This window comes from Chanodichthys erythropterus, chromosome 5 (genome assembly GCF_024489055.1).
Source record: "Chanodichthys erythropterus isolate Z2021 chromosome 5, ASM2448905v1, whole genome shotgun sequence".
Classification (NCBI taxonomy): domain Eukaryota; kingdom Metazoa; phylum Chordata; class Actinopteri; order Cypriniformes; family Xenocyprididae; genus Chanodichthys; species Chanodichthys erythropterus.
In genome coordinates this window covers 36122187-36240426 of record NC_090225.1, presented here as the reverse complement: position 1 = coordinate 36240426, position 118240 = coordinate 36122187, and the positions used below count along the sequence as shown (strand labels likewise).

Sequence of the window (118240 nt, the reverse complement as noted above, 5' to 3'; positions counted from 1 at the left end):
CCCACAGATGCTCAATTGGATCCACGTGATGTAAAAGAAAACGTGATTCATTAGACCAGGCCACCTTCTTCCATTGCTCTGTGGTCCAGTTCTGATGCTCATGTGCCCACTGTTGGTGCTTTCAGCGGTGGACAGGGGTCAGCATGGGCACCCTGACTGGTCTGCGACTATGCAGCCCCACACGCAAGAAACTGTGATTCACTGTGTATTCTGACACCTTTCTATCAGAACCAGCATTAACTTCTTGAGCAATTTGAGCTACAGTAGCTCGTCTGTTGGATCAGACCACACGGGCCAGCCTTTGCTCCCCACATGCGTCAATGAGTCTTGGCCACCCATGACCCTGTCACCGGTTCACCAGTGTTCCTTCCTTGGACCACTTTTGATAGATACTGACCACTGCAGACCAGGAACACCCCACAAGAGCTGCAGTTTTGGAGATGACCTAGTCATCTATAGCCATCACAATTTGGCCCTTGTCAAACTCACACATCTTACACATCAACTTTGACGACAAAATGTTCACTTGCTGCTTAATATAGGTGCCGTGATGAAGAGATAATCAGTGTTATTCACTTCACCTGTCAGTGGTCATAATGTTATGCATGATTGGTGTATATAAGATTATATATATATTTCTATTCATCAAGGAAATCTGAAAAAAAAGTATAATGTTTCCAATATGAAGCAGCACTACTGATTTCAACACTGATAATAATATGAAATGTTTACATCATTTTTTTTAATTCATTTTTTTTTTTTTTATAAACGTATTAATATAACAGTACTGTTTTTGGTGAGCTTAAGAAGCTTCTTTTTAAAAACATTAACAAATCTTATTGACCCCAAACTATAATATATGATTTATCATGTATCATTTTTCCCCAGCACCTTTTTATTGTTATTTTAATTATATTACTTGTATAGGGAAAAAAATGGCAGGTTTCATGTAAATGATGCAAGAATATTTAATACTTTTATGGTTAGATAATGTCATTGTCCCATGTTTTTAAAACAGAAGGGAGGAAATAATTACTGGACCATGACCCTTTTGTTTGGGTTTTTGCATTCCCAAGTCCTCCAAAAGTACTATGCTCTATTAATTCTGATATTTCTCTAATTAGATCGGTCATTTGTTTTGTCACTGTGGACTGCAGTTCAGTCCTTCTGTTGTGAAATGAAAAGGTCTCGGTGGAACAGAAGCTGCCCCACAGCGGCCCCAAAAAAACAGGAACCCGAATTCACCTCATCACAAATCCTCTGCACACAAACACATGGACGTGATTTGAGAGTTTTATCCTTTTAGAAGGCCTCATTCAATTATATTTTCTATAAAGCACAGAACAGATTTGATGTCACGTTTTAAAGGCATTGAATCATGAGGAATCCAATGTATGTTCATTTCCAGATTCAACTTCCTCAAGTGACTAATCTGCAGGAAGTAAAAAAAAAAAAGTGGAAATAGTCATAAACAATAAATTGTGTGATGAAAAAAAGTGGTGTAAAAACTGTACTATAAGTGAAAATTTTGGTGTAATTTGTGTTTTTTGAGTCTGTTATGCTGACCAAGGCTGTATTTATTTGATCAAATGCAGGAATATTGTGGAATATTATTTCAATTTAAAATAACTGAATTTTCAGCATCATTACTCCAGTCTTCAGTGTCACATGATCCTTCAGAAATCATTCCAATATGCTGCTGAATATTGCTTAAAAATATATATATTTTTTAAAGATTTTGTAAGCATATTGTGCATGGAGTCAATTGTTTTATTTGCGAAAATACAATTGGTTGTAAAATAAAACCTGCAGCTGTAGTTTACCTTTTTTGCCATATATATTTCACTGTACATCCTTGAATTCTGACAGCGTGCATGTTTAAGGTTGGTCACCACCGTAACAGTTGCTATAGGGGTGTATTTGGTTGCTTTGTTGCTTCAATGAGCAAGAAAGGAGAGGTGTTGCCACAGGTAGTCTAAAAAGGAGAATGGCTGGCCTGTCAGTCTGGATTATATGTGTCTCGCTGCACTTTGATGTGCCATGACCGTCTGAAGCACTGCACACACACTGCTTCCTGCCACTGCTGGTCTCTGTGTGAGTGTGTCTATTCAAACTTCCTTAAACTAGAAAAGATTAGATATCTTGGAGATGACAGCTATGAACTGTTTGCATGCTAATTATCATGCCGAAAGCCCTTCCAAACCTGTATGATTCCCTATTCTCCTAGAAACATGAAAGGAGACATTTAGCAGAACGTTCACCCTGAGATTTCTTTCCTGTCTAAGAATTTGAATGGTGGCCAGGTATCGTCAAGGTTCAAAATGACAAAACACAATGAATTTAATTTAATTTAATTTAATGTAATTTGTATATATATATATATATATATATATATATATATACAGTCAAACCAAAAATTATTCAGACATTTTTGATATATTTTTACGGTACCACTTTACAATAAGGTTCATTAGTTAAACATTAGTTAATGTATTAACTAACCATGAGCAATGAATTTGTTACTGTATTTCCTAATCTTCTTTAACGTTAGTTAATTAAAATACAGTTGTTCATTATTTGTTTGTGTTAGTTCACAGTACATTAACTAATGTTAACAAGATTTTAATAATGTATTAGTAAATGAAATTAACAATAACAAAGATTAATAAATGCTGTATACTGTAAGTGCAGTTCATTATTAGTTCAAGTTAACTAATGAAGTTAACTAAATGTTAACTAATGAACCTTATTGTAAAGTGTTACCATTTTTACTAGTGGGTGCAGGACTATAGTTCATAGTTCTATACACTATAGTTCATTTATGTAAGTAAGGATAGCAAAATAAAGAATCTGTGACTTTTATACCCAAAAATTCTTTATACAGTGGACTACCCGCAAATTTGGAACCAAAAATTATTCAGACACTTTGACCTGACCATGTTTTGCTTAAGTGTTATCTGACATAATTAAGATTATTTTTTTTTTACACAGTTTAACTCTGAGAGCTTGTTCATATTTTATTACCATTTTCATAAACTAAAGCGAATAAATTGTATCAATGAATGACATTTTCAAAGTGTCTGAATAAATTTTGGTTTGACTATATGTATAAACACACACACACACACACACACACACACACACACACACACACACACACACACACACACACACACACACACACACACACACACACACACACACACACACACACACAAACACACACACACACACATATAGTACTTTGCAAAAGTCTTAGGTTTTAACAATGGTAATTATCATATAGGCCTAGAAAATGTTCAAAATACAAAGTTTCTCAGATCCCCTACTTTGAGAAAATGGAAGAAGTCCAGGATGTCACAATAAATACTGAAAGAAGCCATTTTGTTCTGAATCAATTAATCGTGATTAATCACAAGCTGTCAAATCAATTAATCACATCTATTATAAAAGTTTGTATATATATATATATATATATATATATATATATATATATATATATATATATATATATATATATATATATACAGCTATGGAAAAAATTAAGAGACCACTTAACATTGATTTCTGAACTTGGAGTGGTCTCTGACTAACAGCATTCAGATGAATTTATGAATGACACGTGAAGGACCTTTCCCTTGTTTCCATTGAAGAAAGTTTTTTTTTTCTGATGTGTGAGAAAACAGCTGTATATGTGGGTGTGTGTGTGTCAGTAAGCTCTGTGGATGTTTTTACAAGGCAGCACATTTAGTTCTTTGTATAGTTTACACTAACTTATGCAATCATGTCATAGAATCGGTGTCAGTGTGAATGGAACACACCAAACTGGATTGGCCAGATGAGGGGGAAGAGGCAGTTTGCTCACACGCACACATAAACCTACACCTGTGTTACCACTCTCTGCAATTCTCTCTCATTTTATTCTGCGCTGGCCACTGTGACCGTGGAAACAAAGTAATGCAATGTGCAAGAAGCAATAGCTGAGAGCTTGCACATTACCTGCAGTGCTCCATTTAGTTCAAGCATGTAAAAGTACATGTCGTGAGTCAGACAGTCAAAACTGTATTGTTATTGTTCTTTGTCAGTGGACATGGAAGCTGATTTAGAGTTTCTGTTGTGTTAGTATTGTGTCTGTACTGGCATAGCTTGTGTTTGGTCCACCCTAGTAACTCCCTAACAACCATTTTCTCATGAAAGGTCCAGAGAGCGGGTGAGAGTAAAGGAAGCATTCTCTTTTTGTGTGTATATATATATATATATATATATATATATATATATATATATATATCAGGCATAACATTATGACCACCTTCCTTATATCCCTAAAAATCCTTAAAGTTGCGAGGTGGGGCCTTCATGGATCGGACTTGTTTGTTCAGAACATCCCACAGACGTTTGATTGGATTGAGATCTGGGGAATTTGGAGGCCAAATCAACGCCTTAAACTTGTTGTTGTGCTCCTCAAACCATTCCTGAACCATTTTTGCTTTGTGGCAGGGCACATTATCCTGCTGAAAGAGGCCACAGCCACCAGGGAATACTGTTTCCATGAAAGGATGTACATGGTCTACAACAATGCTTAGGTAGGTGGTATGTGTCAAAGTAGCATCCACATGGATGGCAGGACCCAAGGTTTCCCAGCAGAACATTGCCCAAAGCATCACACTGCCTCCGCCGGCTTGCCTTCTTCCCATAGTGAATCCTTGTGCCATGTGTTCCTCAAGTAAGCAACTCACAGGCACCCGGCCATCCACATGATGTAAAAGAAAACGTGATTCATCAGACCAGGCCACCTTCTTCCATTGCTACGTGGTCCAGTTCTGATGCTCACGTGCCCACTGTTGGCACTTTCAGCGGTCTGCAGTTATGCAGCCCCATACGCAAAAAACTGAAGCACTGTGTATTCTGACACCTTTCTATCAGAACCAGCATTAACTTCTTGAGCAATATGAGCTACAGTACCTCGTCTGTTGGATCGGACCACATGGGCCGGCATTTGTTCCCCACATGCATCAGTGAGCCTTGGCCGCCCATGACCCTGTCGACGGTTCACCACTGTTCCTTCCTTGGACCACTTTTGATAGATACTGACCATAATATAATATAATATAATGATATTTATAATAATTTTAATATTATTTTATAATATAAATATGAAAATGAATATTACAAAATAACAAATATTGCACTATGAATCATTCTTTTTTTAATGCAAAATAGCATTTTCACAAGTAGTCTCAAACTTTTTAACTCCATTGTATGTAGCACATTTGCATTTTCTCTTGGTACAAAACCACACTATGATGTATTGTTTATATGAGGAAGTACAATTTTTTTTTTTTATAAACTTTCATGACCTCTGCCTTCTATTCAACAATACAACTACAATATCACATTTCGCAGTGTTTACACACAGTTACACAGACAGTGATGGGGAAGAATTTTTACTTGCGCAATAAACTTATAATATTCTCATATTTCTTTGTTGTTAATCATTAATGTTATCTTGAAGTTATTATGTGCATAATTGCTGTTTTTAATAACACTGTTTCTTGGTATGAACCCATAACATCTGTTCACAAGTGTATCACTCTAGACATCCAGAAGAGACAACAGTTGCACAAGGTACATCTAAGTTTTATTCAATAGCTCTTGTTGAGTTTTTTGTTTTTGTTAACTATTTTATTTACTTTCTGTACATTATCCTAAAGGGGCTATTCAGAAACCCTTATTATTAGTGATACCAGTGGCCGTTAAAATGAACTGCAGCCAGCGTTGCTCATGCTCGCGTAACGTACCGAGACTGAACGTGATTCAATGCTCTTCTTTTTATTCTTTGCTTAGAAGTAAAAAGAAGTTGGAAATACCTTTGCAGCGATCAAACATCCAGACACCATCTGAAAACAGTATTTAAGAAAGTATCTGATCATAGCGATGTAGATGTAGAATTGCAGAACTTGTGCAGTTCTGCAATTCACCGGCATCATGTTGACACATGCTATATGTTATGTCTGTTCTTTGACCATATGTTGCACTAAAAAACAACCTATTTTCATCTCATGTGTTTTATAATGGTAAGTATCCAAAAGCATCCAAAATGTCATGATCCATAGTGTTGCGTTAATCATTTTTAAAATCTGAAAATCTTATTTAAAAGTGTTTTTCTCATTTTACAAGTATAAATACAATGACACCATTTCTGATCTTCAACATTGTTGGACAGAGATTCACAAATGTTTTAGTCAGCCAAACTCTCTTGACCTTGAAGTCTTCCTGAGAGATTAATATTAAAGTTAATATTTCAGTAATTTAACAACACACTTTCATGTTCACAGTACTCTAATGCTGGTTAATGGTAACATGACATGTAGATAAACAAAAATATGACCGTTTTTAGTAAGTGTTTTTTTTTTTTTAGTTGATTTTTTATTCAGTTCTTTCTCAGTTTAGCATCTACTTTGCATCAAGTTTGCAGTCTTATTTTGTAAACATGTTTCCTATTATCGTCTGACTGTATAATACTGCCATGCCTTTAGGATTAACATTTTCTTTTCTTGCCAGCCAGTTGCTGTAGTGACAGTGCAAATCTCTCTTTTAATTTACAGCAGGCCGATAAATTCCACACTTGAGCCTGGTGACGGATTGTTGTGTTTGTGTGTTGCTATTTGATGTCAGCATGGATAGTTTTCAGTGTTCATTATTAGATGTATTTGTCATTAAAGGAACAGTTCCCCCAAAAATGGAAATTCTGTCATTTATTCACTGTCTTGATTTAAGAAAAAAAAAAAAAAAACAAAACAAAAAAAAACATATGGTTTTGATTCTTTTTTGCAACTCAAAAGCAGTAAAAACAGCCCTATTAAGTCAATATTTTAGTGACTTAAATATATAAGCCTATGTGTGAGATGTTTGTGTAATTTTCTTTTGATTATTGCTACAGAAATGTAATAAATGTCGATCAAATGATTTTGTGCTGTCAACCCAAGTTGCATAATTATTTTGCTGAATTGGCTACTAAAACAACACGGACCGTGTATGCAAATAAATAACGCAATCAGCTGGCACAATTTATAGTGACCCCCCTTCCACCCTATCTAATAATATGCTGTTCATCTGTACTTCATTTTCCTTGCAACTGAGGACTAAAATAGATGGCCTTTGAAGAGCAAGCTCTATATATAGACCTAAAGGCCACCAGATCATCAGATAATGGACTTTCCATGCACACATTGCAACATTTGTGGACTTTTCTCCTTTTTGCACATTGCACTTTCATTTAATTCATGGGAAACCTTTGCAGACTTGCATCATTTCACTTATCTGGTGTCTATCATCCATCCTCTCCAGTTTCAGTGACAGGTCCTATTATTCACCTGGAACAGCAGATATGTTGTTTGTTTTGGGCACATATTCTCATTCATCTTGAGGTGAAGATTGTATGGACATGTTTCTGGCAGATGGCGTGAATTTGCTTTGGATATAAGAAAATGCCAACTATTCTGATGCTTTCTAGAGATCACTGTGGTGCCATTTTGTCTGTGTCTCTCAAGTGAATTACAACTTCCTGGTATGTGGTTATGTCACCCAAAAGCAAAGAAAATAAGCTGTTCATGAAAACAAAGAGGTAAATAAACAGTATGCTGAAGATCTAGTGTCATTTTGATATTCATTCACACACAAGATCATGCAAGATGTTGGAATCACACTTTTGTAGAAATGTACTTTTCTTTGGGGGTGTTTCACTGTACATTGCTTTGTATTTTTGTAACTTAACTTTGTATCTTAACATAATGTTTTTTTTTTTTTTTTTTTTTTTTTTGCATGATCAACCAGATTCAGATTCAATAGATTTAGATTAATAATTAGACTTAGATTAATAGATTAATTTCAAGGTGACACGTTACTAAATGTACTTATTAATAACAGTAAATTATGCATAATTACTGTAAGTAACTACCCTAACCATAACTCAATAATAAGTGCATGTAGTAAATTAATATTACTCAGTAGGCCCTACATAATTAGAGTAAGTAAAATGTAAATACAGATCACCTTAAAATAAAGTGTAACCAATGGTTCTGATAAATTTCACACAAGAATCTTCTGTTCGGAGCACCAAAGTCACGAAATTTCAGCCGTTGGCTGTTTGACATGCGATCCGAATCATGATTCGATACACTGATTCATAACGCTCCAATGCTTCCTAAAGCAGTGTTTTGAAATCAGCCATCACTAAATAAGTCGTTATTTAGTGATATTTAAAATATTCTCGTCGCTTTATAATATAAATATTGAACGACTGTACTCACATAAACCGATTTAAATATGTTTTTTGATACCTTTATGGATCTTGAGAGAGGAAATGTCATTGCTCCAATTAAGGCCTCACGGAGCCATCGGATTTCAACTAAAACATCTTAATTTGTGTTCCGAAGGTTAATGAAGGTCTTACAGGTGTGGAACGGCATGTGGGTGAGTAATAAATGACAGAATTTTCATTTTGGGGTGAACTAACCCTTTAACGCAGTTGAGAGAGAGAGAGAGAGAGAGAGAGAGAGAGAGAGAGAGAGAGAGAGAGAGAGAGAGAATAAGCAGCATATGTGAATTAGCCTATACTTGATCTGTGCGTCTCTAACAGCAGCAGTGTCTCTACAAATAGCGAAACTATAAGTTTATCTCAAGAACCGCACATTTATTTCCTTGCTGGTGAGTCACGTATCTTAAGTTGCTAAACTATTTTACTCTCATTAATTCATCAGACCAGCGCTGACCAAACGTTTCTGTGTGAGTATGTGTCTGTACGATACAGTATGTGTGTACGTTTGAAAAAGAGAGAGAGCGCGAGAGAGTAACATTGTGCCATCCCACAGTCATGCCAATAAAGCTCAATTGAACCGAGTTGAATTGAATTGAGTATGCACTTTCAGGACACAATAAAACGTATTTTATGGCAAAGAAAACCTAGACAATAATTTGTCGTTTCCCTCCTATTGTTTTCTTTATTTATTAGCTTGGTTGGTGTCGTTGTGGGTTTTGTTTCTTTTGGGGTTGTAGGCTGTAAGGACCATAGACTGTAAAAAAATGAACTGAATGTAATAAAACGTTTGACGATGGACGTTGACACGTTACGCAAAAGCGTCTGTTTGGAGTCTGGGCATGCGCAGAAGGAATCGAGAGGCGGAGTACATCATTGATGTATTTTAAATAGGCTATATAAATTATACACAATTTAAAATTCTACCTATAAAATAATAGGCTATTCTGTTTCTAGAGCAATAATATTTTTGAAACTCAAAAATTCGGTAGATAAACTCAATATAATATGCCACTAGAAACAACTCTAAAATGTCGGTCCTGCCATTTTAAATAAAGTTAAACTAACGTTATAGGAGATCGATTGCTGTGTAGACAGTGCTCTGTAATTAATTAGAGTAGGCTATCATTAGTTTTGTCCTGCTAATTATTATTTTATACCCATATAAATAATTAGTGTTCTGGCAGATCACAATCACCTGCTTTTCCTTGACAATGGCTAACTTTAGGTGTGTTATCTTAACTAATAACATTTATTAATTAGCTTATAAAGCCCACATTTAACATTACCAGAAAAAAATTCAGTGATCCGTCAGATCCGATCGGTCAGTTAGTACAGTTTACTGCTGAACAACTCATTTTGTTGATGTGAAATAACACAGAAATTGAAAATTAATGTTAGTTATATATTCAATCTCCTCTTGAAGCTTCGACAGTCCTCAGAGAAGCTGTCAGTCACAACTGTCAATCATGACGACACACCCCGTTTCTATAGCATCAAATTGCTAGCTAAAATCAAACTTAACACAAAAAAGAACAATTGAATCAGCGTGATAACAACTACCTTAAATGACCAAAACCATCTTTCGGAAAGTTTTATTTGAAACAAATAAAAGAGCCCGCAGATTCACTTTTCAGGACGTATGAGGCACACCCGGCCATGGTTAGCCACTAGGGCACTCCACCCCGGACTATTGTATCACTCTTAGGACTCCATCTCCCATTACCCTTTGTTCCGGACTGACCATTACACACAGCTGTCTTCACTTATGTCGTTAGTTTCTGCCTATTTATACCTGGTTTGTTTCTGTCAGGTTTTGCTATTGTTACACTGCATGTATGAGCACTCTGGCTGGTCGTTGTTTTCATGTTTTATGGACTACTTGTGTTCCCTTTCAGTCGGTCACGTTCGACGTACGTCAGTAGTGACCGACGAATTGGGATATCGCTAGAGAGCCCCTATCAGCTTCGAGAGAACTAAAACAAGCCAATGGAATTGGCGTGCGATATTTGCATAATGGGCAACTCCCCTAACAGGTGGATATAAAAAGGGGGGCAGATGCAATCGCACTCTGTCTTTCGCTTCGGAGCCTACCTGGTGTCCTGCGGCTGTTAGAACTTCAAGCCTCTGAAGAAGTTTCGGCGCTTGTGTTGGTGTGACGACGCCTGCAGCGAGGTCGCGAGTTGGAGTGAGCCGGGTGGAAACATCTACTGTTTTCCCAGCGTTCCGCTGTAATTCCACTGGTTGGTCTGCGATTTGGTCTGGTTCCTCCTGTGTTTTTCTAAACACGTCGTGACGCTCCCTGTGTGTCTCGACACAAAAGAGCTGAAGTTTCCCCTTCTAAAAGAGCTTCACAGACAGACACTGCGTCTTTTTCAAGATGTCATTCTGTCTGTGCATTTCTGGAGGCGGTCGTTTCCTATCCTCTCTGACGGCCACGATCATTTTCTCTCATGTCTGCTTAGCGTGCTGAGACTGTGTTTGTGGGTGGTCATATTTTCTTATGGAAATATGTCCACGTCGGCGCGTTGTTTGCTCGCCTTTCTCGTAAGGGCTTGAGCGCTCAGCGTGCCGTGTGCCGTCGAATTGCCGGCTGGCGCTCTAGATGCACGGTCGAGACTCGGCTGCCTTTAATGAGGTGGAGTCCCCTCACTTATTCCCCGATCTAGTTATTTTTCTGAATCAGAAAAGTGCTACTTTGGTTAATAAGCCTGGGTGACCAGAGGATCACAGTGGGGCAATACGCGCCGAGTCATTCTCCGTGGGCCCCCCACTCCTCCAGTGCATCGCAAACATGTTGTGACTATGTTCGTGGGTGGATCATGTTTAGAAACAACATGGCCATGTCGGTGCCCAGGGTGCCGTGTGTCGTCCAGTTGGGCGGCCACGTTCACTGTCCAACATGGCTGGTAGCTTCTGCATGTGTTGCTGGTCCTCCTTAAAATAAATATGGAGGACCTAACATCTTAGTCAGGGCTCCAGCAGAGGATCAGATGTCGACTGCTACATTGGAGAGTATTGTTGGGCTCTGAACATGAAGATGAGGCTGAGCGTCCCACGGTTGTGGCGTGCTCATGCCGAATCGGATTCAGACTTGGCAACCATGCTTCCCGGGCCCCTGGGGGTGTCGTGCGACGCGTACCTGCCTTGCCCCGCCCCCTGGCTTAGCCCGGATGTGCATGAAAAAACTTGGCAGTTTGTGGCCTTTTTTGGCGTTAATATGGAATGCCAAGAGGGTCATAATCTGCACTACAAGTTTTTTCTCTCTCACTACCCCCTAGGGTGGGGTGGCAGTGCTACGGGCACACCACCTCTGCCCTGCATGAGTCTTGGCCCCTGGCAAGTCTGCGGTAGGTCAAAGCACTCATTGCATGTGGGTAGTTCTGAGTCGGGGTTGAGCTACGCAGGATGCAAATCATAGCGCAGGCCCCTGGCCAGACAATGTCCACCATGGTGGTCCAGAAACACCCCTGGCGAGTCTTGCTGGGATGTGCCGTCGTCAAAGTGTGCTTTCTCGATGCGCTCATCACACAAACTGGCCTTGAACCCAGCCCGCTCAACCCGCAGTCACCTGACTAGCGGGAGACGGTCCTGGAGATATGGCGACCTGGAGCTGACGTAAACGGTTCTTTCGGGGGATGATGCTCGCATCGCTCCCTCCCCCGGAGGAGGGCCAGGTGGAGAATTGGTCTGTTCTGCCGCTGGCTCTCCGGAGTCCAGCGGTACCCACTAAGAACTGTTTTCCGATCCTCTACGTCCCAAGAGTGTGGCTGGCGGTGTGCAGCGCCCCGCGTTGCTACTCCCAGCCCCCTCTCACCTCGCCAGCAGGTGTCAGTGTGTTGGTGCAGGCCGCGCCCCGTGTGCCGTCTCCCATACGCACTGCTACCTCGCAGAGTCTGATCACACTCTGGGCCGCTACCATGCCGCCCGAGTCGGGTCCCCGTACTCTGGTTCGCTGCCCCACCCCCGGTACATCTGTGGTGCGTTTGGTTCTGCTGGCTCGGTGTCTGGAGGCCTGGTTAGTGCCCCCAGCCCGTTCCGCTGGCTCATTCGTACTATCAGACTCGGCTATGCGATTCAGTTCGCTCGGTGTCCTCCGGCGTCCAGGGGTGTCCACTTCACTTGGGTGTCGTTGGACATTGCACCTGTTCTCCGAGTGGAGATTGCTGTCCTCCTGGCGAGGGATACAATCGAGCCGGTCCCTCCAGCCGATTTGAAGTCAGGTTCAGCCCTACTTCATTGTACCCTAAAGGGCGGTGGGCTATGGCCAATCCTGGATCTGCGCGTCTTGAACCGGTACCTTCGGGCTGCCGTTTAAGGTGCTCATGCAGAAGCGCATTTTCGAGTGCGTCCGTCCCGGGGTTTGGTTGCAGCATTCGACCTGAAGGATGCATACTTTCATGTCTCGATTCTGCGCTCGGGTCGAGCATGTCGCTCCATGCCTTACATGGTTGCGGAGGTGACCATTGTTCCCTTCAAGGAACAGGGCGTTCGCATTCTCGACTGCCTCGACGACTGGTTGTTCCTGGCCAGCTCGCGAAGCAGTTGTGCGTACACAGGGAGATGGTTTAGCTCACCTCAGCCTGTTGGGTCTTTGGGTCAGCTGGGACAAGAGCAAACTCGCCCCCGGGCAGAGGATCTCTTTTCTCAGTCTCGAGCTAGACTCGGTCGCCCGGATTGTGCGCCTCTCTGAGGAGCGCGTCCAGTCGGTGTTGAACTGCCTGAGTTCGCTCAAGCGCAGGACGGCGGCCCCACTGAAAGACTTCAGAGGCTCCTGGGGCATGTGGCATCTGAAGCCACGTTCACGCCGCTCAGGTTGCTCCATATGAGGCCGCTTCAACACCGGCTCCGCGACTGGGTCCCGAGATGGCCGTGGCAGCGCAGCACGCTCAGTGTCCTCGTGACACGGAGCTGCCGCCCTACCCTCATCCGGTGGTCGGACCCTTTGTTCCTGCGGGCGGGAGTGCCCCTTGGACGCTGTGGTCCACACAGATGCCTCTACCACCGGATGGGGGGCCATGTACAACGGGCATGCGGTTTCGGGTCTTGGACGGGGCCTCGACTGCATTGGCATATCAATTGCTTCGAGTTGCTAGCAGTATGTCTTGCACTGGGCCGCTTCAAGGAGCTGCTGTCAGACAAGCACGTACTGGTCCGCTTGGACAAGCACTGCGACCGTTGCGTACATCAACCATCAGGCTGGTCTACGCTCCCGTCGCATATCACAACTCGCCTGCCATCTCTTGCTTGGAGTCAGAAGCATCTGAGGTCGCTTCAGGCCACTCATGTCCCAGGTGTGCTTAACCGTGCAGCCTACGAGCTCTTACGGCAGCCTCCACTTGCGGGCAAGTGGCGGCTCCATCCCCAGGCGGTCCAGCTGATCTGGCACTACTTCGGCGAGGCCCAGGTAGTCCTGTTGCCTCCCCAGGAACTGCCCTCGGCCAGTGGTTTTCCCTGACCGGCGAGTCGCTCGGCACGGATGCCCTGGCACTCAGCTGGCCCCGGGGCCTACGCAATATGCGTTTTCCCCCAGTGAGCCTTCTCGCACAGCTCCTGTGCTAGGTCAGGGAGGATGAGGAGCAGGTTTTGTTAGTGGCTCCATATTAGTCACTCGGACCCGGGGTTCGGACCTAATGCTCCTCACGACAGCCCCTCCTTGGCCGATTCCTCTGAGGAAGGACCTCCTGACTCAGAGATGGGGCTTCCTATGGCACCCGCGTCCCGACCTGTGGAACCTCCACGTGTGGTCCCTGGACGGGATGCGGAGGTTCTGGGTGATCTCCCGCAGGCGGTCGTAGACACCATCACTTCCGCTAGAGCTCCTTCACGAGGAGCCTCTATGCGTTGAAGTGGAACCTATTCGTTGAATGGTGCTCCTCTCGCAAGACGAGAGGACCCCCGATCATGCTCGGTCAGATCTGTGCTTTCCTTCCTGCAAGAGGGCTTGGAGCGAAGGCTGTCTCCCTCCACCCTCAAGGTGTATGTTGCCGCTTCGCTGCACATCTCCATGCAGTTGATGGCAAGCCCTGGGGAAACACGGTCTGATCATCAGGTTCCTGAGGGGGGCGAGGGAACTGAATCCTCCTCGCCCACCCTCCTTACCCTCTAGGGATCTCACCTTAGTTCTTAGCTAACTTCGGCGTCATCCCTTGAGCCTTTGCAATTAGTCGAGTTAAAAGTACTGTCTCTTAGACCGTCCTCCTGGTTGCATTGGCCTCATGTTAAGAGGGTAGGAGACCTGCACGCATTTTCGGTCGACGAATCGTGCCTGGAATTTGGGCCTGGGGATTCTCACGTCTTCCTGAGACCCCGGCCTGGATATGTGCCCAAGGTTCCTACCACTCCCTTCAGAGATCAGGTAGTGAACCTGCAAGCGCTGCCTTCGGAGGAGGCAGACCCAGCCCTAGCTTCGCTCTGTCCAGTTCGCGCCCTGCGTGTTTACGTGGATAGAACTTGAAGCTTAGGACCTCAGATCAGCTCTTTGTCTGTTACGGAGACCAGCAGAAGGGAAAGGCTGTCTCCAAGCAGAGGATGGCCCACTGGTTAGTGGATGCCATCGCCCTGGCTTATGTTCCCAGGGCGTGCCTTGCCCGTTCGGGTTGAGAGCCCACTCCACCTGAGGAGTGGCCTCTTCCTGGGCGCTGGCTCATGGCGCCTCGCTGACAAATTGTAGAGCTGTGGGCTGGGCGACACCCAACACGTTTGCTAGGGTTTTTAGCTTACGTGTAAGCTGGTTCTTCCCGTGTACTCGCTTCCACCAGCCGGTACACGCGTTGAACCTGTGCTCGTGTCGGCTTGCAATGCCACTCCCGCCTCCTGGGCCGGATATGTGCTTCTGTTGACTCCAGTCGTGTTCCCCGTTCGGTGAACCCTGTCGAGTTCCTCCACCTCCACCTTCGGCTCGGGCATTGCGGAGTGTCTGATGCCAGACCAACATCCATCTTCGATGTTGTCTGTTGGTTGGGTTCCATATGTTGCAATCCCTCTACGTGAGTGATTCCATATGTGTATTGTCCACGGTTACTCCCTACGGTGAGCCCGTGTCTTTCCCTTAGCAGAGCTTCCGCTTTCTCCTGTCAGATGAGTCTCCCCCTACTCAGGTGGAGCCATCCCAGGGACTCATATGCGTTCTGCCCTGCGGGCCAGTCCATATGTTTTCCATGTAAATTCCTTCCTCTCTGGGTAGGTAGTGGTTTCCGCAGCGTTCCTTACGGGTTCGCTTCCCCAGTGTAGTCTAGTTTACTTAGTGGGTATATCGGAACAGCAGTAGACTTCCCGGCGTAAGCTCGCCCCCTTTTCCGTCCCCTTGGTGCGACGGGCGGCTAGAGCCTGCGCTGGGCACTGGAAGGGGTTTCGTAACTGTGGCGTTTTAGTTGGGATCCCAATTCGTCGGTCACTACTGACGTACGTCGAACGTGACCGACTGAACTGACGTCCCGTCGCCACAGTTTCTGTACCCTCGCTGCAGTGCGGACACCGGTTGTCTCCTCAGCGAAAAACAGAGTGCGATTGCATCTGCCCCCCTTTTTATATCCACCTGTTAGGGGAGGTGTGCATTATGCAAATATCGCACGCCAATTCCATTGGCTTGTTTTAGTTCTCTCGAAGCTGATAGGGGCTCTCTAGCGATATCCCAATTCGTCGGTCCCTTCCTTCAGGGAACGAGGGTTACATACGTAACCAAGACGTTTTTGACCCTTTGCCTGGCTGTGACAAAGATTCTGGATTTTCCTATTAAACTGCACTTCGATCTTATCCGCAAGTCTCAGAGCTTCTGTGACAAAATTTTGATAAAGAAACTGTGCATACATGTTCAAGTAGCCCCCCAGCAAAATCCGTATTTCTGTGGATTTGGCCATTCACGTATTCCATAACCAAATATCTTCGGCAGCATTTAGCTCACAGGAACACCAATCTCTACAATGGTAATTTTACCGTTATCTCAGAAATATGAATCATAAATTAGGCGGAGTGGCTGGGCGAGGCTTCCCTTCCCCTGACCATGAACTTGAGACTAGTGTGAAATTTTCTCACTCAAACCACTACCTACCTGCTGCCGCTTTTGATTGCTTTTAGAGGGAAAAGTGGCACATAAACTACTGTTTTAGGATAAGTTTTCACCGTTATAGCATACTGGCAAAACATATTTGGCAAACGATCCTGTGCGTATCTGTGTTTGCTTTCTGAAGAACAACAAGGCAGCGTTGAGCAATGTAGCCAATCACAAACATATATTGATTTCTTGAATGCAATGACCAATCAGAGGTGTTTAAGTAAGGACTGAACAAAAACTCATTTTAAGCGGCAAGTGGATTCTGAGTTTTGCATGCTGACAAATATCTCTGTGGCGAGGGGGGCGTGGTTCAGCGAGGTCTGCAACCGGAGAGAATAGCGGGAGACGCTTGGTAAGTGAGTGGGTTGGATACAAATCACGAACACCTGTTTCTCATTCCAGTGATTGGCGCGGAGACAGGATAAAACGCCGTGAGAAGCAGGAGCGTGTGAGAGAGAGGGGAACTGTTGACTGAGTCGAGGTTCGTGGAGAGAAGCCCTTGTGGATGGTGTAAACCAAACTTGGAGAGAAGCCCTTGTGGATAGAGTATGCCGAACCTGGAGTGAAGCCCTTTGTGGATTGTTTATTTTCGTTGTTGTGCGTTGCACAGTCCTTCTGTTGAACCGTTTTTCAATAAAGACTCAGTCAGCAGTTGTTCGTCGTCCCTGACGTCTTCCTTCCCCCACTACGAACTTAAGTTTACTACAATCTCCTCATTATAACTAACAATTATGTGAATAAGAGGTTCAGTGTGCAGTCAGTTTCATTTACAGTTACAGAACTTCTTAAGGATTGCGATGAAATAAGATAAGTGAGTTTTTTTGGGATTATAAAAGGGAGCGCACCTTCTGTCATGCCAAATCCCTTGTACGTAATCTATTAAAATTAACAGTGGTTTGTGAACGTAGATGCTTTATTAAAGGTGCCATCGAACGTTTTTTTTACAAGATGTAATATAAGTCTAAGGTGTCCCATGAATTTGTCTGTGAAGTTTCAGCTCAAAATACCCCATCGATTTTTTTTTAATTAATTTTTTTAACTTCCTATTTTGGGGCATCATTAACTGTGCACCGATTCAGGGGCTGCTGGCCCTTTAAATCTCATGCTCCCTGCCCATTGAGCTTGCGACTCTATAATACAGTGCATTTAAAAGTTCAAAGTTCACACAGCTAATACAACCCTCAAATGGATCTTTACAAGATGTTCGTCATGTATGCTGCATGCATGCTTCGGGTCATGTGAGTATATTTGGGTGTTTATATTTGTTTATATTTGATTCTTGTTTATATTTGATTCTGACCAAGTTTGATAGTTTGATAGTACTCTGTGGCTAAAGCTAACATTACACACTGTTGGAGAGATTTATAAAGAATGAAGTTGTGTTTATGAATTATACAGACTGCAAGTGTTTAAAAATGAAAATAGTGACGGCTCTGGTCTCTGTGAATACAGTAATAAACGATGGTAACTTTAACCACCAGTAGCCTACATTAGCAAGACATTTAGAAAGACAATTTACAAATATCACTAAAAATATCATGATATCATGGATCATGTCAGTTATTATTGCTCCATCTGCCATTTTTCGCTGTTGTTATTGCTTGCTTACCTAGTCTGATGATTCAGCTGTGCAGATCCAGACGTTTATTCTGGCTGCCCTTGTCTAATGCCTTTCATAATGTTGGGAACATGGGCTGGCATATGCAAATATTGGGAGCGTACACCCCGACTGTTACGTAACAGTTGGTGTTATTTTGGGATTCGCCTGTTCTTCTGAGGTCTTTTAAAGGCGCCCTAGATTCAAAAATTGAATTTACCTCAGCATAGTTAAATAACAAGAGTTCAGTACATGGAAATGACATGTGAGTCTCAAACTCCATTGTTTCCTCCTTCTTAAATAAATCTAATTTGTTTAAAAGACCTCCGAAGAACAGGCAAATCTCAACATAACACCGACTGTTACATAAAAGTCGGGGTGTACGCCCCCGATATTTGCATATGCCAGCCCATGTTCCCAACATTATGAAAGGCATTAGACAAGGGCAGCCAGTAACGTCTGGATCTGTGCAGCGCTGAATCAACAGACTAGGTAAGCAAGCAAGGACAATAGCAAAACATGGCAGATGGAGCAATAATAACTGACATGATCCATGATAACATGATATTTTTAGTGATATTTGTAAATTGTCTTTCTAAAGGTTTCGTTAGCATGTTGCTAATGTACTGTTAAATGTGGTTAAAGTTACCATCGTTTATTACTGTATTCATGGAGACAAGAGCCGTTGCTATTTTCATTTTTAAACACTTGCAATCTGTATAATGTATAAACACAACTTCATTCTTTATAAATCTCTCCAACAGTGTGTAATGTTAGCTTTAGCAACGGAGCACCATCAAACTCATTCAGAATCAATGTAAACTTCCAAATAAACACTGTACTTATGCGATTATACATGCTGCATGACGAACACTTTGTAAAGATCCATTTTGAGGGTTATATTAGCTGTTTGAACTTTTTTTTTATGTTGTTTAAGGCAAGTGCGAGCTCTTGGGGCGTGGAGCACCAGATTTAAAGGGCCACACACCCTGAATCGGCTCATTTCTAATTATGCCCCAAAATAGGCAGTTAAAAAAATGAATTAAAAAAAATCTATGGGGTATTTTGAGCTGAAACTTCACAGACACATTCAGGGGACACCTTAGACTTATATTACATCTTTTAAAAACAAGTTCTAGGGCACCTTTAAACAAATGAGATTTATATAAGAATGAGGAAACAATGGAGTTTGAAACTCAGTGTATGTATTTTCCATGTACTGAACTTTTGTTATTCAACTGTGCCAAGATAAATTCAATTTTTAATTCTAGGGCACCTTTAACAAATAATTTATCAGCAGTGTTTATGTTGGGATATTTAGGTTGTGCAGCGGCAAGAAACTTGAAACTATTTCAAGGAAATATATTTAAATGTGTTTTTAAATGGGAACGCATCTCAGACTTTCCGTGAAGTTGGTTCTCCGCCTATGATCAGAAAATCCCTATTTAACGCACAATTACGGAACTTGAAACATAATTAGGCTATGTTTATAAATGACTATATCACTTGGAGACTTGCCACCTTCAACTATTTTAATGGTTAATACACTCAAAGTCTTTGTTACACATAAATATGCTACAGATGTAGGCTACATATTTTTATTGCTATTTGGTATTTTTTTTTATTATTGTGTTGTTCGAGGAGTTAAATGCTTTTGTGCCTCGAGTTTGTTAAGTATGTAGGCATAATGCAAATGGATTTCGCTTTTGTTGTAGTTTGGTCTAATTATGGACTATCTTGCTATCTTGTTTTAGCAATAGTATAATGACCATATATAATTATTTCTTAGTCTCTTTATTAGAATATAACCAGAAAATACAGGACATTTGTATGCAGCATTAAAAAACTGTGGAAAAACACACAAAAAACCTAACTGAACCTTAAACCTAAATGGAATGGAAAATGACTGGAAGGCCAAGGAAACTTTCAAAAGAAGTTTCTCAGAAACTGGAAGAAGTCCAGGAAGTCACACTAAATACTGATTTTTACTTAAAGAAGCCATTTTGTATATTTCATTTAAACATTGCTAAAACAACAAAGCTAGTGGTGGGGGCCTAAGGCTTTTGCACAGTACTGTATGTATTACGGTTTCCACAAAACTGTTCAAAACATTGATAGTAATATATGTTTCTTGAGCAAATCAGCATATTAGAATGATTTCTGAAGGATCATGTGACACTAAAGACTAGAGTAATGATGCTGAAAATTCAGCTTTGTCATCACAGGAACATATTTATAAAGGTTGTGTGGAAATGTGTTCATTGTAAGATAATCTAAAGATAATAGATCATCTGTTTATATGCCTCAGGGGAATATGATTTGTTTGACATCACTGTGTTTTAGGGAAATAACATTCACATAAAATTTTCCACAAGTGTAACGTCACTCCAACGTCATAAATTGACAAACATAAAACCTTTTGACAAAACAAAATGTTTCTCATTTTAATTTGAGCACATTCATCACAGTGTGGTTTCTTCAGAAATGCTCTGGTGGTGTGATACAAGAGCATCATTGTTCAGCAGGAGTTCCCCTCTTAGCAGGTTCATGTTTCTATCACTCAGAAAGGGACTCAGTGTCAGGAAGACATCTGTCATTAGATATCTAATGTCCGTCTAAAGCTCATAATGAACCTGAAAAACTATGAGAATGACATGTCCCTGGTACCTTTTCCATTGCATCAAAGACCATAAGGAAATGCCCATTTAGGTTAAACAAGCATCCAAAAATATTTTGGACAATTGACGTTGTTGTGCATGATACACTTTACAGTTCTGCAAAATGTACATTTAATTGTAAATGTTTAATGTTCCTCCACATTTTGCATACTTTATTTATTCAGCAAAGATGTGTTAAATCGATCAAAAGTGACAACACAGACTTTTAAATTGTTACAACAAAAGAGAAGATATCAAATAAAATAAATGCTAATATGCTAAATATAGTATAACAATATATATATATATATAAAAACGGTTAGTTCCATCCTTGATTCTGATTTATTCAAGATAAAACACGGCTATGTCCGCTTAACCCAACGGTTCTGTGTATCACAACACACTTAGCAACACAAACTGTATGTTCTCAATTGATATTGTTCATTGAAACTTACTGTATTATGTGAGAAAAAGATGGATTGAGCGATTTTATTACCTGCATTCAGATTTAGCATTTTCCTTCAGTTCAGTCCTATGTTCATAATAAAAAATCTGTTTAAATGTATGATGTATTATCTTGTCCTTTTAACAATTAAGGGGTTTTCCCGTGACTGACAGCACTAGTCAAAGCATTTGTCAGTGGCGTCTTGTTCCGTGTTCACAACAATTCAGTCTTTCCATTGTAAACGTCTTCGCTACTGACTGACACACTCATAAGGACAGTCTTTGCCACCATCTAATGATGTAATAATGTAACTTCAGTTGCTGTTCACGGTCATGGACTATTTTTTTTTCGGCGGAAGGAAGGCTTTTAGTGAAACTTTACTTCATGAAAGTTGCATTGATACATATTTTTTAATATTTGTATTGTGTGGTAACTGTTTTATAAAAAGAAATAAGGTACTCGAGGCTAGTGCTGTATTGTGATAGTACTAGTAATACTGTTGACACCTTATTGCTTACATATATTATATATATTATATAATTATATATATAATATATATAATTAAATTTTAGGTTACACTTAATTATACATTTGAGTACTGAATAATTTTAACTAACTACATGTACTTACTATAGGTTTAGGATTAGGGTTTAGGTTTAGTTGCATGTAATTATGCATAATTTATAGTTATTACAATAGTAACTACAACTGTACATGACACTGTAAAATAAAGTGTTACCAAATTTTATATATAAAATTTTAAAATGAATTATATATAATTATATAATAAAATGTTTCTTGGGCACCAAGTCAACATATTAGAATTATCTCTGAAGGATTATGTGACACTAAAGACTGGAGTAATGACTGATAAATAATAAAACATCACAGAATCAATTACATTTTAAAATATATTCAAATAGAAAACAGTTATTTTAAATTGTAATAATTTCACAATATTACTGTTTTTTTTACTGTACTTTTGATCAAATAAATGCAGCCTTGGTGAGCAGAAGAGTACTATATAGATTGAACATATGATGATCTGCACAATAATAAGAGTACAATCAGAACATATTTAATTTCAGCTGCACGTCTTCATTATAGCAATCTTGCAGTTTATTAATATGACATTTTACCAACTTTTGTTCACAGACCAAAGCATTCCATAATTATAATATCATTTTATAGAACTGATTTAATTGTGTTTTACTTTTCTGTATCAAATGAGCATGGTGTTGTTTCCTCCATGAATGATATATGTGGTGTGCATGGAAATTCTTGCTGGTCTTTTCATCAGAATCAGTGTTGATGTTTGTAATCATATGTATTGTTGTTGGGTGTGGAATGTGTAGTTAATGTCCATAAGCCCATCTGGTTTATTATGTGTTCGTATCCATTTTACTCCATGACTCTAATGGAAATGTTGACTCATTCAACAGCCTGGGGAGGGAGAAAACAGCCAGTGTTCAGCTGGAGTGACTGCAGTGTTGAGTGATATACAATTATTAATCATAAAGGATGCAGGAACTTCCTGTCTACATTCTCAGTCTCTGACCGAGGGCCTCATTTACTTCTGCCTGTCCAATTTGCAGGTAACCAGTGCAGCAACAGTTCAATGGATTTTTATCCAGTGGCTAAATGCTCGGCATGTTGCTATGCTCTTGCTATGGAGGCCCAAGTCTCTATGATGTTCCTAACCCATAAAGTCACTCTGGGTCCTTTCAACCCAAATTTGGTTCAAATATGGACAAACCCAACCATTGGGTTACATTTTTTAATTAATTTTTTAACCCAGCTGTTGGGTATGTCCATATTTGTCCCAAATGTGGGTTGAAACAACTTAGCTTTACTTGATTATTCATACATCACTTTTTAGAAAAGGCATGTTGAAGGTGCACTATGAATATTGTTTTGGTTGTGCATCGGCTCTGCTTTTTTATGTGGATAAATATGACCCTTCACAATATATGCTTAACACTGATGAAGAAGCCCACCGCAAAGCCAGAGAGCTGATGTAGTGGAGGGACCCCGAAGATCTAGGCGGCCGCGACGTAGCCGTAGTGACGATCCCCCGAGATGATGGTAGAGATCCGGAGGGCTGAAGGCAAGCAGGAGCGACCGAGGGCGGAGGTGGAGCCTGAGGGAGGGATGAGCTGGCCGAAGACGAAGGGGTGGAGGGCCGGAGTGTAACGACTGTGGCGTAGGTGTAGCGATGCCCGACCCAGGTGGAGCCGACGTACTGAGGGAGTCCTGCAAGGCTGAAAGTCCGACGATCTCTGCCGGCATCGAGGGAGGAAGGAGCATAGGCGCAGGAGTTGGGACGCCGGATCGAGGAGGACTGGAGCGTGCAGAGGCAGAGGGCGGAGCCAAGGGCTTCTCACAGCCGTGTTGAGATGACTCCCAGAGGGCCCGAGTTGTAGCCTCACCACTGAGAGGAGGCGCAGAGGGACTGATGGGAGGCATCAATGAAGGGATGACAGGAATAGCTGGGGACTGGGGCAAAACGGGACCAGCGGAGTGACGGACAGTTCAGGGCTGGACGGGACCAGCGGGGAGACAGGAACATAGACAGACTCAGGAGATAACAGAGGGGAAAACAAGACAACCTCTTCAACATCAAAAAAAATTCTCTCCAGTGCGGTGGCCAAACACTCACTCTCAGTGGTGGGGGGTTGGGCGGGGCTCGCTTCCATCCCGTCGAACTCCACTAAGACTCCCTCAGCGATGGTTGAGGCAGCCGACTCACACACCTGGTCAGGCACGCGTTGCTCAGGCTCCATGGCGATATTCAGCTCGGTCGCTCTTGTGTGCACTGGCGTGTACGTCGCGGCGGAGTGGCTCTCGTTGCCTGCAGTGGGCTCGGGCTGTCGATCCTCGCAGTCGGGATGTTGTTGGCTGGGCACTGGGTAGCTGGTGAATCACAGGACACCAGCACCCACTCGACGTATTCCAAGAAGCTCCCTCGAGGCCCCTCCCCGGACAGCAGCTCTTTGGTGGGGGTGTTGAGGCCGGCATACAAGAAGTTGCAAAGGCTGCTGTCCGGGTAATGCTAGGAGCAAAAAATCCTTCAAATGTGCCTCGAGGGAGCGGTCCTTCTGCTCAAGGCAGAGCAACAGAAATGCAGGTGAGTACATGGTGACAGGAATACAAAAATTTAAACACGAAAAAACACTGATACGGAAAAAAAAAACCCACTGACGACAAAATAACGCTGCAACTGTATCGGTCGGGTCTTCTGTTACGGATGCTGGTATATCAAACACACGACGAGGAAGAGTAACTTATAATAAGTCTTTACTAGATTATCCACAGGGAGAAACACAGAATCCAGAGTAGAGCATACAATAAACACATCCAAATACAAACGAGACCCGACAAACAACTGAACACAGACAGGAACTTAAGTATACTGACACAAACAAGCTAGACAGGTTAACAAGTGGGCGTGGTCCAATGAGTGTCCATGGTGACGGAATGTGGCGGGAAACAGAACAAAGGAACATGTGACAATGCAAACAAACAAACTAAAAGTCTATGTCATGTGTTTGGATGCTTTAGATGCAAAACTAAATTGTAAGAAACGCTTCAGATTATAATGTTTTAGTTAACTGATGTTATGATTACTAAATTTATATATTTGAATCACTTGTTTTTTCAACCCGGCCCGTGATAGACGACGTCATCGCGGATGACGTCATTATGTCGGAGTGTAAAAGAACCGGTGAACCGTTTTTTTCAACCGGTTTATTGAATCGAACTGTCTGAAAGAACCGATTCGCTGAAAAGAACCGAACTTCCCATCACTACTGTCATTACCCACAACTGAGCCTAATAGGCTTACCAAAGTGAATCACGGTAAGACAAAAACAAGTTCTGGAAGAAGGATTGATGATGTGTTGACTCATTTAAATTTTGTTAATTTTGAACAACAAAAGTGACATAGCGTACCTTTAAAGTATATCAAATATGATACATCAGGCTTTTGATTTGTATATATCTCAATCATCATTGCATTGCATTATATGTTTTCCCTCTTAAGTCAAACTACAGCTTTGATAATAGAACTATAAGCATTTATATATCATAAGACATATTGGGAGATTAAGAGTGAAAACTATTTATATGTATCTTATATAAGTAATCTGCAATACAGTTATAAAGATCTCACAGATTTACATTGCAAGGTATCAGAATCTTACTTTTTGGCCATATAAATATCTGCACTAAATTGCAGTTTTTGTCTCAGTTCTAAAATTTAAAATGTAGGGGTTTTTTTTCTCCCCTCATCAAGTATGAGCTCCATATTCTCACTGTATCACACTCTTTGAGCCATAAAAGCCTGATGTATCAAATGCAATAATAAACACATATTGTATGCAAACTTTACATATCATAACTTTATATACTATATATACTCAAAAGTATCTATTCATTTATTTAGCTGCAACATTTATTGAAAAAAAAAATGAAACAATTTTTTTCAATTAAACCAGTGAAAAGTCAAAATAAAACATTTTCATGTCAAAACAACAATGTAATGACTCTTTTTGATATCATTCATAATTCTACCATATGGCTTTTATTAATAACAGTAATGCAATATTTCAGCAATGCAATTTAATGATTTAATTTTGGCAATACATGTTTTGACTTGCTGTTAACAGACACAGTGGTGTGAGCTGAGGCAACATTTACCTGCTGAATACAATATTTGTGTTTTTTTTTTTTCATGGTTGAGAACAGGTGTGTTAAGATTTCTTCCAAACCACATAGTGTGTTTGTGTAAGGTGCTGAAAATGATGCAATATCAGCAGATCTTATGTTACATAAATGACACATTAACCTAGAGTACCACACTACTGTTGACTGTTGACAGGTTGCTGCTGTCAGTGCCTTGTTTTCAAATTAATGCGTTAAATTGACAGTTCAAACACTCCCTGCAAAATTAGGAATATCTGAACATAACATTTGCTTTTCTCATACAATGTATTTTTATGTGCGATGCATGATGGTTCTGATCTAGAAGAAAAAGGACTTAAGAATAAAGGATCCATGCCCTCACGCACTTGCTTGATCTCTTGTTGCGCAGGTGTTATCTGAGATATTTAAACATAAGGTGACCCAAACGCCTTGCTGTCTGTGGGGGAGGCTTGTGCTGAACACAGAGATCGCGTGAGACTGCAGACATGACCACCCACTGAGATGAAAATCAAAATAGAGCGCTGTGTGTCTGTGAAGAAGAGCAGCTAAAAGGTTTCCAGTGTCATTTCTCATGCCCTTTAACACATGCATTCAATGTATATTGAGTTTTTGAAATCTTTAATGCAAATCTAAGTAGCTGAAATTTTCAAGTCAACATAAGATTCAGTATTGAATAGTAAAAATGGAATTCTTACTTGTAAAAAATGTAGTTATGACCAACAAAACTAATTTAATCTCTAATTATAACTAATTATATCACTTATTATTGCATTTTACTTGTAAAAATGGAAATAAACAGATATCTGTGGGAAATTATGAATAGTCAAAATACCATTTTACTATTGCATGGAAAAGTCATAACTCAATTATTATGATATGATAAAAAATAATTGTAATGTCATTAAATGTGTATTTTGATATATAAATGGTTGATTATTCATATATACAGTGCTTACAGTTTTTCAACTGGTTACACACATTTTCAAAACTTTGCCTCTTTTTTTTTTTTTCAAAACTTTACACACAAATCCAAGAATTGCATGCAAAAAATGCAAAATGCCTCACATCTCTTGCAAAATGAAGCATTTAAAATATCACAAGCACGTCCCAAAAGCAAACATTTGTCTTATGTTGCAAACACCTTTGCCATAATATTCTGTTTTTTGGATATATCTATACACACTGTTATTCAAAACCTAGAACTCTTTTTTCATGAGCTCCTATATACATTTTTTTCTGTTGAAAGTAATTGGCAGAGAGATGTTGAAAAATTCATGGTAAACAGATTGAATCCAAACAATTTTTTTTATTTATTTATTTTTTTTTTTACTGTAAGCATTTGTGGTTGTGAATACAGTGTTACACAGTACAGAAAAGAAATATATCAACTATGTGTAGTTGGGACAGAAACAATGGTTGTGTTTGAAAAAGCAAATCAAGATAATTCCTGTTAGATTTTTGTGTGTTACACAGAGAATTGTGTGTTGTGTTTTGCAAAAAGTTTTTTATAAACTCGAAGGCTGAGAATTAGTGTATGGTTTTGCAGATTTGGTGTGTGGTTCTGGTGTTTGAGTGTCAGGTTTCCGAAACTGTGTGACAAGTAAGGATTTTGTGTGTAAGCAGACCACCACCCAATGTAAGGTTTGTGCCACAGCTGCCCTAAAGTAACAGTATTGGTGTTTACCAAAATCATTTTTATGTTTCTATAATGGTTAATCCACCGTAAGCTCTTTAGTCACAGAAGTGCTTCAAATGGTAAAATATAATTATTGTTGGGATTTAATAGATTTGAAGATAGATTTTTTTAATCAAAATGTCTTTGGAAACAACTAGAAACTATTTGGAAGTCAATAATAACAGAGACTGTGGAAAAGTACATAAAAACAATGCCAGCAAGAATACAAGCTGTTATCAAGGTCAAAGGACGCCATATAAAATAAAAATAAAATATATAATTTTTTGGTTATGATGTATGAATAAAGACTATTTAGTAAATGACAATAACATCTTTATTTTTAAACAGGTTTTTGACAGATTCCTAAAATGTTTGTGTGGTCTAATAAATTTGACAGGTGGTCTAATAAATGTTGATATGTTTGGTCTTGGCGGAATAGATCTGCTAAGCTGCTGCTACTACAGGGTTAGAGCTGAACTTTGGTTCAGGCAACAAATGGCTGAAAAAGCAAGAAATTTTGAAAAGATTCAGCTGGGAGAACATCTAGCAACTAATTAAGTTAATTGATATCAGGTCTGTAACATGATTAGCTATAAAAGGGATGTCTTAAGGCCTGTTCACACCGGGACGAATATCGCGCACGATTTTCGCCGACGTTTAATGCCTCGTGACTAAACAATGGGCGCCAATGTGAGTGTGCACACCGACGCGAAAAACGCGAGGTGTAAAAGCGTAATTTTTTTAAAAAACGCCTCGGGTTCCTTTTATCTGCACGTTCACTCTGCGCGTCGCCAGTGAAAATCGCTTTGGTGTGAACACAAAAAATGCCTCAAAAACCGCTGGCGATAAACGTGTGCGATATTCGTCCCAGTGTGTACGGGCCTTTAGAGAGGCAGAGTCTCTCAGAAGTAAAGCTGGACAGAGGCTCTCCAATCTGTGAAAGAGTGCGTAAAAAGATTGTGGAACACTTTAAAAACAATGTTCCTCAACGTCAAATTGCAAAGGTTTTGCAAATCTCATCATCTACAGTGCATAACATCATCAAAAGATTCAGAGAAACTGGAGAAATCTCTGTGCGGGACAAGGCAGAAGTCCTTTATTGGATGCCCGTGGTCTTCGGGCCCTCAGACGACACTGCATCACTCATCAGCATGATTATGTCAATAACATTACCAAATGAGCCCTGGAATACTTCCAGAAACCACTGTCGGTAAACACAATCCGTCGTGCCATCTGCAGATGCCAACTTAAAGCTCTATCATGCAAAAAGGAAGCCGTTTGTGAACATGGTCCAGAAGCGCCGTTGTGTCCTATGGGCCAAGGTTACTAAATTAAAATAAATACAAAAGTCCCTGACAGCAATAAATGCACCACATACCTGTAAATTATCTGCATGGTTCAAACATTAATATGTATTAGAGCTATTTCCTTGAAGTAAAAATATGTTTCAATAAGTACCCACTTCTGTCGAAAAAATTCAGATTTTCACTGCAAGTCGACCGTCATTTTCTCATTTATATATATATATATATATATATATATATATATATATATATATATATATATATATATATATATATATATATACACAGTGATTATCTTCCTGGCTGCCATTAGTAATATATGTAATACAAATAAGTGGGATTTACAAAATGGACTGTTTCAAAAGTGTTCTATGGTCAGACGAGTCCAAATTTGACATTCTTGTTGTAAATCACGGATGCCGTGTCCCCCGGGCTAAAGAGGAGGGAGACCTTCCAGCGTTCAGTTTAAAAGTCAGCATCTCTGATGGTATGGGGGTGCATAAGATATGGGCAGCTTTGCTGAAAGGTATATAAAGGTTTTAGAGCAACATATGCTCGCCTCCAGACAACGTCTATTTCAGGGAAGGCCTTGTGTATTTCAGCAGGACAATGCGAAACCACATACTGCAGCTATTACAACAGCATGGCTTCGTTGTAGAAGAGTCCGGGTGCTGAATTGGCCTGCCTGCATTCCAGATCTTTCACCTATAGAGAAAAATACGTCAAAGATGACCACAAACTCTTTAGCAGCTGGAAACCTATATCAGGCAAGCATGGGAACAAATTTCAACACCAAAACTCCAGAAACTCATAACCTCGATGCCCAGACATCTTCAAACTGCTTTGAAAAGAAGAGGAGATGCTACACCATGGTAAACATGCCCCATCCCAACTATTTTGAGACCTGAAGCAGGCATCAAATTTAAAATGAGCTCTTTTTGTGCATAAAATTGTAAAAATTCTCAGTTTAAACATTTATGTTATCTATGTTCTCTTGTGAATAAAATATTGGCTCATGTGATTTGAAAGTCTTTTAATTTTCATTTTATTCAAATTTAAACGTCCCAGCATTTCCAGAATTCGGGTTGTAATTGCAATTCTTATAAGTAAAAATATAGTCAAAATGACATTTCAGATATCTAATTGTTATTTGAAGTAGCCTAGTTGAAATTGCATTTTACTTCTTTTTTTAATTCCTAAACAAAACTGGATTATTGCTACTAATGCTTATGACACGGACTGTTATCCATCAGGAGGATTTCCAAATGGGTGCTAAATCAGTGTACTGAGATTTGTAGCTGTAATTGCTGCAGTGTTTGTTTTGGTAGCCATAACTCTCTCACACTTCCACTCCCTGAAACTTCTGTTTACAGAATGTGTTTTGGAAGGAACGTTAGCCAACATGAACAGGAATTGTTGAAACAGAGACTGGTATCCGTGCTATGAGCAGAATCTACATGCGTGAGAAATGCTCCAATTTCTGATCATGCCTAGAACAAGAGCAGAATGCAGTGACACATTTTTGCGTGTCAACGTTTGGCGCTCGGCCAGGTGTGAGTGCACGCAAGGTTACATAATGAGAGATACACGAGAGAAGGAGTGGGACGTGTCATTTGAAGTGTCATTTTAATGCTTGAAATAACAATACATGACACTTCCTCTGGATACGCTAACTGTTCTCAATGTCTTCCTCTACATGCAAGCTGCACAGTAATGATCAACAGATAACAGATCTGCTTACATGGATATTTTTTATCATAATACACAAAGTTGTTTGACTTTAATATCAAGAACCTACTAATTACACAACACTTGATACCAACTAAAGACAAAAAAAGTTTTTATGCGTTTTTGCCGTTCATTTTCACGACAACGGCATTTTGGGGGCCTGAAAATGCTAACTTTTGAAAACGGGTTTCAAAGTGTGTTTTTGAAAACGAAACCATTATTGTCTTCGTGGAAACTACAAAAACACAAATTTGTGTCATGCGTACGCATATATGTTCAGTCTGTGTCCGAAATCGCGTACTGCTGAGTAGGTACTACATTTGAATTTAAATTTACTATGACCGTTGAAAAAAACATGTTCTATATAGTACAAATGCATGTAGTATGAATGAATTCAGACGTACTACATCCACCATGTTGTTACTGACACATGACTTGCAGCATCAGTTACGTCCCTTCAACTCCATTCACAAATCCTCTTCCGTGGCCTCCATATGCGCACTTCAGATACTCACCAGAAGTCATCTGGGTACTTTTCAGCAACTGAATACTATGAATTCGGACATACTACTCTGTTCGCATACTGTTTTTCGCATACTATATAGTAAAGAAGTATTTGATTTCAGACGCAACATTAGTGTTTCTTACAAAGTGACATCGCCAACTACTGTGCTTGCAGCATGATACAGCACTTTTAGTCATTTTCATGGATCTGTGGGAAAATTGTTACCTTTTTAGTACATTGTTGTTGTGTAAATGTACCCTTAGATGATGTATGGGTATGCTGAGTAGCCACAGGTGTAATTAATCACATTAACTATGAACGTTCCACCATTTCACAACCACTCCACTTTTAGACATGCACTCATGAACTTCCCTAAGCACTTCAACATTAGGGGAATCCCTGCTACAATTTTGAAGTGCATTCCACTTCATGAAGTGGACGAGGTTTATACGGACAGACCCTCGCTCCGTTTATTTTGACCGAGGGAATGAGTCTATTTCATATGTACACTTCAGGCAGCTCCATATACCACAATGCAACATGATTGTGAAGTCATCACATATCGCGTTTAATTTACCCCATCACAAACAACTCTAAATATTTTTTTTTAATTATTAATATATCATAAACACACCAATATACATATTGAAAGCTACATTAAACAATTTTGTGAGGGAAATAATAAATAATAAATCAACACCAATGAGGATTCCAAGTCAAGGGCTTAGGACGTTCCAATTCAGCCCATCGCAATGGTTCCACCAGTAGTGGGCACTCATGCAACCAAGCTGACATACATCCGAGTGAACGAGACAGAGGGAAGTTAGCAAGGGAAGGGCATAAAAAAACCGAACTGGAACGCAGCCTGCGAAATGTCGAAATACTTGTCTTTATTTTGAAATGCATATCTATAATTTATAATTAAAAACCTTAATTTTTTATTTATTGGTTGGATGGTTAAGCAGGAAGTTCTGTTTGAAAATTGTGCTTTAAAATAAATGCCATTTTGGTTTGATATTTTTCATGTAATGCAAAGAAATGCATGTATTTTTAATAGTGGTTTAAGTTTCTAAATACTTTATGGGCCACTGTTTATGAATAAAGGCTGTTCATGCAATTCAGCCTTTTAAAATAAATATCAAACCACAAAAACTCAATGTGAAAACTGTAAGTGTTCCTCATGGTGAGTGAAGTGCCCTGAAGGTGTGTGCATGCTGTGTGTAGAAGGAAAAAAAGTAAAATAGCTCTGAGGCCATATGAGGTGAGTTTGCACTAAGAAATGCTGATAAATGAAATGATGGGTAATTTCTGCTCTGCATCTGGCTGAAACTTGCTTCTCCCAGTGAACTTTCTGTAGCTTTCAATGTTCAATTATGTGACAATGTACAATTAACACAGCTAATGTGCTAGATAAACGTATCTAATTTCTTAACAATGTAGACATTTCAAGATGATTGACTGTAAATTATAAAAATTTAAACTTGTATCATACTGTCCTCAAAGATGCAAAAATGTTTTAATAATAGATATTTGTAAATATAAATGTCTTTCTCTTTTTTGCTCACATTTTGTGTTTCACAAAAACAGTATACGAGTTTGAAAGTATGAGTAAATCTCATTTTTAGGTGAGCTATTTGAATGATTTCCCAAAGGTTCTGCTTTCATTCTCTATGATACAGTCGCAGATTCGCAGCATACCATACAGATGTTGTGATAAGGAATTGAGTTTTGTTTTACTGAAAATGATATCCTTCAATCCAATAGTCTAACTAAAAGATCCACAAGTTTCAGCCATGGCCAAGTTGGCCATGATGGACCGAGTTTTAGATATTTGGTTGAATTTTAGTGTTCACTTCGCTGTAATGATGCCATCATGTGGCCATGATTGTGATTGCATCTTAATTGCTTGAAAATTATGAATAGGCTAAGTTAGCTACTGTCGTTTAAAAAAATCTCAAGTACAATAATGAATGATTTCCTTTTTCATTTTGTGTTAAATTAAGTGTTCTAGTGAAAAAAAAAATGTTAGAAGTAAACAGTACATGGGCAAAGTCATCAACTGTAAGTAAAATTTAGCTAAACATTTATTTATAGGCCTATTTTGTAGCCTTTTTTTTTTTTTTTTTTTTTTTTTTTTAGATTTTACATAGGCCTACCTGCTTTATTATACAAAAAAGTGCATTTGTGCAATGTTTTCAGACTCTTTAATTTGTATCTGCCCTGGCTAGACGTACCTAAATCGTAAAATACAGTAACTTGCCACATGGTTAAGATGAGGAGGCAACTGAAGACAGTAGCCTACTTCTCACACGTAGCCTACACTATCTTAAGATGAAAACTTAGACATAGGTTAAGTTCGGACAAGTTTTTCTTTTCTTTTCTTTTTTTTTTTTCAAAGGACAGGACATGTTATCTGATAAGAACCTGAAAAAGAGCATGTTTTTTGAGAACAAACTGAAGTTTTCACGTAACCTCATTTGTAGCTGCCAACTCGCACGTCTTCCGACATCAGCTACCGCTCAGATTTTCCACCTGATTACAATGTCGTGTGCTATATTAGTATAGTCCTACTGCTAGAACAGTGTCTTTCTCTCAAGCATAAATATGGCTAATTGTGTTGCAGAATATACAGTTTTTACAATTTTAATTTTTACAATTACATTTGCAATGTTCACATAACCTATCAATGTTGCCTATCATAGGATATATTTCTATAATAATAACTGAAAAAAAAAAAACGAAAAAACACCTCCAATAATAATAATAGCCTAATAGTTCTAATAATTATATGTATTTTTAGTAGAAATGTTTTACTTGAAAAAATGAAGAAGCAAAAAGTTTGATCTAACAAGTAGATCTAGGCTACAGACCTGCATAAACAGCCATTATAATAAGACTTGTGTCTTAAAAACTAGTATGACCAACTAGCAGTTGGTTGTAATCAGTGTTGGGGAAAGTTACTTTTAAAAGTAATGCATTACAATACACACATCATTGCCTGAAGTGGCCCACATCCGTTTGCTATCTGGGTATGCTCTCAATGAAGAATGCAGAACAGTTAGTTCATGCATTCATGACCTCAAGGTTAGATTACTGTAAGGCTCTACTGGGTGGTTGTTCCTCCCGCTTGATAAATAAACTACAGCTCGTACAAAATGCAGCAGCTAGAGTTCTTACTAGAACTAGGAAGTATGACCATATTAGCCCAGTTCTGTCGTCACTGCATTGGCTTCCTGTTAAACATCGTATAGATTTTAAAATCTTGTTAATTACTTACAAAGCACTAAATGGTTTAGCCCCCCAGTACCTAAGCGAGCTCTTAATGCATTATAGTCCTTCACGTTTATTGCGATCTCAGAATTCAGGCCAGCTGAGAATATCGAAATCAACCGCAGGTGGTAGATCCTTCTCCTATTTGGCACCTAAACTGTGGAACAACCTTCCTAGCATTGTTCGGGATGAAGACACACTCTGTCAGTTTAAATCTAGACTAAAAACGCATCTCTTTAACCTGGCATACACATAACACATTATATATTTATATTTTCAAATCCGTTAAAGGATTATTGGTCTGCATAAATTAGTTCAGTCGGAACCGGGAACACTTCCTATAACACCAGATGTACTCGTTACATCAGAAAAAGAATGGCATCTACGCTAATATTAGTCTTTCTGTTCATCCCGAGGTTTACCGTAGTCAACCGGATTCGGGGCCATTTCCAGATGAGACAGAGGACCGGTGCCTTGACACGACCACAACGCAGCCCTGTATCAGCAGAGATCGAGTCGACTAGATCATCCATTGTGAAGACATCATCAACACGACAGCCAGTGCCACAGTTTCCTCGAAATTATAATCACGATTATTAATCATGTTTATTCTATCAAAAGAGTAATGAAACTATGGCTATTTTGCAAGTTCTTTACCAACCTACACTTCACCCAAAAGGCCTGTATGTGGCACAAAGACTTAAATTTAACCCACTATGATAACTTCGTTAGATGTTAAATCAATACAAAACATGGTTTTGGTGAGCGCTTTGTAATATGTATTCACGTTAGATTTTAAAGCAACACAATTCGTTTGCAATAAGACAAACCAGATTCAAATTGCCCGGCAAAATTCGTAAAGCAAAGAAAAATAATTTCTAGCTGATCAACATTATGAAAACTGGTAAAACCTTTAGGAACTTAAAAAGATAAACCAACGAAATTCCTAATATTACTTCCAATATTTCCAAATTATGTTCATTTTCATAGAGCGGGCCAATATCGTGCCGATTATTTAAAATCAATCGAGAGAAGCAGATATCGTTATCGTGATAAAATACGATTAATCGTGCAGCCCTAATTTAATTTAATTTAATTTGACTTGACATTTGATATTCAACAGTATCCTTGACATTTATTCAACAGTGCTTTTGATCTGCCTGCATTGACACTATATTCTTTAAAAGGAAAAATTATATACCAATTATCAATGTAAAGCTGCTTTGACACAATCTGCATTGTAAAAAGTGCTATATAAATAAGGGTGACTTGACTTGACTTGGCTTGCTTGTTTGTTTTTTAATAACAACAAAAAAGTTCTATTTTTATTCTAAAACTACAATAACCATCATGCTTACACAGTACACACAACACCTCTGCACTTTATTTCTCTCAACATGGGGATAGGAGATCTGTCAGTCAATAAATATAAAAAAAGTTACTTGCGTTACTTATTTGAAAAAGTAGATATTTTGTTGTAAATTTAAAAAGTAATGTGTTACTTTACTAGTTACTTGAAAAAGTAATCTGATTACGTAACTCAGGTTACTTGTAATGCATTACCTCCAACACTGGTTGTAATCAATCAGTCTTACTTTTTGGTATCAAATTAGACCAATCTATGTTTTTTTATGTAGGCTATGTAACGGATTTTAAAAAGTTATCAACATTTTTAAATAAAATAAATAAAATAATAAAATAAAAAATAGCAGTTTATGTAATCGGCCCATGTTTGTTTCTCTCTCTCTGTTTTTTTTTTTTTTTTTTTCTTTCTTGGGAACTACATCTCCCACAATGCAACATGTCTGACGTCAGTAGCCGGAGTTCCGCGTGTCCGGAACCTATGGTCCGGAACTGTAGATAATATTGGACGTTTATGTCTAAAATGATGGACAATCGAGGAGTTTTATCGATTATATTTGACTTTGATAACACGCTGGTCGATACAGCTGGCGCAGGACGAATTGCCATTCAGAAGGTAAATGAATGAATATGATTAAACCGACGCTTTAAAGAACAGCTTATGGTAATACCATAGTATTTTTTTTTTTTTACATACTCAGAAGTATATCAAAGTACAATGGTGTGTTACCATGTTTTTGGACACTTACCATGATGATGATGATAATGATGATAATAATAATAAAAACAACAACTAGCTACTTTATTTTCTATATCACCTTTGAAGGAGCTTCTCAAAGCACTTTACAGAGTAGAAATACAGGGAAAAATACAAAATAAAGCAACAATAGTACATAGGTTTATTAAAACAACAAGGAATCAACAACAATCAACAATAAGCCAACTTTAAAAAAATATTTTTTTTTAAAGTATGTTAAAAAAAAAAAAAAAAAAAAAAAAAAAATCCAAGAGACTTCTGAATTTCAACTGGAAGTACGTTCCAAAACCTGGGAGCAGATATAGAAAAAGCTCCCATGGAACATAACTGTGTTTGATGGACAACCAACAGACCGTGCTGAGAAGTGCGAAGATTTCGGTTTGTGATACATATTGGGTTAAAAGCTGAGATAAATACTCCGGAGCCAGTCCGTGAAGTGCTTATTTCAGAATAAGATCTTTAAAATCAACTCTAAATTTAACCGGTAGCAAGTGCAATGATTTATAATTTATATATAAATATTGAATATGACATTAATAATGACTACAAATGCACTAATAATTCTTAATTTCTAAAAGAAATGCAAAATCAATCGGTAGTTATTAACGAGACACAAACCTTTACATTCAATTGCGTTTGGTCCCTTTTATTTTTGATCACAGTGCATACTACATATACAAACTTTTACTCTCAAAGTGCGCACATTTGTAGAAATACACGTTTACCTCAGATTTCATTAGATAGAATTTATAGAACATGTACGCTGGGTTTCATAATTACCGAGGTCATAAAATGTTGTTTCCAAGGGGGGTACGGGGGCATGCTCCCCCGAGAAAATTTTGATTTTCCTGGTGTACATATGTGCATTTTTAAGACAGTAAGACCAACAAATTGGTTAACAATAGCTTTAAAACCACGTCAACAAATACATGCATGCACAGTTTTGAGGCAGCTTTAATCGCATGTTTGGCAATTTCATTTTCAAACGACGGTCATTGTTCGTAGTTCCTATTGCGCTTTATTTCAGCTATAATAAAGTAATTATGCAGCGCGCGCCGGCGCATTTGCGCATGCAATTCTTGAGTGCACGCCACCAGCACAGTATTGGACAGTCGTGTTGGACACAGATTGGACAGTCGTGTTATTTTTTCTGAGTTTTACCGACATAGCCTGACAACATCTCATCTGTACACTGTTGTTCAACTGAAGCTCCCTCGTAATCACCTGCACCTTTTCCGCGCTCGTTTGACTTGCGCCTGGCGCTGAGGCGAAGTCGGAATGCGCCTCTGAAAAGTGTCCCGTTTGTTGTGGTCGTAACGAGACAGTTCTATATAAACGCAGCGTTTTACTTGGCAATGTTTTAAAAAAACGATTTTTATTTTTGGTATTTTATATGCTCTGTTGGTGATTTGTGGAGTAGCATCACCCGGGAGGGATAGCCTATATATTTTTTATCCCTACCAGGGATAAAAAAAAATCAGCAGAGGCAGGGATAGACCAGACCATAAACCATTTTGATTACACTCATGCTGATATTATACTATTTGATGATCAGTAGTGGTTCGCTAAATATAATAATTCAATAAGCATTTAGGCTACAATAAGCACTTAACTTTTAATATATAACCTTAAAAATATATATTAAATAGATAATACAAATATCTAGATAGCTGGCTGACTAAAGTAGGCTAAGTTTGAAAATGATATAATTTATACATGGAGTTATTATAAAAAGATACTTAATTTCTTTACAATTAATTTGTGTTGTTTTAACTGTCAGTTATGTACGTTTGATGGTTAATAGCTTCTAGCAACATTAAATCCAGGAGAGAAGACAATTCTAAAGAAAAAGCATGTTTGATTTACATATAACAAAGATTAAGCGCGCACAGCCGCGCACGCAATATCTGCGTGAGAGCGAATAACTCCACGGAAACTGCCTCAAATTAACTATAATGACGAGAAGAAAGCTGTGTGCGCTGCAGTCAGAGGTTCTTGAACGACTTTTTATTGGTTAAAACGAATGGAGAGTTAGGAGCCCGAGCACCCACCGGATTTCACTGCATTGAGATACGCGTCCTGGAAACGGGAAATCTCGGGTGCCGCTTCACATTGTCACTCACCGCATAATAACAAACTCTCACGCGCAAAGATAATAACAGCAGAAGCTACGCGCAACACGTGAAATAATCAAACCAATAAGTCTAAAAACAGCTGTTGCATTTTACCGCGCAGCATATGCATCAGTGTAACAAATCAACATAAAAAATAAAAAAATGTCTCAGAAATAGTAATAATAATAATAGCATAGCATAATGAGGGGGCCTAGGCCCCCTCAGGCCCCCCCGTGGCTACGCCACTGCATTATAGAGTATGCTTAGAAATCCCAGTACGAAGCGCATAGAGTACCTCAGAGACGTGTTTTTGTATGCAAAACCCGGAAGCGAGTTAGCATTTTAGGACTTTTGGGTCCATCGACCTAAAGTCTGTTTTTTTTTTTATTTTTATGGGTTTTTGCTAAATCGCCTGAAATAAGGTCTGGGGTTCACAAAGCCTCTAAATATTTTAATGTTTTATCTTTGACATAAAACACACAGTTATAACCCTTGTGATTTTTTTAAACGTTCTTAAAAACGGCGGTTGCTAACAAGTTGCTAAAATGAACTACTTCCTTCGGCGGGGACTTTAGACGTCATCATGACAAACAGGACATTTGGACAGTATTTCTCATAAAAAAGTGGATAAGTATTCATACACAGCGCATATCATAATCAGCGAGCATTTTTTAAATAAAGTTGTTTTTAAATAAAGTTTGAGGAAGCTTGGTGGTGTTGATGTTGATCCGTGACCATGGTGTGCTGTAGTCCGTTTATGTTAGCTTTTTATATCTGACGCCTTTATTTAGGCTTCAAAATGTATAAATGTTGTGTTAACTTGTAAAGATTATCTTGATAGTCGAAACGTGTAAGTGTCATAACCCTTTGTTAAACACAGAGCTTATTTTTGTGATTTTCCAAAAGTCTATGGGAAAAATGCATAGCGGCGCATGGGTTCCCTCAATCGAAAGCCTAAGTTCCAGGTTGGCCTACAAAAACACGTCATCTCTGAGCAGAGCCCCAGGGATGACACGTTTTTGTAGGCCAACCCGGAAGTTAGCGGCGCACAGGTTCCCTCGGTTGAAAGCCTATGATGAGGAGAACCAATAAGCACGACCTCAGTTTTGTCACCATTTAAACAAAGAACATTATTAGCCTTCCATTATTTTATCTCAGAAATACATTTAGTAAGCAGTAAGCCTCACTTTGACCATGTTTACAATGAAAATAGATGATACTGGTGATTGCAAACAACTCATTTGCAATCGCCAGGTCTAGTGTGTGACCTTTGCTATGAGTAGAGCTATTTTCAAACTGAGTAAGATTACATTCCAGTAGCACCAAAAAATCTTTGGCCGTTGTGGAATTAGTGATCAATCTGTATATTGTAATCTCCTGGAATATTAAACTTAAAACACAACAGAGACAATAAATTCAGACATAGAATCTTCCTTAAAGGAACACTCCATTTTTTGGAAAATAGGCTCATTTTCCAACTCCACTGGAGTTAAACAGTTGAGTTTTACCGTTTTCGAATCCATTCAGCCGATCTCCGGTTCTGGCGGTACCACTTTTAACATAGCTTAGCATAGTTCATTGAATCTGATTAGACCGTTAGCATCGCGCTTAAAAATGACCAAAGAGTTTTGATATTTTTCCTGTTTAAAACTTGACTCTTCCGTAGTTAAATCGTGTACTAAGACCGACAGAAAATGAAAAGTTGCGATTTTCTAGGCTGATATGGCTAGGAACTGTACTCTCATTCAGGCGTAATTATCAAGGAACTTTGCTGCCGTTCCATGGCTGCAGTAGGCGCAACGATATTACGCAGCGTCTCTCACAAACGTCTCCATGGTTGCAAGGCACGTTCCCTGTGCAAGCACCCGGAGATTGGCTGAATGGATTCGAAAACGGTAAAACTCAACTGTTTAACTCTAGGGGAGTTGGAAAATGAGCCTATTTTCAAAAAAAGTGGAGTGTTCCTTTAATCTTTGGAGATCTATAGACTGTTGCAACGACAGTTGATTGCGAGGCAGAGATACTCAAAACAAGACATTCAAAGGATATAATAAATATTTGTATAGGTCAGTGCTGATGCTAAGTTTCAAATTAAATAGCACAATGATACCCCCACCTCTACCTGAAAGTCAAGGAGAATCAAATAATACCATTACTCCCCTGGGTATGGACTAACACAAAGCTCATCACTTTATGTCAAGTTTCTGTTAAAAACAATAAGTCTAGGTTGCTGTCTGTAATATCAGAAACGTGAGATGCCTTATTATTCACAGATCTCTTTGTTAAGGCAACGGTGGGTTTAAAGAGCTAGAAGTCACTAAAGAGGGAGATTTATAATCCAAACGGGAAAGTGATGGTATATTTTTTTAGATTAGCCCTTTAGATTAGTCTTTTGGTCGTTCGTGTCCTGAATCTGAATGATGTTCTAGCTGATGTTCTACATAATGTGGACCTAAAGATATCATTCTCAAAAATTATTTGGACACTTACTAAACTCTTAAGAATATATGGTCTTTTCATTAAAAAAAAATCTAAATCCAAACTGTACCTTTTTCGTTTTTAAAAGGTATAGATTTTATTATTTACAGTGTTCTTTCTTTAGGTGTATGAGCTGCTGAAGTCAACACATGTGCAGGAAAACCACATCACAGACATCTGTAATTGCTTTTTACGAAAGCTTTTTCATGAATCGTTTGACCCATCAGAAGGAAAAACAATAGATGATGTCAGGATCCATCACTGGTATGAAGCCCTACAGGAGACACAGGGCACAGATCCTGATCCAGATCTGGCCAGCAGTTGCTACTACATGTGGAAGAACACACGTTTACAGGCGCTGACTCTGTCTCCTGAGGTTCGATCTCTCCTGGAAGAACTGCAGAAAAATTACAAACTGCTTCTGCTCACCAACGGCGATACTCAGACACAGTGGGAGAAGATCGAAGCGGTGAGATGCGAGGGTCTCTTTAGTGTGGTGGTAGTCGGAGGAGATCACCCTGAGCAGAAACCGGCGCGCTCCATCTTCACTCACTGCTTCGAGTCTGCGGGAGTTCGGCCACAGGACTGCATCATGGTGGGAGATTCACTCAGTGCAGACATCCAGGGAGGCATTGATGCAGGAGTGCGGGCAACCGTATGGATAAACAGTGACTGTAAATCTCTCCCGCAGGGCTCTGTGACTCCAGACTACACTGTACCTAGTGTACTCGATCTGAACGATGTTCTCGCTGAACTGATGTTGAAATGATGTCTACATAGGTGGACCTAAAGATTAGACCTTTTTAGATAAAAAAAAAAAAAAAAAAAACCTAAAGAAAAATGTGATGACTTATGTCAGGTAATTCTCTGGTAAAAAGGGATAGTTCACCCAAAAATTAAAATCCATGTTCAATACTCACTCTCGTGTCATTCCAAACCCATAAGACTTTCATTCATCTTTGGAACACAAATGAAGATCATTTAAATGAAATCTGAGATATTTCTCTCTCCATTGAAATTATTCACCTAAAAGTCTGACGTTTCAAAATGTTAATAAGGAGATTGTAAAAGAAATCCATATGAATCGAGCAGTTCAATCCAAGTTCTCTGAAGAGACACAATCGTTTTATGTGACGAACATTTTTAATTTAGGCTTTTGTTCACATATAAACATTGATCAGTGAACATAAACTCAACTGTACTTGCTTTAACATCAGAATTTAGTAGCCTATTTATTATGGAAATTCCAACATGGCAGACTTTTATCTTTATAACCTCATAACTGGACAATTTAAGTTGTGGAATGTATGTCTTTAGGTGATGTATGTCTTTAGGTATATGCGTTCAGCAGTGTTGGGTGTAAGTAATTACTAAGTTATCTAATTACTGTAATTTAATTATTTTTCCCTTGAAAAAGTTTTTTTTAATTTTTTTTTCTGTAATTTAATTAGTTACTTCTGATGTAATAGCATTAAATACTGTATAGACTATAGAAGAATTATATTTGAATACTTTGGTCAGTTCAAGAATAATGTATGTAGTTATATACTGTTTATTTAAAATAACCAAAAGTGCAGTTTCATGTCTATCCTTGTATTGTTCAACTGGTCAAGGTTGATATGTAATAAGTAATCTAATGACACTGATGATGTAATTCCTTTTTTAGAGTAACTTTCTTAACACTGGCGGTAATTATGCAAGCAGATGGAGAAAACACTGGCTATTCCACCAATGCTCAGTTTGTGCAGTAGCGCTTGCGTGGGATCATGATTGTTGAATGTTGTTTTAAATTATATAACATTACAAGAGCATTGTGTCTTTAAAGTGATGTTATTCTGCCTCTCTATTTCTAGTAATAATCACTTTTTGTCTGTTTTAAATGGGCGCTTTAAGTAAACAGAGGTGAGTTTTCTCAGTATTTTAGAATTCCTGCTTTTTTTCAAATGAGCATAAAGAAGAAATAGTCTTTCACATGAGAAGAGCCATCTGGTTGGTTCCAGTCCAGTGCCTGTTAACGGACACCATGGTGCGGTAAAAATAAGCAACATCTACGTCTAGCACACATGCATTGTATGCTTCAATGTTTTTTTTTTTTTTTTTCTGTATATGTCAAGATATGTAATCATTAGTTACAGTTGACATTCATGAAATGTTTGTAAGTATATGATTAAATTTGCATGTAAAATAGACCATACCAAAAACTTTTTTACATTAATTTTAATGAAAATTTCACATACCATATTCATGCGATTATTACTGTTATAAACACTCCACATGATTTGTTTATATCAATATCAATGGAACTGTAAGGAGGGGGGTTGTTCTTACGCATGCGCTCATTTCAAAAACTCAGTAACAGTCTTTGGTTTCTCAGTCGTCGAAAATAGCATCCTCTATAGCACCTTTAATACAGAGGGGCCAATCTTATGTTGTTTATTTCAAGCAAGCTCAGGTAACCCCACTGCTGAAAAAACCCACATTAACCACATCACTTGTAGACAGTTACAGACCTGTCTCTCTCCTACCATTCATAGCAAAAACACTTGAATAACCTCACACAGAATAACCAATTGGATATCAACCAAACCAGTTTCAAGAGAGATCATTCAACGGAGACTGCATTACTGTCGGTCAATGAATCCCTACGGATTGTGAATGCTGATTCCAAAACCTCACTTCTCATTCTGCTAGATCTATCTGCTGCTTTTGACACGGTGAATCATCAGATCTTACTGTCCACCCTGTCATCACTGCATCACAGGAACCCCACTTCTGGTTTGAATCCTATCTCACAGGTAGTCTTTCAGGGTTGCCTGGAGAGGGGAGGTCTCCAAAGCACATCAACTGATCACAGGGGTTCCTCAGGGTTCAGTTCTAGGACCCCTCCTCTTCTCCATATACACTACATCATTGGGTCCCATCATACAGGCACATGGTTTCTCCTACCATTGCTATGCTGATGACATGCAGCTTTTCCTTTCATTTCATTCAGATGATCCCACAGTAGCTGCACGAATCTCAAGCTGTCTGGCGGACATCTCGGCATGGATGAAGGGACATCATCTGCAGCTTAACCTGGCAAAGACAGAGCTCCTTGTCTTCCCTGCCAATCCAACTCTACACCACGATTTCAGCATCCAGTAAGGTCATCGATTACCCCATCAAGGTCGGCCTCAGAGTAATCTTTGATGACCAACTGAACTTTAAAGAACACATTGCAAAGACAGCTAGGTCATTTAGATTGGCACTACACAACATCAGGAAAATCAGGCCTTTTCTAACAGAGCATGCAACACAACTTCTCGTCCAGGCCTTGGTCATGCCTAGGCTTGATTACGGCAATGCTCTTCTGGCTGGACTTCCATCATGCGTAATAAAACCTATACAAATGATTCAGAACGCTGCAGCATGTGTCGTCTTTAATGAGCCCAAAAGAGCCCATGTCATGCCTCTCTTCATCTCTCTGCACTGGCTACCACTTGTTGCTTGCATCAAGTTCAAGGCATTGATGCTTGCTTACAGATCTACCTCAGGCTCAGCACCCTCCTACTTCCACTCACTCGTATGACTCTACATCCCTACCAGAAGCCTGAGATCACTAAATGAGAGAAGACTTGAGGTACCATCACAGAGAGGCACAAAATCACTCTCCAGAACAGTTTCCTTCACTGTTCATTGCTGGTGGAATGATCTCCCCCCCCTTCATCCAGAATGCAGAATCCCTGGCAATATGCAATAGACAACTGAAAACTCATCTCTTTCGAGAGCGCTTAATCTCATAATAATAATAATAATAATAGTAATAAATGCTTTCTCTTCCTTTAATCTCTCCCTATTCTAGCTTATGCTCCAAGCAAGGTCTGAAACTTGTATTGTGAGCACTTCTTGTGTTTATTTGCCTCTTCACGATAACTCGCTTATTGTATTCTTCACTTGTAAGTCAGTTTGGATAAAAGCGTATGCTAAATGAATAAATGTAATGTAAATGTAAATTTGTCTTATTGGCAGACAACAAAAGCTTTAGCTCTGTAACTAATACGTAAATGTACAGTTTAGCCCAAAATTTAAATTCCATAATCTACTCACCATGTTGTTCCAAACAAGTGTGACACTTCTTTTTCTTTTTTGTTCCATATAACAAAAAGAAGACAATGTATGTTTTTAATGAAAGTCAATGGTGATCAAATAAGAGCTTGATTTGGTCTCCATTGCCTTTTAGTAATACTGGACAACAGTATTTTCATAAAAAAGTCATGGAATAACATGAGGAAAACTCCTTTCCTCTGCGGGATGATCCAGGGGGAACTGTCAGCATCCCTACAAGGCCCACAGCAGAAGGCTCTTTGTGAGCTTCAGCAGGAGACACAAGTTGATCCCTCCAGGATAATTTATGTATGCAACTACTGCCATGTTGTCCAAGCATTTGAGAACATGGTGGTGACAAAATCCTAGAAGCAATTGAGAGCTAATTGAACTGATCTAATTTCTGTACAGTTTTCGTGGCACGCTTTCTCTGTGTCCATTCAGACACAGAAAGTTGGTGTGTCAACACAAAGGGCTCCCCAGCCCAGTGCTTGATGCATTCGTTGTGACAGTTTTGCATCTTTGCACACTTGTCCTATCGACACGCCCCTTTTGTACATAATTATGTTTTTCCAAGGGGCTGTCGCAATTGCATCCAGGCATTAGCGAGTTACTGGGATGCACAGTAAGCCCGTGTGCCAAGCATGAAACAGGACAGTCTATTGTTCAAAGCTGAAGCGGCCTCGTATGAAGCAAACCCAGATGACATACTGGCGCAGCTGCAGCCATCAGCCTGAGTGTTCTTTGAAAGCATTTCAAGGGGAGAGTTTTCCCTAATTTGAACATCAAAAGTAAATTCATTATGGCTGCATGCGCACTAGTAAGAGGAGGCTCACAATGGGAATGGATGTTGTATTGGCCCTGAATCTTTGGGATGCACCCAAAGCTCTGGCTCTTTCTGCATGACAGACAAGGCGACTGGCAGAGCTGTGCAGAAGAAAAGGGAGAATATGAGGGAGGATGTGCTTCGGCACGTTTTGGCATAAAGTGGCTCATGGCTTTCAACTGCTTCTGAGCCTCAGCGGAGCACTCCGAGATGGACTCTACTGAGTTGCCAAAGACTCCGGTCGGGTTAACCGGAGCGTACAGCAACTTTATCTGAATCCTTGAGATCCGTGAGGATCAGGCACAGGTGCCTGCCCAAAAAGACCATGCTTCCCATAGTGCGGCCAATGGACTGGGCCGTCATCTTGGTGACTCTCAAAGCAAGATCCATACTGCGGAGTTCCCTAAAGATCTCAAGGGGAGGGCCTCACTGTCCAAGTGTTTCAGCAGCTTGAGACCAATCCTCTGTGGCGAAGAGGTAAAAGCTGCCACAAAATCCAACGCAGAACCAGATCAGTGACACCATGCTGAAAGGAAGAGGCTGCTTTTATGCAGAACAAGAAACACCTGCGCCGGTGCTCCCAATCAAGCCACAGCCAGCCAGTTACCTGCAAAACAGACACAGTACAGACGCAATACACACATACACACACACCAAGTAACGACCGACAGGAACGTCACATCCTCCCCCATAAAATAAAACTCAAATAGTTTACAAATACAGTGCATCTTTTAAAGTACGTTTTGTTTTAACAAAGCAGCTGATATTGCCATAGAAACTAGTGGACTGCCAACTCGCTTTCACCACAAAATGGTGGAAACGCAGGGCAAATGCTGGGCGCCGGTATTGCAATGGAACGTTCTATTGAGCGTCGCTTCTTGTTAGTGTATGTTCTTTGCCAAGTAACGACCGACAGGGACGTCACAGCACCTTTAAAGTCTGTAAGAATTAAATCAGTGTAATTATTCATTAGAACTCAGACATTCATTGTGATCAATGTTACTTTAATAAAATAAAATATTACTAAATATTGAGCTTCCTCAAAAGTACAAAAAAAGTATAATCTGGAACCGAATTATCTCCCATTCCTATGCATGACCTTGACAAGGTTATATGGTCCACATTAGTCCAGCTATTGATACGAAAATGTTGATGATGACCACTGATACAGATGTATTTCATTATACAAGTGAGACAAACACCTTTTTTCTTCACATTGTATTTTTCAGGCACTTTATTTTTCACGTAAGCAAAGAAACTGAATACAGTCCAACAATTTTACTTGACGTCTAATTTGACTTTAATGTTCATTGCTGCGAGCTCTGCTACGAAGTATCTGAACACATAAGGAACGGCTACAGTCTCAATTGAGTCGCTCTTCTTGCACAACAAGCAGATGGTTTTCCGATGCCGTGTAGCTGACCAATGAGGCGGCGGCTTTTCCAGAAGCGGTGACAGCAGGCTGCCGCAGTCTATGCAAACTTGTGCCACGGAGCGGTCCGAGCAGTTAAACAGCCGGTCGTGAAGCAGAAATGATGACCCGTGAGCTAGCAAAGCATCCCGTTCCATCTCTCCGAACCGGATTCCTCCCTGGATGTTCCTCCCTCCCACTGGCTGATTGGTCACTTTATCTCTCGCTCCCGTAGTTCTCACCTGGAACTTGTCAGAGACCATATGACGCAAGCGCTGGTAGTAAACCACCCCGATGAAGATGTCTGCCTCAAGCTCCAAGCCACTGATGCCGGAGTACAGCCGTTCCGTTCCATAGAAGTTGTATCCTGATGCTTTCAGCATCTCGCCAAAGTGCTCCAATGCAGATTTTTTCTCAGAGAACCTGAAGGGTGTGGCGTCGTGAGACAGGCCATGGAGGGACGCAGATTTTCCAGCCATGCTCTCGATAAGCATTCCGATGGTCATTCTAGAGGGGAAGCCATGAGGGTTGAACAGGATGTCCGGGCTCATACCACTCTCGGTGAAGGGCATGTCCTCCGCAGGCCACAGACGGCTCAGGATTCCTTTCTGACCGTGTCTGCTGGCGAACTTGTCTCCGATGGTGGGGTTCCTGGGAATGCGGGCTGTGATGCAAACACGTTTGAAACGGCCAGTGCCGGTGTCATTGCTGCACACCTTGATATTGTCCACAATGGAGCTCTCCTGGTACCTGAGGAGAAACAGAGGTTCATAAATAAATAAAACCTAACAAAGTGCTGCAGGGATGACATTTTTGTAGGCCAAAACCCAGAAACAAGTTAGCATTTTAGTACTTCAGGTTCCATTGTCCTGAAGTCAATGGGTTTTTGATTAAAAGCCTGGAATTAGGTCTGTGGTTAACACAAGCTCAAGGTATTTTCACAAAAAAAACAAATACAAAAAATAAACACTTTTACTGCTGCACTAAACATTAGAATATAAAAACATCGCCTGAAGTTTGTACATTGACTTGTTGGCTACTGATAAAGTCTATTTAAAATCAGAATTATAATTATTTTATAATTTACATTCAATAGTAATATAATTATTTATAATAACTTAAAATAGTTTTTAACACTTCAACAAAATTTGAGCAGTACTTGGTTGAGTCAGTAAAGCAGTGTTGATCTTGTCAACGATACGAAAATCACTACTACTAATATTATATTTCTTAAAGCTGCAATCCGTAAGTTTTGCCTCTTTGTCAGCATCTCTGTTTGAAACCTGCAATTGCAGTTATTTGAAGAATTATCATCTTTACGTGGGCTGTGCACTGGCACAGCTCCTCAGCACGGATGAATCTAATGTTTGAGTATTTGTGGCTGTCAGTCACCGTACCGATGGATACTGTACTTCGGAATCACAGATTCTGTATCTTGGAAATATGACCAAAATAAGAATTTTCACCAGAAAATGTCATCTGAAGTAACAAATCTGCCATTTTTGTTCTGACTGGGGAAAAAAGCATTACAATAAATCGCGCTGCCAATGGTGATTAAATCTAACGATTGCTTAGCTCATATCACATCAAATTGTGCAAATTATTATTTTTATACTTTGTTCTCAAAATTGTTGTAGCAGCAAGCTCGAATTTTCCACGGAAACCTACCAGTGCCACTTGGATTAGAAAACATTACAACAAGCTTACCGATGTGAAACGGGCTAAGTTAAGGAGATAGTTTTGAACACTGGCTAGTTATGTAATTGCTCAAATTGATTTTGGATCATTTTTAACCAAAAAAAGGCTACAAACTGCAGCTTTAAGAAAAAAAAAAATCTAAAAAGTATATGATTAAGTCACAATGTGAAAATGTTTTTTTTGTGAATAAGTTTTTCTGAATACGAGCAACTTTAAGCATAATACAATTGTATTACAATAGCGCACTCATTGTTGAAAGTTCATAAGTGTAAATTTGTAAAAAAAAATTATAAAATATTTGAATTATTGAAATTTATTTGTCACAGAGCAGTGTTGTTATTGTTAAACTATTAACCCTTGTTTTTTGTTAATTGAAAATGCTTATATGCTTTATATATATAAATGAATAAAACGTTTATCATTGTGCCCTAAAAAATTATTTTTTTGTTAAACCTATCATAAGTTGTTGGTAAATTAGATAAGTTGCATTATTTCCATTCCAACTTTTTGATTACTACTAAAATTTAATTTAACCATTAAAATGGAGTCCAAAAAAATTTCATAGGGCCCTATATACATATATAAATAAACAAACTAATAAAATATTTTTAACACTATAATAATATAAAAAACACAGAGTAAAATTAATGACTGTGATGACTACATTTAAAGGCCTTTTTTTTTTTTAACCAAAGCAAGAAACTAAAGTGATGTCTTACTTGAAAAAGACCACATGACTCTGGCCGGTAACGGAATTGATGTAGCTGTAGTAAGGGTCTCCATACTTCAGCACGGAGCCGATAAATGGCAATCCATCTACATCCAGTTTGTCCTTTACTTTGGGGTCACCTGGCTTCACCCCAAACACAATGTCGTCTTGACCTTTGAACTTTTCAGCCAGATCTATGACGTCAGTCTTATAAACAGAACCATGAGCAAAGCCACGCTCCCATGAGGACTTATTGACAATCTGGAAAAAGTTAGAAAGGATGAACAATATTAACAAGTGCAAAAGAACGTTTTGGAATGTACTAATGGGAAGCTATGCTTACCATAGCATCTTCCATATCGTAGCCAGTGTAAGAAATGACAGCAACTATTGCGTTGGTGCCAATAGGGTAATTGTCCATGTTGTAGTGGTCGTACATCGAGGGTCTGACCAGAGGACTCTGGGGGGTCTGCAGACGGTACAGTTTATTGTCGGATCGGTCCTGGTACGAATGCAGCGGGAATCCCATGGTCTGTTTACCTAAGACAGGATGATGTCATGCAAGTTGCAGCTCATAGTTTATTTGTTTTCTGATATTTGCAGACATGTTATGACAGAAAGAAGTTATTTACACATTTCCTACACATTTTATATTTCAAAACTCCCTACTTTTTCAGAATACAGCAGTATTTTCAGCATTACGTTTGGTCATTTTTTTCCAGTGGTTTTCTCGAAATGACGACATCACTTACATCAGGGATGGATAACTCCGGTCCTGGAGGGCCAGTGTCCAGCAGAGTTTAGCTCCAACCCTAATCAAACACACCTGAACCAGCTAATCAAGGTCTTTAGGATTAGTAGAAAGTTATAGGCAAGTCAGTTTTTATCAGGGATGGAGATAAACTCTGCAGGACACTGGCCCTCCAGGACCGGAGTTGTCCATCCCTGACTTACATGATGAGAAGAAACCTAAAACACTTTATAACCTGCATATATTCACCTCTGACAAATCAGTATGATACTGTAAATGTGATTTGATGTTGAATGAACACCAAACAGTAAAGTACAGTCCGATTTAGATGAGTATTTACTGCTTTATCTGTTGCTGGTTTGAGTGGTGCATGCACATTCGATTAGTGAAGTTCAAAAGAGTCTCACATATGGTTGTGACGACCTCTGCTGGTGGTCTTGGGTATAGCTGCTCAGTAACCATTTTCACAAATTAGCAGTCTATTGGATACACCTGTCATCAGTGCTTCAGGCGCTCCTTTAAAAAGCAATCTCCAGTTGAGCCAGGAGGAACTTTGGGGATTTTGGAACTTTTTGGACTTTGTTTGGCTTTGGACTTTGTTTTGCTTGATTTGTTTTTTGCATTTATGCCTCAACATTACATTACACATTCAACGATGCACTTTGCTTTACACACTGACGTTACTGATGGACACAGAAACATTGTGATTTCCTTTGATTGTTTTCATTCTATTATTTAATGTTGCCTTAATTTAGTAGTAAATAAACATCTTCTTGAGCTGAATCTTTGGTTTGTGTGTGTCCCTTGTTTTTGTTGCTTCCCTTGAGCCAGGGGTCGTAACAATGGTAAAAGACAAAGCTTTGTGTAATGAAAATGTGTGCCTTGAATGTATTCACTTGTGTGACAATAACTAAAGGATCACTAAACTTTTTCCATAAAAACACTGCTTGAATGATAAATATATTTTAGAAATCCTGAATTTCATATTTTAGAAAAATGAATAAGGGCAATAGTCAACAATTTTTTTCCCATACTTATCCAGACCTGAAAACTACTCAAATAGAAGTCTATATTTTTCCAAACTACATAAGTACCTTGTATTTAAAATTATCAAAAAAACACACAAAAGGAAGTGAGTTTCTTACTCATCTGGCACTGGTACATGTTTCTGGGGCTCTGGTTGTGATCAGAGTAAGGAATGAATTCTGCCACCACGCTCAACATGCTGTGAGGAAATAGCTCTTGATGTGTGGTCACTCCCTCCTCTAACTCTTCCTCGAAGATGCCCACATTCAGGTACACCTGAAATAAAAACAATTAAAGAGTTTAAAAACTCGAAATTAGATGAGTAATGAACAGTGTCCACCCACTTTTCCTCAGTGGCTTAGGTTCCGGAAGTATTCTTCCCATAGAGATTTTTTTAAAAAGTCTTTGTTAAAGAGTTATCAGCAAAGAACCAAACCAACCAGCTACAAGGTGAATCACAACATTACAAACTATGATTTGAAGCAAAAAAGTCATTGAAAATTGGATAAAAAGACAAAGGTGCAAGACAATGAACTTATCGCTTAAGTATAGTATTTATTTGGATGTTTACATTTGATTCTGAATTAGTTTGATAGCGCTCCGTGGCTAAAGCTAACATTACACACTGTTGGAGAGATTTATAAAGAATGAAGTTGTGTTTATGAATTATATAGACTGCAAGTGTTTAATAATGAAAATGGCGACAGCTCTTGTCTCTGTGAATACAGTAAGAAACGATGGTAACTTTAACCACATTTAACAGTACATTAGCAACATGCTAACAAAACATTTAGAAAGACAATTTACAAATATCACTAAAAATATCATAATATGTTATTATTGCTCCATCTGCCATTTTTTTGCTGTTGTCCTTGCTTGCTTACCTAGTCTGACGATCCAGCTGTGCACATCCAGACGTTAATACTGACTGCCCTTGTCTAATGCTTTGAACATGAGCTAGCATATGCAAATATTGGGGGCGTACATATTAATGATCCCGACTGTTACGTAACAGTTGGTGTTATGTTGAGATTCACCTGTTCTTCGGAGGTCTTTTCGGAGGAGAAAACAACGGTGTTTGAGACTCACTGTATGTCATTTCCATGTACTGAACTCTTGTTATTTAACTATGCCAAGATAAATTCAATTTTTAATTCTAGGGCACCTTTAAAATAATGCAGACTGACAGCTTCTGACAGCTTGACTTATAAACAAAGGTTTATAAGTCATCATTAAAAATCAATTTTGAATGTTGGCTTGACAAAGCTTTGGAAGTCAATATGTAGGCCTGGCTGATAAAGTGTTTTGAGTGATTTCTAATGTATTTGGGGTCATTGCTGGGACATGCTAAGCCAGAACAGGCTGTAGGTCTGTGCTAAGTTTAAAAGCTCAGAAGAATCAGAATTGCCCAAATAAAAGACCCCTTTGGGACTTCCACTGATTATCAACAAATGAGTTTCAACAAATTTCCTTCAACAGCTTTCTCACCTGTTCAAAGGTGCCAATAAGCTCCTGTTGGCCCAGGCCAAGGTTCCGGACGGGCCGCACCATGCGACAGGGTGTGGTGAACAGATAAAGGCCTGGGTACAAGCTGGCTTTACCCGTCTGAGGAACCAGAACAATCTCAGTCCAAGGCGGCACTTTTTTCTCTCTCAGCACCTGCAGATGACACAAATGTTAAAATTTATAACATAAAACCCTCAACATAAATAATTTGATCAAGGATAAGAAAACTACAAAAAGAAACAAAATCATTTCCCACCTTAAATCTGCGGAGAGATTCGATGACTGAGGGCGCCACATTTTTTTCCACCCAGCCAACCATGGCCCCGTCCAGTATGACAGGATAACAGTCTGAATACGGCTGACCGGGGGTACCGTCTACAGCAGTCACACCTAGTGTTAGATAAAAATAATTTTAATAGTGAATAGTCAGGGTGAAAAAAAAAAAAAAAACGAACCATACGGCACGCACTTGTACCGCGGTTAATCTCTATCTTACAACGCATTCGCATCTATAATATGGCTTGTAGAAAATAAGTAAAACAGACAAGCAGAGCTAATGTATGTTTCTGTCAATAGACACGCATTCTGGCTTCCCCTAAACTGTGTTCATTGCAAGTGCCGTATGCTTTATATGACCAGTCATTTACGCCATCATTACCCGAGTGTTGATAGCGCGCAAACGCATGTGAGACCTGAACAGTACACGTTGCTATCTGCATATAAACTAAACTCATTTAAGCCTTACCAATTTAAACATTCAAGTGAAAGCCGCGAAAGAAAACTTGCGTACGTGCTGTGAGAAGATCTGTGCACTCATCCGAAGCGCGCAAAAATTGAGGTCACTTTCAAGTCTTGCGTTTGAACGGACAAATTCACACAAAATTACATCAACATGCCCGTCTTGGCTAGGGTTGGGAACCGAGAACCAGCTTAATATAAACAGCTTCACAAACAATCTTTTCAAACGCACAGTATCATATTTCTGTGTGACAAATATTCCAATTATAACAGAAGTATACAAAAGTTTATTATTCCAATAGAAATGCTGATGTTACCGATCAAAATATAATAAATTACCTTCTGGAAGTAACTGGACTTCAAATAACGACTGTATCGATTGCATCATTACGCCACTAGGTGGCAACAAATTGCTGTTAAAAATGTGTATCACTGAATCATTCTTTCAGAAACAAGTCTTTATGAATCCAACTTACAAAAATATTCTTTTTCACCTGTCTGAATCTTACATGTGTGTTCAAACATCTTGTCTAATTTGTGGTAACACTATTAAGGTTCATTTATGAACTAACCATTAACAATTTGTTAATGTATTTGTTAATCTTTGTTAATGTTAATAAAAATACAGCCTTTCATAGTTTATTCATGTTACTTCACAGTGCATTAACTAATGTTAACAAATACAACTCTTGATTTTATTAATGTATTAGTAAATGTTGAAATTAACATTACCAAAGATTAATAAATGGTGTAGAAATGCAGTTAATTAATAGTTAATTCATATTAATGTAGTTAACTTATGTTAACTAATGAACCTTATTGTAAAGTGTTAAAGTCTGTTAAATTCATTTTACAAGAATAATAAAACACAAAAAGGACTGTTTGAGTCAAGTATTGTGCATTTTTTCCTTACTACTATTTTTAATTAGTTGTTTAATTATTTTAATGGAACCGGAATTGGAACCAAAAAATTTCTTAAGATTCCCAACCCTAGTCTTGGCGAGTATCCTAGCAAGCAGACTTTATTCAATTTCTGTACCTTTAAACTGGATACATGAAAAACCGGAAAAGCTTTATTTGTATCTTTTCTTTACTAAATTTGTGCTATTTGATTATTTGTTCTTATTTTCTTTATTTTTATTTGACATACCGAACCTTACCGAAACCGTGAGCCTAAAACCGTGATACAAACCAAACCGTGAGTAATCTGAACCGTTGTACCCCTGGTGAATAGGCAAGTAATATCCCATTGAATTGGATATGAAAGGTAAGGCTGCAAAAATTGATTTTGGGGTGGGAAAATCTAATTGGCAGGCAGTGCATATATTTATTTAATTACAACACAGCCTTTGCAATTTGATAATTGCACTATCCATATTGCAATTTTCGACTAACCACGCAGCCCTAATTACAGGCATTTTACATATAGCTAGAGCCAACTGATGATCTTATTTAACAATGATAAGATGTTATTTACCCAGAGAGCACAGCAGGGCAGGCAGGGTGGTTGTGGGATGCACCTGTGTCACAATCTCACTATGGGCAGTCATGTGGTTCATAAGGCCGCACGGTTCTCCGTCAGGAGTGTGTACCGGACACAGGAAACCCCAAGACTCTGGCAACAGCTTACGCACAGATGTGGTCCTCATCTTAGCAAAGCTGGCTCCTCTGTGCACGCACCGGAAATGAGACAGGTAACGGATGAAGTTCAGCTTATCCGCTACGACACACAGTCCGGTGTTCTGCAGCAAGCCCAGACCTTGGGTTAAAAAGACAAATGTTAGCTTTTTTTTTTTAAAAATTGGAATAAGCACAATAAAAGCCTGTGACTTCATTCTGTATTGATGCAGCAAGCTGCAATACCAGTTTCGTACCTGTCTTGGACTGGAGGTTTCCTGTGGCTAAAAAATACTCGAAGGCTTTAGTGAGATCTGTAGCCTTGTTGAAGATTTTGGTTATAGTATCTCCGGTCAACGCTCCCAGTTTTTCACTTCTCTTGTCCATGGCATATTTCACTGACACCAGCCAGCCTGCCATTCTCTCCTAGGAAGCATTTAGAACAGCTTTGGAAAAAATCTCTTGAAGCAGTGAAACTTTTATTTATTTTTTTTGTGATGTGCGTGCTGAATTTGCACATTTTCAATCAGTGTGTTTGGAGTTGTCAAAAGTATAGACTTCGGCACATAGTCGGTACTGAAATTTTAAAAACCTGATGCTTTGAGCGCCGTTAGCTACAATGATCAACGCTGTAAAAACATTGTAACTAGTCTAAGTCATCAATTAAGCTCTTCACCAAGCGATTATACAGATATACATGGGAGCGTTTGAAAGCAGGCGTCATAAGCGGACTCGTCTGGCTTTTTTAAACGCTTCAAATTCAAACACTTCTGTGTGCTTTCAAACACTGCCGTGCGTTGATCATTGTAGCCAATCACCGAAAAATATCCAATGAGCGTGTCAACACAATGGCCAATCAGAAGCGTTTACAAATCCGCTCAACAGCGCTCAAAGCTGACATGTACTGAAGTTGGTACTTTTGACAACTCTAAGTGTGTTAAAGGGATCGTTCATCCAAAAATCGCCCTCAAGCCATTCTAGGTGTATATGACTATCTTCTTTCAGACAAGCACAATCGGAGATACATTTAAAAATATCCTTAGTCCTCCAAGGTTTATAATGGTTGTGAATGGGGGGCTGCATTTTGAAGCCAAAAATAATGCATCCATCCATTAAAAACAAAAAACAAAAAACAAAACACTCCGGGGGGTTAATAAAGGCCTTCTGAAGCAAAGGGATGCGTTTTTTTAAGAAAAATATCCATATTTAAAACTATCAATTCAAATAATTAGCTTCAAGCAGATGATCATAAACAAAATGTGCAAGTTGACTTGCGGCAAATGAGTAATCCTCTGACGTGATGTATGACGCAAGATGTAGGAGTATTGTAAGCTTAGACGCCTCACGCGGTTCAAACAAATAGGGCTGTGCAATTTAAGCTCCTTTTCCCTTATATCGAAATCCTCTGACATTTTAAAATTACTTTAAAAATGATAATTTTAGACTTATAATCCATAAAGTATTTGTTTTGCTCTATCCTCTACGTATGTTGTGCGTCAGGTCAAAGGATACTCTTTCGCCGCAAATCGACTTGCGCATTCTGTGTATGCTCGTCCAACGGAAGAGAGTTATTTGAATTTATAAAGTTTGAAATATGGATATTTTTCTTACAAAAACTTGTCGCTTTGCTTCAGAAGACATTTATTAACCCCCTGGAGTCGTGTGGATTACTATTATAAACCTTTATAATTATAAACCTTGGAGGACTAAGGATATTTTTAAATATGTCTCAGATTGTGTTTGTCTAAAAGAAGATAGTCATATACACCTAGGGTTGCTTGACGTTAATTAAATTCATTAATTAAATTCTATCATTTTTGGGTGAACTATCCTTTTAACCCCTTTCAGAGTTTGCTGGCAGAGCTTGTTTTCATCAATTGAACATGCTGAATTGGTGTTAGAATGTCTGAGAAGTGGCCTGCTGTAATCTGGTAACGGTCTGCCTTGGTCTGTGTAGTGTGAATTGTAGTGTTAAATTTATCAACAGTGACAGTAAAGACATTTATAATGTTACAAAACATTTGCTGAAAATTCAGCTTTGCTTCACAGGAATAGATTACATTTTAAAATACAAGTTACTTTTAAATTTTAACAATATTTCTTACCATAAGAGACTTAATTCAAAAACATTTGAAAAATCTTACCGACCCCAAACATTTGAATGGTGGTGTATATGAAATGAGTATTGACATGATTGTGCAAGACATACAGGTGAAGAGATGATAAAGGTGATCTTACTTTCAGGAACATGAGGTAAATCTGGCCTGGTGTGAGAACTTCATGGAACATCAGACTGTCAGGGTTCTCCTCCATACACTCTTGCTTGGCAAAGCTGAAGAGTTTCCGTGTCATCATACACAGCATGTAGAACTTCTCCACATCTGACTTCAGGTGAATACACAGACATTCACTGTAAACAGAATGATAGCACTGTAAAACACACTACATTGTTTGATGGAATTTGTTTGAAGATTCAATATTGAGAAGATTCAATATTTAATAATACAAAATTATTTTTGGGCATATCACCTGGCTCTACTTACAATAAATCTCACATATAAAATAAATCCTACACAAAAAAAGGGTAACATTTAAATTAACTGATTTTATTCAAGTCAGAAATACTTAACATCACCCAACATATATACATGAATTTATACCAACAATTTACAGCAAACACACAAAAAGTGTAGGTTCAGTAACACCTAGGACTTACTCTAACAGGAAGTGAGCACACTGCTCGTGAGTGTACCACTCTGGGAGGTTGAGTTTGACCCGGAAACGCTCGCCCAGGAAACGGAGCACCTTGGCTTTAGTGGTGCAGCCCTGGTCCATGACAATACGCAGAATTTCTGAGACACAGCTCTTAAAGAAAGAGTTATCCTCTCGACCTTTAATCAGCTCCTGGTAGATTTGGTAGTCCGAGTAATCCACTAGAGCCTTTGGGGGTGAAAGGAAAGGCATTTGAAACATTTTGTTCAAAAGTGATTAGGCACCAATACCTAAATAATAAACAACTCTAGAAAACCTGATTCTGATTGGTCAGCCGAGGTGGTCATGTTTGTATAATGACCGCTAAACCTTGTAAAGAAGCCGTACCACTAAACTTTTTGTTCCATCGACTGCCATTCATACGCATGCGAATGTGGAAGACTGCAAATTTGTATCACATGAAGACACGACCAACAGAAGATTGATATGCCATGGCATATAAACTTTAAAGCTGCAGCGTTGCAGAAAAGTGGAATATTAGATTTTTAATTGTTTTTGTTATTTTGTATTTTTGGAATTATTATTATTGAAATATGATATGACGGTGATATGACAGCTGCAGTGTGTGAGGAATTTTTGCACGCTCAAAGTGTGACTGTCCCACGCCACTTTTTATGTCTAAGGCACATGAAAAGCTACTTAAAAGGTTAAGTTCACCCAAAAACGAAATTTCTGTCATTAAGTAATCAGACTCACATGACGAGAATACTTTTTCTCGTCGTTTCATAACATCAAGGCTGTGTCTTTGATACCTTTCTGGGCCTTGAAAGGTGCAATGACGTTGCTGCCTATGTGTGGTTCAGAAACGTCTTGGATTTCAACAAAAATATGTTTTTTCACAGCTATGGATCATTTGTTTTGTTCCGAAACAGAGACTAAATGTTACAATGTTGCATTTTCTTCTTGGTTTGGTTCGTTTTCACAAGGCAACATTTAAAAGCGTACCAAAATGTGTTTGTGCAAGTCACATGCGAGTACAACTGTCCTCTTATTGGTCAGAATTTTCTCAGCGTCATCCATCAGAATGATTGAAGAAGTCAGCGAGAAGTCAACGAGACACACGCAAACACTACATGAATGTAGCCATCATTCCCGCTGTTATAATATATTATAATATATTATATTATATATATATACACACACTACATTCGTATTAATACTGCTGCAAATTCAAGCGTGCTCTCTCTGGATCTCCCAGCACTGTCTAAGTTAACTGTGTGGAGACCATATGAATGTTAATGCAGGAAGAGCCAGAATCAATGCTTCGTCAGGACAGCATTCTTGCACGGAGAAGCACAATTACACAACGTTTAAAGATGATGAGGCACTCTTTTGTTTTCACCTACAGTAATTGATGTGCTCACTCACAGAATCAGACACTACTACTTTTTATTTGACACATTTCCCGTCATGAATTATTATTTTGCTTGGTTTGTTGGTCCGTTGAGTCGTATTGCTTTCACGTCTCAAGCGAACCGCTCCAGAGTTCGTTAGAAAGTGAGCTCTTCAAGAAGGTCTCGGTACGCTTTTGGTGCGCACCCAAGTGCGATTGCTGCATTCACATCTGCCCAAACGAACTGCATCAAGGCGAACAACTAACTCTAGCACGATTCAACCAAACCCTATTCTACTTACAGAACGAACACAGCGCCAGTTCCATTTTTTCCGTAAGTAAGATAGGGAAGGCGTTGGACATACAGCGTAAGATTTTTAATGAATATGAAAGTGCGGTTTTGGCGGAAGCACTTGGAAGGCGATCATTTGTTTATATAAAGCATATACATTTACATTTTTTGAAAATGACTGGTTGTTTCACTAGATAAGACCCTTATTCCTCGTCTGGTATTGTTTAAAGCCCTTTGAAGCTGCACTGAAACTGTAATTTTGACCTTCAACCGTTTGGAGGCCACTGAAGTCCACTATAAGGAGAATAATCCTGGAATGTTTTCATCAAAAACCTTAATTTCTTTTCAACCGAAGAAAGAAAGAAATGAACATCTTGGATGACATGGGGGTGAGTAAATTATCAGGAAAATTTTATTTGAAAGTGAACTAGTCCTTTAATTTGTGTTCTGTATATGAACAAATGACTTATGAGTTTAGAATGACCTAGGGGTGAGTAATTAATGACAATTTTCATTTTTGGGTGAACTAATACTTTAAATTACCTAATTTACGTAAGGCCTAATCCTGGCTTAATCTAAGCCCTGTCTGTGAAACCAGGCCAAATAATAATAAAATAAACCTGATAATAAGTAGGGTAATGTCATCTGGTCATTATCACAAAAGAAACACCTTCAGGCGGCTTATAATAAAAAACAACAACAACAACTTCCTTTTACCTTCAGTGCAAAGCCCAAGGGAAGAAAGAACAGCTCTTTCTGGTATATAAAATTCACCATCACTGTTCCATTTTCCAGGTAGTGAAGATTCATATTAACAGCTGTGTGTTCATCCCTTACAGAGTGCATTGAAACACCTGCAAAGAGTTAATACTTAAATCAATCTGTGTATTTAATAAATCATATTCAATTATTCAATCTGGAAAAGATGCAGCACTCACCATATTGAGTGTAGCCCGGTCCTCTGGTCTTAAACTTTGGTCTTGATATGGTGATGGGATAGTTCCTCCTTGGCATGATCAGAAGACGAATCACCTTCTCTATGCCATTCACCAGAAAATAACCACCCATTTCCTACCGGTAAAACAAGACTAAATGTTATTTTGTCCAAGAGACAGCTGTATGATGATGGCATGTTACATGTAGTTCTGTGATGCGTGATCTATACCTCAGCTTCTTCATGATGCTGGATGAGTTCTTTGGGTGAGAGACCATGAAGGTTGCATAGTTTCGATTTGACCATGATTGGCAGCTGTCCCAGAGCCTGTTTGATGATTCCTTTGGGAATGCCATTAATAGACCAGCTCACATCCGCCTGTGAAGACACAAAGCACTGACATCAGTGGTTGTCAACTGTTTTGGCTCCAGAACCCAGAATCCAATGAATCAAGAAGTGACAAGCGTTCCAAACGGGATATAACGCTCCTGAAGGGCACTTCGAAGTGAAAACAATCATGGTCTCCATATTGAAGGGTCGCTCTAAACTGAAGTGCTCAAAACCGGCCACTTCAAAGGGCCCTTCGGAATGAAGGTTTCGAAGGGTACAAATGATGGACACTTCAGGCCCCCATTATCCTTTGCACAAGGAAGTTCTTTGGCATCACAGAACGAGTACAGGAGGCTCGTAGTTCGATTTTACCCATTAACGTATGTATAGTATCTTTCTATACTACTGTAATATTTATACGATTTTAGATTTTGTACATTATTATGGTCAAAACGACATTGTACTTCAACAAAAATACTGTACAGCTCCCTTTATCAACCCATTCAAATGTTTCAAATACATAGACACAATATACACTATATTTAACGTAAAAGACCAGCAGTAGCTTATAATGTTACTACAGAAAATGAATGCGTATTAATTCAAAGTGAACACCAGGGGAAAAAAAGACAAAGGTGCCTCCTTAGATTGTCTCGTTAAGATGACGCAGAAGTGCGTTCCAAAAAACAAACAAACACCCTTCATCCCTTTGAAAGTTCTCACACCGGAGGATAAACCCTTTGAAGGGATTAAGGCATAGGGATGGGCCCTTCCGATTGGAACGCAGGGCTAGTCTCAGCCTTAGAAATAACCACTGGCTGAACCTCTTATTCATAAGGAACACAAAATTGGAAAAAATTGTGGTTTGATTAGTTGAATACTAATATAATATGATGAACAGATTGAATTTATGCTTTTATTCACATATAAACATTGATCAGCAAACACAAACAGAAGCTCAACCGAACCTGCTTGATGCACAAGAACGAACCTCATTGGTTCTCGCATGTCAAGCAAACATGCTTGAGCTTCCGTTTACCACAACTGATGTGTGTGGTGATGAATATTTATATGTGGAAAAAAATCCTCAAGATTTCATTTCACTGGACACAGCATATTACATTTTATTATTTAAAAATAAAACAATTTTTTAAACTTTTATATATATATATTATTTATAATTATATATATATATATATATATATATATATATATATTATATATATATATATATATATTTATTTATTTTTTTTTTTTTTTTATTTTTTTTTGTATACACTTTTGTGTCTAGTTTGCTACCGTCATTGTATTATTATTTGATTAAAAGGACAGACGTACATGCATACATACGCAAGAAAACCAGCAGTTATTCTGCCGAAATAACACAATCAATTCACCATATTTAATCCTCAGACTTACCACTAGCTTCCCCTTGTATGTGCAGCGCCTGCCTCTGCACTCGGCAGGGAACACCCGCACATCTCTGCTGATTCCTCCTTTAGCAATCGCTGGCGGGTGAATGATGGCCTCGACAAAAGACAGACTGACTCTGTCTCCCTTGTACATGAACTCCAACGGAGGAATGCCCTGAACACAAATATATTTTTTTGCTTGTGTAGCCAGCACTTGTCTATAGAGAATCTACATGAGTATCAACATGTGGTGTGTGTGTGTGTGTGTGTGTGTGTGTGTCTCACCTCCACAACCCGACATAATCCATCAGTAACTGCCTGATCAAACGAATCAATGTGCGCCTTCACCAGCTCCTGCACGGGCACGTGCTGTTTGTTTTTTGGGACACCGAACCCTGCCTCTGTCAAGTGCTTTAAACTCGGTTCGGGCTTTAGATTACACCACTTGGAGAGATCCATGCTGCTGTGCACACACGTGCGTGCTTGTCAACGTGATTTCGGCAACAGAGCGCAACTTCCTGCTGCCCAACTTCAAAATAAAAGTTTTCTATTTCATTGTTGCACACCACCAAGCATACTGTGATGGAGTGTGAAGAGAATAATTCTAAATTTTTCACGTAATGCCTATTTTATATTTAAATCATCTGATCCTAATAAATCTCATAATTAAATTCATTTCTTTCCGCATTTGGTCCATGATTTTGGATATTACTTATTGAGAATTCTCGATATCCTGAGTGCAATTCTTCATTGAGACTAATTTCTCCTTCATATGCAGTACACACCATCAAACATGCTCTACTGTATCCTCTATTAAACAAACATCACATAAACCTGTGTAATTGTTTACCTATAATGGTTTAACCATATAATATTATAAATAGGCTATACTTTTCGTCTTTTTTGGAGCTTGGCATTTAAAAAAAAATCCATTTTCATTGTAAATGCTGGCATTCTTTTAAATACAAAATTAAAGAAAATGTAATGTAATTAAATAATTTCGTTTAGTTAAATCACTAAGTAATAAACCTAGTACACAGAAAAAAAAAAAAAAAAATCACAGGCACTTTTCTTTTGGACGGAAGACTCGTTTGTTTGACCTGTAAAAACGATCATCCTTATTTCATCCTTCACAGCACAACATGCTGAAACTGAAGACTATGTCAAAGTAAAAGTCCTACTTTTGCGCAGTAACTCGCATTTTGCGTAAATACAGCGCTCAGTTAATTATCTTGAACTCTCCACTTGGCCTTGAGGACGATTGAAGATCTTTAAATTATGAGCAAATAATAATAATAAATAATACAAACAATAACAATTAAACATGAGCGCGTCAAACTCCTTCCATAAAGGTAAAGATCTTATTAAAGATGTTATATAAAGATGTTTTGTATAAGTAAATGTGCTATTTTGCTCATGTTGTATGTGTTTGTTTGTTTATGGTCGGAATTTAGCAGTAGTTTCATAGAAACTAATGAAATAGAACATTTTAAGATGTGATTCACATCATCAGGTTGTCTAAATGAGCTTCTCTAGATGTATCTGTTTGCTTGTGCTCGCTGTATCATTGAGAATCTAATAAACTCTCTGTTCGTATCAGGTTTCTTTAAATTAAATATAGTTTCAATAACTAACATTGATTTAGCTACCGTGACTATTTATTTCATGAACATTCAACGTTAAACAGTAGACTGGTCATTGTGATGTTATTGGAGTCACAGAACAACGTCAAATGTCTAGTTTCTTATTGTATATAATTCCATTTATTTTAAGTAACAATATTAATATAGTTATTGGAGTAAAATGCTTGTAGAATCTGTGAGTGGTAAAATGTTATGGCCTACATCTTATATGATTAATGTAACATATTATATTTATTTTAACATATTTCTAACATCTAATATCTTATACAAGCATATATAACTGCAGTAGAATGTCTGTATGGTAAAATCTCTTCTGTCCTCCTCTAGCTGAGATCATCGCTGCAGTGTCTGTGACGTTTGGAGCTGCAGCAGTGGGAATCCTCATCTACAAAACATTTTTCAGCAAAGCCAAATGTGTGAAGCCTAAAGTGAACCTTGATCTGCAAAAAGACAACCCCAAAGTGGTGCACGCGTTTGACATTGAGGACCTGGGTGACAAAGCCGTGTACTGTCGGTGCTGGAGATCCAAAAACGTGAGAACGAACTTAATTAAAACTTTTAACTTTGAACCACTGACAGTCAAAATACAGAAACGGCTGGATCAGAAAATGTGAGGGTTTGTTTATAATTGTCTATTTTCCAGAGCATTTTCAAATCCTCCTGGAGAAACTGAAATTAGATGTCTTGCAGAAGCCATATGAAAACAAACTTTCATGAAATCAGGAGAAATGTTTACTATGTAAATATAATACATATGGGTGTGATTGATTCAAAGAGGTGCTTACATTGAACCTGTCTGTTAGCATTCCCATTCATATCATGCAGAGGCGGGCCCAACTGTCATTGACCTGCCCCTGCGACAGGTTACTTGCAAGCTGTCATTGTCTTTGGTCATGGGTACTGGGTTCCTGAATTCTGTTTTTGTCAGTCCCTTCTGAATCTTCAATTCCTAAATTCCATGAGACTATTCTGGAACCACAGGAGCATCAAAGGCAGCAGAAGGGAAATAGTCCCTAAAGGGGAAAAAGTCTTGGTTTTTAGAAAATTTACATTTTTTATGTTTTTGAAAAACGTTTCATATGCTCACCAAGGCTGCATTTTATTTAATTGAGAAAAACAAACAAATAATAATAATAATAAATAAAAAAAACAGTAATATTGTGAAATAGTTTTACAAATTTAAAATAACTATTTGATCATATTATTCCTTTGATGGCAAAGCTGGATTTTCACCATCGTTACTCCAGTCTCTAGTGTCAAATGATCCTTAAGAAATCATTCTAATATGCTGATTTGCTGCTCAAAAAACATTTCTTCTTATTATTTAACATATTATTATGTAACAGTTGTGCTTAATTTAATTTAATTTAATTTAATTTAATAATTTAGATAATTTTGTGGGGAAAAAATATTTTTTTATAGTCTGTGGTGTAGACCTATTATTTGCGGCCATCAGAGAGATGCTATATATGCGGGGTAGAGTTGTCAAAAGTACCGACTTCAATACCAAGTCGATACTGAAATTTTAAAAATGTGTGCTGTTGAATGGATTTGTAAACACGTCTGATTGGCCATTGTGGTCATGCGCTCATCGGATATATCTGTGATTGGCTTCAATGATCAACGCTTCGAAAACGTGTTGTAAATAGTCATCAGTGACGCTCTTCTCCGAGCGCTTATACAGATACACATGGGAGCGTTTGAAAAGTCTTTCAAATTCAAACACTTCCATGCATTGATAATTGTAGCCAATCAGAGAAATATCCAATGAGCGTGTGAACACAATGGCCAATCAGAGGTGTTTACGAATTCCATCAACATCAATCAAAGCGTCACATTTTTAAAATTTTAGTACCGACTTGGTACTGAAGTCGGTACTTTTGACAATTGAAATCGCTTTCAAATGCATGCTCACTTTTGCTTTCGAATTTGCGATCACGCTGCTCTGTGTACAAGGACAAAGACTTTAGATGTACAAAGACAGCATATTACTATTACCAAAGTCCCTTTAAGACAAGTCATTTCACTCGGCGGCTATCTTTGAAACGCCTCTCGGACAGCTATTTCAGTCGTGCAAGTACAGCTCCTATCTCTTTAAATGGGGAAACATCAAATTCACCAAAGCTGCTCACCAAGTTTTTGATTACATTTCTTATTTGAAATTACCAATAGTAGTAATCTGATATAAATTACCTCATAAATGTTGTTTCCTATGCTCAAATGGCTTTAAAAAAGCATACATTTCAGGTTGGTCCATCCTATGCGCACATGCGTGAGTCTTAAGTTTCTATAGGAGCCAAAACTTCTAACAGCAGCTGAAGTGATGCAATGACTTTACCAACTGCTGATTGGCTCTTTTATTTATAATTAACATATTCCAAGTGTGGGTATCTGCAGGTTGGAGTAATAAGCTTGCCGTAAGGTAGGGGCGTGGAGAAAGGTCTTTATAATTGGTAGTGAAATCTGGTCTGTCAGGGTGAGGGGTAGGGTTAGGTGTTAGTTTCTGTTGTAGCAATTCACCTTTCGGCACACCCATTACTCTGAACTGCAGCTATCACTGTCTCCCATATTGTGTGTTGCAGTTTTCTCCGTTCATTGTGATATGAGAGAAACCATCTTTGTATATGTTTTTGCTATTACTTATGAATGGGAGAAAGTGCAACGCACAGTATGGTAGAATACGTCCAACCTTCTAAATAAAAGAGCCAGTTGCCAATTGGTAAAGTCATTGTGTCATTGCAGTTGCAAATAGAAGCTCCGTTTGCTATAACCAAAATTGTGTACTGAGTTACTACATTTGAATTTGAATTTGGTTCGCAAACGTTAAAAATATGTTCTATATAGTATGAATATGGGTAGTATGAATGAAATTCGGATGTACTACATCCGCCATGTTGTTACTGTCACGTGACCTACCAGCGTCAGTTGCGTCCCTTCTCTTCCATTCACAAATCCTCTCCTGTGGCCTCATGGGATAGTACAATGTCCATCGAACGCACACTTGAAAATCTCGCCGGAAGTAGTAGGTCATCTGGGGACTTTTAGCCTACTGTATTTCGAATACTACGTACTCAGACATTCTACTCTTTTGGCGTACCGTTTTTTTACATACTGTATAGTAGGGAGGTATTTGATTTTGGACACAGCGTCAGATGCACGCTTAGGACTGCATATGCGTGTTGGCTGGTCTAACCTGAAAATAAGGTATTTTTAATGTTATGTGAGCATAAGAAACTTAATTGTTCAGTTGATGTCAGATTTCATTGGTGATTTCAAATATGAACATTTAATTAAGCTTAGTAAACAGCTCGATGTTTCCCCATTTACAGAGATAAGAGCTGTACTTGCATGACTGAAATAGCGGAGGCATTTCAGAGATGGTCGCCGAGTGAAATGACTTGTCTTAAAGGTGCCCTAGAATTAAAAATTTAATTTATCTTGGCATAGTTAAATAACAAGAGTTCAGTACATGGAAATGACATACAGTGAGTCTCAAACACCATTATTTCCTCCTTCTTATATAAATCTCATTTGTTTAAAAGACCTCCGAAGAACAGGCGAATCTCAACCTGTTATGTAACAGTCAGGATCATTAATATGTACGCTCCAAATATTTGCATATGCCAGCTCATGTTCAAGGCATTAGACAAGGGCAGCCAGTATTAACGTCTGGATCTGTGCACAGCTGAATCAACAGACTAGGTAAGCAAGCAAGAACAATAGCGAAAAATGGCAGATGGAGCAATAATAACTGACATGATCCATGATATCATGATATTTTTAGTGATATTTGTAAATTGCCTTTCTAAATGTTTCGTTAGCATGCTGCTAATGTACTGTTAAATGTGGTTAAAGTTACCATCATTTATTACTATATTCATGGAGACAAGACTGTCGTTATTTTCATTTTTTAAACACTTGTAGTCTGTATAATTCATAAACACGACTACATTGTTTATAAATCTCTCCAACAGTGTGTATTGTTAGCTTTAGCCACGGAGTGCTATCAAACTCAATCAGAATCAAATGTAAACATCCAAATAAATACTATACTTACGCGATTAGACATGCCGCATGACAAACACTTTGTAAAGATCCATTTTGAGGGTTATATTAGCTGTGTGAACTTTTTTTATGCTGTTTAAGGCAAGCGTGAGCTCCGGGGGAGGGGAGCGTGACATTTAAAGGGGCCGCAGCCTGAATCGGCAGATAGTTAATTATGCCCCAAAATAGGCAATTAAAAAAATTAATCAAAAAAAATATATGGGGTATTTTGAGCTGAAACTTCACAGACACATTCAGGGGACACCTTAGACTTATATTACATCTTTTAAAAAGACGTTCTACAGCACCTTTAAAGGGACTTTGTTAGGGAGCACATTTTACAAGATAAGATATTTGTCAATCATGCTCAGGATCCGCACCAAATCCTCCACCATTGTCTTGTCAGTCATCTCCTTACTCTCGTCACATGATGAGGGACAGCTGCACTGTCAGTATTGCCAAGTCTGCAGTTTTCCCTCAGAATTGGGCTACTGTAATACTGTTTCCTTGGTTAGTTTTTCTATTCTGCGGGTTGAAGCCCCCCCACCAACTGGAATGCGATTTCTATCCCCCAGAATGCGATTGGGCTAGTTTTGGGTGTGATTGGGCTAGTTTTGATTAGCAAGTGGGTGGGTTTTGTTGTGCAGACCTATGCTGCGAAACTGCAGTTTGTGCTGTATGGAGCAGAGCAGATGCTTTAAGTTTATAACTGTAGTGTCCATTGTCCAAATAAGCAAAATGTTTTTTATTGCTATATAAAAAATAAATAAAAAGCAGCGGTGGCCAAGTAATGTAATCAGTTTACGGCCGAACACAGACTACCGCAGCAAGCCTAATGGTAAAGATCACATGAGCCATGAGATTCAGTGGTTTTCAGTGACATCAAACTTATCGTAACACATCTGTAATGAAATTGTTTTCTCTAATCTCTTTCTTACAGTTTCCATACTGTGATGGCGCACATGCTAAACACAATCAGGAAACGGGAGACAACGTTGGCCCTCTGATCATAAAACGCAAGGAGGCCTGAGCATTTCCACTGTTCGTGACAGTCCTCCTTACTCAGCGATACAGAATATGTGTCTTCGCTTATGTGTGGTCAGGGCTGCTGGGATTAAATGTGTAATTATATTATCCTGTGTATGTGTGTTTGATCATATAGTGGTTGACAGGCTCCAGTGATCTGCAGTAGTGTGTGTATAATATAATATGTATACTGTTAAGCAATACATATCTATTTTCTCTTTTTATCTGCTTAGACTTTATGGGATGACTGAAGTATTCTGGTTTAGCCAACATCTCCTAAACATGCTTCTGTGCTTAAACACTGGTCATATTACTGTAGATTAAAACTCGAATATAAAAACAGTCTGAATTACAATAAAAAACACAGTTTGAACTGAATGTGGTTTGTTTTAAGAGATAAATATGATTGTGAAATTTGTATGAAAATCAAATGGCCACCTTCTCATTTGCTCTTTGTGTGTGTGTTACCTATTAAACTTCACATTTGACCTTAATTGATTACTGACATTTGAGTGGCATTTTCCTCTAATCTATCTATTTTTGAATCACTGAATCTGATAGATACTGTTTTATGTCATATAAAATCTAATTTGGTAGGCTATATTTTTGCCTGTGCTTGCGGAAAGGCTAGATATATTTCTATAGCAGAAAAGAAAATGTTACATAGAGCAAAATCATGCTTTGATGACCTAGTCTTTTCTGTGAAATGATTGTATTTTTTTTTTTCTCTCAGAAAAAAACTACACTGACAAGTTTGAAGTTTAATAAACAATGTCAAACTTACTTTGTGAGACTGATTTTGTTTTTTAGGAAACATTTCTTGTTTTCACAGTTTGTGTTGCTTGAATAAAATGCAATTCTTGCTGATCAACGACTTTAAGCAATTGAAAGTCATTGCATTGTTTTAAAGGCCCTGTTTATTGCGAAAAAGAGGAAGAGTTTAAATTGTGTAAACATTTAGTTTTGTTGCCTTTAGCGGAGTCAAAATTATAAAGCAAATCCTACAATTAAAAAATAGCGCGTTCGGAACGCTAGAACGCAAACTGTGAGAACGCCGACTTTGATTGGTGAACTGTATGCTGACGTCACGTCCCATTCAGCAACCAGAACGACGCGTCGCGTAAGAACGCAACCTGTGAGAACGCCAGCTTTGATTGGTAGACTGCGTGCTCACGTCACGAATCATTCAGCAACCTAAGGACGCGTCACGCTCCAGCAGTGTAGATAAAAACTAAAGACACATATGAGTGAATGAACGAAAATATTCAGTGCTCCAGACGCGTATCTGATCAGCTGAAAGAGACATTTTGAGTTTTAATGAACATGTTTGTGTTCTTGTAGAATAACTGTCAGATATGGAAAATCATTAACAGAAGTTAAACTTGGACAAGATGACGCTGAACGTGTCTGCAGATGGTCAAATCATGGATTCATTATCTCGAACGCTGGAAAAACTGGAAAAAGACAATAAAAAGAAAGGGTCAGTGAAGCAGGTGCTCTTGGATGGATGTGTGCCCTTCTCTCATCAGGTGGCCGGACACAAATGCGGGATCAATAACACTGGTCAGTTTAGTCTGAACTTCTGTAATGTTCTTCATGTAGCCTAATAATCTTTTTTTTTTTTTTTTTTAAGAAATGCTGTATTAATGTTTAAGGAATATGGGATTGATGAGGGAATATGAATATCTATTAGAGTCTTTAGTTATATTGTTAGATTAAAGGGAGTATTGGGTTCATCATACTGTTTGGATTGGATTAATAGGTCCAGTTTTTACTTGACCTATTTCTATATCAAACCAATTTTATAAAAATCAAATAAGAATCCTATAAGAATCAAAAGACATCGTACTGGATAAACTGAAATTATTGGAATAATGTTGGAATAATAAAGGAAATCTCAGCTTGATCTATAGGAATTTTACAATCCTAAAATATTTTCGTTAGATTGCTTCACTGATGATAGGACATTTTTTATCACCATTAGGATCCTGTAGGATTGGTTGCTATAAATTAAAATAGAAATTCCAACAGAAATCCTGTACACATTTCATTAAAGGACATGTTGCAGAGATAAATTTAGGCTACTTGTGACATGTGGATGACTTTGCACAGGTTTTCCTAACATACTTGTTGGGGTGAGGTAGGTAGAAGAATTTGAGAACTAATTATAGTTTATTAAAGGCTCACATGATTTGTTGTCACATTTGTTTAACGTGGGATATTTGTCATAGTGATTTCTATGAAACAAGATGACAGATGACATCATTTCCTCTGTTGTAGTAACTCTTATGTGTCATTTGTTGCTCTGTCATGGGGATTTTCTGAATGAATGAGATGTGAGCTGTTATCTGATGGATTGTCAGATTGTCAGTGGTCAGCACTTTGTCTTTTCTTTAAAGGAATGGTTCGCCCTAAAATGACAATTCTGTAGAGCTTACCATCATGTTCCAAACTCATATTGTTTTTAAAAGGAGAACTTTTGATTAAAAATATGTTTTATTTGAATTTTATTCTAAATAAATGCTGTTCTTTTGAAATTTTTACTTATCAAACAATCCTGAAAAAAGTCTCATGGTTTTCACTAAAATGTTAATCAGCACAACTGTTTTCAACATTGATAATTATAAGATATGTTGTTTTTTTTTTTTTTTTAATCTTGAGCACCAAAATCAACATGATTTTTGATCATGTGATACACTCTAAAGAAAAATGGTGCTATATAGCACCAAAAATGGTTCTTTGGCTCGTAATCATAGCGGAACCTTTTTTGGTGCTATATAGCACCTATCTTTAAAGGTGCTATATGGCACCTTGTCGTATGGTGCTATATAGAACCATAAGAGGTGCCATATAGCACCAGCAGTGGTTCTTTGGCTCGTTATGATAGGGGAACCTTTTCTGGTGCTATATAGCACCTATTCTTATAGTTTTCTAGCACATTTGTCAAATTAGAGGTGCCATATATTGTTTTTTGAGCTAGCAGGGCCCGTTATCATGCCAGGTACTACTGTAGATGAGTCAATATGCTTCTAAATTACACTTTTATGAACGATAATTAATAATTTCTTACCAAATCATGACTTCAAAGATTCAAAATCATGTACTAAATGCTTACTGAAAAACAAAATACATTACACTTTCAAAACCTTTTAATTTATTTCTTTCAGCAGCAAATAAACTCACATTATACTCCCCTTTTATACAAAATAATGCAACAAGCTTGAAATATGTACATTTTTGAAGACAATAGTCCTGTTTTTACATACTGAGTTATGCTCTGAAGTCCTGCAGTTTCTTTTTTGTCCTTCGGGATTTCAAAAAAAATATAGAAACTGGAACTTAAACCATAAGAAAGGGAGCAAGAGAGAGTATTGACTCCAAAAGTCTACTCACAGATTGAGTTGTACACTCATTTTACAGTGACAGGAAGTCCGACTGCATCCTTCAATTTCAAAACAACATACTTCAAAAAGGTCAGTGTCTTTTTCAGTCCTTTAGGGCACTGGATTGGATTCGATTCCAAACGCAAAATATACACATAGGAGGAGGCCCAGTGCCATCAAGATGTCCTCACTCTACTCTGTGATTAACTGGCCATCCAACGTGAACAAAATGTGGTCATACTGCATGAGATGATCCTCCTGCAGGCTTTAGGCACTATCTTAGGTGTTGGGACGACAGGAGGGCTGGTCTGAGCATGGCCCTGGAGAAGAGGGGATAATAGCATTAACCATCTTCACATATTTATTTGAAAGGCAAACCTTATAAGCTAAATTATAACAAAATGTGCAATAAGTACTTCGTGCTTTGATTAGATTGTGCTTCACACACTGTAGTCACCTGTTCATGGCTCACCTCAATGTCAAACAGCAACCCCAGGTCCACCTTGAACAGTGCAGGCAAGAGGAGAACAGCTGCTTCCAACTGTAGGCCTTTCAACAAAATAACATCATTAGGTTAACATAACACGGGGGATGCTTTTTACCCAATACTTTTTTGTTTTGCTTTTTAAACATTCATTACTGTGTGTAAAGCCCAAAGTATACTTCGTATTTTATGCGTATGCTTTTTCTGAACTCAAAACAAATTAAGATCTTTTTGATGAAGTCTGAGAGGTTTCTGTTCCTCCAATGATGAGGGTGAGTAATTAATGACAGAATTTTCATTTTTGGGTAAACTAATCCTTTAAAGGTGATTACCCTTGCACAAATCAAAGCAATTCTCAAACAACACAACTGGATATTCATACAACTTCACATTTGTACGAGACACACACTAGAGCTGCAGGATTCTGGATGAAATGAGAATCATGATATTTTGGTTTCAAATAGAGATCGCAATTCTCCCACGATTCTAAATAGACAACTAAAAATAACATTTATTTTACTAGTTCTAGCAAAATATTAATAGCTGGACTCTAATTGCCGGAAAATGTTTAATTTGAATGAATTATTTTTAAAAAATGGTTTTGAATATATTAATGGCTCATTAATAAATACTTGTTTCACTACTGGATGAATCAGGGTTTAACCTTATCCAATCTATTGAATGAATGATTCAATGACAATGTCACTGGTTGCCACCTAGTGGCTTAACAAGGTAATTTATATACAACAGTTATTTGAAGCACCATGTTAGTTTCGATTTTCTCTATTTTGATCACTATCTGATGTCCAGTGTTTATATCCTAACTGTAAACTTTTGTCTTATTACTTATGTGATAATTTTAATATTTGTGAAAGAAATCAAATAACCAAATCCTTGAATAACTACAGTGTGGTTCAAAACTGCTGTTTCTGGATCAGTGGCAGCATGAACACCGAATGTTCCGGTAGGATTTTTGTCAAAGGTTTAACAGACGCAGGCGAATCATTGTCATTAATAAAGTAGGATCGCGTGGGTGTTTGAATCGAGATTGCGACCTTTCTACGATAAATTGTGCAGCTCTAACATATACATACAAAGTAAATCAAAGTGGTTTCGGACAAGCCAGGTTGATGATGTATGTCATACCTAGAAGCAGGGCACAAGCTGATGTAACTGAAGTAAGTTGATTCAAAACTTTAACTCCCTCAATGTCAGCAGATGGTTCATGAAGTTCTCCCCTCCTTCCAAATAATGAACATCGCCATGGTGAGCTGCTCCTCAATCATCTGTCTGGTTATCCTAAATAGTAAACATAAAAAAAAAAAAACAAATTCGGTCACCTTTTGCTAGCATAACTACAAAATACACAAATTTAGACTTATTTTTCTGAAAATAAACCAAAATAGAATATTCTTACGTTCAACTCAGAAAGTACTCCTTGATGAGGTCTTCAGGACTTTCTCTCAGGTGAATGTTTTCAGCCTGTGATAAAGCAATTGTGATTAATTTTCTTAATTAAAAAAAAAAAGCACAATAATCTGTAATAGGAAATCAAATTTTTGCAGATATGCAATAGCAAAGGACAAGAAAAAGAAAATAATTCATATTAATGACTGGCCAAATTTGCAATTAATATATTTATGGACAATACCAGCAACACTTGTGGCGTTGAGGGATCAAACAAATAAATAAATAAATAAATAAATAAATACAAAGGAGCTAAAAAAAAAAAAATCAATTCTTTATTTTTCCAATGCGTTTCAGCACACAGGCCTTCGTCAGTGCTAAAATACTACAGATTTGCAATTAAGAAATGCATCTGAATCAGTCATTGGTTTCATTTAAAATTATGAATTTATAATATATAATTATAAGTCTGAAAATAAGACATGCATCAATTAATAAATTAGCTTTACACCCTAATATATTTAATCATTCTTGATTAAAGGGATATTTCACGAAAAATGAAAGCTAGCTGTTAATTTACTTACCATCAGGCCAACCAAGTTGACTTTTTTTCTTCAGTAGAACAGTAAATTTTTTTAGCTGGAACTGTGATTAATTTAATGTAAATGGCTACTGTCAAAAAAAAAAAAAAAAAAAAATTAATACAAAACAACAAGAAAAAAAGTCGCATGCATTTGAGATGGCATAAGAGGGAGTTGATGAATGTTTTGGAATGGATAATTCTTAGTCTAAAGTTTGTTAATGAGGATGACATTCAAGTCAATAGACCACATTAGATGGATTTTATTCAAACATGTCAAACATTGGTAATTCATATTATCTATTAACAATTATAGCCGTTTTTATAGAAATTACTTACCATGTAAAGTTATTGCAAAGTGTCCTTAGTCGTCAAACATTGAGGAGCTTTAGATCCTAAAAGGGAGAGGGGAATCAGTGTTTATAAATGGAAAAAAAAACTTGTTTGCTGCAGTACAAGTAATTAATTAGTAGTGTAAATACTCAGCCATTTCATTCTACTAAAAAAAAAACACCTCGCGCTAGTCAAATGAAGTAACGTTAAGCCTTAAATATGTCTTTACTCACACACTTTATTCGTCATTTTGGTCGAACAAATCAGAGCTAACGTGAAAAAAAGACAACTAAAAGAACTGACAAACATTACTTTAAAAACCTAAACTCAATAATTGTAATGCGAGGATCCCCTCAGCCTCGACTCGAGCGTCTCTCCCGCTCCCCACGCACTTCCTGCCCGCATCATTTCAAATAGCACGCGCTGCTTACACGGTAAAGGAGACGTTTCTTTTAAAAATTATTTAGAGACATATTTACATGGTCCAAACACTACAACAATACATTTCTATAGAATAAAACAAGTAATGCAACATCTTGTATAGAATAGAAATATTCAATTAGCGCTAACCTTTATAACGTTACTGCAGGCCGCGAAAATTCAAAAATTCGGTTAGTTACGATTTCGTTAGTATTCATGTTCACAAACAACGCTAATTAACTCTAAACCGCTAAAACACATGTTCAACCTTTGCATTTTCGAGTATATTAATTAAAACATTTCCAACCTACCTTATTTCATCCGAGTCCAGGGGAAAGAAAATGGCGGCCGAGCAGAAAACTCCAGAAAGTCTCGTGAGTCATGACGTCAGAAAAAAAAACCGTCTGTCACGGGGTCCTTAAAGAGAAATTATCCTTTGGCTGAAAGTGAGATATTTGAGCAGTTGAGTGTAGCCTACTATAATATTGAGAGCAATTCGCAGAAAGACGAAGTAATCAGACTCAAATAGTTATAGCAATCCAATTTACACCCATATTCACTAACAGTGTAGAGGGGCTTGGGGACAAAAAGGTTGAGAACCAGGTTATGTTTAGAAAATACACTGTAATTTAATGTTGTTTTTAATCCTTTCCCCAACTAAACTAAGAGAATAAGAGAGTTAGAGAACCTTTAAAGAACTATACAGAGGCTTAACAGGTTCTTTGTATGGCAGTGGTGCTATATAGCACCTTAACCACAGCAAGGAACCGCTGAAGAACCACTGAAGAACCGCTGAAGAACCATACAGGTGCTTTACTGGTTCTTTATAAGGTAGCGGTGCTATATAGCACCTTAACCACCCCAAAGAACCGCTGAAGAACCGCTGAAGAACCATTTTTTTTTAGAGTGTACTGAAGACTGGAGTAATGATGCTGAAAATTCGTCTTTGCCATGACTGGAATAAATCGTATTTTCATATATATTCAAATAAGAAACAGTTATTTTAAATTGTAATAATATTTCATAATAATACTGTTTTTAGTGTATTTTTAATCAAATAAATGTAGCATTGGTGAGCATAAGAGAACTCTTTTGGTCACTTATTTCGGCCTGAAATTGAAAATAGCTTTGGCCAAAACGTTTTGGTAGTCCCAACTGTCAAACATGCGTTTTCTTTCTCAACTATTTACTTTTACTTAAGACAAAACAGATTGTGTTTACGAGGATATTTTGATGTAAATTTGTGTGTATTTGTGCGTTCAAGCACTAGAAGAGGCGTACACAAACTCAATTCAGTATTGCGCACTATGTGAGAGGTAGCTCTCTGTGTGCATGCTTTGGATGTGTACCCAAAGAAAACAGCACATGGAGCGAGTTGAGTTCTCTTTTGCATCTTCTTGCGCTTGAAAATGGTTTCAAATCACATTAAAGGATTAGTTCACTTTCAAATTAAAATTTCCTGATGATTTACTCACCCCCATGTCATCCAAGATGTTCATGTCTTTCTTACTTCAGTCGAAAAGAAATTAAGGTTTTTGATGAAAACATTCCAGGATTTTTGTCCATATTGTGGACTTCAATGGAGCACAAACAGTCAAAATTACAGTTTACAGCGATCCCAGACGAGAAACCATCACTCATTTTCTATTTTTATTTTTAAGTTTTAACCATAAATGCTCATCTTGAACTAGCTCTCCTCTTTATTTGAATTCCATCAGTGTAGACGCTGCTAAGTGTATTACTGCCCTCCACAGGTCAAAGTTTGAACTAAATTGTCACAATATGCTAGTGCAAGTATATAACAATTAGTTCAAACTTTAACCTGTGGAGGGCAGTAATACACTTAGCAGTGTCTACAATGATGGCATTCAAATAGAGAAGAAGAAGAGAGCTAGTTCAAGATGAGCATTTATGGTTAAAACTTTTATATTTTTTATTTGTATTTTTTTTTTAGAAAATGAGCGATGGTTTCACTAGATAAGACCCTCATTCCACGTCTGGGATCATGTAGAACATTTTGAAGCTGCAATGAAACTAATTTTGACCTTCAACCATTTGGGCTCCATTGAAGTCCACTATATGGAGAAAAATCCTGGAATGTTTTCGTCAAAAACCTTAATTTCTTTTCGACTGAAGAAAGAAGGACATGAACATCTTGGACGACATGGGAGTGAGTAAATTATCAGGATATTTTTATTTGAAAGTGAACTAATACTTTAAAATGCGCACACAGGAATCAATAAGCAGAAACAATTTTTTTATTTTATTACAAGAATCTAATTCCTGACCTTAAGTATCTGATTCCAGAATTGGAATTGATTTTCGATACCCAACCCTAGTTAAGACATGCTTAAAAGTAAAAAAAAAAATAAATAAATAAAATTATGTGGCTTTATTCTCTCCTAAGTTTTCCTTCAGATGTTTTCCCGGCTGCCATAAAAGCATTCACACTCAAAATAGTCACTAGTTGTCATGATGATAAGGTGTTTGCAGGTTTTCAGTGTTTGGTTCACTATAATTGCACAGGTGTTCTGCAGCATCCTGATGGAACAATTCTGAAGCAGCTACAACCTCCTCCAAGAGGCCCACGGGAGATGCACTTCTACACACAGGTAACTTAGATGATAATGTCAGAGAGACAAACACCTAAATCAAAATAACACACTGAATATAGACGACCCTATCCTGAAAGCCAAGCACAGTAAATAACATGTGTCACTCCTTTAAAATAAATTAATTACACTACTGTTCTGAAGGTTGGGGTCAGTAAAAGAAATTAATACTTTTATTTAAGGCTGTCACTAAAGATGATTAATTCCACTATTCCACTGCCCGAGTTTCGCTTTTTTGAAAGCAAAAATGCATTCTGTGTGAACGACCTCGAGCTGAGGTCGACATCATGCTTGAACCGTCATGGCAGAGCATTAAAGTAGACTAGTCGATTAGTCGGTGCAACCAGGGATGGGCAAAAATACATCAAAATGTATTTTAAAATAAAATACCAAATACCTTATTTTTAAATGTATCAAAATAAAATACAAAATACAGCAGCCACAACATGTATCAAAATAAACTACTGTATTTTTGTATTTTGAAAATACTACAAAATACTTTTACAAGGGAGCATGAAATTTCTTCACAAACCTTCCATCAGCTGGCCCATTTGATCTATCCCTTCACCATTACACTGACTTAAGTAAACAATGTTTGATAGCAACAGCTTAAAATATTCAGAAACCACTAAAACAATGTTATATTTTTTTGTTGACTTGTGTACTTACATTATCCCAAATGTTTCCAAGAAATTCTAAATCCAGAGAAATAAGCAATTTTAACCATGCCACACACTGTGTCTGTGTGTCGCCTATCAATGACATCATTACCCTCGATTTTTATTTTGTCAAAAAAACATGGAAACATTGAAGACACTTTAGTACTGTATATTATGAGTTTTATGAGTTTATGAGTAAATCTGGCCCTTAATGTGTTAAAGGGTTAGTTCACCCAAAAATGAAATTTCTGTCATTTATTACTCACCCTCATGCCGTTCCACACCCGTAAGACCTTCATTAATCTTCGGAACACAAATTAAGATATTTTAGTTCAAATCGGATGGCTCCGTGAGGCCTTCATAGGGAGTAATGTCATTTCCTCTGTCAAGATCCATAAAGGTACTAAAAACACATCTAAAATCAGTTCATGCGAGTACAGTTGTTCAATATTAATATTATAAACCGTCGAGAATATTTTTGGTGCGGCAAAAAACAAAATAACGACTTATTTAGTGATGACCGATTTCAAAACACTGCTTCAGGAAGCATCGGAGCATTATGAATCAGCGTATCGAATCATGAATCGGATCGCGGTTCAAACGGCTGAAATCACGTGACTTTGGCGCTCCGAACTGCAGATTCGATAAACTGATTCACTGTGCTCCGATGCTTCCTGAAGCATTGTTTTGAAATTGACCATCACTAAATAAGTCGTTATTTTGTTTTTTTTGGCGCACCAAAAATATTCTTGTCGCTTTAAAATATTAATATTAAACCACTGTACGCACATGAACTGATTTAGTTGTGTTTTTAGTACCTTTATGGATCTTGACAGAGGAAGTGACATTACTCCCTATGGAGGCCTCACGGAGCCATCAGATTTGATTTAATTTGTGTTCCGAAAATTAATGAAGGTCTTACGGTTGCGGAACGGCATGAGGGTGAGTAATAAATGACAAAATTTTCATTTTTGGGTGAACTAACCCTTCAACACATTAAGGGCCAGATTTACTAAACAGGGCAAATTAGCGTGAGAGCGCAATTCCACAAATATGTTGATTGGAGTGGCAAGTTTTGCACGTGATCTGCTGACATGCAAATTACACAGTAAAGAACACAGACCAGACACAGTCAGATCATTTACATAATGACTAACGCAATCTACCAAGAGCAGTGCAAATTAGAGTTGGGTCACATATAAACAGAGCTGAATCCTGATGCGGATGTTCTCATCAGGTGCGGGTCGACACAGGCTCAACTTAACATGTAATCTGACAAACACATACACATGTATAATAATAATACTGTATAATATAGTTTGCCAAGCTATGTTGCCCTATAGATATAGGCAAACGATATGTTCGGATAAGGTCTTACTCTGGCATTTCAAAGAAATTAATAATCCTTCTACCACACGCTCTCTGTTTTCTGTGGTGTCTCCTCCTAACAGCAACAATTGCAGCTGTTGGAAATCTCAGAAGCATAGACCAGGAGACTTTGGGATCTCTTGAAGCAGAAGTTACTCTTTATTGAGAATCACGCTGTGCGTCGCTGTGGTCATCCAAAATCTAACTAAACAGTGACTTGGTAGTTCATATACATTCAAGGGGGAGGGATACATAGAGTAGAGGTGTGGACAATCTAAACAAAGGATGCAAATGCAGTAAGGAATCAGATCATTCCCTACATTTCCCAGCCATGATCTAATCGGCATATTTGTGTCATTCAAATGCATAGGTGCTAATCCAATCAGTCTGACAGTATCGCCCATACCTTTACATTATCATAGAGACAAAGATACTGCTGTATCTTAAGCTTGTCCTGCCAAATGGTCAGGATGTAAGATCCGCAGATCTTAAACAGATTCTTAAATTTGTAATCCCACACAGCCATGTCACAAAATGGGTTCAGACATGCTTTTTAGGGTGTTAAAAAATGGTGTAAATACCAGTAAATTCACAAGCGCCAAAAGAGGGTTTGCACTGGCACAAGCTGTTAGTAAATCTGGCCCTAAGTCTTTTTGTTTGAATCTCGTTTTCTTGATTTATCACGAGTACCATGTTTTACCATGACTAATATCAATCTAGCTTACTGCAGTGTACAACAAGTGTCTCACAGCAGCCGCTGAGCAAACGCACAGAGTAACAGTATACCAACTTTCAACACACAAATGTATCTAATATGATAAACAGCGCTGCTTTACCCTACGTGCACATGACCGGAAGAAGCGGAAGCAGCGACTGTGGCATAATAAAAGATCCGCTGCTGTCGAGCTGTGTGTCGCACTCGTCTCTCATTAGTAATCGCTCCAGTGGGCTTGTTACTGCTCTCACAGCATTCGGAAAATTGACATAATGTGGTTTTAACAGATCAAATATTTATATATCCCTGTGATCTCCCAGATGAAGGTCAGTTTTAAAGTAACCAACAGTATAATGTTTGCAAGTGACTCCTAATATATGTATTCTAATTAATGTATCCTAATTTAGTTACTCTGTGTTTGGTAACGAAGGGCCTGCTTTGCATCAGCAACACTGACTCAATGATAACAAGACAACTGACGGCACCTGTATTCATAGCAACTAGTTTTTAACCAATTAATCATTTGATTGTTAATCATAAATATAGGGGGTTGCTGCTCGGTATAATAGTTTTCAAGAACATTATGTAAATTGGTAAACTATTTAGCCTAATCTACCAAAATTAACTTAACATGAACTGTTAAAAATTATAGCAATTCATGCTAAAAATTGATGGAAAGCTGGCAGCCTGCACGTTTCTTACCTTGACCACCTTCTTCCATATGGATCAGTTTTCTGTTCTGATCGCAAGTCTCTGCAAACTATTGAGTAGGCACCAATCAGAGGCCGCAATTTTATGATGTCATCATGAAGACTTCTTACAAAGTATTCTTACAAGGTATTTTAAAAATACAAAAATACAAAACACTAAAGTATTTTGATATAAGTATTTTGTATTTGAAATACGTATTTGAAATACATGTATCATAAATAATGCCCATCCCTGGGTGCAACCTCTAGTAATGATTCCCAAAAAATTCAGTTTTGCCATTATAGGAATAAATTAGACAACTAGAAAAAAACAATATTATAAGTTGTAATAATCGTTCACAATATTATTGTTTTTACTGTTTTTTTTATCAAATAAATGCGGCCTTGGTGAGCAGAAGAAACGTCTTTCAAAAACATAAAAAAATCGTACCAACTCCAAATAGTTACTAATAGTTATTTTACTGGTTTCAGAGTGAAGGCTTTTTTCCCTGCAGGTATATGCTAAAGACTGCACAGATACAAGGCTACTGGACCTGCAACAACATCTTCCCAAGTTCTACGGCACATGGGCGCCACGGGAGTCGCCAAATGGTGAGATAAGTTGTTATATCAAGATGTAGATATAGTCAACATAAAATAACATCTGCAACCCATTTTACTTCCATAATTGCATATATTTAAGTACAAAATAGGATATTCTGCAGGGGTGGAGCAAGTTGTTATATTTTGATAAGGCAAACATTTTTTTAATATTATGCTCAGATGAATCATGCACAATAAGACCAGGAACACTGATGAAGAAACTAAATAAGGTCAAATGCAATTTCATGTTGACTTTAAATTATTAAGGACGTGTTGCGTCAGACCTGGCTGAACTCAGCAATCATTTCCATTAAAATGGTTCCTTTAGCAGTCAAGCTTGAAGGTCAGCTCTAGTTAGTGTTATCTATGTTTGGTGAATTTAGATGGTTGCTAATGAGTTAATAATTGATAGATGGTTTGGTATGTGGTACGGGGTGTCATCCAGCAGTGGTATGTTCTTTGTAAGCTTATTAAAACGCTCTTATCATCATTATGCGTGTTGCCATGTGTCCAAAGTACATGTTCTTTATAATGTGTTTGTTTAGTCTGTATGAAGTCTATGTACATTAAAGGAGTGTTCAGTTTATCAGAATTGGACTTTACACTGCTGTTGAGTGACCATCCCAGTGATGACACCATAAATGCTGTCAGTTGACAGCACTGAAAAAGAACGTCAGAAATAATTGACTGATCGTGGAGGCTTATCAGTTGGCTGTCGCTTGACCTCTGAAACATCACTTAAAGGAACAGTGTTCACTGTGATTGTAGAAATCAGTTGTGAGCCATTCAGACAGTGAAGAAGTAATCTTTTTAATGGCATTCCAGGACAACTCAACTGTAGTTGGGCCTGTAGTTTAGATTATATATATAATAATCTAAGGAGTAGTCATAAATTATATTTTTTAATTATTATGTAATTTAATTTACTTATATATACACAGTGGCATGAAAAAGTATGGACCTGGAAGATTTTTCTGATTAAAAAAGGTTCAAACATTCACTGATGCTCCAGAAGAAAACAAGACGCATTAAGAGCCGGGGGGGCTCAAAACTTTTGAATTTAAATATGTATATTTAAATATTTAAAAATGTTTCTTCCGGGAAACATGCAAGTATCTTCTGTTGCTTCCAAAGGGCAGTACTAAATGAAAAACAATGATATTTAAATATAATAAGAAAAATTGTGACATCTTCATCCTGTTCAAAAGTTTTTTCTGAAGAACAGAGCTCAGTTTAACTGCTCAGAACAAACAAGAGACTCATGAACAACCATCACAAAACAAAAAAACAGTCATAGATCATCCAGGTAACCACACACAGTATGAAGAATCAATGGTTCACAATCTTTTGAATGGGGTTATTTTAATAAATTCAGCTATTTTGTCTTGTGAACTAAATGCAAACATCTTTTATGTAAAATATCTTACTCAGGACAGTACTAAATAAAAAATAACAAGCATTTTGTATGATCTTATTTATTTAATTATTCACATTTTCACAGATTCTGCAAGTGGTTCACATACTTTTTCATGTCACTGTATATATATATATATATATATATATATATATATATATACAATATATATATATATATATATATATATATATATATATATATATATATATATATATAATATATATATATATATACGAACTAAAGAAATAATTTACAAAACAAGCAATTTAAGAGTCTCATCCCTCATCTAATGTGAGCATTAGTATTTGGACAATATATCTTAACCCTGTAAAGCCCACTGTTGCAGAATTACAACATCACTTTCTTTTTTTCTCAAGACCACATTTACATAGTTAATCGTTTCTATTGTTTGTCCTCACAATGCTATTGGATAGAAAAAGTGTTTATAGGTCCGGTCATCTGGCCATGAACTCACTCTACCTGCAGACTTTGCGTTGAGCTCGTCTCCTTTTTTTGCATGACCGGATTTGTCAAGATTCAAGTAAGTCTAATTATTTTTTTATTACAATGTCTAGAACACATACATATTTAGTTATTTTGGAAAACATTAATCAAATTTGATTTAGAGATTGTTAAGTCCATGTTGTAATTCTACAACATTGGGCCAGAGTGGTAGTCAAAATAGCCTGTGCTCCTACATGTTACATAAGGACACTGCACTTCTCACATGGTCACAAATTGAAATTTAAACTGTTAGATTCATTGTAACTAAGTTCTAAATGTGCTTTTCTGTTAAATTTGTACTAAGTTTAGTTTAGACCATAATTAAACACAGGAATAAATTGTATGTGGAATTTGAAACTTTTTAACTTCTAAATGATCCTGAGGTTATTTTACGAGCGTTGCCCAAGTAGCAGTTTATAGCATTAGGAGATAGAAAAACAGGCTCTGAATGTTCTGAATATTTTGGGGGGATGCCTGTTGCATTGTTCATGGGCAGGTGTGAATGGTCTTGAACATGAACCTGTAAGTGTTCTGGGGGGATGCATGTGTTCCTTTTAGTATGATAAGTAGTGAGCATAATAGGCCAGACAGACAGTATTGTTTGAATGTAGTAGTGGAATTTTGATTAGCATTTGTATTGAAATTATAATACTTTGATGAATAATACTTCGATCTCTACCCTTGACACATGGTCCACCACCCTGTCTATTCTTTCAGTTTATCTACTTCAATATAAGACACATATGTATTATTCACTTATTTTTTTTAATTTTTCCATTTTAGAATGCCAAGATGTCATCGAACCACCCATCACTGGATGTACGCAAAGATATGATTGCACATTTCCCAGTAAAGATGAAGAGAGGACGCTGTACACACTGCAATAATGGATACACAAACACACTGTGAAGCAAAGTGCAATGTTCGCCTGTGCTTCTCAGAAGAAAAGAACTGTCTTAGGGACTATCACTGCAAAACACAGACTTGATGTTATGCGACTGCAGAAGACCCAGAGGCAAAGAAGCAGGTTAACAATATTTATTTAGAGTCCCAAACAAAACAGAACATAAACAGTCTGCCAGGCGTCGAAACTCAGCACGCTGCAGCTGGAGAACAGAAGGGGGTAGCAACAGTTCGTTCCCTGATGGAAGCCCAGTTCTGAAATGGCTCTGTAGTCGATCTGGAGTGTCTCAGGAGGTAGATGGAAAACACCCTGGCTGGTGGATGGAAGAGACCAGTAGACAGAAGTCTCAGACAGACGGACCACGAGTTCAGGTACTGGAACTGGTGCTGGGACTGGGACTCAGACTGATAACACACACAAGTAAAGTTATATCGGTAGCACGCCACACTAACAGTTTAGACAATTACCCGACACAGACACGAACAGACAGCAGGGAGAAATAATCACAGATCAATCACTACAGACGCAGATTAAGTGCGGACGTGAGCGCGCGAACGCAGGCAGAAATGACGAACATGCTGAAATGAATCAGCAAAGATGAACGGAGAAGGGAGAAAAAAAACAGAAAACAAAGAAACAATCAAACCTGGCTCATGACACTTGATTCAAACACATTGAAAGTGATAGAAGAAAAAGTTTCATAAATACACATTTTTTCAATATTTTTATTAATAAATGCTTATTCATAAAAAATATGATTGTTGTGTGATTATTACTCATATAGTATTATGGGGCTAAGTAAGCAATCAACCCTGCAAATGAATGCTTAAATGCTCTATATATCTTTTCAGACAAAGTGAGTACAAATACAGAAATTCTGCTCCTAACTAGGCCCAACGTTGCAATATAAAATAAATGTAAAACATTTGCAAAATCTTTAATTTCTACATCAAAGGCCTCCTAAAACAATATCTGAGGTCAAAAAAATGTTCATTTTTTTTTTTTTTACAGGGTTAAAGCATTAACCAATATGGTTTTGTACACTTCCGAATTCATTCTTCTGCTGCCATCATTGAATATGTATTAATATATTCATTAGTATATTCATTCTTCTACTGCCATCAATAAAGATGAGTAAGCTTGTTCCAGAGCCATGTATGCCCATGACATGACACTACCTCTACCATGCTTTACAGATGAGGTTGTATACTTAGAATTATCTGCTGTTCCTTTTTTTCTCCACACTTTTGTTTTCCCATCACTTTGATAAAGGTTAATCTTTGCCTTCTCTCCATAAAGCTTGCTTTTTTGCAAACTCTGACTTTTTTATTTTTCATGCTGATCAGAGTTCCCTTTCGATATTTCACTTGTACTGCGTATGGGGGAAAAGACTCCCTTTTTCCCCGCTACTGAAGCCTTTTCAATAACGCAGTGTAACTGCACCGTCATTGGTTCACTCATAGACAAGTTGTTGAACCAATGGCGGCGCGGCTCAGCTGCGCGGCCTATGAGAAGAGAGCGCGCGAACATTCCCGCCAAAAGGGGCAGGGTAAAGTGCTATATAAGCGAGCGTTTCGCCATAGGCCATCAGTCCTTTCTCCTTCAGCGACGACTGAAACTTCTCTTCGCTGATCCTCGCAGAAGCCTGCTCGCCGAGAAAGAAGCTCACCGCCTTTGAAGAAGCTCTGCCGCCGTCGAAGAGGCCCCGCAGCGTACCCAGCTGACTCGCCAGCTCCTCGCAGCGCCCGCGCCCTCACCGACTGCCGCCTTCGCGCCGTCGTCGAGCCGCCGCCTCCCGCGAACCGCCCGCTTCCCAGCGTGTCTCCTGCCGCCATCCGGCGCGCCCTGAGAGCGTCTTCCCGCGGTTACTCTACCGCGCCTCAGAGCAACTTTCCAGCGGTTTTCACCGCTATGAGCCCGGTCCTCGCCGTTTTCACAGCGCTACCGGCATTTTTCAATGCCTCACCACTGTGCTACGTGACACAAGGAGTGCGTTGGATGTCTGGGCGTTGCCCACGCGGATGACACGCTTGCTGGCGGCTCATGCCCACACTGTGAACGCATGAGTTTAGCGTCTCTGCACTCGCGGGCCGCCTTCTTCTCCGAGAGCGGAACAACGTTCCCTCAGATGGGTGGATGCTCCACCCCCAGACGGTTTCACTATATGGGAGCTCTTCGGGAGAGCGGAGGTGGACCTCTTCGCCTCAGAAGACTCTCATTGCCCAACCTATTATTCAAAGGAGGACGATGCATTGGCCCACACATGGCCCAATACCCTTCTTTATGCCTTTCCTCCGATCACCCTGATCCCTCAGGTTATCAGGCGAATCAAAGAGGATGAGCACAGAGTTCTATCTGTGGCCCCACTCTGGAGGAGCCAGATTTGGACCTCGGAGCTGTTTCGGCTTTCCACAAAAGCCCCATGGCCAATCCCCCTGAGACGGGACCTCCTCTCTCAGGCGAACAGAACAATCTGGCACCCGCAGCCGGAGCTTTGGGCTCTACATCTGTGGATTCTCGACGGGAATCATCTGACCTTCCGAAGGAAGTGTTAGATACCATTTCACAGGCAAGAGCCCCGTCTACAAGACGTCTCTACGCCCAGAAGTGGTCGCTCTTTGTTAGCTGGTGTTCCACACTCAACATCGACCCGGAAGGATGTGATGTTTCTTTCATCCTGACCTTCCTCCAGGAGCGTTTAGAGTTGGGATGAGCCCCCTCTACGCTTAAGGTCTACGTAGCAGCCATTGCAGCGTTTCACTTGCCCATTGCTGGACAATCAGTAGGGCGGAACGATTTGGTCATTAAGATCCTGAGGGGCTCTAGGCGATTGTATCCTCCTCGTCCCCTCACTGTTCCCCCCTGGGACCTCTCTGTGGTCCTCATAGCTCTTAAAGGTCCTCCTTTTGAGCCACTACGTCTAGCAGGCCTCAGACCCTTAACGCTCAAAACTGCCTTACTGCTTGCTCTGGCATCAGTAAAGCGAGTTGGCGATCAAACATCGCACTGAAGTTTAGTTGAAATCGGTGAGCCCTGCATGCCTTGAGTTCGGTCCAAACGACTCCATGGTCGTTTTGAAACCAAAAGTTGGCTACGTTCCCAAAGTGCTCTCAACGCCGTTCAGAGCACAAGTGATTTCACTCTCTGCGCTTCACAGCCTTTCCGGCAGTCTGATCAGCTATTCATTTGTTTTGGTGGTCGCATCAAAGGGTCCCCGGTCTCGAAACAATGTCTATCACGATGGATCGTTGATGCTATGGGGCTACTTGCCCCATTGGAGTTAGGGCCCATTCCACTAGAGGCATGGCTTCGTCGTGGGCCTGGTCCAGTGGAGTCTCAATCAAAGACATTTGTGAAGCGGCCGGCTGGTCTTCGCCGTCCACCTTTGTCAGATTCTACCAATTGGACGTTCCGACCTTACATGCTCGGGTCCTTTCAGTGTAAATTCGCGGCCCTCTAGGTATTCCGCTTTTTGCACAAACCCAGGAGTTCTCTCCTTGTAGTGTAACAGGGTAACGGCGGCTTCGGCCTTCACTTGTCCTTGGTTCCCCCTTATGGCGTCCGGTCAAGTTCTGTCTTTCCCCAGCCATGGCATGGCGCGGTTGAATTCGTTTCCTCATACGCAGTACGAGTGAAATATCGAAAGGGAATATACTCGGTTACTAACGTAACCTCGGTTCCCTGAGATATGGAACGAGTACTGCGTTACTTGCCGTGCCACGAGGCTGCGGCTTAGGTTGCCGCTTCAGTCGATACGGCCTGATGGCCTATGGAGAAACACTCGCTTATATAGCACTTTACCCCACCCCTTTTGGTGGGAATGTTTGCGCGCTCTCTTCTCATAGGCCGCGCAGCTGAGCCGCGCCGCCATTGGTTCAATAACTTGTCTACGAGTGAACCAATGACGGTGCAGTTACACTGCGTTATTGAAAAGGCTTCAATAGCGGGGAAAAAGGGAGACTTTCCCCCATACGCAGTACTCGTTCCATATCTCAGGGAACCGAGGTTACGTTAGTAACCGAGTACCTTTGTAGCCTCTGTAATTCTAATGTCTCCTGTGAACAGTACATTGTGAGACCATCCCCTCAGCTTCCAGGAGGTTGTTGGTGATTTTACTGACACTTATTTTAGGGTTCTATTTCACAGCTTGTCTGCTGTCTGCCATTAACTGCTGTTGTTTTCTCTGCCGACCTGGTCGTTGTTGGTTGCTCAAGTTGCCAGTGGTTTATTTCTTTTTCAGAACATTCCAAACTGCTGATTTGGTTTTGCCCAATGGTTGAGCCATAGCTCTAACTGAAGTCCTCTTTTCATCTAGCATCCGATTTGCTTGATTTTCTCTCAGATCACCTGCAGAAACAATGAACATAATGGATATGACATATTCTCTGCTTTTAATGTCTGAACAATTAATGCAACAGGACACAGCTGATCACTTAGAAACATCTGTAAGCCAATTGTCCCAATATTTATGCTCAAATTAGACAGAGGGTTGAAACTCTAAAAGTGCTGTTCATGTGTGTGTTGAAACAGCCAACAATAGAATGTTTGCAACATTATAAAACAGAATGTTTCCTTCACATTCGTTTAACCAAGAAAAACATTTTTTGAAACATTTAAAAAACTGAACGTTCACAGAAAATTCTGAAATAATATTTTCATAACAAGCAAAAGGTTCTTAGAATATATTTTGGTTTGCTGGGTTTCTTCAAAAACATGAGAAAATCTTATCGACCCCAAAGTATTGAACAGTAGGCCTAGTGTATGTATGTATGTATGCATTTGTTATGGTTTAACATTATGATTTCACGACTACCACAAGTCATTTGCCATTTTAAACTGTGTTAGCCATCTTGGTGTCATAACAGCAGAATTTGCAACAACAATGTAAAATACTTTACAGAAAGCCAGCCACAAGAATAGATGTACTAAAACAACACTGGCTGTCATTCTGTCATCAAATGGACTGTCATCAAGAGCACAAAAATTTGAGTGTGAAAGAACCATGTCTTCTTTATCCCTCATATCTCAGAGCTGTATCTGAAACTGGAAGATGTGACGAAGAGGTTCTCACGGCCCTGCATCATGGATGTGAAGATCGGGAAGAGAAGTTACGACCCGTTTGCGTCACAAGAAAAACGCAAAGAGCAGATTAGCAAGTATCCTCTCATGGAAGAGATCGGATTCCTGTTACTGGGAATGAGGGTGAGACAGCATGTGTGTGATTTATTAACTTTACTTATACTCATTATGCAGGATCTCTTTTTTCTCTGTTGTTTTATCTCTATATCCTCTCCTCAGTATGTGATTTCCTTATTACAAACTGTGAGGGTTCATAAACACAATATTAAGCCTTAGATCACCTAATTGAGGGCTCTAAAGGTTTGCTTTCAATGCTGCTGAATAGAAATCCCCATCTGCTGTCTTGTAAGGCATGATCAATATCCAGAGCTTATCCAGACTTGGTTAATTACCTCTGAGGGATACTGATAAGACAAGATTGTGATGAAACTAGCGGTCAGTACACAAACTCCTCTGCTTTTGCTCTCTGCATCTCATTGTTGTACTCACAGTATTGCTGTACTGGCTGTAAAGAAGGTCACATGAGAAGAGATAGATCAAATTAATTCCATTATTGAATCTAAATATCTTCAGGTCCTGATGCATTTATCATGATACAAACAATGACATTTTATGCTCATTGACTGCATGGATTGTTAGTGACTGACGTTTTCTTATTCCGTCATGTTTATATTTTGTTTTATAGACTATTAAAGTATGTTTACATGACAACAATGTACTAAAATCAGGAAAATGTTTCCTTTGTGTTTTTCAAATACAGATGACATCATTGTCAAAATGATCCCTGTTCACGTGGATCCACGAAAACAATTAAAGATGCTGTATTATGCATGCCAGGCCAGTAGATGGCAAAGTCACTTTGTAAAGAAACACTACAATGCCTATAGACTTAACATGTAATACCAGAGATGGTCTTATTATTGGGAGAGACAAGGGTCTGTGGCTCTACCACTGGAGAAAGTGTAATGCTAACTTCACATCACGTGTACCTTGATAACCAATCACTTTACAGCCTTGATGTCACTGAATTTCGTTCAGAGTTGTGTGACAGTCAATCACTGTTTGCGAAATCCATAGAAATGAATGAGAAGTGCCGTAAATTTAAAAATCTGTTGCACAGTTGTGTGTGACATCTCTTATAAAAGTGTATTTTTCAGTGTATATTAGATTAATCTAAAATGCATGTTTAAGAGCAAACATGTTGAAGATTAGCAGATAGGCTGTCGATTCATTAAATGATAAGCTATTTTCCCACAAAATCAGTTTATTCAGCATAGCGAAGCCTCTCCTCCATTGACATCCATTAAAAAAGGCCTCTTGTCTCCTTCCCTGTGTACCACAGCGTTAGCAGGCATTATGCTTTTTTTTTCTTTTTTTTCTAACCTTGCAGGCTTGACTTTAAATGGTTTTGGTAATATACATGTGCATGATGTCACCGTTTACACAAATTTACATTTACACTGAGACAATAGCAGTATCTTTTTGAAGAACTGTCATGTAAACAAACTGCCAAAATGCAAAAAAAGTTTAGTTGAAAATGGTATCATTGTTACTAATTATGTTGCACACCTGGTACTGGTTAAGTCTTCAAAAGACCCTTTTCACATTTCCGGGTTTTTCAGAAGCAGAATTCATCATAGATGGGTAAACTTTTATAGCGGTGAATGAGAGACTTCAGTAAATATATGTTTTGTGTTTCCATTTGCACAAATAGCAAAAGAAAGACTCTACAATAGTGTTTTCATAACTTTCAAAAGGAGGAAAAAAATACACTATCATTACTCCCAAAGCCGCTGTATTAGAAACACCCTCACAGCAGCGTTAACTATTTTTTTTTTTGTAATTTGATGCAACGGTACTATAATACTAAGTATAGTGTTATAAATGTACATACATTTTAAAAAAAATGTGCGTCATCACAGTCTGTGAAAGGGGTCTATTAGTCCTGTGTATTTAAGCCTTGAGTTTTGTTTAGTTCATTGTCTTTAAGTTGAAGCCAAAGCTTTTTGGATTATAGAGTTTTTGGATTATGTTCTTTGATTTGTGTATTAATAAAGTTAAATGTCTGATATTAAGATCTACTTCTCCATGTTCCACAATCTGCGTCTACTTAGTCCAATATGACACATTCATGTTATAGCATGGAGTGCTAGGGGATCTGCGGAAATATCTTTAAATGTCTTTAAAAAGTTAACATTTGCAGAATTACATTATGCTTTCTAAAGACTGGCAATCATGAGATTAATTGAGATTATTTAATTGTATTGATATTCACAATTTTTAAAAGAAATAAATAAAAACAAATCTGCATATTTTTACAAAACTCTGCTTCTTTGCCATGTATTAACTATTCAAAATTGTTTTTCCTTGCCAATAACATATGTAAAACTGCTTTTGAAAATATTCATTCTGAAAAACTGCTGTAAAAATGTGAGTTTAATTGAAAAACTGTAAAACTTAACTTAATACAAATGAAATATTTTTCAAATAATATTTTCATAATTTATTTTGGTATGACAATATAAAAGCTGATAATTTAAATTGGAAATGTTGTCTTTATAGTATATTACTTAAAGGTGCCCTAGAATTAAAAATTGAATTTACCTTGGCATAGTTAAATAACAAGAGTTCAGTACATGAAAATGACATACAGTGAGTCTCAAACACCATTCTCTCCTCTTTCTTATATAAATCTCATTTGTTTAAAAGACCTCCGAAGAACAGGTGAATCTCAACATAACACCGACTGTTACAAAACAGTCGGGATCATTAATATGTCGCCCCCAATATTTGCATATGCCAGCTCATGTTCAGGGCATTACACAAGGGCAGTCAGTATTAACGTGTACTGTCAGTATTCTGTGCACAGCTGAATCAACAGACTAGGTAAGCAAGCAAGGACAATAGCAAAAAATGGCAGATGGAGCAATAATAACTGACATGATAACATGATATTTTTAGTGATATTTGTAAATTGTCTTTCTAAATGTTTCGTTAGCATGTTGCTAATGTACTGTTAAATGTGGTTAAAGTTACCATCGTTTCTTACTGTATTCACGGAGACAAGACTGTCGTTATTTTCATTTTTTAAACACTTGCAGTCTGTATAATTCATAAACACAACTACATTCTTTATAAATCTCTCCAACAGTGTGTAATGTTAGCTTGAGCCACGGAGCACCATCAAACTCATTCAGAATCAAATGTAAACATCCAAATAAATACCATACTTACACGATTAGACATGTTGCATGACGAACACTTTGTAAAGGTCCATTTTGAGGGTTATATTAGCTGTGTGAACTTTGTTTATGCTGTTTAAGGTAGTCGTGAGCTCGGGGGCAGGGAGTGCGAGCAATTAAATGAGCAGCAGCCTGAATCGGTGCATATTTAATGAAGCCCCAAAATAGGCAGTTAAAAAAATGAATAAAAAAAAATCTATGGGGTATTTTGAGCTGAAACTTCAGACACATTCAGGGGACACCTTAGACTTATATTACATCTTTTGAAAACACGTTCTACGGCACCTGTAATATTTCCTCACACTATAAGTGGGTCTCTATACATGAAAACATAGCTATATAATATAGCTGGATCATAATATTTGGGGGTCCTTGGCATCAAAAAGTTTGAAAACCCCCTGACCTCGGCATCATTAGCCAACTAACATTGCAAGTTCCATCATTACCTAGTTCAATGATTTTGTGTTTCCCAAAACCATAGTTCAAACGAACATTCGCAAATTGCATCGCAAACTTGTGTGGTTGGAACGACAGCTCTCGAGCTATGTTTAGAAGCAAATAAATTGTGGATAAATTGTTATCTTGAGCAAAATAAGCAAGCTGACATTAAGTGCAATATATATCTTTTATTTCGAATATATACAAATGTCATTTACATATTTTAGTTTGTCAAGAAGTTTAAAGCACCGTTTTTGAAGAGTGCGCAAGTGCGCTGCATCGTACTATGGTTGTGAAGCAGCGAGTTACATTGTTGTGTTTTAATGCACTCCAGATTGCGTGTTATAATATACAGCCAGTAGGTGGTGCAAGCTTTAACATCTGTTCTCTGTTAATCTGAAACCAACCATGAAAAATGACAAGCAAAGTTACATTTTGTCAGTGATGTCACACCGGATATCTCCATCGTCCATGAAATCTTACTGTTTAAACACTGATGAAACATTGTTTGACATCGGTACAGTATAATTGTCTGTGCCAATTTTTTCTTACAGCAAGGACAGAAAAATCACCCTGGAAACAGTCAGGTCTATTGTTAAAATGATGCTGTTGTTGCAGTGTATTTTACATTGCAATGTTTATCATTGACAGTTTTTTGTGAGTTCCATTAAGTGTGAAGTCTCCATCTCTTTTCCTCTGTTCAGTGTTTCCTTCCTCCAGCCCCTAAGTTAATCATCCTTTCTCCCTCTGTGTACTTGTTTCTTTGCACTTAATTGGTTTCAGTGTCTCTAGGCTGGGAAATATTTGCCAGCTGCTGTCCTCCTCTGCTTCCTTTCCGCTCTCTCTCTTTTTTGTACTTGCTTCCCATGTTATTTCAGTTTGTTTCATTTGTTTTGTAGTGTGGCGGGCTGTAAGGATCTAACCAGTGAGGCTCATCACAGTTTTAAGTCTGTATGCTATACATGCGAGTTTCTCCAGTGCTGTTCTAAAACCTAGTGAGATGCCAATGTAGACAGCATTTACATTTGTGGTGCATTTAGCTAATGCTAAATCATAGACAGCAAGGCAGGTCACTAAGTTTTGAAGCATTTTTCGTTATTGTAATATTTCTGATGGATCTCATCTTCTCACTCAGGTGTACCAGATCGACTCAGACAGTTACATTACTCATGACCAGTTCTATGGACGCAGTCTTGGAAAGGACACTATTAAAAATGGTATGACTCCTACATCATATTTTATTTTATTTTATTTTTTTATTTTTTGTATGCAGGGATCTCGTGGTTATGGAAATTTCCAGGCCTGGAGATTACACTAACAAATAATAATTCAGCTCAAAGCTATGGAACCCTGTAATTGACCATTCGCAAAGACCCGCCCCCTTTAGTTACTGTTGCTATGGCTGACAAGTTCGCTGCTGGCAGGCAAGGAAAGTGCACTAACAATGTTGCTAAACACTGCAAAATAAAGTGAAAAATAAAGAAATATAAAAAAAATAAAGCACAGTTGATGAACAAATGACAAGGAAGCACAAAAAATGAATGTACAGTACACAAGAGTAAATACAAAGTGTTCGTTGTTAGTCGCCAACAGCACAGCAGCTCCAGACAATCACAACCCAGTGTAGTCACATGTGAAGCGGAATCAAAGCAGCCTCCCCGTCTTTTTTCAGGCCTTCGTTTTCAAGCTCTCTCTTCAAGCTTTTTTTTTTTTTTTATATATATATTAACATCCTAAAGCGCTTGCCCAGTCATAAACCTTCATTCCAGTGATATTCTTTTGAGCTCTTTTGAATTGTGTCCCATCTATCAGTTTTTTTTACTTTCAAATCTCCCTCTTGCTCGTTCTGTCTCTTTGACCTTCATACGCCCCTAATGATGATTGGTTACACGTTTGTTGTTGGTGTTGGCCTGACTAACTTCCAAACAGTGTTTTTGAAAATCTACTTACTCCACCTTTAAGCAATAAATACCGTTTTGTGGCTGTTTAATGTGTCGTTCCAGATCGCTATGGTGCGATCGCTAAGTTAATTTATAGCATCAAATAAACATGAATGAACATCAGAAGGAATGTTGTTTCAAACACAGAAAGAGAAAGATGTCAGTACACACCATTTTTCAAGTTCAAGTCCACCAACATTAATCTATTAACTCCCCTGCTTTGCCGGAATGCTTTAACGGTGGATTCGGCATTATGATTGGTTATATCACCTGTCAATCAAACTTCGGGCAAAGGAAATTCAGGAAAAAAAACACTACATAATTTTACTTTTATAATGACTTTCACAGAGAGAAATTTCCAGACTTTTCCAGATCTGGATATCACATTAAATCATCATTTCTTTTTTGATTGGTTATGTCATTTTGATTCTCTCTCTCCCTCTCTCTCTCTCTCTCTCTCTCTCTCTCTCTCTCTCTCTCTATATATATATATATATATATATATATATATAGTCACTCTGACCCAGTTCATTTGCTGGCTTCCATGGCTGCAAAACGCTGTGTTTTACGCCAGCTGGCAACCCAGTTGTCGAAATACTGTTGGGTAAATTGGCAGTGGGTGGGATCACACAGACCAAAACAAAAACAGACATTCCAACACAGAACGCATATTTTAAAGTAGAATAACTGGCTGTAGTATTGTTTTTTTTTTTTATAGAAACAGTTGTGAACTTGCATGTTTCCTAAATATCTGAAACATACAGTATTATGATATTTTTATGCTTTAGTCAAAAAATTACATACAGCACCTTTAAGTGTATAGAGGGTGATTTCAGACACAGCCAGAGAATGAGAATGAGAAAGAGAGATAAAAAAAATAAAAAAAACCCTGAACAAAACACCAATATAACAATTCAGATCCTGTATCATAACCCTCTTATTATAATTACTAATTTACACAAAACAAAAGAAAATATGTCCTGGGACAAAACATTATATTCAGCTCTAAATGACTCCTAGTGATATGATTTGACTAGAATTTTTTTTGTGATCATCTAATCTCTAAACTCAAAAATGAATCAGTCATTTTTTTTTTTTTTATTCCCTCAGGCCTGACTAGATTCTTCCATAATGGTCAAGACTTACAGAGACATGCAGTTTCCCTGATCATCTCTAAAATCCGAAGCATTCTCCGCTGGTTTGAGAGTCAAAATCAGCTGCATTTCTATGCCAGCTCTCTGCTGCTGGTGTATGAAGGCTCTCCTCGCACATTTAATGGATGGAAACACAAGCGAGCTGAGAAAGGAAGAGAACATCAGCAGGGGGAGCCACAGAGCAACTGTAACAAACCCCGGGAGGCTCTGAGCGTTCAGGGCAGTTTAACACACATTCATCCGTACTGCCATGAGAGGAACGCTAACGGATTGTGTGTAGGAAGTGTAGAAGTGGAACATGAGGAAATTGGAATGGGGGATAAGAAGCAGTTTGGACAGGAGGCAGTGGAGGTGAAGATGATCGATTTTGCTCATGTATTTCCCAGCAACAGTCCGGATGAGGGCTACATGTTTGGACTGAGGAATCTTCTCTCAACTTTAGAAGAAATACTAAAGGATTGACATTTGACCTCCTGAGAGAGTCCATCTCTCTCTCTCTCTCTCTCTCTCTGATCTGATCTGATATTTCTCTTTTGTTTTTAAATTAATTTGGAAAATGGAGTTATATATTTATAGGCATATTTTTTTTCTTGATTACATTTTTTGATGAACTCTTTTTTTAGATAAAAGAGTTCATTGTACAATGAAAACATAGTGTATATTTTCAGAACTCAAAACCCTATAAAAAAGGCTGTCAAGACTGTCAACAACTAAATAATTTACTAAAATTATATAGACCTCAGGGGGAAAAATCATAATAAAATAATTATGATTATTTTATCAAAACAAAATAATGTGCTCCTCTGATTCCAAAGTAAATTCTAATTAGATTTGTATTTTTAAATTTGTTTACCTTTTACCACATTGGTGTATCTTTTAAAAATGTATTTTTTTTAAGAATCTGTAAAAAGAATGCATTTTATTATATTAAATTATTTTAGAAGTTTTATTGTTTAAAAAATAAGAACTTCCAAAGAACATGTTAAATGTTTATCATATGAATTTGGATTCATACAACAAAATGCATTGTTGTTTTGTTTACATCATAGCCCTACATAAAGGCTTGATAACAGATACAGTGGGTATTCTTTATGTATTGCTGAATAACACAGAATAAGCAATGAGCAGTCATTAATATTTCAGCTTTAAGGTGGGTTTTGCCTGCAATCATGCAACTTATGCTCTTAATAAGTGACACTGAATGTGCAAAATTCAAAATGATAACCGTAAAGAAATATCTGACAGGTACGGTGCTGCTGACATTCTTCACTCTAAAAAAAATGCTGGTTTAAATATGAACAAACCCAGCAATTGGGTTGTTTTTACCAAACTATTTGTTTTTCAACCAATTTTGGGGTCATTTAAGCCAGCCATATAGTAATTTTTAATCAATAGATGAGTTAAATAAACTGCTTCACAAACGACGGTCATGGATTTGCACAAAAGATTAACATGACAGCACATGCTAGTCGATGAGCTGAATCAACTCCACAGCAACTACATACATTTTTCTACTAACCATTCAGAAGTCTCTCCATCAGAGTCTTACTCCAGTTTGAACAATGTAAGGCTGAACACTGTTACTGACAGTCGTCATTTTGGCTGTGTGAGATTCTCCAGCTTTGTTGTTGTTGAGCAACTCAAGCATGAGCTGTTAAAGCTCCGTCCTCTTTTGAAAATCGCACTGGGAGCAGCAGCTCATTTGCATTTAAAGGTGCCCTAGAACTTTTTTTTTTTAACCCTTTGAGCGGTACGGTCCCACATATGGGATTTTTATTTCAGTGCCCCTGGGCGTACGGTACCACATATGGGATTTCGAACGTTCAGCGACGTCACATAACTGCCAGATTCAAACTGTCCTTTCGCGCCCTGGCTACAAGACGGACGCGCGCAGCTCTTGTCATATATCACAGCTATGCAGTGTTTTCAGGCACATAATGTTTATTTTAAGGTTTCAGACATTTAAATATGCATAAGCACAATTAAAACAATACATTAAGCGTTTATAATTTACACATTGATGTCCGACATCAGTGGAAGCAGCAATAACAAATATAATTTGATTTATTCATATCAGACACTAATGGGCCTAAGTAACTATAAAGTTTACTCTATTATTCTTCCAGTTCACCAGCCACTTACTTGCATATATTTCGGAAGAAAATGATGAATTCACCTGCTGTAAATCCGACTGACAGGACTCTTGTGAACTGCAGCGCGAACTAAGATCTCACATTATAGATCAAGATAAAGATCATTTATAAAGGTTTTAAAACGACAAAGCATACTCACTTACACATATTTGAGAATCGGAATATCAGATAGTTGATGACATGGTAAGCAATTTTGCGAATATTTTAAATAAAAAAGGAAAAACTAAATAATAGCGATCCATCTGTCATACAGTGTTATTGTTGCTGCATTCAGCGCTCATCATGACACGCAAGACGTGTCGCTATGGAAACATTAAAGGTGAACATTCTAAAATAACGGTCGTCTTAAAAAAACTCACTCTGGGGGGACAGTTAGAATATTTTAAACTCACGATCGAAAGGTTAAGATGTAATATAAGTCTAAGTTGTCCCCTGAATGTGTCTGTGAAGTTTCAGCTCAGAATACCCCATAGATTTTTTTTTTTTAATTAATTTTTTAACTGCCTATTTTGGGGCATAATTAGAAATGAGCTGATTCAGGGTGTGTGGCCCTTTAAATCTGCGCTTGCCTTAAACAACATAAAAAAGGTTCAAACAGCTAATATAACCCTCAGAATGGATCTTTACAAAGTGTTCGTCATGCAGCATGTCTAATCGCGTAAGTACAGTGTTTATTTTGATGTTTACATTGATTCTGGATGAGTTTGAGGCTATGCTCAGTGGCTAACGGCTAATGCTACACTGTTGGAGAGATTTATAAAGAATGAAGTTGTGTTTATGAATTATACAGACTGCAAGTGTTTAAAAATGAAAATAGTGACGGCTCTTGTCTCCGTGAAGACAGTAATAAATGATGGTAACTTTAACCACATTTAAAAGTACATTAGCAACATGCTAACGAAACATTTAGAATTTTTTTTCTTTACAAATTTACAAATATCACAAAAAATATCATGTTATCATGGATCATGTCAGTTATTATTGCTCCATCTGCCATTTTTCACTATTGTCCTTGCTTGCTTACCTAGTCTGATGATTCAGCTGTGCACATCCAGACGTTAATACTGGCTGCCCTTGTGTAATGCTTTTCATAATGTTGGGAACATGGGCTGGCATATGCAAATATTGGGGGCGTACACCCCGACTGTTACGTAACAGTCGGTGTTATGTTGAGATTCGTCTGTTCTTCGGAGGTCTTTTAAACAAATGAGATTTATATAAGAAGGAGGAAACAATGGAGTTTGAGACACACTGCATGTCTTTTCCATGTACTGAACTCTTGTTATTTAACTATGCCGAGGTAAATTAAATTTTTGAATCTAGGGCACCTTTAAAGGGACACACACAAAAACTGCATGTTTTTGCTAAAATTTGACAAGCTATAACAAATGATCTGTGGGTATTTTGAGCTGAAACTTCAGACACATTCTGGGGACACCAGAGACTTTTATTATATCTAATATTAAAATTATATTACATCTAATATTACATCTTATCCAAACTGCTGGGTCCAATCAAGTTATTTCTAATAGCATTTTAAAGCTACATTAATTTGACTTTTAATCCCAAATGACCTAAATCTAAATTGTTCAAAAGTCTAATATGGAATAAAAATGTCTGTACAGCATAAAATGTTCTACCAACAAAACACTTGATTGTTCTCTTATGCTTTAAAAATGATAGAAGCACTCTATTCCTGTGACAACGCTGATAAATTTAGCTTTGCAGAAGCTTCAGATTCTTCACTAACCTTTCCCCTAATGGCTACTTTGGGTTTTCTTGTAAAAGTTTGTTATTATCCATAAACCATCTCTCACATGAGCAACAATTCTCCCCAAACGGCTCTTATTATTAGTGATTGGACAAACCCAGAGTGTTTTTTTTTCTTTTTTTCTAAAGATGCTCTGCATTTTTAATGTAGATGTAGCAACAATGAGAAACCAAGATTACTTATATGTGCAAGCAAACAGGACCAAAAACAATTATTTTAATTCTCTTCTGATGCTTAATGAACTCATTATTTGTACTGATGTTCAAAAACATCACACTTCTTTTTAATACTTAAAACTGATCAAGCGAGTCAAAATAAAAGACGTTAGCAGCATAATAATTATGTTGTTTAAAAATAGATAAAACAGACAAATAAATGAGTATCTGAAGTGAAGTGCATCATTTCATGTGGATAAGCTCACAGTTATTGAGCTGCTGTCCTGCTGCGTTTCTTCATTTACAGTTTCCGTAGTGTCAATCTGTCCTCCTGCTCTTCTTTAAACTGCAGGGATTTTTTATTATTCCTAATTTGAATGTAATTTGAAATATAATTGGAACCTCAGAAGCAATTTCCCAGCAAACACCCCAGAAACGCACAGCTCAGAGGCATCCATTAAAGAGGTTTAAAAAAAAAAAAAACAAAACAAAAAAAACCCTGAATTTATTGGATTAATATCTCACTTTCTAGCAGCTGACAATGTTTTTATTTCTTTTTTCACCTTTCCCAAATCTTTGATCCTTAAAGCATGTTCATAGTGTTTGAAATGCATTTGTGTACAGGGACACATTTCATGTTTTTCTCACAGCTCTGAATTAATAAATCATACATATTTCTGCCTGTACAGCTAGTCCTAATCAACGTTATAGTGTGTGTAGTTCGCCACATTTTCATTTGGTGGCGCTGTGGCTCCTGTGACCGCACAGATTGAAAGACTGTAGCAATGGAGAAAGCTCACAATTCCATCCATTGGCATCAGATCCGGATAAGAAATTCAGTGGAAAACGAAAAGCATTTCATGATATATGTAGCGGTGTACGTGATGTGGTTATCATATTGCTTTCTATGTGTTGATCTGAAAGAGCTCTTGATTATTTTGCTTTGGGATCTATGTCTATGACACTTGTGGGAGTTTGTTTGACATGAGAGACAGTAGTGGGCTTGAGAAATGCACATATTCTGGATGGGCTTTTTTATTTCAGTATTGTGTGTTGGTATGTCCATTGATCATGCTGGGAGCATTTGTGTGATTTGTGATTAAGTAAATCAATATATGGCAAGATCGAGATGGAGGGCAGGAGGAAAAGAGAAAAACTAATTAAAACTGGAATTGATTCTTTATTAAAATGACAAGCTTTATCTCATAGTGCTCAAACATGCACATCCAAATAATTTATTAAGTGAATCAAAGCAATGCCATAATTGTAATTCAGTTCTGATTTTTTGCCCATCTGGTTAGAGTTCTTCAAAATGTTTGTAAATAATTATATGATTATATGATGTATTTTACTGAAGCGATATAGACATTACCCTATTGGATGTTTCTGTCAGCTGCGTGTAGCAGCCTATGTAAATGTGCTCTTAAAGTGGTCACTATGGAATGGATATTATTCCTCCATGGGCTGAAATGAAGAGTGACATTGCAAGCATTTATCTGCCATTTTCTCTACACTTACATGATTTGATTTGGAGTCTCCACACTTTAATCAAGGCAAACACCACAAATTAAAAAGAGAGAAGTCTGATTGTGATTATGCGATTAATTAATTTGCCTGGAAGCCTATGCCTTTTTCAGTTACAGCCCTTTTTGTTATTTATTTAGTTTTTAAGTAAATTTAAAAGTAAAATTATACAGCGAACCTGCTAACTTGTTACCCATCCATCCTATAACAGACTAAAGCCTATTAAATAATCTATTACTAGAAGTAATAAGAACTTGACAAATTCAATGAATGAAGGATTCAGACAGATTCAGCTGGCACTTTCAAGACTTTTTCAAATCTTTAGACTCATTTGAGACACTTAATTGAAATTTAGAGAAGAGACGGCTGCATTCTTTTAATCGAAAATATGAGCAAGACACTGAAAGTACTAATTTAATTCCATCTGAATGACGTGTTTCCAATCCATTTTAGATATGCTGGTACAGATAAAGTTTCATTTTTTACATGTGGGGCTAATAACAGAGCTCTTTGAAATGTATTGCAAATGCGTCAGTCGGGTCCTTGCTAAGAGTTTACATAATGCACTGAGCATGTTGCCATCCAAGGCTACTCCCACCAGTCTGCTATGTTTACACTTACCAGAATCAAATATCATCTAGCTTTAGTAGGAAATACTTCTTAGCAAACTTTTAGTCATAATAGTGTCACCTTGTAATGTTCCCTGGCAGTGTTGTAGTACTCAAGACTCGGACTCTGTCTTGGACTCGGTCTCGAGACCATATTTTAACGGTCTCGGTCTTGTCATGGACTCGTGTGCATATTGACTCGGAATTGACTTGTACTCGTGCATATCAGGACTCATTCCATAGACCAGTCGAGTCCCATTCAACATATTTCATGCTTAATGTTCGGGGCCAAAGAGCAATAATAATATTGTGGTCAATAAAACAAAATGCATTTGAATTATAATTAACATGACAATGTGTACAATAGTAACAAATCGCTCAAAAGTTGGAAAATTCATCAGTGTGAGGCGTAGCCATAACGCGTTGCTATGGGTTGCGTGCGTGTGCGCCTGACTGATTTTCCACAGTGTTCGAAACTTCTCTAGCCATATATGGTTCCTTCACTGAGTGCCTATGGCTCGACGGAAGCTCGTGTCAATTTAATTCAAAATCTATTTATTATATATTTTAAAATATTACATAAATCACCAATGCCGGTTAGTCATGTTTAACACCCCAACCAAGTTCAAATTTCATTAGACAATGTGAAGTGGAAATTATATGGACAGATGAGCGATTTCTGCTGTTTGTCTCATTTTATAAATTAAATTGCATCGCTGACAAAATGGATGTTAACTGACCACAAAGCGAGAAGTCACTTTAATGGTAAGTAGTGTTCAATTAATTTAGTGTTTAATATACATCGTTTAGCATCTGATGAAACTATCATAGTTAATGAAGCCAAAGTGCCACCTACAGGCCTATTATGTGTAGGCTGGTGAAATGGTGACATGAATATTACCTTTTTTGATAATTATTAGCATATGCGGCATTACGAAATAAGTGTCTTATGCTCATCAAGCCTGCATTTATCTAATCAAAAGCAGCAATATATATTTTAAAAATATTATTGCAATTTAAAATAATGGTTTTCTATTTGAATGTACTTTAAAATATAATTTCTGATGCAAAGCTGAATTTGCAGCATCATTACTCCAGTCTTCAGTGTCACATGATCCTTCAGAAATCATTCTAATATGATGATTAATTTTCAAAGTTGGAAAGTGGAGTTGTGCTGCTTAATATTTTTTATAACATCCTGTGTTCCTTCAGTCTATTGATTTAAAATTGTGCGGTCTTCAGGGTCTTTTTGACCCGCAAATGATGTTTGCTCAAATTTAAAAAAATGTTCTCTTTGTCCAAATGGCATGAGACCTTGTTCGGTGGTTAACACATTTAAGATCTACAAATTTAAAAAAAAAAAATGGAGTGATATCTTTTTTATGTTAGTGTAAAAAATATTGTTACGTTAGTGGTCTTCGGGGTCTCTGGAGACCCCGGGCAACAGAATGTAATTTTGTAACATTATAATATATTTTTTAAAAACCAATGTAATTTTACTTTGTTTATTAATGTTTTTTCTCAACATTTGTGCAGTTTTTGGAGGATTCCTGATATCTTTTAAATTTCTATAAATAAATAAAAAAATATGTTTTGAAATAGGTTTTTATGCATGAACAGCTTTTTATGTAAAATTCACTTTATAAAAGGTCCAGATTTCTAACTTTCATTCATGTCGATAACATGGATAATTTGACATGGTTTAGTGTAATATTTTTGCCCATCTTTTGAAAAATGCAGTTTTAAAAGTAAAAAAACTAACATTTTTACCAGTAGATGGCTGTAAAGCTCCACTATATGCTATGTGCTATTTGAATGACTGAAAGATGTCTTTTCACAAGTGTTTTTTCAGTTGGATTCATATCTAAATGTTATGAAATCACAATTATAACAATAAAAATTACTTTGTCAAAGTTTAGCATTTTTTGTGCAGGGCAAAATCAGTTTTTCAATAATAATTTTATAATTAAAATAATAAAATAAATAATTTTTATTTTTGTGTGTGCGCGCGTGTGTGTGAGCATGTTGTGCGTTGTTTCTGGTTTTGAGAATGGATTTTGTCCAGTTTCTAAGTGGGGTCTCTGTGGGTTACATTATTGATGATATTATTGAAAAAAAAAAAAACAGATTTTTTCCAGTACAAAAAAATGCTAAACTTTGACAAAAAGTAATTTTTATTGTTATAATTGTGATTTCATAACATTTAGATATGAATTCAATTGAAAAAAAACTTGTAAAAAGACATCTTTCAGTCATTCAAATAGCACATAGCATATAGTGGAGCTTTACAGCCATCTACTGGTAAAAATGATAGTTTTTTTACTTTTATAACTGCATTTTCCAAAAGATGGGCAAAAATCTTACACTAAACCATGTCAAATTATCCGAATCAAAGTTAGAAATCTGGGCCTTTTATAAAGTGAATTTTACATAAAAAGCTGCTTTTGCATAAAAACCTATTTAAAAAATATTTTTTAATTTATTTATATAAATTTAAAAGATATCACAAATCCTCCAAAAACTGTACAAATGTTGAGTAAAATTATATATAATAATATGTAAAATTATATATTATAATAATATATTATATTATTACAAAATTGCATTTTGTTGCCGGGGTCTTCAGAGACCCCGAAGACCACGAGTGCAGTCCCCAAACGAAGACCGCACAAGGGTTAAAAATGTTAAAAATAACAGCATTTATTCAAAATGGAAATCTTTTCTAACAAATTGCCTTTACACCAGCTACTATGTGGCCTTTTTTACCCAAAACTGATAATATTTTTTAAAGGTGCCCTAGAACTTTTTTTTTTAAAAGATGTAATATAAGTCTAAGGTGTCCCCTGAATGTGTCTGTGAAGTTTCAGCTCAAAATAACCCATAGATATTTTTTTAATAAATTTTTTTTAACTGCCTATTTTGGGGCATAATTAGAAATGAGCCGATTCAGGGTGTGTGGCCCTTTAAATCTGATGCTCCACGCCCCAAGAGCTCACGCTTGCCTTAAACAACATAAAAAAAGGAATTATACAGACTGCAAGTGTTAAAAAATGAAAATAGCGACGGCTCTTGTCTCTGTGAATACAGTAAGAAACCATGGTAACTTTAACCACATTTAACAGTACGTTTGGAACATGCTAATGAAACATTTAGAAAGACAATTTACAAATATCACTAAAAATATCATGTAATCATGAATCATGTCAGTTCGCTCCATCTGCCATTTTTCGCTATTGTTCTTGCTTGCTTACCTAGTCTGTTGATTCAGCTCTGCACAGATCCAGACGTTAATACTGCCTGCCCTTGTCTAATGCCTTTCATAATGTTGGGAACATGGGCTGGCATATGCAAATATTGGGGGCGTACACCCCGACTGTTACGTAACAGTCGCTGTTATGTTGAGATTCACCTGTTTCTCGGAGGTCTTTTAAACAAATGAGATTTATATAAGAAGGAGGAAACAATGGAGTTTGAGACTCACTGTATGTCATTTCCATGTACTGAACTCTTGTTATTTAACTATGCTGAGGTAAATTCAATTTTTCAATCTAGGGCACCTTTAAACCAATATCACTCTAAGTAGATAAAAAACAGTGTACATGCCATGGTATATTTAATGAGTAGGCCTATGGTACCAATTTTATTGTTTCCATCAAACATATACATATTCTTTTAGGTTTTTAGATTTCTTTAGGTCTTGTCTCAGACCCAACCTTATGTAAACTTGAACTTGTCTTGGACCTCTTTGGTCTTGGTCTTGACTCGGACTCGACCCTCTTTGGTCTCGGTCTCGACTCGGACTTGACCCTCTCTGGACTCTGCCTTGACTCGGACTCGAATGAGCTGGCCTCGACTACAACACTGTTCCCTGGTGCAAGAATTCAAAGAGTAAACATTTAGTGGGAGTGAGTTACTTTCAGTGAAGGATCCAGCGAGTTGTAGGCAGTGGCTAAAGGCTGCAAAGAATCGTAAATATGGAGAGAATGCAGAGATGTTGGCTGTTTCTCAATTCCAAGAACGTAGAGAACGGACTCGTTCTCGTGGAGTCCGGTCTTGCCAGGCGACCTTGAAAGAACGAGCGAGGACACAGAACGTATTATTTGAGAATTGAGATGTACTGCGATCTTGTTGCTCAACTGACCGTCCCAGCATATTATAAGTGGCTAATGCACAATAAATACAACATCACAAACAATTGTCATAACCATGGGCGTAGGTTTGGTCTCAGCTTTGGTGGGGACACTTTAGACATTGTTTTCATATAATTTAATATCTTTTTATTTCACCGCGTGTATTTATGAAAATGAGTAGCCTTTGGGTTTACATTCTTTGTCAATGTTAAGATTAGTTTTTACATTCTAATAAAAATACTGCAGACTTTTTTCAGGTTATCACTTTATTAAAATTAAGCAAAACAAACGGTTTACTTTCACGAGCCATCACGTATTTGCGAGCTTTTAATGGGAATCTCATAAGTGAGAACGAGAACTTTAAAGCTCGCCCGCAGCATCTTCAGGGATTTCTATTGGTTCGTTTTTTCTCATTCGATGCATCCTCGATATCAAGAACACATCCAGGTACTTTCATGCGTCCTTTGTTCTTGTGTTCTTGAGTATTGGAGCTGAACTTTGACGGCTGATGATGACATAGAGCAAGAACACATGGATGCAATATCGCTGAAGAACACATATTGAGAAACAGCCGTTAAATATGAAAAAGTAATCATAAAGGGGTGGTTGATTATGATTTCACATTGTGTAATTTTGCTGTTAGAGTGTAAACAACATCTGCTCAAAGTTCAGCCTAACCTGATATTGCAACATGTTCAACATGTTCCTGGGTCAACATTTTTGTTGATCCTGGAACAACATTCAAATCAACCAATCAGATTTGAGGGACACGTTTACAGATTATGTCAAGTTTAGTCTTAAAATCATGAATTGGTGCTTCTACATCAGTGTTATTCATCTATCATTTCCCTCTGATTTTTGGGATAACTTATGGGTAGGGTTTAGGTTAAGACTAAATTTTCAGACTAGAATGTTGTTCCAGGATCAACAAAATATGTTGACCCATGTAATGCCTGTACAAGAATCAGTCTTAGCCAACCAACTTTGGAATTTTCAGAATGCTTTTAGCCTCCTGAACTTTGCATGTAAATCACGGATCGGCTCAGGCCGGTCTAAGAAAGACGGGCACTTTGGCACTTTTGTGGACCCGCTGAGGTTAAACGGAGAACCCCATTTGCCAGCTCTTGGGACATCAAAGGGCCTCTCATGTGGATTAAGTGCCAGACCAGCCAAATTCCAACACACACCACACACAGACGGACACAGACAGACACACAAACACGTATTGACAATTATATGTGCAAAATATGACTATGCCTAAGTGTATCCGCCGTTGTATTTCAAATTGCATAAAGGTATCCCTACTATAAGCTTAGCTAGGATTGTAGTTGTGCTAGTGTCAGTTTTAATGATGGAATTTGCCTGTAAACTATTACTTCTTTTATATGCTTTTCTTACATGACAAGTTTGGTTTCGTTATAAAGCTCTCATTATGCCTCATTCAACAATGTATGTCACATAACTGTAAAATGCATTGTTCTATTTTTAATGGTACTGTGAAGAAAATACACCCCGATCCGAGGTATCATAAATTATGCAAATTGAGCCACAAGACAAGACAAAGAAAAGTTTTGCTCGCCAACATTGCAACGCATCTATTGGCTGTTTCACCCAAGGAGGTGTGTTGGCTTGGTTTTCCATAAAAGACAACAACTCGCAACTTTTCATTTGTCTCTCGTTAGCCTCTGAATTGTCCATCGTCCTCTCGTGCACGTCTCCGGACGTCTCAGGTGACCACGCTTCCATCGCGCGCTATTCTTCCCCGGGACGACCATCTTCTTGGCACAAGCTTTGCTTTTGTCAAGCCGTCATCCACCATCATAGGAGATGGACTGTCTCTCTTCTTTCTTTCCGGTTAAGTTACTCTTCAGTTTAAACCACGTTTAAAAAACCTGCCGGAGGACACCCTCCTGAAGAAGGACCAATTACCGAACCGAGCGCTCTGAAACTCTACAGCACCCGAACCTATATGCAAGTATTAACTTTAAGATTTGTGTGAGTTTTCTTTCCTGGCTCTCGAAGGTTAGCTGTTTGTAATTTGCCAATCTTTGATCACCTCTCTTTTCCTACTTTGGCTTTGTATATATGTATATCTCTGTGTATAGTTAGACGTCTAACCTCTGTATTAGTAGTTTTCATATATTAAACACATTATATTCATGCTCGATTGTTCTGCTGCTCATTCATAAAACCCAAGTCACTTTTACGTTTTGATCCTGCAACATTGCTTTACGCTTTGATGCTATAATAGGAAGTTATTCCTGTGGCCAGAGAATAACATTCTTTTTCTAATAGTCTGTGAGAAACTAACGGTTTGCTGGACAAACTAGGATAGTTCTCTCTAAATAACTATTAAACTAGAACTAGTCATATATGTAATTGATTATAACTCGTTGTAATTAATTCACAATATACGTGCATAATTCCCTCTTGGGTCGATATATGTATCATAATTAATCATAAGGCTTTATGATTTATTATATTCATATATTTCACCTATAAATTGATATTCTCTGGCTCTGTAGGATCTTAGATAGTTCCCACACTAGTGATTTAAAGATTATCAACAGTGTTGGGTGTAACGCGTTACTGTATTTAAATGACTTATCCACTGAAAAAGTAAAGTAAAGGATTACTGTTCGTTTTTAAGTAGAATTTATTAACAGTTACTTATAATATACTTGCGTTACATACTGTAAATTATTTCAACAGTGCTGTATCGATATTGAATTTAAAATCTAAATTTGTCGTCTAAAGGTAAAAGCGAACGCTGCCTCTTTAAAATCGTTAGCTGTAGCTCAGTCGCACGTGAGTTTGCAACTTTGCACCAGTTGGCTTTGTAGTCGCTGTCTGAAGATGTCGGCAGAACCGAGTGGCTGTTTTGCAGAATGGAAATATTCCAATTACTTCACTTTTTTGACACAGGTAGGCAAGAACATTACGGTAAAATGTAAGCTAAATATGTCCTAGGGAGAAAAAACTGCACGCGCTCTCTGAGAAACGGTCTTCAGTCAGTGCGCTCTCGACCAAAGCGCACACACATAGCCGCCTCTCGCGAGTGTCTGATTTTCGCGGCTTATTACACATAAACGTTCAAATACACACACAGTTATGTGAAAATGCCCGTCTTGGCGTATATTCGCTTTGGTAGGTGAATGTGTAACAGCATGTGTAACAGTATATTTTCTCCGTCCATTAGGTCTTAGTGACAGCAGCCTTTAAAACATGCTACTGTCTACTATTGGCTGTCTGTATTATAAATGATAATCAAACAACAAAAGAAAAGCTTTAATAAGTATTAATCTATATTTAATTAATCTATAGTTATTTTATATTTGATTATTCAATCCCTGTGGTATTTTTACTTACTACTATTAGACCTACCTGAAAAAAAAAAAAAAAAAAAAAAAATAGCATTGTTTTATTTGTATCTTTAAATGTTTTTACCATGGTATCGACTTTGGTATTGAGTATGTGCACTTTTGGTGGTATCGGTACTGCCTACTAGATTTTTGGTATTGTGCCAGCCCTATTTGTTACTAAAACATTTTAATTATAGTATGTTTTAATAAAGCTAAAATGTTTTAAAAAGCTATAAAAGGCTAAACTATTCTTCGTTTGACTCATATTTAAATTATTAAAAGAGTTTCCTTTCTATTGTCTATCCGGTCAAGGTTTATAGGGATTTTATGAATTAATTAGTAATGAGTTTAATTACTTATTGAGTAATAAATTACTTTTCAGATAGAGTAATTAGAAAAGTATTTTAAATACAACATTGATGATGTAATTAGTAATTAACTACTTTTTTTGAAGTAACTTACCCAACACTGATTATCATGACAGAATGTGCTAATCAAGATAGTTAACTCCACCACATCAGCGACATAAATTAACCATTCAGAAACGTCATGTTGCATTCTGCATGTTGTCACTTCTTGAGTCTCTCCATCATTGTCCAACTCCATTTTGTAAAAAGGCTGAACAGTTTCTGACATTTTCAGTGAGTCTGAAATAATCGGCGCTGCTAACATGATCTCTTGATCTCTTGAAATATATTTTCTTGCTGTTATTTTGCGGTACACACCCTTTTAATCTCTGGTATTCAACGCATTCAACGTGCAGCGCTCACCACTCAGGGTGTAAAAGATTTTTGCCCTACAGAATTTGCTGTGGTACTGTAGCCTTAATGACTAAAGAAATACAAATATGAATTAATGTTAAGTTAATAACAACAATAAATTACCTTGTAGAAAATGTAGGAGTTTTTACTTGGTATAGCCTACATATTAATTTACCCGTGATAGGTAGCACATTCCATCATTGAACATTTGCTAATTATGTTTAATCATTTCTATAAAACTCCTTTTAAATCTATCCAAACATACATACATAGGGTTTTCCCTAAATTAGAAAAGTGTAAACAATTGTCTAAATGTCATATGGCAATGGTTGCTAAGGCAGGGCTCTATACTATAGCAAAGGTTCAGTTCCATTGAATTCTCTATAGAAAATTGGGAATTTCTGGCTGTACTTTCAGCAGATATGGTCAACAGGGTTCAAAATTCCTGTTTTATGGTTCAGGCAAACCTTTTCTGGTTCCTGAACATAAAACACACAATGCTGTCTGCTGTGAAGTGCTCTTAAAAATCTAAACTGAACTCAGTTTGACGATGCCACTGTGGTTGCACTCTCACAAAAACCAGGCTTTTAAAAGTATGATAACCACTTTTGCTGAGGTTTGCAATGCTCTTAATGCATCTTTATTAGTCGTATGAGACCAATGGAAAAGTTTCTCAATGTATCATCTTAACAGGCCGGGACATAATTTCTTATGTTTGGTTCTCCAGGTCTGATATTATTGTAGATCTTCAGTTTGATGAATGTTTATGGTTCTTATCACACCAGTACTTGGTGTAGCAGTTAAGTCTCAGGGCGGTAACCAGATCATTGTTGGTTTGATTGTTTGAAAGAGTGATTCATTAGCTGTGACCATGCGGCCTTGAGCAAGAACATTAACCTCAGGTTAATCCAGGGCAGTTCTCTGAGGTGCATTTCTATGGAATTTTCACATGAAAGTCTTGTAAATAAAATCCACTGGGACTGGTCATGTGTTGATAAAGATTATAAAGGAGGTGACTTATTAGAGCTGTTTCGTGTTGTTTCGTGTTGTTCTGCATCTACTTGAAAGATGAATCTTTTGAATGATATAAATTCTGAATATTAAATAATACTAGCTCTTATCGATACTCCTGTATTCTGTTGTAGTTGCATTAAAATTAAATAATATTCACGTAGATACTTGTTCAGATTTTTTTCTTTATAAAAACTCTTAAACCTTTACATAGTATTCAAATATAATTCACTGTCTATTTCCAAGAGCAGCCTTGACGTTTCCAGAAGTGTTTGATAGATAAATTTGTTTCTATAAGCAAATTACATTATTGCTTCGAAGGACAAACATAAACAACAAAAAAGGTCAAATATGTCAATCATTTCAACCAGAGCATTGTGAGTGACTCATACTTCTGCAGATTGAGATGCCACTCAGGACTATAAAACATGGAAGCTTAATGGATTTTACATGATGTGATTTTATGGTTATTATAATGGAAGAGTCAGGACAAGGGTAAAAACGAACAAAGCAAAATGTAAGCATTTCTCTTTTCTACATGTCTATAATGAGGAAAACCAAGGTGAATGAAGCAAAGGAAAGATAAGGAAGCATAGGAAATGAAATTACTGAGATGCTCTGCTGTACTGGCTTTCTTAATAACTGAGGTCAAGGTATCAGGACAGGTGCAGAAACTCAAGCTCTCAAATACAGGAGAAGCAATTTACACTGAGTGCATTAGAAGTTAGATAATACTTACATTAAATGAAAATAGTGGTAGATATTGTTTGCAATAAGTGTAAAAACAAAAAAAAATGGAATCTTAAAATGTAAACATAAGTGATATGCTATTTATTCTAGGGGTAAAGCATCGAAGCTTATATGTGCCCATTTCAGACAGTCATTAGTGTTTTACAATCCGACGCCAGTAGGTGGCAACAGGCCTTTATGAGCGACTCATTGGTTCAAATTATTCATTCAAAACACTGATTTATTCAGAAACAAAACAAATGTATTTATAATCCAGTCACTGAATTAATCACTCAAACGTTTTTTTTTTTTTTTTTTTTTTTTTTTTTTAAACAAACACTATTCTGTAATTCTGGAACAAATCACCACTACTGTGTTGCTTGGCTGGTTTGTACAATCCAGGTTTTGGAACTATTTTCGTTTTGAAGAAAAAGTAATGTGGTTGGCAATAATGCGTGTAAATTGTTATACAATAAGTGTCAAAAGTGTGTGTGTGTGTGTATAACATTATTTATATATAATATAACAAATTCTTAACCGCCTTACATTGTAATGGACTGGAGCTCATGGTTCACATGGGAACACGGGGGCACCGCGATGCGACCGCAAAGGGCAATTTCACTTTCACGATCAAAGTGCATGCCACTGATAAGCATTATGCAGTATTACAGTAGCCCATACGTATCCCTATTAAACGCTCCTCTCGTGCATCCTCCCCACTGCGTTGCTGGTTGAGGCAATAATCACTTTTGTTTCGCTTTCAGAGATCTCTTTTATAGACGCCATCAATGCTTTTACCTTTCTAGATGTAATTACAGAAATCAAAACAGTCCATAAACTATAAATCCTCACGAAAACTTCAGTCAAGCCAGCTCGCGCATCAACCTGAGAGATCAGCCTTCTGTCAAATTTCTCGGTTTCTGAATGGACGGTTTGGCTTGACTGACAAACGCTAATGTTTGGGCATGATTTATATACCATTGACCTGTCCTAAAACGTTAACATGCTCTGATCGATTACATGGAGATCGCGTGTTTCTCAGTTCGAGAGCGCATTTCCTGTTCACATCCGTGACAATACAGTTGATTATTTACAAACGAAAGCTCACAGAAACGTGAAAATGGTCTCATTTGAAAGAAAATATCCTAAGCTAAAAGATGATATAGTTTGACTGATTGAAGCCCTTATCAAAAGTGCGGGGGTCGATTTCTCTCTTTTCAAAACTGCGGGGGTCCTGACCCCCCTATCCCCCGTGTCAACGGTGCCCCTGATTCTCGTCACTTCATAACATTAAGGTTGAACCACTGTTGTCACAAGAACTGATTTAAATATGTTTTTAGTAGCTTTCTGGGCATCTGAAAGTGTTAATTATAGGGCTGGACGATTAATCGAAAAGTAATCGAAACCGAAATTCAGAACCTCTAACCGACGTAATTTTCCCATGTCGGTTATTTCGTTTTTTTAATCCTGTTAATACTTACCCCTTAAAAACTACCGCGTGTGTAGCCACATGACTCTCCCTGGTCCAGTCAGTGGCATAAAAGCAACACGGAGGTGAACGCCGAGTCAACTCATAGTGATGGCGTGCGAGCAGTGAGCCTTGCGTCTTCACTAAACTTTGTCAGTTGTATTTATTTTATCGTTTGGACATCCAAGTGATTAGACGATCGGATGTGTATTATTATATCAAGCTACCATGCTCGCGCAGCTGCATTGTGGCACAAACACTCATACAAACAGTAGCTGCGCAAAACGTGAAGATCGCGCGCACAGAGAGGAACGCAGAAACTAGTTGTCAGCGCTGTCCTGTGATTTATCACTAAAGTTGCTTAGAAACTCAAAACTTATTATAGTATATATTTTTCTACTTTTGAAGGAACTATTTACAACCCACAGCTTCACAATTAAAAAAGAGACAGTATGACTAATTCACACACGCAATCACTCGTACTGGTACTGTGCTAATTTATCTTTATCTGATTTACAACAAGCAGAAATCTGTAAGAAATGTTATGAACATAGATAAAATAACTGCTGAAAGTGAGCTATGATGTCAGATTGCTCTTTCAATAGGAAAAAAAAATATTCCACCTTTTAATAATAGTCAATCATACTTACAGTACAAACCTTGTAAATGAACTATGAGGGCAAAAAAAATAAATAAATAATTGTTCATTAATCGTAATCGAGGTAAAATGTTCAATTAATCGAGGTTTTGATTTTAGGCCATAATCGTCCAGCCCTAGTTAATTATCTTGCTGGCAATGGAGACCTCACTGAGCCATCGGATTTTTATCAAAAATATCTTAATTTGTGTTCCAAAGATGAACGAAGGTCTTACGGGTGTGGAACGACATAAAGGTGAGTAATTAATGACAGAATGACAGAACTAACCCAAAAAGCCTACATTGTCTAGAGTTTCATGACTGAACTACATATAGTCGTGGCCAAAAGTTTTGAGAATTACATAAATATTAGTTTTCAAAACGTTTGCTGCTAAACTGCTTTTAGATCTTTGTTTCAGTTGTTTCTGTGATGTACTGAAATATAATTACAAGCACTTCATACGTTTCAAAGGCTTTTATCGACAATTACATGTGCAAAGAGTCAGTATTTGCAGTGTTGGCCCTTCTTTTTCAGGACCTCTGCAATTCGATTGGGCATGCTCTCAATCAACTTCTGGGCCAAATCCTGACTGATAGCAACCCATTCTTTCATAATAACTTCTTGGAGTTTGTCAGAATTAGTGGGTTTTTGTTTGTCCACCTGCCTCTTGAGGATTGACCACAAGTTCTCAATGGGATTAAGATCTGGGGAGTTTCCAGGCCATGGACCCAAAATTTAAACATTCTGGTCCCCGAGCCACTTAGTTATCACTTTTGCCCTATGGCACGGTGCTCCATCGTGCTGGAAAATGCATTGTTCTTCACCAAACTGTTGTTGTATTGTTGGAAGAAGTTGCTGTTGGAGGGTGTTTTGGTACCATTCTTTATTCATGGCTGTGTTTTTGGGCAGAATTGTGAGTGAGCCCACTCCCTTGGATGAGAAGCAACCCCACACATGAATGGTGTCAGGATGCTTTACTGTTGGCATGACACAGGACTGATGGTAGCGATCACCTTTTCTTCTCTGGACAAGCCTTTTTCCAGATGCCCCAAACAATCGGAAAGGGGCTTCATCTGAGAATATGACCTTCTTTACAAGAATTGAACCTCTTTCCTTGAAGTTCTTGATGAATCTATAAATTGTTGATTTAGGTGCAATCTTAGTAGCTACAATATCCTTGCCTGTGAAGCCATTTTTATGCAACGCAATGATGGCTGCACGTGTTTCTTTGCAGGTCACCATGGTTAACAATGGAAGAACAATGATTTCAAGCATCACCCTCCTTTTAACATGTCAAGTCTGCCATTCTAACCCAATCAGCCTGACATAATGATCTCCAGCCTTGTGCTCGTCAACATTCTCACCTGAGTTAACAAGATGATTACTGAAATGATCTCAGCAGGTCCTTTAATGACAGCAATGAAATGCAGTGGAAAGGTTTTTTTGGGATTAAGTTAATTTTCATGGCAAAGAAGGACTATGCAATTCATCTGATCACTCTTCATAACATTCTGGAGTATATGCAAATTGCTATTATAAAAACTTAAGCAGCAACTTTTCCAATTTCCAATATTTATTTAATTCTCAAAACTTTTGGCCACGACTGTATACAACTTTTTTCATTTTTTAAAGTTAAAGCAGAATCCAAAGACACCCCAAGATATGTAAAGGGGTTGTTCTTACGCATGCGCTCATTTCAAAAACTCACTAACAGTCTCTGACTTCTCAGTTGTCGAAAACATCCTCTATAGCACCTTTAAGGGTGAAATTATTTATACGTTTAACGCCGCGTTAATAGTTTGACCACCAGTAACGCATCTGCCTGATTTGATACTAATGCAATTTATGTAATATTATAATTTCAATTATTTAAATGTGCTATGTATTGCGTTTTGAACCATGTGAAAGATATCTGTTGGGCTGTCAATACCAGAAGAGGAGCATCCATGAACAGAATTATTAGACAGTTTTCTAAGGATGCACAATTTATTAAAACTATTTAAAAATCATAATACAGCATTACATAATGCTATTCTTAAATCTATGCTTACACAGGAGAATACATTAATAAAAGTTTTATTTTCAAAGGTTTATGTATCAGGTACTTAATGTTTCTTCATTGACTACTCAAATAGCTCTTTAAATAAAATGAAAATGCATCAAATATGAAGCAAAAAAAAAATATGTCAACCATATTTTTAGAGGCATTAAACATTGCGTTAGACCCCAAAGATAATTTAAATATGCAGATTAGCTTGTTTTGGTTAATTTAGAAGAAATCTACAGATGCAAACAGATGGAGGGTAGTAGGCTTAAACAAACACCATCTAATTATGTAGGGTTATGGTTAAGTTTTCTTCCCATTAGAGTAAAAGACATGACAATAAAAATGGACCAACATCTTAAAATTGTCCACTACATGAAAAAAGTATTCCAATAACACCAAAAGAATTAAAACGATTTATTGATTTGTGCAAAATAAACAAATTATTAGTGAAACTATGTCTCCTCGGTGCAGTCATTTATTCTAAATATATAGCTACTTGAAAATATAGTGTGGAAAACATGCACATTGTGGCATTAGTGTACTTTGCTGTTGCCTCCTCTTGTGATAAACCGAGTGAACACTAAAGAAGACCATAGTCTCTGTGTGAACTGATTATTTTATAGAAATCTGTGGAGTATGAAACAATTGTGTGAGTGTGAGGAAATTAAAATAAATTGGTAAGGAAGTCAGAGTTGTCTTAATATATTTAAGGGTTTATTATTTTTTTAAATAAATAATTATGAGAAGTGCCCTTTTTTCCACTTGAGCCCCTGCCCCCCAAAATGTCTGTGCATGTCCCTGCTCAGGAATTGAATATGTCATCTCTAATAGTTTTTAA

General features: G+C 37.9%; 4 protein-coding genes and 1 long non-coding RNA gene across 7 annotated transcripts; 3 read left to right on the top strand and 2 right to left on the bottom strand.

Moving 5' to 3' along the window:
• The first annotated feature begins 36077 nt into the window (after positions 1–36077).
• On the top strand, positions 36078–43189 carry nanp (N-acetylneuraminic acid phosphatase). 2 transcript variants are annotated; one of them, XM_067385542.1, is made up of 2 exons: positions 36078–36230; positions 41088–43189. In XM_067385542.1, exons 1-2 carry the CDS (start codon positions 36129–36131, stop codon positions 41730–41732), a joined length of 747 nt encoding a protein of 248 aa, XP_067241643.1. In that variant the 5' UTR covers positions 36078–36128; the 3' UTR covers positions 41733–43189. The 2 variants fall into 2 exon arrangements, with proteins under 2 accessions (XP_067241643.1, XP_067241644.1); XM_067385543.1 differs by having other exon boundaries at positions 36078–36278.
• A 2797-nt stretch (positions 43190–45986) lies between these two features.
• polr1b (RNA polymerase I subunit B) lies at positions 45987–62895 on the bottom strand. Its single transcript, XM_067385541.1, has 15 exons — positions 62687–62895; positions 62409–62576; positions 60891–61037; positions 60664–60796; positions 60443–60579; positions 58045–58268; positions 57567–57738; positions 55586–55754; positions 55189–55470; positions 53230–53363; positions 52956–53126; positions 51587–51743; positions 50034–50230; positions 49701–49951; positions 45987–48033 (listed from the first exon to the last, which is right to left on the bottom strand). Exons 1-15 carry the CDS (start codon positions 62858–62860, stop codon positions 47151–47153), a joined length of 3399 nt encoding a protein of 1132 aa, XP_067241642.1. The 5' UTR covers positions 62861–62895; the 3' UTR covers positions 45987–47150.
• A 717-nt stretch (positions 62896–63612) lies between these two features.
• cisd1 (CDGSH iron sulfur domain 1) lies at positions 63613–69882 on the top strand. The gene is made up of 3 exons (XM_067385540.1): positions 63613–63753; positions 64372–64577; positions 69029–69882. Exons 1-3 carry the CDS (start codon positions 63726–63728, stop codon positions 69116–69118), a joined length of 324 nt encoding a protein of 107 aa, XP_067241641.1. The 5' UTR covers positions 63613–63725; the 3' UTR covers positions 69119–69882.
• A 443-nt stretch (positions 69883–70325) lies between these two features.
• Positions 70326–102711, top strand: ipmka (inositol polyphosphate multikinase a). Of its 2 annotated transcripts, none has more exons than XM_067386985.1 (6): positions 70326–70677; positions 78248–78333; positions 82280–82376; positions 90222–90394; positions 95087–95168; positions 97002–102711. In XM_067386985.1, the coding sequence occupies exons 1-6, from the start codon at positions 70506–70508 to the stop codon at positions 97505–97507; spliced, it is 1116 nt and encodes a 371-aa protein (XP_067243086.1). In that variant the 5' UTR covers positions 70326–70505; the 3' UTR covers positions 97508–102711. The 2 variants fall into 2 exon arrangements, with proteins under 2 accessions (XP_067243086.1, XP_067243085.1); XM_067386984.1 differs by having other exon boundaries at positions 90222–90406.
• LOC137020262 (uncharacterized) lies at positions 74217–75003 on the bottom strand. Its single transcript, XR_010895169.1, has 3 exons — positions 74973–75003; positions 74399–74463; positions 74217–74280 (listed from the first exon to the last, which is right to left on the bottom strand). It is a non-coding gene; the product is annotated as an uncharacterized lncRNA (long non-coding RNA).
• Positions 102712–118240: the final 15529 nt, after the last annotated feature.

What these genes read in the sequence shown, in the direction of transcription:
- polr1b (XM_067385541.1), bottom strand. Translation starts at nt 62,860, where the DNA reads ATGGATCTCTCCAAGTGGTGTAATCTAAAGCCCGAACCGAGTTTAAAG. An exon ending in CATACAAGGGGAAGCTAGTG is followed by an intron (nt 61,038 to 62,408) that starts GTAAGTCTGAGG and finishes GTGTCTTCACAG; the next exon opens with GCGGATGTGAGCTGGTCTAT. An exon ending in CCTTGGGCTTTGCACTGAAG is followed by an intron (nt 58,269 to 60,442) that starts GTAAAAGGAAGT and finishes TCACCCCCAAAG; the next exon opens with GCTCTAGTGGATTACTCGGA.
- nanp (XM_067385542.1), top strand. Translation starts at nt 36,129, where the DNA reads ATGTCTAAAATGATGGACAATCGAGGAGTTTTATCGATTATATTTGAC. An exon ending in GACGAATTGCCATTCAGAAG is followed by an intron (nt 36,231 to 41,087) that starts GTAAATGAATGA and finishes TTCTTTCTTTAG; the next exon opens with GTGTATGAGCTGCTGAAGTC.
- cisd1 (XM_067385540.1), top strand. Translation starts at nt 63,726, where the DNA reads ATGAGCGCGTCAAACTCCTTCCATAAAG. An exon ending in GTCAAACTCCTTCCATAAAG is followed by an intron (nt 63,754 to 64,371) that starts GTAAAGATCTTA and finishes GTCCTCCTCTAG; the next exon opens with CTGAGATCATCGCTGCAGTG. An exon ending in GGTGCTGGAGATCCAAAAAC is followed by an intron (nt 64,578 to 69,028) that starts GTGAGAACGAAC and finishes TCTTTCTTACAG; the next exon opens with TTTCCATACTGTGATGGCGC.
- ipmka (XM_067386984.1), top strand. Translation starts at nt 70,506, where the DNA reads ATGACGCTGAACGTGTCTGCAGATGGTCAAATCATGGATTCATTATCT. An exon ending in GCCACGGGAGTCGCCAAATG is followed by an intron (nt 82,377 to 90,221) that starts GTGAGATAAGTT and finishes CTCATATCTCAG; the next exon opens with AGCTGTATCTGAAACTGGAA. An exon ending in AAAGGACACTATTAAAAATG is followed by an intron (nt 95,169 to 97,001) that starts GTATGACTCCTA and finishes TTATTCCCTCAG; the next exon opens with GCCTGACTAGATTCTTCCAT.